The 144179-nt window shown below is 43.1% G+C and overlaps 2 protein-coding genes across 11 annotated transcripts in view; one reads left to right on the top strand and one right to left on the bottom strand.

Annotated features, from left to right (window-relative positions):
• NEK1 (NIMA related kinase 1) overlaps positions 1–38144 on the bottom strand; it is an 88073-nt gene extending 49929 nt beyond the window's left edge. The window contains exons 1-20 of one of the 4 annotated variants that reach the window (XM_075611621.1): positions 37712–38144; positions 36417–36513; positions 30407–30504; positions 29519–29602; positions 27914–27981; positions 27725–27811; positions 24197–24251; positions 23420–23620; positions 21731–21794; positions 20613–20773; positions 17066–17119; positions 16713–16778; positions 16501–16548; positions 10975–11049; positions 9789–9970; positions 9580–9702; positions 8246–8348; positions 5211–5294; positions 4465–4548; positions 3004–3081 (exon numbers count right to left, since the gene is read on the bottom strand). In XM_075611621.1, the coding sequence (XP_075467736.1) occupies positions 3004–3081; positions 4465–4548; positions 5211–5294; positions 8246–8348; positions 9580–9702; positions 9789–9970; positions 10975–11049; positions 16501–16548; positions 16713–16778; positions 17066–17119; positions 20613–20773; positions 21731–21794; positions 23420–23620; positions 24197–24251; positions 27725–27811; positions 27914–27981; positions 29519–29602; positions 30407–30504; positions 36417–36513; positions 37712–37828 (1929 nt within the window). In that variant the 5' untranslated portion in view covers positions 37829–38144. Of the gene's footprint in view, positions 1–3003; positions 3082–4464; positions 4549–5210; positions 5295–8245; positions 8349–9579; positions 9703–9788; positions 9971–10974; positions 11050–16500; positions 16549–16712; positions 16779–17065; positions 17120–20612; positions 20774–21730; positions 21795–23419; positions 23621–24196; positions 24252–27724; positions 27812–27913; positions 27982–29518; positions 29603–30406; positions 30505–36416; positions 36514–37544; positions 37681–37711 lie in introns of those variants that run through there. The other 3 variants (XM_075611648.1, XM_075611628.1, XM_075611639.1) reach the window with 3 other exon arrangements.
• A 9084-nt stretch (positions 38145–47228) lies between these two features.
• On the top strand, positions 47229–139385 carry CLCN3 (chloride voltage-gated channel 3). 7 transcript variants are annotated; one of them, XM_075611579.1, is made up of 14 exons: positions 47229–47358; positions 59674–59850; positions 108397–108554; positions 110931–111030; positions 111635–111822; positions 113265–113387; positions 115537–115743; positions 116744–116824; positions 117344–117889; positions 119631–119817; positions 127211–127609; positions 129267–129483; positions 132522–132597; positions 135529–139385. In XM_075611579.1, the coding sequence occupies exons 2-14, from the start codon at positions 59691–59693 to the stop codon at positions 135685–135687; spliced, it is 2601 nt and encodes an 866-aa protein (XP_075467694.1). In that variant the 5' UTR covers positions 47229–47358; positions 59674–59690; the 3' UTR covers positions 135688–139385. The 7 variants fall into 7 exon arrangements, with proteins under 7 accessions (XP_075467694.1, XP_075467669.1, XP_075467712.1 ...); XM_075611554.1 differs by lacking the exon at positions 47229–47358 and adding an exon at positions 47381–47521; XM_075611571.1 differs by lacking the exon at positions 47229–47358 and adding an exon at positions 49704–49830.
• The last annotated feature ends 4794 nt before the right edge of the window (positions 139386–144179 follow it).

Here is a 144179-nt window from a genome sequence, read left to right as displayed (position 1 = left end):
AAGCTACTGATGAAGAACCTCAAGTGTCAGAGGACATTCGTGCAGCAAGCCGGGGTCATGAGGATGCGGTCGGAAAAGTACTCGCTGTCGCATTATGCGAAAAGAAAAATCAAGCGCAAATAATATCACAACAGATCAAAGGTAACACAGATGATATACTATCCTTAATGAGTGCAGCTCCTGACGTAGAATTCAAACCAAATTCAATCAGCAAACGAAGGAGAAACAGGTGCGCAAATCACATCAGGACATGTAAAAGAGAGTAAAAACACCAAATAATGCAATATTGTCTACTTCAGCAAATTAGCTTCAATGCTGGAAGTTCTATAAAATTTGCACTCACGTGTTTAACGTGAAATGAAAGTGTTGTGGTTATTCAAAGTTACCAACTTATGTCTCCAGACAGGTACTCCAGATCCACATAGAGAGGGGGGGGGGGGGGAAATTCCATATACAAAAGAGGGGAAAGGCAAAATAGTATAGTACTGTTTTTAATGTTTAAAACACAAAGTATTCCACTTACATAAGTGCCTTTGTTTGAGAGCATTCAGACCACACTGGGTCATAGGGTCAGACAAAATATTCACAGCAACAGCATCTGCTCCACGGCCGTCACAGCAAGTACTGGGCTGATTAAAGTTGTCCTCCACTCTAGATGTCATCAACAAGGGCTCCTTTAGTGGTCACTGATATCACCCAACGCGCGTTTCCACTGTAAAGTCTTCCTCAGGGGCTAATCTAACATCCCTCTCTGTATCCCTCCCTTAAATAGTGTCCCCGCACTAATTTTCAAAATTTGCAGGGCATCATGACGTCATCACGTCACGTGACGTGTCGTCATGTAAACATTTGCATATTCATACCTGTCAATGCTCTATAAAGCTCCATAGCATATTTGCCAACAATTCTCCTATAATAGGTCTATTAGTCCACCATCTTATGGTTGGACTCGAAAACGTCCCGCGTGACGTCATCACGTCACGTAATACACGCGATGCATGACGCGTCATCGCGCGATCTTCAATGCATCAAACTTAGCCCCTGAGGAAGACTTTACAGTGGAAACACGTGTTGGGTGATATCAGTGACCACTAAAGGAGCCCTTGTTGATGACATCTAGAGTGGAGGACAACTTTAATCAGCCCAGTACTTGCTGTGACTGCCGTGGAGCAGATTCTGTTGCTGTGAATATTTTGTCTGACCCTATGACCCAGTGTGGTCTGAATACTCTCAAACAAAGGCACTTATGTAAGTGGAATACTTTATGTTTTTAACATTAAAAACAGTACTATACTATTTTGCCTTTCCCCTCTTTTGTATATGGAATTTCCCCCTCTCTATGTGGATCTGGAGTACCTGTCTGGAGATATAAGTTGGTAACTTTGAATAACCACAACGCTTTCATTTCACATTAAACACGAGAGTGCAAATTTTATAGAACTTCCAGCATTGAAGCTAATTTGCTGAAGTAGACAATATTGCATTATTTTGTGTTTTTACTCTCTTTTACATCTTCTGTCGCATTATGCAGATGGGTAATTTGTATGTGGGGTAGTGAAGGCGCTTGTCGAGGACACGCGGGATAGCTGGAGACGTTGCTTGACAAGGCATTATGGGAAAGGCAGCTAACTGGTTTGCACTAAACACCGTAGTCACACAACTTCTGGACTGGTCTTCTTCGGGGAGATTCAAGTCCTATGATAGGAACTTGCTTTGTACTAGACCAGGAGTGGGCAACTCCGGTCCTCAAGGGCCATCAACAGGCCAGGACTCCGGTCCTCAAGGGCCATCAACAGGCCAGGTATTCCAAATATTCCTGCTTCTGCACTGGTGGCTCAGTCCCTGTGCTGAAGCAGAGATATCCTTAAAACCTGACCTGTTGGTGCCCCTTGAGGACTGGAGTCGCCCACCCCTGAACTAGACCAGGTTTCTTGTATAGTACATACAGCTTTCCTGAAAGTCAAATAGATAGAAATCATATAAGCCAGGGGTGCTAAACTCCAGCCCTCAACAGGTTAGGTTTTCGGGATATCCCTGCTTCAGCACAGGTGGCTCAGCCAGAGGCTCAGACCTGTGCTGAAACTGGGATATCCTGAAAACCTGAGCACTGGAGTTGAGCCCCCTTAACATAAGCCTTGCTGGGGCGCGAGATCTGTGAGGTTTTACTGCCGCTCCGTTTCACTTTCTCAGCGCTGCAGCCCAGTGTCCTCCTCCCTGCACAGATCACACAAACAAGGACACTTCCTGCTCTTCCATTTTGTTTTGCAATGGCTCTGTTACATCCAATCTCACCCCCGTTTACCACCACCTGTGACATGCGTGACGTTTGCATGAACACGTGTCGGGTCTCTCGTGGCAGGGTATCTCAGAGGAAATCGGAAATGGCCTGTTTTATAAGCTCATTGACTTCATGGGGCCCCTGTGTCAGAGCGCACGGATTGGAGGAGATCTCTGAGCTTACAGAATCTCGCCGTCGGACTGTTCAGACAGCGCAAGAAGAACAGGAATATTTTATTACAAGAGATATACTTTGTACAGTATATAGACACAAAGGGCTCTTACAGAGCGGGTCGTGCGGTAAAACAAGTAAGGCCAATTTCCCCTCTGTTGTAATATTATTATAAGATGATATATGTGGGCAATAATATGTACACATATTAATGCGGCTTCTTTCTATGCTAATCAAGTCTGAAGGAAAAGATCTGCAAGGCAAAATGCCGTATCTATCCACTAAACCCAGCAAGTGACAAGACGTGTATCGTATATTTACAACGCTTCAATAGATTCATCGTTTCAGATCCATTGCCAAAAATAATTAAAGAGGCAAACACATCATTTTAAATACATTTCTGTGTTTTCTAAAGAAAGAACTACAATCTAAGGTCAAACTGCTCTCGGCTGCAAAAATGTCTAAATCTCCCTTTCACACCGCAGCATGGAAAAGCCAAGTATGTGTTTGGGAGTTGAGGTTGGATGTCGCCTCCAAACCGGAGTTTCTATTACCTTTAAAGCTTCGATTTTCTTCCTTCTGAGCTCAGCTTCTTCGCCGATATCCCTGCTGCTCGGATCTCCGTGATCCCCCTATCAAGAAGTCGGACATTAGCAAAATTCTACACCAGACAGGAGCATCAGAGACGCAGTTGGCAGTATATCAAAAAGGTCAAATACATGTTGGTTAGATTTCTTAGGCTGCGTCCGTAGCCCACGTGCCGTAAAACAAAAGGCCGTACCTCAACGAGGACGGCCATGGAGGGCGCGACCGAATTGTTTGATTTTGTCGCGCGACGGCCAGGGTCGCGTGCGCAGTTCAGCCAATGAGGGCGAACCTCTAACGTGGAAGTCACGGGCACAACACGCCTCCCCGTCGCGTTTCCTCCTCCAGATCCCCAGGCCACAGATCGCCTCTGCAGCAGGCGTGCGTGACACCATGCGCTCCTACTATATCCGAGGCCGCGCTTATAGTGCTGGCAACGGCGACCGATGACGTCACCACCAGCGAAAGTAATAATTTGATGCAACGTCGCTGGCGACAAGGCCAGTGACGTCACGAAAGGGGGCGGCCGCGGTCTCTGATTTTTTTAGAGACAGTCATATGTGGCGACTGTATCTAAAAAAAATCCAATAGACCCGGCTTCCAAATTTTGGTCGCTCCGTCGCCCTTACTATAAGCACATGCGACGGAGTCAATGTATTTGTTTCGGAGCTACGTCGTGTCGCCGGCACTATAAGCGCAGCCTAAGAAGCCTTTCACTACTCAGAAGTGTATAAAGCAAGTGTCAATTTCTTTGGAAGCAATTGTTTTGCCATTTCATTATTATTTGTACATTATAGAATTTCTAGGGCTTCACAATTACAGGAGAGTCTCGGTTATCCAACCTAAAACGGGACCGAGACCGTGTTGGATAATCAGAAAACATGAGGGGGGGGGGGGGGGGGGAGGGAGTGAAACAAATCAAATATCAATGCAGTGCAAGTATGCCATATATGTAATATATTTAATGACGTTTGTATAATACATACACATGTATTAGGTTTATTAATGCAGTGCATAATTATTCAACAGTTATTGCTTAAAGAAAGGCGTTACGCAGTGAGCGGTGGGAGCGGTGCATGCGCAGATGTTGGATAAAACAGAAGGTTGGATAACCAGGGTTCTGCTGTACATTAAAAACTAGTGTTGTATATTTAAGTACGTTTCCCTGCATCTATCCCACAAAGCGTTAAGAGGGATTGCACTTTAAAAGGACATACAAAAATCGTACATGTCGTCAAAGAGGCTCGGAACAAATGAATTGCAGGTCCTATGACTGGGTATTGGGGGCTATAGCAAGCACTTTGGGGGCAGATATGTTCTCTATCTTATTTCTAGATCTAGAGATGTAATATTTATGTGCCCACCCTTAAATGACAAAGCCAACAGTCTTATTAAATACTGTATAGATTTGTAATAATCAACAAACATGCCTTTTCCCCACGAAGCTTGGCTTTCATTTGCTGTCGCTCATTAAAGTTTTGAAGCCTGATTTGACGGAGTCTGGCTAAATATTCCTAAAAAAAAAAAGACGGAAAAAAAAGACAGGGCGGTCATTATGATTTCTTTTCATTATATATATGCACAATGTTTCAACCCTTCCAATCAGAACAAACCCCACCCCCCCAAAAAAAATACAGGCATCGGGGACACATATTATAAGGTTTTGCAACGTTGCAACAGGATTTTGGCGCTTGCCTCAAAGCCAGGATTTAAAGTCATTCAACAGGAAAGCAAATTTATCGCATTTATAAAAAATTAACAAAAAAAAACATAGTAGCATGAAAGCAAGGAGTTAGTGCTGAACAAGACATTGCCTTCTATATAGAGGAAGCACTGCAATGCATTGTTCTGAGCACAGATCCACTGCAGGTGTAGAGAAAAGAATATACATAAGGAGGGTAGACAACATGGAACAAGAGGAGTAGATATGCAGGAGACTATTACAGAGCACCCTTGAACTGCTTATAGTGGTGTTGGCATATTGATGACTAGAGGGGCCTGCCCCATAATGCACTGCAAAGCCTCTAGCAGCAACGGGCTTAAGCTGTCTTGGAACCCTCAAAAGCTTCCCTAGATCCGTTATGCAAAACACATAAGAAACATGCATGAGCAGGATATGATAATGTCAGGTTATGCCGATGGGTGGTGATGGGGCTCAGGCATGCTGGAAGCCTACCTGTTCTTCTTTGTTTCGGGACTTGCCTCCTCCTGCAGTATTTGGCCTGCCTCCATAGATAGCTGCCAGGTTTTGCAGTGCATCCTGTTCACCATTTAATGTATTAAGTGTAAGAATGGCTGGGGCTACAACAGAGGACCTATGCCAGTGGCATTCAACCAATGTCCCTTTCCTCCGACTACGCGAAACCCCAATTCTGTTTACTCAAGCTACCTAAATACTATAGCTGTAGTACTGCATGGAATGACAAAGGTTTCATAAAACCTTCCATCCATGTCAATTTTATTTAATATTCCATGATTTATAGCTGTGCGATAATTTTATTCAAAAAAATAAATACAAATAAAATGTATTTGGTGGCTCAAACGTATCAGGCTATTTTTGGGGGGAGGGGGAAATCCTAAGAAATGGGACCCATATCCCATACTCATTCATTGACCCACGTGTTTTAAAAATGGTGGCACTCTAAATTAGGAACCGTAATTTGAGGAGGATCATTTTTAAGATGGTACACATGGCCTGGGGCACTCGTTTTATCTCACATTGTATAGAGTTCTATTAGCATCCCTAATCCTGGAAAATGCCGGCCTGTTTCTCATTATGATAACATGGACCTTTCTTCATAGCTGTAATTGTACGTCAACTTTTTGGACGTCTTGAGATCTCATGTATTACTTCAACTATGTCAAAAACTGTGACGGGCCTACATTTATTTACATTTTAAATGCTTGGAAATGTTTACTTTGCACAAGAATGAAAATTCAGTTGTACAGAGGTGAAAAACACTCATCTGTTTCACACGTTCACCGTCAGATTTAACAAATCGTCGTTGTATGGGGTAAAACTCATTAAGAGCGCGTTTGGCAAAAACGCACTTCCTGACTCGGAATTTCTTGATACTCCTATTGAAAAACTCATTAGAGACATCTAATCGTCCGAACTTCTCGTATCAAAATACTTTGCTTTTCAAATACATACTTTTTCCTGTAAAAAAAAAAACCCCATTTAGACTTAAATGATAAAAATCGCCCCATTTGATAAAAGGTATGGTTCTGACAATCGGTGAAGAACAAGGACTCACGCGGAGGATGAAGACAAGTCACAGCACACCAAATCCCTTACAGGATTGAAAAAGAAACACTAATGACAGATACATCAACAGAAAGCATGTTGTGTAGGGCAACATTTTAATTAAAATGGAAAACACAGCCCCGCGGCGTCACAATTTGGCATCAAAATAACAAAAAATTGCCAAGATATGAGTCCACAGAGCTGAACGGAAACAGTGGTCACAGCAAAGCCAGCACAGAGAAGGGTTAATGGCGATGACTTGTTAGCAGCATTGTCTCAATGCATATAGCAGTAGGAATTCATCCCACCAGGGGATCAGGAAACTCCAATACACCGGAGAGTAAAGGCCCTTACTCGTGGCACAATTTCCAACCATGATAGAGATCGTCTGGCAAAGGAGACCGAACTGCAGAAATCCTGTAGGATTAGGATTTTAGCCTCTCAGGCCAAAACAACACAGAAAAGAAGCGCAAGCTATTGGCTAGGAGTGAAACCAATTAAATACCCCTGTCTAAAAATATACGTTACCTACTGTAGCGCATGTTTTAGTCAATAACTGGGCAGCCCTGCTTGTACTGTACATGTCCAAAGAGCAAGTCACTCACGTCAGCTCTTTTCTTTCGTCTGTTTGGAAACGGGAAGCCCTGCCTTACAACATGGATCTTAAGGGATAGAGGGGAATGACAGGGGCGTGTGAAATGTGCAAGGGAGACAAAGGGCAAAATGGTGCCCGCAACATGAACACTGGGAGAAGTGGCCACCATTAGTGAGGGGCTGCACGGTCTTATTTCTGTCCTGAAAACCGCACCCTTTCTCTCGCTCAACATACCAATTGGTTTCCAAACATTTTTCGTTCTTTGCCCCCCCCCCCCTGCCATGGCTGTCCTCGAGAGTGGCCAACTCCAGTCCTCAAGGACCAACAGGTCAGGTTTTAAGGATATCACCGCTTCAGCACAGGTGGCTCAATCAGTGGCTCAGTCAACGACTTCACCACGTGTGCGGAAGCAGAGATTTCCTTAAAACCTGACCTGTTAGCGGCCCTTGAGGACTGGCGTTGGCCACTCCTGAACTACGTGCCAGCCTGGTCTCAGAGAGCAAGGAACAGGAAGGCCTAAAAAGAACAAACAGGTCCTCCTTTATACAAATGGCAGCGCTGGCAGGAGGGAGAGGTGACATTTCTCCAACATGTTCCCTGTCTGTATCCTCTGAGAAATAGAACAATTACACCTCGTGGGACATTCCAGTGAGGAGAAGTGGGGACAGAAGTAAGTATCAGACTGCGCTGATGTGGATACGGTTAATGTGTCTTTAGTTCTTATGCAGAACCAATCATAAATGCAGCGCTTTAGTGTAAAATGGCATGCAAATAAACAGAGGAAAGGGAATATACTGCTATATACACCACGAGCGGCTACAAGGGAGTTAACTCTTTCACTGCCCAATCGGCAGAAACCAAAGGCTTATGTTTCAAAGGACAGATCAAAATCAGCTTGCTAAAGCCTCTGTGGTCTACTACACAGTTATAAACACAGGAGGATAACAGGCAGGCTCGTGTTCAACAATGACACAAACAGCTGTAATCTCAGCTCTAACCAGACATAACGAGGGCAGCTATTTAATGCACAGGGAATAGGCACACCCGACTTGTTTTAAGATCCGTCAGGTGCATGCTTGAGCCAAAGCGTTCACAAAGATTTCAGTGTAAGGATAAAATCAGTTGCCCCCATTGAAAGGGCTTGAGAGGGATGTCAGAAACCAAACTGGTCAACTTCCGGGGACTGAAATCTGTAAGATTTGGGGTGTTCTGGCCCCAAAAACACCCGTTTAATGGAAAAGTGCTGATCAGCGAGACCCTGTTGAAGTCTTTGCTGATGCTAGAAATCAGTGCGAGCCGACAGCTCTGCTTATGGTTACACTCACGTTAAAAATCGCACAGTGCACATTGCGCAGACTGAAATCCATACCATGTGTCCCTGAGCACGAGCTTTGTTCTGCATGGCTTCCTGCTTCCTCTGCCAGAACTCTGCCACCTGCCTCCCTCTCTCTGCGGCAGCATGTCCTCGATGCCTACATAGAGGAAAGAAAATTATACAGGACCCTATCTGCCTTATGGGCGCAGTCCGTCCTTACAGTCAGGAACTCATTTGCTATGGGAAAGGACATAACTGTGTCTGTACAAATTCCCATGTGCTGCGCACCGCGCGCTATACTGTCATTGTGAAGCGCGGAGTCCCATCGGGAGAAAAGCGCTGTACGAAATAAAAGATATTATTTATTATTAGATCCGTTGATCTGCAAATCCTAGCACGGGCCTTTGGAATAGGCCGCAAAGATCGTTCCACCAGGAAACAGCACAAGTTCTGTGACATTTGCACATTGGCCTTTGTACACACAAGATTCCCAGAGGTATCCCACTCTTGGGTACTGAATGCCCCCTTGTGGCCTTCGGGATGAGAATGAACTAAGGGCCTTGCGATTGGGCGGGTTCTGCTATGCCTCGAGGTCACGCTTTGGAGAGGCCCAACTAGAAACAGAGATAGATAGGATATAACAGGAGAGTAGGGAGTAGCCATATCTGGGAAGGACACTCTCCCCAACTCTAAAGCAAGAAAGGGGGATTCCTTAAAATCAATTAAATGAGGATTGTACAAACGCTCTGAAGTCTCTTTTGGCGCAGAAAAGTTTGAAGTTCTCAAATACTGTATACCACTTTGGTAGCAGGATGGATAAGAGTGAATGAATTGCCAACTACACAGTACCTTATATGGAGGCAGATAATCAGTACAGGTCTGCTGGTTCTGTACTTATGTAATAATAATTGTACAAGTTGTAAAAGCGCCAGGCTGAAGCTACAAGGTCATTCTTGTCTAAAGCCAATTGTAAGTCCAGGGCCTGAATCTAAACGTATACCGTTTAAAACACGTATGCTGTGTAAGATGCTGCACACGTATGTGGAAACCTGTGATTGCCAACAGTACACATTTGTTTTAATTGTACCCTGAAAATACTTAAACCCACATGAAGATAGAGAAAGTGGGATCCTATTGACGGAGTCACTGGATATTGTTTTATGAACCCCAAATGGTTTTGTCACTGGAGTCGCGAGAGGCGATAACCTTCTTTCTCCTACCACGGCAGCCTCACAAACAGGAATGAGTTACTATGCCGGAGGTTTTGTGAGGACAGTTAATCCACAGCAGAGATTAAAGGCGTTAACCGAGCACATGAGATGCTCCATTGCACTCAGTTTGCACCACCTTTAAAAATAAATAAAACAGTGCGACATGCGAGAACCAACCTGTTCCCAATGGCTTGTTTGGACACCGCCTCCAGCCTCTTCAATTCCCTCTTCACTGCATCACCGTCTGGTAAGTGAGGATGAGCTGATGGGACGCTGGGAGCTTCCGACTGCACAGCCGCTCTGTAGATAAAGATGATCAGTGACATTCCTGGTGGATCCCCAGACTGTACCTTGTGCGCACAGCTCAGGAGTAAGCCGGACAATACCTGTGCGCAGGGCTGCGGTTTTGGATCTCTGCTCTCAGCTTGGATTCTCGGTCCTCTGCTGCTCTGATGTTCTCTTTCTGCTGCTGCATCTGCTCAAATATGGAATAGTAATGTTCATAGACTCCCCCCCGGCCTGCCGCCTGTGCCGGGGCCACCCCTCCGCCTCCTCCAAAATAAGGCGCCTGAAAGCACAAATATTACAACATAGACGCACGCGACTTCCATGAAGACTAGAAGTCTGTATAATATGAGCATGGTCCTTCATTCAGAACAAGTTACACCATTAAATGTACAGAATCTCAGCCATGTTATGGGATTAAAGTATATTTGTATGGGAATGAAGTATATTTGTATGTTATTGTGCCTTATCCCTGCTTTAATACAGAAGCCAATCTCATGGGTCCATAAAAACACAAACCTGCTGTTTTTGAGTGGGATGTACCACATTTATTACATGTCAATCGTCCTTTCACCATTGAAATGGAGTTAAAACACCGCGGGACTTGATGAAAGGACAATGTTGGAGCTCAAAATGTTGCCTTTTTGTCGACTTGGGATTTCAGGATCAAAACGGCAAATGCATCATTTGAGGTCACCCTTAGCTGACTAATCTGTGCTGCCTGCTTTAGCATAAATTTTATAACTCTGTGCCCAGGACATACTTGAAAACGAGAGGTATCTCTCAATGTACAATGTATTACTTCCGGGTAAAACATTTTTATAAATAAATAAATAGTGAGGATTCATACTAAAAACAGTAGATAGATGTAGTTATTTATTTTAAATCAATGGCCTTGTGATACATTGGTATTGAGACGTTTGTGCAGCTCTCTACATCGGCTTTGATTGGCTTGGCCAGTGGTTATGGCTTCTTAACCCGTCATTGATTGAGGCACGGCCTGTGCACAACAATACAAAAGCAAACCCACATACGGCCTCACTTTGTACAGCTCTGTAAATGTCCCATTTATTAACAGTTTCAGCTGAAAATGTCCAACCCAAACACTGCTACTAACCCAGGGACTTCAGTATGTTCTTAATGGGATTGCAACGCATTGCAAGGAAATGTGCTGCGGCTCTCGAAGTGTTAACCAGACACACAGGAAATAAATACAGACCTCTTCAGATTGGTATTTCAACTGTTGGCCCCAAAAGGGAGGCAAGACATACATAATTCATCAGATACCTTCACTTCTCCGCTTCCTCCTGCGCCAATCACATTTCTCCAGCCTTGCTCTCTTGCCCGGTTTATTCGCTCCAACTACGAAAACAACACCCGGTCAACGTTAAAACCTGCCGAGTTCTAGGCTCATTCATACACTTCCTGCACCGTCACGTGCAAAACAAGGCGGCGGCCATGAAGTCTGGGAGAAAGCCTGCGCAGCAACATGTCCGTTTTAACAGGCTAGTTACGCGGCTCCTTTTAGAAACAAAATTAAAATGTGGAGTTCCTCATCGACTATATTTGAGAAGTGGGCCGCCACCATTTCTAGGCTGCCCACCTCCCTTCCTGCATCTCCACCACTAATAGCCCAAGAGATGTCCACCGGGACGTTGTGGCTTTACCACATCCCGTCACAGGAATGCCCAGCCGGCCACGCGGTAATATCCCCGATTACTTCCCCACCACTGCTCTCTGGTCAGAGGAATTGGAAATCAGGGAGATGCATTCTTCCCAATATTAGTGGGGTGTTAAGAGTTAATGTACCGTCAATGATCTGCCTTCTATCTGCACGAAGGCAAAGTATTGTATTACGTGTTGGCAGAACATAATGTGGAGTACGCACAGTACGACACCCCCCCATCACAGGATCCTTCGGTGGTTAAACGTGTAGCGGTACACAAGGATGGCCTTGTCACTGCTTTAGTGCACTTACACACCAACACCTGATGAAGGACCCCGAGAGGTTCGACACCTTGCAACATCACTACAACAAAAGGCATCATACCACCTACTCCCTCTCCCTTCTTTGTTACGAAATGGAAGAAAGGACCATCACAGCTACCCCCCCCCCCATCAATACCTACACTAAAAGTCTCAAATAAAATAAAAACGGGAAAAAAAAAATGTATAATCTTATGTCACATTTTTAAAAACAGCCATTTTATTTAGCAATTTTTTTTTTTACTTGCTTAAAGCGATTTCTTCTTGCCCTTTCCAACGTTTTTAAAATGAGATGCTCCGTTCCAGAGACAAAAGTGGATTAGTGTCCGAGAGGTTAAAATGTTACTGTGGTAACCTCAGGAGCTAGAGATTAAAAAGACGTGTGTGTGTGTGTGTGTGCGTGCGAGAAAGATCCCATTGCGTGGATGGAAACGTTGGATGTGTGACTTTTTGCCGAGTACAGTTTCTTTTGGACCCCATTGCGGAGTGATGTCTTTATTTTCATCATCATCACTGGTGGTAAAGTATCCACTATTCATCCTTATGGACATAGCACCTGAAGCTGAGGCCCAGCTTACTTCCTGCGAGCTGACGTCAGAGAGGGCTGTCGCGTGCCTGCAGGCAGCTCAGGGAGAGACAGGGCCCGGCAACAACCGGCAGCCGGGCCAGAGGTCGGGCACAACTTGCAGCGCCGGCTGGGCCCCCCGCAGCCTCTGGGCCCGGACACCTGTCCCGGCTGTCCCCCCCTGTCGGCAACCCTGCCTGCTAGTAACCCTTTAGGAGGGGGGGGGGGGGGGGTTACACATATAAGTTTGCTTAATTAAATAGTCTGCTCAAAAGCTTCTGTTATTAGACGCCAATATGGACCCAACAACCAAACCTCCTTTAGAAATGTACAATAATAATAATAATAATAATAGTGCTCTGTGGTTAAGTTCGCATCGCCCGATACTCAGGCCCAGGAAATAAAACAGCGCATTTTCCCCCTAGTTATCATCGCAAGGAAAAAAAACACAGACAGGCAACAGCGTGGTCTTGCAAGGGTTACCCCGACGCGTCTCATCACAGTACGTTTCTCAGGGGGAATCCCATAGAAAGGGACTATATTCTAGCCAGTGTTTGTCCCGGCCCTTTCTCCCGCCCTCTGTAACATTCTGCAGACAATATGCTTAGTTTCACGGAGCAGTCTTTTCTGGGACCAAAGGGAGCTAATGTTTTTAAGTAAATAAGATGATTTATTTAACTAGACCAGCAAAAGTAAGTAGGCGATAAGCAAGAATTCAGTAGACCTAAAAGAAAAAACGGATCTATTTGCCACAGCATACAAATAAGTACAATTATTAATGTAATATCGACTACATCTTTTTAACCTTCGTAAGGCAGCCAATTAGATGTATTATTATTATTATTATTGTGCCACTGCAACTTCAAGTTTATTATATTCAATAGGTGCTACAAAGTACTGTAAATAGAAACATAAAAAAATACTATTCTAAAATATGTAGTACCGTAAAAACTTAAAGAATAGTATATCATCTTAAGAGAAATACAAATAAAATAAAAAAAAGGATAGAGAACAGTAAAATAACAAAACAAAAGCAGTACTGCAACAAAAACGAAATAATCACGTGTAAAAATAGGGTTTCAAATTAAATGTGCTAAATAATGATAGAATCTGGTAATGAAAATGTAGGGGTGTACCGTCCTCATTCTCTGGCGGTGTTCTGCACATGCAGACAGTGGGAAGAGCACCATGCTAAATTACTCTACTGCCCTCTGGTGGCTGCAAAATGCAAGGTCAGCTAGAGTGAAATGCACAGAAGTTTCCCCGTCACCAAGTCACAGAAGTGCAGACTGAAAGCAAAAACTCCCACCCCTGGGAACGTATCAGCGCTGCTTGTATCCCTCTGTAATGTGGATGCACCATGAACCCAGCACTTAACAGGGTTCTGAGATCAAGCGTGGGTCTCATTTTTGGCTGCTTGGAGGGAGGTACTAAGTATTTGTAGGGTACACTCAGGATATTTGTTTTGGTAGCCGAGCCTAGTCTTATACACCCCAAACATTGCAGGTCCGCCACGGACCCCTGTAATGTATCACTGGTGCCCTGCCTCTGTGACAGCACAATCAGCCACATAAGGGAAAGTCAGTGAGGAACTGGCACTAGCGATTTCATGTCCAACTATACAGGTTTACTGAGCTCCATACTGAAAGGCCGATGTGTGAAGAGCCATGCAGAGGGCATGGGAAAGGCGAGGGGCTGAGAAGGGGGACAAAGACAACAGAGAAAGTTGTGGCGAGCAAGAGGATGTACAATGAGGTAGTACGTGCAGCAAGAGACGCAGGTGCAAACATATGGGATCTACAGCGCACTAAGTGACAATGCTAGTGACAATAAACTGTGCAAATAAAAGTGGTATAACCAAACATATCACTGGTCTCCTGCAGCAGTTATCTCCGTGTCTTCACAGCGTGGAATCACTTGTTCTTGTATGAACAGCTCAACCCCCTTATAACGCTGTGCTTGGGGTCCAAAGAATCACATCGCGGATCGCGTTAGAAATAATGTACAATTGTATGCATTGTACAATAAAGCATTAAAGTAAAAAATAAACACAGAAGCGCACCAAGGGTCAAGAATTGTATAATAACAAATAAACAACATGTAAAAACTTACATATAAGGATATACAAGTCCAGTAGCGGTCAGTGCACATGTAGTTGGTTCAAGTGTGCTCGTGGGCGCAGGGGGTAAGTGCTGAGGCTCACAGATCAGTCCCGCGCACTGGGGCTGGCTTGCTCAGCAAAACTCTGCTGTTACTTCCGGGTTGCGGCTTCTCGCAGGACCCGTGTATAGTAGTCCACCGCAATCTTCCTGCTCGCTCGAGTGGGATGTGTGTTGGAATACCGGCGATTGCGGTGGACTACTACACACGGGTCCTGCGAGAAGCCGCAACCCGGAAGTAACAGCAGAGTTTTGCTGAGCAAGCCAGCCCCAGCGCGCGGGACTGATCTGTGAGCCTCCGCACTTACCCCCTGCGCCCACGAGCACACTTGAACCAACTACATGTGCACTGACCGCTACTGGACTTATATATCCTTATATGTAAGTTTTTACATGTTATTTATTTGTTATTATACAATTCTTGACCCTTGGTGCGCTTCTGTGTTTATTTTTCATTAACCCCTGCCGCTTGGAGCCTTCCTACGACGGGTATTGGTGGAGGAGCGGTGCCTTCACATCACAGCAGCAGCAAGAGGGGAGAGCTGATCTACTTCAAGATCCTTTTAGGAAGCAAGAGCGCGGTTTGATTTTTTTCATCCAAAGCATTAAAGTAATCAAGTATTTGAGACACCAATAATCGTGTTGTAAAGTATTCAGAAATACGAAAATTGGGAGCCCCGCTTACAAGCGGATTCGCGTTGTAACGGGGTTGCGCTGTATTATATGACCTCATGCATAAAGAAACACATGTGGAAAAAGCATATAGTATATGAACTTTTTACGGTCGGTCACACACAGCATACAGCTTTATTTGCACAGTTTATTGTCACCAACAGGTATCTGGCGGCACCTGGTGTACTCACCATAATTCACTGTATTTGAAGTTGTGAATTAGTAGCATCTTCAATTCTATTCACCTATCACTAGCACTTCCATGGCACTTTGGGTTATGGGTTTGCGCTTTATTTATTTCTATTTCAGCATGAGACGCAGGCCAGAAAATGGGTGAGGAGCGAGTGGCCAACTCCTGTCCTCCAGGGCCACCTACAGGTCAGGTTTTAAGGATATCCCTGCTTCAGCACGGGTGGCTCAATCAGTGACTCAGTAGCAAACAGTTAATATAATAAATTAACTATAGTAACATGAGCATCACAAATCTGCTCCTATAAGTCATTCTATAGGCATGTACTATAGGTAGTCAAGTGGCAGTCAAGGACTGAGCCACCTGTGCTGAAGCAGGGATATCCTTAAAATCTGAGCTGTTGGTGGCTCTTTGAGGACTGGAGTTAGCCACTCCTGCACTACAGCAATGATATGAAATACAGCTCTTTCATTGCGGTAGTTAAGGTGGTTTATAATGCAGGCCTTATGCTATTGCCTGTCATATGTTACACACACACACGCACACCCACACGCGCTCTAAGAACAGACTGAGGAGATAGAACCTCAAAATTAAATCTGTTCTCCAGTGATTCATAAAGGTAAATAAACAAATACAAACCCAGAAACAGAACGTCAAAAGGCACTGAGCTCAATACATGAATATACAAAAAGTGCATAAGTGTATTCAAACAGGTGTAGTGTAAAGTGCAGAAAAGGTAGGTGCAAAAAAAAAAAAATAATAAAAAAAGGGGGGAGCATCGAACTGGCCAGTCTACGGGTAAAAATCCTAAAACAGTTACGCCTTCGGTATAGCACCCAATAACCCATTCTTTTTTTTAAAGCTCATTTTCACAACTGTAGTGCAACCAACATTAATGTCATGCACAACGAGGAGACACCGGCAGGAATGCATCTTCCACCTGATCTGTAACTCGCATGCCTTCTGCATGTAGTTTCTACAAATACTAATAGTGGGCCTTGGCCACTGCAATTTTACCATCGGTTAACAGAAATTACATTCAATACACGTACACATCTTCAACAACCCCAGCAAGCGGTCATGCCGTGACGTGGCTGCCGGCGTATAACGCTTTGGCCAAAGGGTTTAACTGAATGACCCTTACTCATGAGAACACCAAACATTGACGCATGTAACGGTGTATTCTTTCACATTGGATGTAGCATTGGGTATCTTTGACTTTGATTACACACACATCTTACCCTCTCTTTCTCCAATCGTCTCATCTGTTCAGCCCTCAGAAAATTTATCTGGAATGGGGCAAAGAAATATTAGTAACTTTTTCAAATATTTTTAAAGGGAAGTTAAAAATAAATAAATAAAAAATACTAAAGAGGTTTTGCAACAAGCTGCTTGTTACAGCAAATGCTTATAGAAACCACAGGAAAACCTGCATGTTTAAACAAAAAGGTACCTGCTCCCTCTGCCTTTTTTCCTTCTCAAGCTGTCTTAGGTCCAATCTTTTCTTCTTAGGCCCGTCCTGCAATAGATGCAAATCCTATTAATACCCACGAGCCCCGTTGGTCCTTCTTCCTACTAGAGGAGGTTAGTGCGGTGACGTCAAGGCAAGCGAGGGAAACGAGGTTAGCGGGAATAAGAGGGGAGAACCGAGGAGGAAAGGTTTGAAGGTCTCGGTTTGGTTAGTTTGTTAAACCCTTCAGCGCCGGAAGAGCCAGCAGCAAAATCCCCATCCTGGGCATTGCTGGTCTCTTCCGCACCGTAGAGGGTGCTAAGGCTTTCAAGTAAGCAGGAGGGGCGACTTTATACCTCAAACATTTTCCTCCTTTCTTCTCCGGGATTCACTTTCTTCATTGGAGGGGCCTGGACAAAAAGTGAAACTACGAATTAGATGAGGCAGTTTCAGCCTCCCTAGAAGGACGTGGTGTGGGGGAAATGGTCCACGTGTCACAACCTGCGTAAGAAGCATCAGCTTCAATTAATAATCGGCGGCACCAAGGACCCACCAAAACAGCCTACACAATTATACATAGCCAAGTGCGCACAGAGCCGCCAGCAGCTCTCGCTTTAGAAAAGAAGTATCCCGGTAGACACAGACGTGACTAAAACATAAAGAGGTCCTAATGAAACCAGAAATCCTTTTCGTTTATACCTCGAGGGGGAAAAGAAAAAAAGGGAGGACCTCATTAGGAGCGACGGTTGTGTTTTCTGGGCCCGTTATTGTGAAATGAAAGTAATAGCGGGGACTCCAACCCACCCCTCCCCAGAGATGCCCACAACACATTGTGCAGGCGGAGACCTTATCACAACTCCAACACTCCCTGCAAGGTCTGTGTCTCGCTGGGCTCGGCAACGAACGTCAGATCTAGCAATCTGGAATAAGAGAACCTCCTGAATCAGCCGGGGTTCTTTGTTATTGTTTTTAACTTCTCAAAGCTTTCCAGCTCCTAAATTACCAACAAAATAAACTTTTTAAAAAAAATCTACTCCTAAATAAAGCAATGCCGTCTCTGTGACAAAGAACAGCCCTACTACAGACGCTGGGACTTTGTAGGATTATAATAGAACATTTTTGGAAATTAAGGACCAAACAACCCACAGAAGTTGTGCCCCATACACCAGATAAGTAAACAGTGGAAACTCAGCCCTTCATGCTGCATTGCATTTTGTTTTGTTAATTACAGGTTTGAAACAGGGGGTCTCCGGAGCTGGACAGTGTTAATTTCAGCTCCGGGGGAACCCCTGCTTCCAGAGATAAATCGGTATCCCTCCAGATAGGCAACCGTGTGCACCAATGAAATGGCAGCGTTTAAAATGTCCCGCATCACACAGGCCAATAGGAAGCCGTGATGTCATACTGTGCCGCTTCCTATTGGCCAGTGTGACCAGGACATTTACGCTGCACAGGGATACCGTCGCCCCTCACAGGAGGGAAGCATCTCTGGAAGCAGGGGGTCCCCGGAGAAATTAACATTAGTTCAGCTCCGGAGGCCCCCGGCTTCAAACCTGCAATAAAAAATACATTAAAAAAATGTACCCCACCCTTTAATATGTGCATCAATACTGTACAATTCACACAATGATTAATAATGAGCTAAATTGCCGATCAATCTGTTCTCCTGTGATCAATCGTGACGATTCGGCCTGGGGGTTCACTAAATGGCTGTCAGTGCAGCAGAAGAGGACCAAAGATGCAAAATTCTGTGGGGATGATCATGTGACCAGGCAGTCACTAGATACAATTGGTGCACTGCTAGAGAGAGGGCAAGACTCAAAAATGGATGTGCCAGAGCCTGTTTCTGAAGATGACGGGGATGTGACTGTAAATGTTTGCTATAGAAACAAAAATGCTTGTTATTGTATAATACATAAAAAAAATTATTCAGCGTGGTTTCAAAAACATGCAACAAGTATTTTCTCATAGTACAGCACTGATAGAAATAGACATGTAGGATATTGCTTGGTCTGCAGCTTTAAACGGGAGGTGGTTTTGAGGGACTAGGGTACATTTTTCCAGCAGTGGGGCGCTTGGTAAGAAAAGAGGGGCCGGATTCCTTATTTTTAACCATCAGCAGGTTCCTGGAGGCGGATCCTAGGAGATAGCGCTGTGTACAGTAAGGGTGAGAAGCCTGCTCAGATAATTTAGTCATTTATCCAGAAAGTAAGTGAACGTGAGACAGGATAAATGTACCTCGTGCCTGCTCTCTAGGGATAACCAATTAAGGGGCCTATGCAGTGAGCAGCGAATTTAAAAATTGGCGAGGGTAATAAAAAGTAGCTTTTTTGGAGAGTTTTATTCTCCATATGCAGAAATGTGCGAAATCTGCAATTTATAGCATGAATGCGTGTGGCGAGTTTAAAATGGAGAGATGCGCGCTGCTGAAATGTGTAAAAAAAAAATCGCGCATTTTTTTTTTCTTTCCTATGGCCGGCGAGCTCCAGCTTCTTGCCAACTTTTGTTGGCGGAGCTAATTGTAGAAAATCTCGCCATTTTATTGGCGCGAACAGCCGCTAGATGGCGTTCGCGCCTTTCTGAATTCGGATATTTTTAACACTGGCGAGATTCAGAAATAGAAAAAAAAAAATGGCGCGTTTTTCGTACCTCGCCATTTTCTGCGCGAATTTCTCAAAAAAATGGCGAGATTTACTTAAGCGCTGCTCTCTGCATAGGCCCCTATGTCCTGTAAACATATCTGAATAACAGGTATTTTATTTACATAGCGAGACCGAACAGCATGTTGAGTTGCATAAAATAGAACATTTGCAGAGATACATTTCGGGAACTGGATCATACGCTATATCCTCATACTCACTAACTGGCATTGGTTGTGCTTTTTGACCATCGCACTTAGGAAAGATGTATTTCTATAAAATGGGCCTAGTACGGTATAGGTTTTGGGGTATAGGTTATCAATATGGAAACCAAACGCTACATGGGAGACTAGCCACATAGCCATATAGTTCAAGCTGGTAATTGAGGCGAGATTAGTGAGATTTGGCTCTAATCAGTAGCTCTGTTGAAAGTTTAGCCTTTGCCCTAAATACCCTAGTAACTGTTTTGTCAGAGTTCGTATTGCATCATCCAGCTTTTGACCTATGAGAAAATCAGATTGTAGAACATTTTGAATGTCGAACTGGCAAGAGCTGCATACATACTGTATTCAATAGTATCACCAGCACACACATACTGTGGGCAGAAACCTGTAACAGCCCCAGAACACGGCCTCAGGGACCCTACAGGCAAAATCTAGGTGTCAGAGATACACATATTGGGATCTCCCTGACATGGACGAGTGAAGCCAGTGTAAAGCACGTGGTCCAATTTAGGAGCACTGAAGCTTGTTTAACATCAAGGTCACCAGCATTTAGCGCCTTTGCAAAATCTAGCAATATTACATCAGTCAACTGTCTACATCTCATTCCCCCACTGGATCTCATTGCATATTTTTAAGGGGGTTGTGACGGGATACTGGTTTGGGCAAAAAAAACAACCTGAATCTAAGAAAATTTGACAGATTTGGTTTTGCCACAATGACCAGATTTGTCAATGACTTTGGCTAGTACAGACAATAAACGGATTTTGAATACACAATAAATAAAACATAAAAAAACACAACCCATTCTCCAGACAAGAAATGACAGCCACTTTTTACACTACCAAAAAAACCAAGCATTTCAGAGCAGTGCTGAGAGGAGAGCGCTTCAACCTTCACGTCAACAAAAAGTGCTTAAAGAAAAATGTAAATAAATATAAAAAGGCCATTGCAGCTGGTACATGTACCGCTAAGTGTAGCACATGCAGCTATAACCTCGCCCGTCCCCCCCGCCCCCCCGGCACGGCTACTGCTGCTCTCACCTGTCTGTGCCGGACCTGCGGCTTCTTGTCGCACTGCTTCTTAGCAGCATCCCCAGATTTCCTGATTGTTAAAGGCACTCCGTACTTGGCAGCAGGTCTGGTGATTTTCTGGGCAGGGGAGTTGGCAGAAGGCATCGCTGGTGCTGGTGCTGCTCTTTTTGCTAATTCCCCAGGATGACAAAAAAAAAGAAAGAAAACAAACACCGTGTTAAAATCGGCGATCCCAGCGGGCAATTTTGTTTTGCAAATATTTTTTTTAATTTTTAACATGGGATTGGAGCAGGGGGTCTCCGGAGATGAACCCCATTCATTTCACCTTCGGGGACCCCCTGCTTCCGGAGATACTTACCTTAGTAGTAGGTGCCGGTAGCCGATCGGCTCGCAGGGTTCACGTAATGGCGGCGTTTCCAAGCTCCCGAGGCTTGCGGGTCACTAGGAAGCGGTAACGTGGTCAGGGTCGGCCTCCGCTTGGCCCGCGTGACCTTTAAACTTTGCCGAGATACCGGCACCCCCTTTGGAGACCGGTATCTCGGGAACCAGGGGGTCCCCGGAGATGAAATGAATGGGGGTTCTGCTGTGGAGACCCCCTGCTTCAATACTATGTGAACACAAATAATACACAAGCGCATTAACTGCTCTTCTAAAAACACTACACATACATTTCAGGCTCAACCTGATATTACCATGAGCAGATACAACGGCCTTGTTATCAGTGAGTAAACCATGTGGTAAGTAACCGGGGCGCGGAGGTTGCAGAGGCCCCGCGCTCTTCCCCAAGGCATTTAAATTAATGCCGGGGGATGCGTGAGGCCTCCGTAACGTCTCCTACTTACTCTTCGGCGACGCGTCACCATGACAATGCGGCGTCAAATGGTAATGTGTTGCCATGGCAATGCGACGTCACATCAAGTCATAACGCCGCCAAAGCCCGAGAGCAGGTATAGAGGGGGGGGGGGGGAGGGAGAGGGGAAGCGCCATTTATATTAAGCCGTTTAAGCTGTCCATGACCCTGCTGCACCAATCACAAGGCTTTATAACCGTATGGTTTCTGTACCAAACTATTTACGTCCCCACATTAACACGGTCACCTGCAATTACACCACCAACCATTTACTTACCTGGTACAGCAACGGGTTTAGGCTGATTGACAAATGCTCCCGGGCCAAATTCTTCTGCAATAAGCTTGAAAATTAAAACATGACTTTGTTTAAAACATTAGACATCAGGAATAGTAAAAACATCAAGCGTTACCATATTACACAAAAATAAAATAGCAATTGAAAACATTGAACATACTCCAACTATTAATAGTTTAGCTATGCAATAAAATACATTAAAATACAAATAAGATGTTACAAAGTACTACGCCTCGATCACTGAAGACTAGGAATGACTGCAGCAGTTTTTCCTCCCCGATGTGAACTTGTAGGAAAGCAGAATGTATGACACATAGCAGGGGGCTTGTTATCGTACTCACAGGCATTTCCAAGCCAATTCTATAGCAATTGGCTATAGCCGCCAGTCACAGATAGTCCAAACAGTATAACAAGCTATTCTAACGGGTGTGTGTGGCGTGTGGTGTGTGTGTGTAGAAGCTGCCATATGCATTGATGGCTCAACTGGTTTATATATAGTGGAGATAGACCCAGGGGCTGCTCTATAACTGAAAATCTGGGATACGGTTTATATTACTTGAACCGATGGGGCGGGGGGAGCCGGCGACAATATGTCGTCTTCTGACAGCCAAGGACTCCTTGGTTCCCTGGACTTTTTTGAAGATATTTGTGACGGTTTCTGCAACCCCCTCCCAACAAAACACAGAATTATGGCTGCGGGGGTTAACAATGGAAAGGCACGGCGTCATCTTTTGAGGTTTGCGACCTTCTACTGGCGCCCAAGTGAGAGTGATCCTGGTGGTGCTTGTGTCTCCAAAGTTTAAACATCTTGGGGACGGGGGTTACCCAGATCAGCGAAGGTAATATACAGGGGAGGGGAGAAGTTTCACAGTCTGAAACAATCCTAAATTGTGCACAATTATTCCTAACCAGTTTGTGCGCATCTATAAATCTGTGCAAACTAGGATTAGTCCAAATAAAGCACAATAAAACCGGTAGCTTGAATCGCAGCATCTTTGTATGAGGGCTGTAGCTAGGAGTCTCAGACCTGAACACACCCACCGATTCCTATCACAGCCATTTGAACCCTTTGGGTACCCAAGGATGCAACTACTGCATCCAGGCGCCCCGTGACTTAGTAGCCACGTCATAATCCAATTGCTCGATTTTGTAGGGGAGATCACGATCTAACTGGAAGAGGAACAAAAAAAAAAAAAGAGGAGTTCTCCTCTGTTCTGTCACCCGTGACGGTGTAATCACGAATGCCACGCTCAAAGGGTTAAGTACCAGTCTGTAGGGTCCCACAGTCATAGAAGGACCAGGGCTCTTCAACTACTTCTCCAATGGGACCAGACCAGAAAACATTTAGCAGTAGAAAGGCCACAAGGTTATTGTAATGTCATTTTAGATGCATGTACTGTGCAGACTTGAAAATGATTATATAACATGTTGCAACGATGTATAACATCTGTACATGTATATTTATTTACATAACCTTAATTTACAGGTGCGGTTCAGAGCAAAAATGTGCACTACCTGCCTAAGCAACGAGTATGAAATTAGCAGAGAGTCCAAGAGCCACGTCAAGGCCCTCTATGCGGCCAGCAAGTAGCCCGCGGGCCACCAGCTGAAGCTAAACCAGACTCATTTGTTTAGGATTCATGAAACTTTCTCCCCCTAGTAATCCCTTACCTGGGGCGGGAGAAACTTCTCAACGCGTTTAAATACAAAAGGCTTCTCCAATATGGAGCTGACCGACGGGCGATCCCTGGGATTCCTCTTAAAAAGCACAGAAAGCAGATTGCGGAGGTCGTAGGTGTAATGCAGAGAGACGGGAGGGTAGGAGCCTCGGATTATCTTCAGCACCAGGTTCTTCATGTTGCCAGCTTCAAACTGGGTGCAAACAAATGAACCATCACACACACAAACAACAAATGTCATTCAAACAAGGAGCTCGGACACGGCCTTATATTATGTAAACAACAATTGTGTGAATTGGAGGATAATTACAAACAATTGTGATATTGTGTGCGAAACCCCATATCCGCATTAAGCCCTCTTGTTTTGGTGTCAAAGAGTCTTATCATTCTGAGTTCAAATGTTTTCCGTTCTTGGGTGCGTTTAAACATTCCATTGAGGATTTTGATTTTTAAATCATTTATGGAACGATCTGGTTGTGAGAAGTGATGTCCCACTGGTGAGCAGTATCTTACATTGCTTAATGTTTAAGGTGTATGCCACACAAAATCAGTGGCACCATACATTAGCGCCCTGATCACTCTATCAGGACAAGTCAAAGGGCTCGATTTCTTTTTGGACTCAACTAACCACTAGAATAATAAGCAGTCAATTTGTCCTGAAATAAGGGGTTCCAGGTTAGGGGGGGAAATTAAGTGGTTCTGCTCGAGAAGACCAACTGTACCGAAAAGTGGGGTTGCTGCTCTGATGGGTCTTCAAATCGCTACTTACCGCATGTTTGAGGGTGCACATTTCATACAGGACACAGCCCAGAGCCCAAATGTCACTACAAGAGAGAATGGCAAAACAACTCAAATCAGACACACCATGATCATACAACAGATGCATGCCCTGTCCATGAGGACAAACTCAGCAAGAGGAAGGTGACGTGGCACCTCGGGCAGAGGAAGGGTTAACATGCATTAAGGCCGCGTTCATGCTGCGTGCACGAGAGAGCGCGCTGCGCGATGATTCACGATTCCCATTGGGGTAATGTGATGGAGTATGGTGCGCGTGCGTGCACGAGAGCGTTGGCCGGAGAGCCGCTTGCCGAGACAAATAATTTAATATTCGCGGCGGGACGGCCGGGTCACGTGAGCGGTTTGCCCAATGAGGGCGAAGCAGCTCCGTGAAGTCACGGCCACGCCCCCGCGCGCACAACAGCTCAGTCCAGGAATCGCATCTGCTGCAAGCAAACGCCACGGCGCTCCGTCTCGCGCACGCAGCATGGACGCGGCCTAATACAAACAACGGGCAGAGAGCACACAAGTTTCAATTCACAGTATTTACAACCATTTCTAAGACCATTTCCCAAAATGACGCGTCCGGTGCCCAAATGCCAGCTTTGCAATGCTATATTTCATTGCATTCATCAACGAGGAGCACTTTGCCAGGGCTAGAAGAATAGAACAAAAGACAAAAAGGCGCCTAGGGCTACATCTAACTACATATAGATTATATAGTTAAATACTTATCTGTTTATCTTCTCATAAGCAAGGGCTCATTTAGTTCAATTATTTGGCCAAAGTATTTTAAGTTTACAATCACATCATGGTCTGGCCCTTCTGTAGGTCCTAACACTGCTGCACCTGCAAAAACGCTCATAACCTCTGTAAGGATTGTTATATAGTAGGCGCTGGTGTACGTGCGCCCGGCGCTGCGCGTGCCCATGGCGTGCGCATTTAGTTGTTAGGGTGCAAGCGGTGACGCGCGCGGTTTGGGGGCGTGACTGACGTCACACCTTTAGGCCACGCTGTGATTGGTTCGCGGTGTGGCAGCAGCGCGAAAATACAATTTTATTGTAATTTCCCTGGTCTGCTGCGCCATCCCTAGTATAGAAACGTCGGGCTAACACAGCCAATTCTAATTGACACGCGCACTATATTACAGGCCTAATGGAGGGAGACCCGTCTTTAAGGCTGCGGTCCCAGTCAGCACTGTGGCACGCGTGCCCGGGTGGGGTGGGAACGGCGCATGCACAGCGCTTCACTGCGATCTGAGGTCTGCGGGGAGAGGGAAGAGATCGAGCCGGGGGGGGGGGGGGCCATGGTGGGGGTTTTGCAGGGGCGTGGCCATGACCTCACACGGCTGGTTCACCCTCATTGGCTGAACCGCCGGCGGGAGCGTGGCCACGCCTCCGTCGCAAACTGTAAACTCAATTTCACTGTGTCTGGAAAATCTGGCAATACGGCGCAGCTGCACCTTCCGTGCGAAGGAGCGTACTGGGCCCAGCCCCATTGAGGAGCGGTGCGTAAACGCACAGCGCACGCCGAGGCACAGGAGCCTTAGGACTGCAGGTGCAGCAGTGTTAGGACCTACAGAAGTGCCAGACCATGATGTGATTGTAAACTTAAAATACTTTGGCCAAATAATTGAACTAAATGACGCCATACTTATGAGAAGATAAACAGATAAGTATTTAACTATATATTATGAAAAGTTAGATGTAGCACTAGGCGCCTTTTTGTTTTCTGTTCTATACATGAGGTCACAATCCCAGTAGCACTCCTTTTTGGCACTACGCACCAACCAAAAACACCTATATACTAAACACAAACAAAGAATAACTAAATAACTGTTTAAATTTAATAGTAAAAGTTATGTTAAAATAATTATTACTTAAGACAAACAATTGCCTCCAAGACAAAAGAACATTGGCTGCGGAAGTCCCACCCAGTAGGAGTCAAATTGAAATCCTACTCACGACAGGGCAGATGTAAAACTGTCAGCAATTTCTCCTCTCTCCGTGTCAGACCTCTGGGGAGACCCCACGCAGTCCTTACGGAGTCCAGACTCTACTGTGACGCTCACCGCTGCTCCGATCACAGGCCCGCTGGTCACGCGGCAGTCAGGTGATGTCACTAGTAAGTGCACCGGCGACGAAAGTGGAGTTTGACAAATGCCAGCATTAGTACTGCTAAAGTTTATTCAAATCCCCATATTGAGCAAAAGTTTGGCCAGGGGAGTTCTTCCGGCTAAGTGCCGGGAGTATCGCTAGCTGTTAAGACTTTCGGCGTCGGTCACAGCAGCGTCTGAACTCCGTGGGGTCTCCCCAGAGGTCTGACACGGAGAGACTTGCGCAGCCAATGTTCTTTTGTCTTGGAGGCAATTGTTTGTCTTAAGTAATAATTATTTTAACATAACTTTTACTATTAAATGTAAACAGTTATTTAGTTATTCTTTGCTTGTGTTTAGTATGTGGGTGTTTTTGGTTGGTGCGTAGTGCTGTGTTTGTCAGTGTTACACTATGATTGCTCTTTGTGTTTGTTTGTATGTGCTGTGAGACTTCCTTCAAGATAACCCGGATACGGATTGGATATCAAGGACTGGACATTTCTTTGGTCAGAGTTCCCCACTGGTGATTTTTTTACCATTGGGTTTTATACGAACATAGGCGCCGGTTATATGTATTTTTTTTGTTTAGTATTTCTTCATCTGTATAAGTCATTTTTCCAGGCAGCCTAGTCGTTTATATACAAGGTTTTTTGTAATCACATTAGTATTATTATACACCAATATCATATATTTGTTAGCGTTAGCGCTGTAAACACACACTTTTTCTTTTCTATCACACTCTTTGATGGCACAATACACGAGATGTGGTGTGTAATGAGAGCGGAGTTTCTTGTGCTTCCGATGACCCAGGTGTATGATGGGTCTCTTACAGACATGCTTAAATGTAGTTAGTTTTGCTGTGAGCAGGATACAGAGTGGAAAGTTACTGCTATTATGAGAAACTCTGGAGATGTGTGGGAGTCCCCTGGGAGCGCCCTCCCCCCCCCCCTTGTCTCCTTGGCTGAATGACTGGACGTGTTCTGTGATACATTTGTACAGCACAGAAATGTGCCACACTCAACTGTGGCAAAGCTGATGGTATACACAGGACTGCGCGCAGTACAAATGTGATTAGAGAATAACAACTATTGACCAGGCAGTTCATCTTAACCGATATGGGAGTCCCCTGGTTGTTGATGACATCACGAGCGGTATCCTGAGTGCCATAGAATGCTGAAATATCTTCCCGAAGCCAAGTACCCAATACATTATATTTACTCATCACAACTGGTGTTGGTGTTATTCATGTGTGCAGTTGTGGCAACCCGCACCACTCTTGAATAAGTAATTTTCTTGTCAGAACATGGTGGATTTAGGTTCTGAGCTTACGGGGGCTGTGTGCGCTAGAAGAATAGTTTAAAATAGTTTTTACAGGTTACTTCCTTGCAAAACAGTTCCCAGAGCAAACCCCAGGAGTGCACGTACCTTTTGTTGTTATACGGTCGGTTCTCGCATATCTCGGGCGACAGGTAGTAAGGTGTTCCTATGCATGTGCGAGCCAGCTCTACTGTGCTACAAGGGAAGACATGACATACTGTACCACGTCAGCAGTAGGAAGCAAAGGCAATGCCGCTCGGCAGCCAGAGTCCAACACGTGGCATTATACGGACTTACCTGTTTAAAACCCGGGCTATTCCAAAGTCCCCCAGCTGGATTGTGCCATCTTTTGTTAAAAAGATATTCTACATTTGAGGGGAGGGAAAAATTATTTTGTCAAAAGTAGTAATACCATCATGTATATTTTTTTTATTACATATTATATACACACACACACTAATATATTGGTATTTGCTGTACACTGTACGGTGGAGGGTTGTATCACTTATCCCAGCTTCACATTGCAAAGCCAGTATAACCAGCATCACACTTATGAGACCCAGAAACAGCTGTGAGCAGGGTTACAGGCTATGCGTTTCTGTAACCCAGGCTGTGCTGAAAAGCTATGCAATACGGCAGGCATAAGCTTATAGGGGACCATGTTAAAATGGACAAGAAGTGCCACAACGTGAGTGCTCATTTACATGTCACTACCCCAAGTCCCTGGCTGCAGATGAAGCATTGTATGCCAAGAGATAATGTGGAAAGGCGGGTTTGTGCTCACAAAATTGTATTTTTATTTGAGAGAGACAGACATACATACATAGAAAGTAATAGGATGCGCAATAAACAATTAATGTACAGCTGTGTCTGGTATATGCTGCCAAGATGTTTTGGATTTGCAAATGAATCCACAAATACAGGTATGGAAAAGGTAACATTAGGCGCAAAACCTAAACAATATATAAATATAAAGTCCCAGTATATTGGTAAAATAAATGTTGGAATAGGTGATCTTAATAGACTTATTCATCGATATATAGTAATCGATTCCAATAGAAAGCCATCCCTACAAGCAGACTTCCAGCTATATGATTGCCATTATCTCTCCTGAACGTCAGTGACATCAGTAACAGCTGATGGGAGGGAGAGGGAGAGGGAGAGAGAGAGAGAGAGAGATCAGATCTAAGGGCATGAACAGCTGACCCACGCTGCTTCAGGGCAGAGGCAGAGACGCGGACATTTGTGGGTTCCAGTGCAGCTCTAAAAGCGGATCTACACTGCAATAACAGCAAAGTAAAGATACCACCACCCGTGGCTTTCATCACAGCGTACAGCTGATCTGCACTGCATGGACATCAGGACCGAATCGCTGGCTCCTGTGGGGGTTTTTTTTTTGCCATTGCACTCAACAGCTGATCCATCTCAGCATCAAGACAGAGACGTTGGTATCTGCGGCTTCTACTGCAGTTCTTGGATTGTTATCCGACATGACTGTAACTTCTGCTACACTGTGAGTAGCACCTCACCATTGTTGTGTGATACCAATATACCAAACAGTACTTTACTATATTGTTCTCTTCATTTATTTCAGAAGTCTATAAAGATCACCTATTCCAACATGTATTTTACCAATATACTGGGACTTTATATTTATATCTTGTCTAGGTTTTTGCGCCTAATGTAACCGTTACCACACACACACACACACACACACACACACACACACACACACACACACACACACACACACACACACACACACACACACACACACACACACACACACACACACACACACACACACACACACACGGTCAAGAGGCACTGCATATTTCAACAAAACTCATCGCCAACTGGCTGTGTATTTACCTCCCAGGCTCGGAACTGTAAATGTGTTACCTGCGATTTGATGTCCCGATGTAGAATTTTTCTATCATGAACATGCTTCAGCGCTAAACAAAGCTGCACAAACCAATCCACGATCTAAGAGGGAAAAAGAACCACTTCAGCTGATACTTCTGTAAGGTTTGGCACTATACGAGTCCTCTCTCTATATACACACTTGGATATTTAGATTGGTAGCGTGTGAACACAAAATCATCTAACTGTATTTGTATACAGATTTGGACACCGACTACTTATCGTCTCGCTGAATTAAGCTCTTAGGCTGCGATTACAGTGGCGGCGTGAGCGCGCATGATGTCACGCGCGAAACATGCACCAGGCAAACGGGAAGCATCAGGGAGGCGTGGTCATGACATCACGTGAGCGGCTCTCCCTCATTGGCTGAACTGCTCACGTGACGCGGCCGTTGCGCTGCAAAAACAATTCCCTTGGTCTCCCCTGTTATCTGTCGCTCCGTGGCGCTTCAGCTACATTAATTTGTTCCGTTGGTGCGCGCTGCCATTATAATCGCGGCCTAATGGTGAAATAAACACTGCTGTATCAGCAGACTAACGGAGAAACGATGCAGGCTGGTATAATTAAAACAAGGACAGCTTATTCTTCTGTTAAAAAAAAGAAACAAAAAAAAAACTAAATAAAACAAATAAAAAGAACTCACAATTCTTAAAATACAGACATAAAATGTTTTTTTTTTTAAAAAAGCGATAGACATTTATACACAGAAATATGCTTTAATGGTGCAGAACGGCATGTTTCAATCAAACTGGACACCAGTTTTGTTGGTTTACAAATAATTTGTTGTGAAAATGAGAGTTAAGCTAAGGAAGAGTCTAATTTCCCTACAAACATGTATCCCAGCTCAGGTGGGTAACCCTGGTTTACCTGATCTTCGGAGAATAAAATCCCTTTCTGTGTGTTTATTCTTTTAAAGAGGTCCCCCCCTTCGCAATAGTCCATCACAATGTACAGGCAGCCACTTTCTGCAACACAGACACAAATATGCTTTGCATCGCTTTTCTGCACAACAACTACCTGTTATTCCCAGAACCTGGAGGGAATTAAAAAGGTGCACAGTCACAAAAATGTTGTTTTAAATGTTCTGCACAGAATTGCCCGGACGTTCCCTTTCTGTCATTGTCAGCACATACATCACGGTCATACGTGCCACGGTCATACGTGCCATTTTTTTTGTTAACCAACAATGTTGAAGTGAACGGAGCGGATCCCCAGTACAGAGAAAAGATCTTCCCAGCATTTCCAATAGAGGTCATTGGGCCTTATTCTATTTAGTCCGAAGCGGCCGTCCAAATTAAGGCAATGGAGATTTTTAGGTGAAAATGGCTAAACAGCAGCTTCGGACTACATAGAATTATAATATAATATATACATACATACATACAATTACCACTTTGTGTTTTTAGGAGCAGTGGATGAAGTGCAATGGTATTGAGTTCAGAGCCCCATGTCTTACATTTACAGCCTCACAGTACCACTACTTTTTAAAGCAGTCTGCGCTCTTCACTGCATTCCCTCCCCCCCGCCCCCTGTGCATTTCCTTTATTTTGTTTGCCTTTTCCAACAGGGTTTTTATTTTTACAATCTAATGCTCTGCTGAGGAAATATGAGTGTTTGAAATATTAAACACTAAAAACAATTTTTTTTAAATGTTTTAAATAAAAAACGAGCAGGACATGCTCATGGGGCGAGATACTAACATTAAATGGCTTAAATGCAAAGGCTTCTGGGGGATTGAGGATTTTATTTGCAGCCTTAAGCTGGGGCCATGGTGCCTTCGCCCGTGCAGAGGCGTGCGCGGCCGAGACGTCACCCGCGTGAAACGGGTGCGTTTTGTGGCCAGTGGAGAAGCACCGCGGGGGCGTCACTGAGCTTATTGCATGATGCCCAGTGTGTCCAACACTGCAGTAACCCGGCTTATTGCATGATGCCCAGTATGCCCCACACTGCAGCAACCCGGCTTATTGCATGATGCCCAGTATGTCCCACACTGCAGTAACCCGGCTTATTGCATGATGCCCAGTATGTTCCACACTGCAGCAACCCGGCTTATTGCATGATGCCCAGTATGTCCCACACTGCAGTAACCCGGCTTATTGCATGACGCCCAGTATGCCCCACACTGCAGTAACCCGGCTTATTGCATGATGCCCAGTGTGTTCCACACAGCAGTAACCCGGCTTATTGCATGACGCCCAGTATGCCCCACACTGCAGTAACCCGGCTTATTGCATGATGCCCAGTGTGTCCCACACTGCAGTAACCCGGCTTATTGCATGATGCCCAGTATGTCCCACACTGCAGTAACCCGGCTTATTGCATGATGCCCAGTATGTCCCACACTGCAGTAACCCGGCTTATTGCATGATGCCCAGTATTTCCCACACTGCAGTAACCCGGCTTATTGCATGATGCCCAGTATTTCCCACACTGCAGTAACCCGGCTTATTGCATGATGCCCAGTATGTCCCACACTGCAGTAACCCGGCTTATTGCATGATGCCCAGTATGTCCCACACTGCAGTAACCCGGCTTATTGCATGATGCCCAGTATGTCCCACACTGCAGTAACCCGGCTTATTGCATGATGCCCAGTATTTCCTACACTGCAGTAACCCGGCATATTGCATGATGCCCAGTATGTCCCACACTGCAGTAACTCGGCTTATTGCATGATGCCCGGTATGTCCCACACTGCAGTAACCCGTGTTTATGATGCCCAGTATGTCCCACACTGCAGTAACCCGGCTTATTGCATGACGCCCAGTATGTCCCACACTGCAGTAACCCGGCTTATTGCATGATGCCCAGTGTGTCCCACACTGCAGTAACCCGGCTTATTGCATGATGCCCAGTATGTCCCACACTGCAGTAACCCGGCTTATTGCATGATGCCCAGTATGTCCCACGGTAGCGTTTGGAGTATGTGTTTAGATCAAAAGTTGAACGGCTGTGTAACAAACAAGCACGATGGACAGGAGGGAAGATGCTATACTAGCGAATGCCTTCACTTAAATTGTATTCACAATAGACTTTGCAGGTGGTGTTTACTATTCTTATCATGGGTATTGCCGTTTATTCTGCTACAGTGCCGAGAATGTACTCGCCGCTGTACAAAATGACATTTCAGAGCAAGATCAATACAAGCTGAAAGAGAGACAATGGGAGTGGGAGTCACTGCCGCAGAGAGCTGACAATCTAAGCGGTGGGTCAGGAACAAATACAATAGTATTTATTTGAAGTGAATGATAGATCTGTGAAAATGGGAGTAATCAAGGAATGGCCACTTAGGTTTACAGGACTATTCCAATAGCTTGATCACCGAAATTGATTTGGATAAGAAAAATAAATAAAAATACTCAAATGGAAACCAGCAATGGGATTCATATAAACACACACATTAAAACGAACAATATTAATCATTGGGGCACAGCAGGTGTTGGTTACAACCTGGCAATTGAGCCTTTTATCCCTTAGTGAGGTAAGATGAGAACAGAAACCCTCTCAGCCATGCAGTAAAGAACACCCCTGTACACACGGCTAGAACACGCCTGCACACACAGCTAGAACACGCCTGCACACACGGCTAGAACACGCCTGCACACACGGCTAGAACACGCCTGCACACACGGCTAGAACACGCCTGCACACACGGCTAGAACACGCCTGCACACACGGCTAGAACACCGGCTACATGAAGCTTTATTGAAGAGAAGCTTTCATATTAAATGAACAAGCGCTTCATGAGCCATTTTTCTTTTATATTTATTTTTTTACTGAATCAAATGAGTCTTTCGAAGCTCAAGCGAGATACTCCCAGCACCCGGGATCCCACCCCTCATTGCCATTAATAAAGCATTGAACGGTTGAACAATAGGGCTGCCCCTGGTCACGTATTGATGATTCTGCTGCCCTAATTAGAGTTTTTCTACACAAACCAGGAAAACATCTATTTTGCTGGCAACTAGGGGTTCCAATGACAAAGGAGCATTGTGTTTGAGGGAGGGTTGGAAAATATGAGCTTTTTAACCAGTAAAGGAGATGAGTGATGGTATCTATAAAAGATCTAAAATCATGGAAAAGTTCACAATTTCATATCAATACATTGTCAGTGTCCTCTGGTGGATCACACTGCTTTATTGTGCTCCTATCATTTGTCTGATAGACAGTGAAGATAAAAAATCGGCTGACATGAAGGCCTACCTTCACATAGATTTGAAAGAGGTTTATAAAAGGGATGATTGTTTCCTTACAACAAAAATGTCTCAGATATCCTATATACATTTGGTTTATACCGGCTGTAAATGTTACCAAAAAAAAAAAAAGTATACATATTGTAACTATCCGATAACTTTGCTCTAATCAGCTGATCATTCAGTGTTTTGACCGAAGGGAACAGCTGAGAATACAGTGAAGGAAATCGTGATAAAGTCCTGTTGCATAAACGAGATACAGTGGCGAGAAATAGTTTGTGAACCCCAATGGTAATTATGGAAATTCCATAGTTTTTCCATGATAACCTTCTTGAATCAAAACCAGTCATTTCTTAAATATCCAAGAGGGTTTATATTAACCAATTCCATGTCCTTTAAAACAACATGATGTATGAATTAGACAAACAATGAGCTTATTAAGAGTCAGGGTATGTACAAAAGCAAGTGAAACCCTGGTTTTATCAGCTAAATTAAAAGGGGATAATTAGAATCAGATGTTTAATTATGTAGATCTTCAGGGGCGAGTTTGGGATGCCTCACCCTATACAAAGATCAGAAAATGTGCGAGTTTGGTCTTCACCATATAGGTGTGTGGAAACACATCATGCCACAATAAAAATAAATTTCTGAGGACCTCAGTAAAGCAGTTCTTGGTGCTCATCAGTCCAGAAAGGGTTACAAAACCATTTGTAAGGATTTGGGGCTCCACTAATCCACTGTCAGACAGATAGTCTTCAAATGGAGAAAGTTCCAGACCACAGTCACTCTACCCAGGAGCGGTCATTCTACCATAATCTCTCCAAGAACAAACCAGCAAATCATCCAGGTAGCAACATCGAATCCCAGAGTAACATCCAAGGATCTGCAGGCCACTCTCTAGTATGAGTGTTCATGACTCAACTATCAGAAAAAGACTTAACTAGAATGGTGTTCATGGAAGCACAGTAGGAGACCACTGCTCACTTAAAAAACAAAACAAAAAAAAACCCATTGCTGCCAGTCTGAAGTTTGCCAAAGAGCACATAGATGATCCACAAGACTTCTGGAACAATATTCTCTGGACAGACAAGTCAAAGGTAGAAATTTTGGCCTCAATTAGAAGCGTTATATTTGGCGAAAACCAAATACTGCGCTCAAATAGAAGAACCTCCTCCCAACCGTCATGCATGGTGGTGGGAGTTTGATGGTTTTGGGCTGCTTTGCTACATCAGGACCTGGATGGCTTGCCATCATTGTCACAACCATGAATTATGCATTATATCAGAAGATTCTAGAGGAGAATGTCAGGCCATCCGTCCGTGATAGCAAGAGCTGACTAAGGGACATTATTTGAATAAATACCTAGCAGAGTAACTAATGGGAGAGGAGAGCACAGAATGGTTACACCAGGAGGACAACAGAGGGATTACACCAGAAAGATGTGAGAGATTGGTTAACATCAAGAGATGGAGAGAAGTTTTATCATGATATTAAGATCAAATACAAGGATTCCAGAGAAACAGAAAACTATGCAACCATCTTGACAATACCATAACTTATTTGGAATGTCAGCCATTTTGTACTATTTTTGTGAGTATTACTCTCCAAAATAAACATTTCTTTTTATGTGCCGAGACCAGAATGCTGAGTACTGTGGTGCTGGATTAATCGATCTAAAGAGAAATAAAGACATTTTACAGAAGTCCCAATTATAAGGAAATTACAGTAAAGATATATATATATAATGGAAGTGATTTGAGTGGTAGCCTAACCTGGTCTCCAGGTAAGTGTTTAATTGTTTGGTTGCTGCTACAGGACATTGAAAATTAATAGAATGTTAGTGTCATTAACATTTTCATGTTTTTATTCCTAAAAATTACTTATTTGTTAACAAAATACCAACTCACAACCCCACTAAAACTATCATGTTTCAGCTTGACCCCATTTATTGTTAAAAAAGGTATAAGCACTAGAAATCAAAAGATAAGATAGAAACATGATGTAGACCCATGGCGCGCTTGGTAGGACAGTCATGGCATAAAACCAAAACAGGTGCTAACTGCTGTTAATGTTCCAAAATTGACAAACGGGGTTCCGTTAATAATAAGTAGTTTATTTCAATACATAGTATAGTATGATCATACTCATTCAAAAGGCTACAAGACTCTCTCTGCCAGGGATTGTCCAGGCAGCAACCTTTATACATTTTTGGTTCCTTTGTCTAAAACCGTTACTAGGCAGATTACACTAACCACTCCTTAATTCTTAAACCAATCATTTTACAGCTCATTAAACCTGGTTAAAACTGGCCTCAAACAGCTATGACAACTATGGACAACAGGTACCAAGTCTCACTAGGAATGTGGGCGTTAGACAGTCGTAAATCAACTTAGGAGCGAAATCTCTCATTTACACCAGATACATTCTTTCACACAAAATGGATACTGAAAACAACAGATTACACAAAATGGAATATGCAGATCACTTTCATTCCTTCTCCAGAGACCCCCACCAGTCCATTTAAAAAATATATCAACAGTATCTTCATTTCAGCAATATTACTTTGTCACTGCCCCTGTACGTCATCTTTTACAGAATGGTGTTCAGTAATAACGCTTTGTAAGGATAATGTGTTATCTATGTAGTGCCCTTGATTGATATATTTCTAACGTGTCATATCTGACCTTCAAACGACTCTCTGTACTGAACAATATTTGGATGCTTCATGTTGGCCAACACGGCAACTTCTCTCCTGGATTCTTCCCTCTCTTTGTTGGACATCTTAAAAAAAAAAAAAAAGACAAGACAGCTTGTAAATTCTCACAGAACATTTAGGGGTGTGCTTCGTGTATTTTTTAGCTCAATATTTATAAAGTGATCAAGAAAGCAATTTGTTTATAAGCAGCTATATCATAAAAGGGAAAAGGTTTGCGATAGAAAACATAAGAGGCCTCAGCGGTGGTTTATATATTAAGTACCTCAATGGGGTCTCCGGTAAATGATGGAAAACATCTCAAAACAACCGACGCATATTATCCATTCAAATATTCACGGTTGTTGAATATTGTTTAATACCCATTGAATATTTACAACTACGTCATATTAACGTATTCAAGGCATTGTGATATTTGTATTACTTATATTTGCAATCCACAGGAGTTACACAAGACGTACTGCATAATTATCAGTATACAAGATCATCCCATGAGGGAGAAGAACGGCACTTCAGAGTACTTGTTGAAAAAGTAAAAAGGGTTTTATTAGCACATGATCGACATTGCGGTCATTAACTTAGACCTTTGTCAAGATGATCATCTCATAGGGAGATCTTGTATACTGCTGCATGCACCTGGTCTGCAATGAACATGCACCTGAGGTGCATCTCATCAGTCGTGACTGCAGCTTTTTTTCCCTTCCACCTACTGTATAATTATCACACAGTAGATTTTATATAAGTCCTGTGGATTGCAAAAATAAGTATACTATAATAAAATGATTCAGTTATTGGTATTTTCTTCCTAGCATTCAGGTGGCAGCGATCATTGAGCTGTGATGTGATTTACAGTATTTATCTAGATATGGGAAAGGCTTTAGTGCACACATTGTCACTATAAATCCATCAGACTTTTGCCAATTCAGGGACAGCACCAAGCAAGAGAACCACCAGTGCAATTAGTAATCAATCCCAATGTGCTTCAGCTTCTCTGATACTTCCAGATCCCATCTGTCTCCTGATCCCTGGAAAGATACCAAGAACATCTCCATCATTTCATTCTGCATGTCATTTTGTGCATTCCCTGCATTGCACTTACACGCATTAAACCGGTGTCACTCCACATCCCCAGCAGTCTGCCTTTACATACTAAGCGGTCTGCTACCAGAAGGGCCAGCCATATCGCATTGTAATTTATTTTACACTTGTCATCTCATGATTTCCTTTAAAACAACAAATAAAGTCAACAAACAGCATGTGCCCGACCTTAGAGATGCCGATCTCCTTAATAACATACTGCTTGCCATCTTCCTTGGACTTCACCAGGATGGCCTTGCCGAAGGATCCTTCCCCGATCTTGCTCACTTTAACGTACTTGTTCATGGTCAGCAGCAGCAGCAGCCGCCGCCAGCATGACTGTCACTCAGGGGCAGGTAACGCGGCAGCCTATGGATTGTCCGATGAGAACGCGGGCGGGCAGTTCCAGAACGTGGAACAGCCGGGGCCGGGGCTCTAACAGTAGCAGTGCGGCCGGGGCCCGCTGTGTGGTGTTAGCGGTTGCTGGGCAGCGGGCTCGCCAGCGTTCGGCGCGCACATAGTGTAGTCACAGCAGATGCAAGACTCCCCGCCCCTCTTCCTACGGGCTACACAGGCAGCCCCCGCCCCCCATCATCAGGACGGCGTGAAGTATGTGGCGGCCATTTTTGAGTCTGGTAGAAAGATGAGGGGGGGTTCACATGGCACGTAAAGGGGACGCAAAATGAAGCTTTCACGTCTTATTATTTTAATGCCTATTGTTTGTTTTTTTTCATAGACTGAAATACGTTGGGTTATTGTGATTATTCATTCAGCTGCTGTCAGGGATGAGGGAGACCGCAAGCGGTTTCTGTGCAGCTATTCGTTGGGGTGTGAGAATGTGTATCGGGGAGAAGTGTCAGTGGGGGGTGCAGTGACTTTCTAAGGGTCTCAATGTATTAACATTGGAGGAAAAGCTGGTTGGAGCATGTTTTTTTTTTAAAGCTTTATGCAATGCCTGCTTAAATACAGGAAGGGATGTGCTCCTTAAATAATTTTTTCTGTAAGTAGAAAGTGGAACTATGTGTAAATCAAAAGTAGTGCTTTGTGTTTCTAAACAAAAAACAAAAGTAGTGGTACTTCATCACACTTCCACCAGTGGTATTTATTAGGAGTTGTGCGTAGCTTTCAAGAACCTGAGTGCCCAAAGTGAGTTTCGAGGACACTTTGAGTGAAATCCCATTGAAGTTTGGCCAGGGCCTTATTCTTTATACACCAATGTGGCCAATGATTTTGTGTCTTATTTATAAAAAAAAAGTGGTCCTTTAAAAATGTAAATATTTTCTAAATTAAACATTTTTTTTTCTACAAGAAATCCATTTTATACCGTCATTGTGCAAAGCCTACATTTTACAACATCGCACGTTCCAGGTTTCCCTTTGTCACCCGATCATTGTTGCAACTGCCTGGAAGTCGCGTCTCATTCCAGTCCCTCGTTGCTTTGAAAACAAATACACAATTCCAGCTCTCCTCCCAAATTGGTTTGCAATTAGTGACATTTCTCCATTTTGTACGTACGTCTAATAACAAAGGAGCCATTTATTTGTATATTTTGATCAAAACATGATTCAAGCCTGCCAACCCCATCATTCTAAACTCCAATAATAGCAGGTACTGTACCTATACTAAATGAATACAATTTCTTGTTGTCCTATGGACTAAACTTGGTGAAATATGTGAAAGTGCCCAAAGGGTTAAATTAATTAAGCATATTGCTCTTTGTGACTTAGAATTAAAAACTGGCATACGCCACTAACAAAGTTCCCTTAACATTATGAAGGAAAACTGTGGGTGCACAAATTGCTTATTGAAAAATAATGAGGCAAAAAAGGAGATGGAGAGCTAAGAGGAGTCCTCCAAAAGTAAATCACTTCTAAAATATAACATTTATTGGAAACCTAAGTAAAACATAAATCACTGAGTTAAAAATGAGTACAAATAATGTAACCTCCATACTGGAGAGAATCAGTGGGATAGTCTTTAGATATAAGCTTAATAGCCCTTGAAATAAACGTGTGTCTTCAATGACATGAACACTGACTAATAGAAGTGCTAGGGTAGTGCAGGGATGAGAGGGGGCTGAATGTACCATAGCAGTTAGTGACAATACTTTATACATTGAGGATAGAGGTGCTGACATTATGCACTAAACTGAAGGGATCCTGAGATGGAGGAGTGCTAAGATCACTAAATGGAAAGACTGCTGGCAGCAGGAAATCCCCACTATGAAAGCAGCTGGAGCTGTAGGGTCCGCAACGTAAAGGGATCATATGACAGCAGTATCTATTGTGCGCAGACCACTGAAACAAAGTGACTGCTGGTAGCCGGGTAATGAGACTACGGCTACAACGACTCGCCAGAGCGGTGGCAGCTGGAGCCGTGGAATCAGCAGTGAAACCCGCTGTGAGGGGTAATGCGAACTCGTGAGCCCTGGTCCGGTGGATCTATCCAAATCGTAGACACGTAATGTCATTCAGTGGAGTCCCCTGTGACCACTATTGGTAGCGGGAAAAGGTATATCGCTGCTCGCTGTTTGATATAAATTACCATAGCGGCCGAGCAATGCAATCGCTGGAGCTGCAGAGCAAACAAGGTTGATCCCTATGGCCGAGCTTACTGCCTACCTCGCGGCGCCCGCGCTGCCTCTGTCTGTTGGGCGATGTGTGCTCATCCCCAGCAGACTAACGCAACTTGGAGGCGGGACTTCCATATCCTCCATGAAAAAGAAACATTGTGTGTGTGTAATTTCATTGGCTGGCGAAATACACGTGATGCTGCTGCAGCTTGAAATTACAACTTCAGTTGTCTCCCTCAAGTGCAGCAACGTCACCGCTGTACCTCGCTGCCAGGAGTCGCAAGCAAGCGGCAAATTCAAATGTGCTTGCTTGGCAAGCAGCTAAGCGCCACGCGTGTTCAGGCGCTCGCTCACGCTAGCCACACACATTGCCGCAATGTATTTCATCGCGGCCAGCGTGAGCGCGCCCGCTCAGCGCCACCCTGGCCGAGGCCTAAGCGCAGGCTTCCCAAGGGTGATTTAAATACCCGGGAGGACACATTATATGGCGTGTAAGAAATATACAGTGCTGGCGTCCTCATGTGGTATTATATGATACTGCAGAAGGGTGCACTTGGGTGAAAAGATGCAGGCTTAGTCCATAGACACTTCGCCCGTGCGGTGGCGCGCTGAGGCTCAGGGAAAGCGGTGCTTTCCCTGGCCTTAGAGCGCGCGCCGTCCGTGGGTGTGTCTGGGGGCGTGCCAGTGACGTCACGGAGCTGGTTCGGCGAACCAGCTCACGTGACCGGCCCTGCGCTCCAGCGAGCTCTGAAACGTAACATTTGTTAAGACACACGCTTCCGCAGGCGTGCGGAGCGTGCGCGAGCCCCTGCTAAAGCCGCTCTCATTGCGGCTGCAGGGGCTCAGTGCAGAGCAGCAGCGCGCCTCAGCACGGGTCAGCGCCTAAGCGCTGACCATGCCCGAGGCCTTAGGCTGAGTCCCCACTGGGGCTGAGCGCGCTCATGCTTGGAGAGCGCTCCAAGCATGAACACCGGGTGTCCTGCATGTACACGCGCGGGCATTTCGGGTAGTTGAGCGTGCGGGAAAGTATAGGTTTTTTTCTTTACTTAAGTGTCAAGCGCAGGTGAGCGTGTGCCCACGCACGAGCGCGCACAGCGTGAGTGGGGACTTACATATAGCTATATATGCAAGTAAACACCGCAAGCACTGCACCTTCAGCACTAGCGGGGATGCAGCCTTAGAAGGTTAAATTTGCATATTGAACCACTGATGTTTCTAATATAGGAAAATAATAAATCAGATAGGTTTAAATGTAGGTATAACTGGATATATATTAATCCAATTAAAAAAGAATTTATCGTCACGGATGTACTGCACCGACACACTTTATTCAAGCAAATACCCAGTATGTACCTGGCAGATACCTGGAATGCGCCGCTCCTCACCTCTGACAAGCCCCGTTGCGTTTGCCTTTCCAGCCTGGGTTCATGCCTGGCTGACGGGCGGCTGATCTGTTAAATGATAATGATTAGGATTTAATAGGCTGCAATGCTTCGCGTGTCTACCAGATGGCATAAATTCATGAATTGTAATGCAGTATATATATATATACTGTGCAGTATTGCAGCCAGCGGGAATAAAATGCTTCAATCCCTGCTTGGAAAATACCTCAATGCACTCGGGCAGAAAACAGTCACAAACCTCAATACACCCGGGTATACCCGAATTCGTGGGACTAGCCGAGCTCGAATAAAGTGTGTCGCCAGTGTAGATTGCCCTTAGTTCCTCATTGACTAAGATGAAGTGAGATATAATGCTCATATCGAAATACTTGATTTACATAGATTGTAATGAAAAATCATCATGGTGGGCATGGTAGAAATCAGGCACATAATATGTATGTAGGGGGATGTCATTCAATGAAGGGAGTGTACGTGAACCCTTCATTGAGACCATTGGGGCTTCTAGTTTTTAATTTGTAAATCCATTCCGCATCAATTTGTAAAAGCTTCTTGTAAAATATTTCCTCCCCTCATTGTGCCTTGCAGATGGTAGATGCCAGCAAATGATAGACAATTGACATTTCCATGGTGGTGTTGAAAGATATGTCTTGCCACTGGAGTGTCTAGTTCGTGTCTCACAGAGTTTACATGTTCAAGTATACGCCTCCGTAACTCCCTAGTGGTGTTTTCTCACATATCATTTCCTGCACTCACAGGTGATAAGTGTAAGGGTTCCGGTCCTGGCTTTGGCTGGAACACTCACCCTTACAAGGCTATAGAGATTCCAGGCAAAGTCCTCCCCGTACTGGGCAATTGGAATCACCTGGTTCTGGACTTACACTGCAGTCTGCTTGATGCTGCCTTCTATGCAGCTCTGTCCCTATTTGCTGCCCGTGCTATTTAGGTTCAGCCCTTCCAACAGGAAGTGGCTGAGCATAACTCTGGAATCGCTGTATTCCTGGTAACCTGTGCTTGCTACAAGCACCTCTCCTTGGCCTACATTGGACCTTCCTGTCCTGTGCTGAAGTGCTGGATCCCCAACGCTATAGCTTCGTGTTCCTGTAAGCCTCCTCCATCCGGAGGTCATCCCTGTGCTGAAGCTTCATGTTTCTGTGGCCTCCTCCATCCAGAGACCTTTCCTTGTGCTGAAGCACCTACGCTGAAGCTTCCTTGTTCCTGAGGATCTCCCATGCTGAAGCATCTCCGCTGGATCCCGTGCTGTAGCTGCTCTGTTTCGGAGGCCTTCCCTTGCGCTGAAGCGCCTACGCTGAAGCTCTACACTGAAGTGTTCCTGAGGAGCTCCAATGCTGCAACATCTGCACTGGATCCCCTGCACTGTAGCTGCTCTGTTCCGGAGACCTTCCTTTGCGCTGAAGCTCTTCGCTTAAGTCTTCCTGATGCCGACCCCAGCCTGTGACCTCGACCATCCTTCTGTGCTGCCTACCTTGACCCCAGCCTGTGACCTCGACCATCGCTCCTGTGCCGCCTGTCTTGACCCCAGCCTGGATAACGTTTACCCTGCCTTCTCCAACCCGACCCGGCTACCCACGACGACGGAATCCGCAATCCGGACCCGACTTCGTGGTCTCAGGTCGGTGCTTTCATATCCCCACCTCAGCCCTGCGGTCCGGTCCAGGTCTGTGGCGTCATGCCCGTTACAATAAGATATACCACATTTGTGGTTCTACAGTTGATAAAGGTATCAACTGTATATTGACTACTGCTGTTGTGATTCGGGAAGGATTTAATGGGGGTGACATGATGGCAAGACTTACAGCCATGGCATTTGTACATGCCTTTGGTTGCTATGGGGAGCCAACTGGGTGCTTTTGCCCTCTGATAGTGGCTGTGTACCAAGTGGTCCCTTAGATTTTTTTTTTAACGCCTACTGGTAATTGTAGGATTAGGGCCTAGTACCTCATTGAGATTTTTGTCAGCAAGGAGAAGGTGCCAATGTTTGCCGAATATGCGTTTAATATGCCACCATCGCTTGTTGTATGTGACGAGGCATCTTATTGGCTGGTTGGTCTTTTCTTTTGTTGTCCGGGTCTGTAATAGTGCCTCCATGTCACACTGAATTGCCCTGCTGTATGCTTTTTCAGCACATTACGCCTGTATCCACTTTGTAGAAACCTATCTCTTAAATCTTTGGATTGCTCCAGAAAATCTTTTACAGTGGAGCAATTACGCCTCAACCTGAAATATTGCCCTGTTGGAATGCCATTTACCAAGCTTCTTGGGTGCTGGCTCTGTGCCAGCAGAAGACTGTTGGTGACAGTCTTTTACATAAAGACCTTAGTCTGGATATCTCCTGATTGATCCTTCTCAATATATAGGTCATGACATGTGATGGATTTGTGGCTGATCTCAAGAGTGATCTTTAGATTCAAGATGTTGTTGTTCAAAGTTTCTACAAATTCATTAAAGAGTGGCAGGGTGCCCTTCCGCAAGACCAGGATGTAATCTGCGTATCTGACCCACAACTCAATGTGGTCAGTATACATAGATGAATCTGAATTGAAGACATGGACATCTTTTCACCAGCCTAGATACAGATTAGCATATCTTGGTGCATATAAGGTGCATATAAGGTGCCCATCGCTGTACCCGGGGTCTGGTGGTAATGGCAGCTGTCAAATATGAAGTAATTATGGGTGAGTACGAACTGGGTGAGTAAGAACCTCAGAAGATCCAAGATGAAATCGTTATGTGTTCTACACCTGTGGTCCCTTGCCAAAAGGAAATGAGCACATACCTTGAGGCCCTCTTCATGTCTAATGCTAAAAGCGACTCGACATCGAGACTGGCAAGAAAAGTATCAGGGGTGATGGTGATACCGTCGAGTCTACTGAGTGTGTCCTTCTTGTATTGGACATAGGACGGTAGACTGGTGACGAAGGTGCGGAGAACCTTATCCAGGTATATGTGTCACGCTGTGCAGCCCGCAGACCAGACCAGTCCCCTGTACTGAGGTGGGATGTAGAGTATACGCACCGACAGCAGAGGGGGCATGTCTGGGATGTGTTGTAGTAGCGTAGCCAGGCCTGGATGTAGATAAAGAATGGTCAAGTACTTGCCGAGTCCGAGGATATAGAAAGTTCTGTAGTCAAAATCCGTAGCAGACTCCGAGGGTCTTAGAGGTTAGAGTAGTCTGTAGGAAAGCCAAGCTCAGGAGCCAGAGGGGGAATTCAGACGAGTCTGGTCAATAGCTGTAGGAAATAACCACAAGAGAGCACGACACAGGTTCCAGGCAACACAGGTAGCAAGGAGTAATGCAGAGCAAGGAAGTGAAAGCAAAGCAGGATATTTAAAGCAGCAGTGACCAATCCGGACAAGGGGCATGGCGGGGGGGTGTCGGAGGAGCTGCACGTGAGTGGCTGAGAGACCAGGAAGTAGTAGAGCACAGCTGAGAGTGCCGGAGACATGGTGAAGACTCCCACACCGAGCGGGGGCGGAGACAGGCATAATGGGCGCACTATAAATCCTTGAAGGAAGCACGCGCTCTGTAACACCAGCATCCAAGATGGCGGCCGCGGCGGAGTTCAAGGTATGTGCTGGTCGGCGGCATGGGTAGCGACGGGGGGCAGGGGCAGCAGCCGCTGCAGTACTGGTAGTGGGTAAGGAGGGGTCACGCCACAAGGGACGTGGCCCCCGATTCCTTACAATATGCTGGCATGTTCAGTTAAACTATTGTTCCCAGACACAATTGGTCTCCCATGGGAATGTTGCCGATTTTGGTGAATCTTTACACGTACTAAGGTGTATACCTTTTGGCTAATTAGAGAATTGGTAACGAGCTCACAACCTAAAAGGAGGGTCCAAACAACTCCAAAGAACTATTTAGTAAAACAGAACCAGATGAGTTAAGACCTACCCCTTGTTTCTTTGCATTTTCTTTCATTGTGTTTACCAATAGTTTGCAGGGAAAGGAGAATTGTGGCCACTTCAAGTCTTATATTTAAGGTGCAGTCCTTCTTAGGTACAGATTGAATCAATGTTAGTAACATGTTTAAAGTATTATATCAATGTGGTTCATGTTTTTTGTTTTCAAACATCACACACCTACATATTATCTTAATTCGTTTTTTGGGGGGGTTTTAAGCGGCACTCCTCAATAGTCCTTTGTAAGAGGCGTCCGGAGCTTAATTGCACTATTATAAAATCTGATGAGCCCTGGTTCAAGAGAATTCATCTTACAATGAATTCTTACTTTGTACCCTTTTGGGAATTCAAAATGCCCACCTGATCAGCCTCACTCCCACAAGCAAGTAGAAAACCAGTGTTATAAGGCAGGGTTGTGCAAATTTTTGGTGCTGCGCCCCCTGCCTGCTCTACTCCAGTGCTCGCTCCCCCCCTTACCTTTAGCCGGCGTCAAATGACGCCATGGGGTCATGTTGCGGCGTCCGAAGCCGGCTGAATGAAGGCGAGTTACAGAGCCCTTGCTTGGTCCCTGGCATTTACTTTAAATGCCTTGGGGAAGAGCGCGGGGCCTCTGTAACCCCCACCCCAATAATCTCACACCCCTCAGTTTGCGCACCCCTTTTATAAGGTATGACATTGAACCTTTCTTTTGAACATGGCCGCGGCAGCTGAGGGGGGTCTGCCTTGCCAAATACACAAGTTGGGCCCGTCTGAACCAGGAAGTTTCCAAAGGTTCAAATTTCTGGCGCCCCTCGTGTAATATAGATCCTGGCCACTGATGATGTTGCGGCTTACGTTTAGCCTGCAGGACTCCCGGGAGACTTGCAGGGTAAGACATTTACCCAGAACCGGGAGTCCCCAGAGTGGAAAATAGCTCCACTCAGTGCGGTGTACTTCCTGGTCCCAAATATGTAAAGAACTTCCATAGAACCATATAAGGAAGGCCTGGGTGTTCTGTACCACAACATTGACATATCAATGGAGAAACACTGACTGCATTGAGTGACACTTATTTCCAGTCTTTATTCATATTACACGACTGCTAAATTAGGGAGACTGCCTTTCAAAATAATTGAAAGTGAATAGATAGGGAACACATATGTACTTTATCGGAAGATGGACAAATGCTGATAAAAAAATAAAAACAGTTTGACTTGGCAGGTTTGTCAATAGGATAACTTTCGTGAAAACCAGCTGCTCCAATAGATTGCATGGGATCTCCCTATTGAAAATCATGAGCAATGCTCCCTTTTGCAACAAAATGGTGTAGAATAGGTGAACACATCAGGGCGTCAGAGCAGCCACCACCAGATTTGAAAGCTTCCGTTTAAAAATTGTGGGAGTGGGTGAGGGAAATCTCTACATCCCACAAAGGAAAAGGGGGGCTTTTATGAGGGAGAAAGTAGAAAAACATTAATTATTGGGGCTACATTTCAGGAGCCTCCATGGCAATAAGGCAGTCTTTGGACGTATGTAAAACAAAGGAACAAGGGGAATGTCCAAGGGGCTAGAAAAGGTAAATAAAGGAGCCATGCCTGTGAGAGATGCTGAGACCTCCCTGAGCTGCTCCCATATCTGGGTCTCTCTGTATATGAGTGATGCAGCCCCTCAGCAGTCACACATCATGTCAGACCTGCTCCACATGATGCCACCACACCCTGCCCGGCCCTCCCCAAGCCACCACCTCCCCCTTAGCAACACCCCTTTTCCTTAGCAACAGCCTCAGCAGCTGCCCGGAAGCGGCCCCTCCCCTGCACGAGAGCGGCCCTCACCCTCCTCCTCCTCCCCATCGGGATGCCCAGACAGCGCCTCCCGCCCCCGGCGGCCCGGACTGCCCGCTGATTTGCCCCGATACACCCGGCGTGTCTGCCAATCTCACCCCCCTCCCCCTCCAACCCACGGTTAGTCTGCGGATCTGCTCGAGGTGTCTGTCCGCCCCCCGGGGCTGTGTGATGAACCCCCCACACCCCTCCTGTCTGTCCTCTGTTGCCCCCTAATGAGAGGGAGGGGGGATGCAGCAGCCCCTCCCCGGGGAGAAGGCGGTGCCCGGGCCTATCAGGACAGGTAGGAGGCATGAGGGCTGAGGATGGGGCTGAGAGCCTGCATAACCGGGCTGTATTTTGCGGGGAGAGTTGTGCACAGTGAGACCACCCTATAGTGGGGTGGTCTTGGCAGTTTCATGGCTGTTCACACATTTGTACTGATGGTGCTAGGGTAAATATGCACCCTTCCCATTGCAAAACTGATGAGCACAGAGCAGCTGAAAGCAGAGATCAGGGTGAGAGCCTCTGCTTCAGCCTAGACTTACACACAGCTGCAGGGAGACTTTACACACAGCTGCAGGGAGACTTTACACACAGCTGCAGGGAGATTTTACAACTGGACCAGGTTTGCACCCCGGCTAGTTTTGCCCCCAGTTAGTTGCATACCCTCCAGCCATGTCACATCCAGTGCTGTTTTCTACATCCCAGTGGGTTGTGTGTGCAATAGTGTATATCCATGTGCTTGCCAATGGGTTGTGTGTGCAATAGTGTGTATCCATGTGCTTGCCAATGGTTGTGTGTGCAATAGTGTATATCCATGTGCTTGCCAATGGGTTGTGTGTGCAATAGTGTATATCCATGTGCTTGCCAATGGGTTGTGTGTGCAATAGTGTATATCCATGTGCTTGCCAATGGGTTGTGTGTGCAATAGTGTATATCCATGTGCTTGCCAATGGGTTGTGTGTGCAATAGTGTATATCCATGTGCTTGCAAATGGGTTGTGTGTGCAATAGTGTATATCCATGTGCTTGCCAATGGGTTGTGTGTGCAATAGTGTATATCCATGTGCTTGCCAATGGGTTGTGTGTGCAATAGTGTATATCCATGTGCTTGCCAATGGGTTGTGTGTGCAATAGTGTATATCCATGTGCTTGTCAATGGGTTGGTGTGTGCAATAGTGTATATCCATGTGCTTGCCAATGGGTTGGTGTGTGCAATAGTGTATGTAAACGCTGAACCGTTCCTATGTTAATTAACAATTTTTGAGCTTGATGAGATAATTGAAATGCCCAAGCGAAAGTTGATCTGTTGCTTGTTGTTTATAGTGCACCTTAATGTATATCTTTATATAGCGCCATCCATGTACATAGTGCTTAACAACAGTAATGCATGTGACACAATATTCTAACGCATAATGGGAATAAGCACTAAAGACAAAAGTAACAATAGAAAAAGGAGTCCCTGCAATCTAAGTGGGGAGAACTTACAGAGACAGTAGGAGGGTGTTATGGTAAGTGGGTCTGCAAGGGGCCGAGGTCAGTGCATCCGAGATGTATACTATCAGCCAGCTTAGCTACCCATATGCTTAGTTAAAGAGGTGTCTTTTAAGACAGGCCCAACAGGTGGAGAGAGAAGGTGCCAGTCTGATATCGTGGGGAAGGGCATTCCGGAGGTGTGGGGCAGTGACAGAGAGAGGTTTTAGACGGGAGAGGGCTTTAGATACAAAAGGGGTAAACAGAAGACATCCTTGTGCAGAAAGTAATAGTTGGGACGGCGTATAGAGAGAAACTAGGGCTGAGATGTAAGGAGGGGCAGAAGAGTGTATAGCCTTAAAAGAGGAGGGGAATTGTGTGTATGATACAGAGTTTAATAGGAAATTATTGAGAGACGACATTGCAGCTTCTAATTGGGCGATCCAGCAGCCTTCTTTATTTTTCCCAGCATGTACTGGCAAAAGTAACAAATTAAATGTGTCTGCAAGTATGTGGTCAAAACAGGGAATCTATAATTATTGGTTGTAATAAGGTATCAGTCAAAAGCATATGGCTGTGGTGGCTGAATAGCAAATGATCAATGTTTAATGTACTGTATTTTTTATTTTTTTTCATTTGATTAATTTAGACAAAATACTAAACAAACGTTCATCAAATACAAACAACTTGAATAACATACAAATGAAATATATATAATATATATTCATGTTCAGCGACTGCGTGTTACTATTGTTCATTCAAAATTTACCCTTTTTTATCCTGCAAAATAGGTCCTAACATAATATGAATTTTATTAGAAATAAGATAGGAGGCTGCAGCAGAAAGTGATATTTTAAGTTCAGACAATGTGGAGATGTTGTTGGATTTCCATTTACACAGTAAGTGCTATTATCCTGAGTATCCGAGGTACAGAAGGCGGAGAGGTGCAAGCTGTAGCATGTGTAGTCAGTGAAATGCCTGTCAGACCGGATCTTGGAGCAGAGTTTTATTGACGAATCTCTTCAGTATATGCAGACAGTTGTGGCGTGCACAAGGACGAATACTTTCCAATGTTGGGGAAAACAGAGTTTTACCAAACTATTGGTCCTGAATTGAAGTGTGGCTGAGGACTCCTAAAGTGAGTAGGATATCTGTAGCAGCTCTTGGAGCTAACGCGGTAGAGAAGGACGGTTGTTGCTGAAGTAATATACCTCCTAGGATAGCATAGCCGAGTTATCCATTTGGGAATGTTTGGTTAAACAGACCCTTGGATGAGAGAAAGATCACGCATACTGATGTAGGAGAAGCAAAAATGGCAGTTCGCTTATTTCTTTAGTTCGAACCACCAAGAGTTAATCATATGACTGTCTTGAATTCACCTTGATTGTAAGTACCACAGCAGCTTGTAAAGGAACTGACCTTTCTAGATCTGAAAAGCGCAGATTGTAAAGCGGTAGAATAGGTAAGCACCGTGTATCAGGCCAACATTTTGTCTGTGCTGCATCTCGGGTGTAAAAAGAAAACAATGCATCAACACCAGTTAAATCTCATTCTTGCTACAAGGAGACAGTTCTCATTTTTTCAAACTTTTTTTTGTCTTTTCCTCTGGGACTACATGACGTGACTGACTGCTACTGATTTGTACTGCGTGAATGTGCCTGAGAATATCAGTTATGTGAATGAACTCTTTCAATGTGTAATTTCACCAGTTCTTTGTATGTGATAGCTGCCAATTCTCTATGTATGGGAAATATTGTGTTGTCCGTGCCCCGTGATATTAATGTTGGGGAAATGATCTATTTTCATCGAGGTAGTAAACTTCTTCTCATTATTTAGCCCTTATAGTGCCAGGGGGTATAACACACGAGACGTTTATCTGTAAAGCTACAGTCAGTCATATGATCTGGAGCACGTGATCTGCACGGATCATAAGAACAGAGCAGGGCTTTGATTCTCAACTTATCATTGACATGGAAGACATTTCTCCACTGTTACAATGTGCTTTACAGCTGTAAATGAAGATATGGGCAAAGAGAGAAACTAGCCTAGGAAACTCATTTCAAACAACTGGTATGTACTATAGCAAATAATCCTCTTTGATCTCTCTACTTTCTGCATCTCAAATGCTCAGACTTCAAAGCAGCAATCCTGTCTGCTTACTATTGTCATTTTTACGCTTGGCTGAATCAGTGTGTCCCCTGGAGCTGCCCCGATCTCCCCTGATGTCTGGGGACACCGCCCCAGTTTGTACAGTAAGTGACAGTATTGGCAGCAGCGGGCTATATAAAGCAGCAGATTGACAAGGCTATGTTTGTCGTTTTATATGAAGACATGACACCCAAACAGTAAATCATTATTTTACTGGGAGCTCCTGCGGAGGTTGGGGAAGCATGGTTGTACCTCAGTTCAGGTAAATGTTACCCCACAAATATATTTTGTGGAGGTGTTGCAGTTTGTCCTGCTCAACATTTGTTGTGCATCTTATTTTTTTCCCCTTGGGTAAGATCTTGTACTTGTCCTTCAAGTGCTCCTTTAAAAAACAAAAACAAATTAAATGTGTTTTTCTTTTTTTTTATCTGATGCTGTGTTTAGATTTAAGTGTTTGAAATATTAAGTGCCTGGGAGGTTATAATGAATCTGTTCCCAGAGTCCATTGCAGTCTAACCGCAGAAGCTAGAAATGTATATATTTTTTTTTTTTTTTTTTAATAACACTAAGGCTGGGGCCATAGAGGGGTGGGGAGAGCGGAGGCGCGCTAACGCTGAGGCTCGCCTGCTTCAGTCAGCGCAATTGCACGGACTGGCAGGCGAGCCAGCGTGCGCGAAGGGAGCCGGGGGGAGGTGGTTGGAGGCGGGGCAGTGACGTCGCTGGGCCAATCGTCCGCGACGCACTGACGTCAATGTCACGGCGTCAACGTCACGGCGCCGTGACTTTGACGCTGCTTCAGGCTGATTGGATGTTTTCAGCCGACAGCGCGCTGAAAAACAGCTTGGCTGTCGGCTGAAAATTCCAAAGCCTCAGCACGCCTGCGGACGCTCGCGTGAGCCCGCTCTCAAGGTATCCTCATTGAGGATGCAGGGGCTCAGCGCGGAGCGTCCACACGGCTCAGCGCTGCTTGTCCTTCTATGGACGCAGCCTTAGGCCTGGACATGCTCGCGGCCTTGGCGCAGACCGTGATCACATTGCCTGAAGGCATTACTCGGATCCATAGACCTGGCGTGCGCGCGACTGCAGGCGAGACGGGCAGGTCACGTGAGCGGTTCACCCAATGAGGGCAAACCAGCTCCGTGATGCCCCCAACGGCGCTCCTACCATGGCCCGAAAACGCACCCGCTTCACATGGGTGACGTTACAGCCTACATTTCCTAATGTTACTTTTATGTCTGAAGCGCGTGTATTGCTGCTGTGAAGCGCTGTGTACATGGATGGCGTTATATAAATAAAGATATATACATTTTGTTTTTAAAAATTACTATAACCAGGCAGTACCTGCTTGGGGAGGCACAATTCTAACGAGTTAAATTGTAGGTTCCAGGGGATTGCTGCATTAAAGCAATATTTTTCCTAGCTGTTGTGTGTAGTTTTTGTTAAAGTTTCAAAAGAAAGTTTGTTAGTTTTTTTTTTTTTTTTTCACTGAAAATGTTCAACGTTTTAATGCTTGGAATTTTTGTAAAGGTCCGTGGTCAGATCACATAACCCTATATTCAGATCGTACGGCTCGGAATTCAGGCCCCACAACCTTTTTCTATTCTGCCATTTATGCCCAATTCTGAGGAAATTGTGGGAAAGGATCTCCTTCTGGCATAGGTGTTTTTGAAGAACACCAGTAAATGATGACCCAGTAAATAAGCGATCGTGTGACAGGAATGTAGATGCCTTCATGTATTAGGCTGAGTCCCCGCTGGCGCTGAGCGCGCTCATGCTTGGAGAGCGCTCCAAGCATGAGCACCGGGTGTCCTGCATGTACGCGCGCAGAGAGGGGGGGGGGCTTTGCAGGTAGTTGAGCGCGCTGGAAAGTATAATTTTTTTGTTTACCTAAGCGCCGAGCGTGTGTGCTCGCGCACGAGCGTGCGGGGACTTACATATATCTATATATGTAAGTAACCGCCGCAAGCGCTGCGACTAGCGGGGACGCAGCCTTAGGGGGGGAAGCAGGGCAACTGTGTGTAATTGATGTGTTCTAGTCTATTATGCTTAGGTTGGTAACGTTTTAAACCCTGTGCTGCTGGAAGTAAACAATCCTTCACAATTAAAATAGCCATTTTGCCTGGCAGTGCTCTTAAATTGGCACTACAAGCGTTACACATTCATTCTTTTTTATTACACTGTTGGTTACTTTTTACACACATACAGTGCTGGAAATCACTGAAGCATTTAATGGGGCATTGTCTCCCAAGGTTTTTAGGCTAAATATCTGAAATAAAAACGAGTTTTATCCATGCACAGACACAATAATAAATAATTATAATAAAAAAATAATAACTTGTTAGTCATACTAGTCCAGTAGATTTACTTTTTTTATTTGTGATACTTTTTTTAATCAACCAACATGAACGTTCTGCATAATTAGTGTGCACAGAACTAATTTATAGGAGAAACCTGCAAGGTTTATAATGTTTCGTATATTGTACACTAACTTTCATATATAGCACCATTACCATTACAAGTGCTTAAAAAAATATTATTTTTCATTATTACACAGTGATTATGCACTGTTTAATATTATATATGTGGCCATACCTTTCTATGAAACGGCAAACAAGTATAGCTCGTGTGCTGTGTGATAAAATCATTGTACCTTTCCTGATGGCTTTATAAGGCCTGGGACATAGTAAAGACTTTGGTGCTGTTGCTTGCTGCCGCTCGCTCTACCAGGAGCTTTTTGCTGTCCTGGCAGAGGAGACAGCAAGCGCGCTTGGGAGGCGGGTATCACTGTGTGTGTTACTTGGTAGCTGTCTGTGTGTGTTTTTGTGTCACTTTGAAGTGGTCTGTGTGTTTGTGTCTCACTGGGGAACGTGTGTGTGTGTGTGTGTGTGATATATAATATTTTAAAAATTAAAAAAAAAGACGTGAGAATAAATTATTTATTAACATTGTGCAACTTTGATAAATATATTCACACACATACATCACACACACACACATACACATACATCACACACACACACACACCAACACACACACCAGACACACACACCAGACACACACACACACCAGACACACACACACACCAGACACACACAGACAGACACACACAGACAGACACACACAGACAGACACACACAGACAGACACACACACACAGACACACACACACAGACACACACAGACAGACACACACAGACAGACACACACAGACAGACACACACAGACAGACACACACAGACAGACACACACAGACAGACACACACAGACAGACACACACAGACAGACACACACAGACAGACACACACAGACAGACACACACAGACAGACACACACAGACAGACACACACAGACAGACACACACAGACAGACACACACAGACACACACACACAGACACACACACACACAGACACACAGACACAGACACACAGACACACACACACACAGACACACACACACACAGACACACACACACACACACACAGACACACACACACACACACACAGACACACACACAGACACACACACAGACACACACACACACACACAGACACACACACAGACACACACACAGACACACACACACACAGACACACAGACACACAGACACACAGACACACAGACACACAGACACACAGACACACACACACACAGACACACACACACACAGACACACACACACACACACACACACACACACATATACATACACCTCTGTGCTGCCTCTGTCTGGTCTGGTGGCTCTGTAGTTAAAATGCCAGGCTGGCTGCAGCCCCATTGGATGGGAGCGGTCACGTGACTGCTCCTCCGCTTCCCCGAGCGGCAAATTTCAAAACTGCCTGTCTCGGGAAAGTTTCTCAGCCTCCGCACGCATCAGCACGCATGCGGAGGGAGAAACTATAGCCGCGCTGATTACAGATGCAGGGGCTTTGTGCATCTGTTCAGCGCGACTCAGCCCGCCTCAGCGACGCTGATTTCACTATGTCCTAGGCCTAAGAGAATGTCTACGATTGGAGATGTGTGAGCAGGTGTCCACGCCACAGAGTAGCATCATCGTTTTGATTAGAGGTGTGTGTGTGTGTGTGTGTTTGTGTGTGCGAGATCTGGATATACTGTGGGTTTCTATTTCTGTAAATAGTCACTGCATTGCAAAGCTGGACACAATCCCAAGGGGTTTCACTTGGGGACACGCTGATGTTTTCTATCGCTCACAAACCTGGGATGTTTGTGATTTAAAAATGAACAATTAGTTTGTGAAAGGTTTGGGAGCTCTTTCAGGTTTGTCGGGCAATGATTATATTTAGAACAGGGATGGAATTTGCCCGGACGCTTATTAAAGTGTTGTCCCTGGTGGCTGTGTTGAGTCGCAGTCATGACGGATCCGTCAGTCACCGTGCGACATTAATGCCGGATCGGACGTACTGTGGCAGTGACTGATGGGTCAGTCAGCACTGTGCTGCTCTGTGTGAAGTGCAGGAAGGAGAAGGGAGATCAGAGGAATGTGCGACGAGTTCCAGGACTCTACCTGTCCTGGCCCTCATTGAGTTCAGCGTCAGAGGGAAGTGTGTGTGTGTGTGTGTGCATCAGTCTGTGTGAGATTTACATGCACACACACACACGCCTCTCGACAGGGACAATTTCCAGGAGCCAAAATTGTACACGGATGGGGGAAGGGAGACTGGAACAGTCGTTTCCACCCCACCTCCCTACTGCTCATGAGGACGTTGGCTACTAAACCTTCTAACTGGCCGAGTGTTTAATATTTGGTCACTCCTGAATTTAGAATCTAGTCGATTTAAAGAAAGGTCACGGTTTTCAACTTTACATTTAGTATGCTGACATTTTAAACCTCTGCTGTTTAGTCTGCACGCACTCACTTGGCTCACAACAGCTTCATGCAACATTACCTATCTCCTGATAATGAACCTGCTATGTATAATAATAATAATAATAATAATAATATGTTCTTGTATAACGCTGCTAGTTGTACGTAGCGCTTTACAGAGACATTTTGCAGGCACAGGTCCCTGCCCTGTAGAGCTTACAATCTGTGTTTTTGGTGCCTGAGGCACAGGGATATAAAGTGACTTGCCCAAGGTCACAAGGAGCAGACACTGGGAATTGAACCAGGTTCCCCTGCTTCAAACTCCGTGCCAGTCAGTGTCGTTACTTACTGAGCCACTCCTTCTCAACCTTATTCTTTCTTGTGGCCTCAGGGAAATGTTACTCTCTATCCACTACAAACTCCTCCCTCCTGGCCCACACCCAATATCACCATACACCCTCGATTACTCAAAAGCTTTGCACTTTCTACTGAATGTTGGTGGAGAACTCTGAAAACCAGCACACCAACCACCTCTCACTCTAATGGCAAACATCACAAATGTACAACATGCAAACAACTTATCAGATTTCTACTCTTACTATTACACTTTTTAGCAGGTGATATTGAACTTAACCGAGGCCATCCATTTTCAACTCTGTTCCATACCCCTGAGAATACCCCCTTAATTCCAAAAAGGTCTATCTGTCGCCCACCTTCTGTGGGTTACAATTGACCTTATAGCACTCTACCATTTCAGGGATGCCTTGTGGAAAAGCTACAAAGTAACTGGCACTACCAAGGATCTTAATAACTACAGATGCCTGCGGAATATGTGCACACAGCAAACAAGAGATGCAAAAGCACAATATCACTCTGACAATCTTCACCAGAATACATCAAACCCAGCTAACTTCTGGATGGTTATCAACAATATATTCCAGCCTTCTAGCCATCAACAACCAAATAATTTCACTTAAGGAGGATATTACTCTGACAAATCCCACTGACATTGCAAATGCATTCAATGATTACTTTGTGGGTTGTGCTACTAACTTATTAGCGAAACCCAAACCACAAACCTGAACCTCATTCTGTGAGTACCCCTATAGCCCCACCCTCTCCCAACACTGCTCACAATTTTCAATTTGTCCCAGTATCCGAAGAGGAGATTACACGAGCGCTCCCCAAATTAAAACTAAGCAGCCAATGTGGACCTGACTTACTGCAATCTAAGTTCCTAAGACTTGGTGCCCCAGCCATCGCCAAACCAATTGCTTCCATAGTCAACTCTATCCTGTCTGCAGGCCATATCCCTAAGACCTGGAAAACTGCCAGAGTTGTCCCAATCTTCAAAAGTGGGGACAAAAACACTGTCTCAATCTATAGGCCAATCTCCTCTCTCCATACTATCCAAAGTCATGGACAAAAATGTGTTCACTCCCAATTAAGCGATTACTATACAAAGACAAATTTCCTTAGCCAATTCCAATCTGGCTTTCGCACCAAACACTCCACCGTAACTACCCTTCTAAAAGTTTGCAATGAAATTCGGTGTGGTATGGAACTGGGACAACTCACTGGTGCAATGTTCCTAGATTTTGCAAAGGCTTTTGATACTGTTGATCATGTTATCTTGCTTAGCAAACTCCAGTGCTCTGGAATAGGGAAGAATGCTTTAAACTGGTTTCATTCCTACCTACCAGTTGGATCCCACCATGTGTCCATCTCCGGCTCTAACTCCAACCCCTTGGATATCACTTGTGGTGTCACCAGTGTTCATCAGTGATCTTCCTACAGCTTGTAAGGAAGCTTCAATACACATGTATGCAGATTACACAATCTTATATGCACACAGCACTAGCCTCTACGACCTTGAACACATACTTCAATCTGACTTTGAGACTTGAAAATTGGATTTCCCAAAACAAATTGTATTTAAACACTAACGACTGTAACAATGGTATTTGGGACCAAGGTTACATTTTTAAAGCTTCCAATGACTGAGCTCCAGATCAGAACCAACGCTAACACCACCCTAACTCCTGTTTCTAGCTTTAAATATTTGGCATATGGATTGACTCCCATTTAACATTTTGGGATGCACATTGATACCCTGACATCTAAAACCTATGCCAAACTAGGTGTACTTTACAGGAACAAATCATCCCTAAGTCTGCTGTCAGAAAGCGTATCGCACAGCAGATGTTAATGCCAGTTATCAACTATGAGGACAAAGTTTACGGCTCGGCACCACAAACCCACCTTAGCAAACTTGATGTCCTCTACAATTCAATATGCCGTTTTGTTCTCCAATGCAACTACATGCATACCCCGGTTTAAGGTCACTCGCTTTAAGTACACGCGAGTAAGGACATATTTTCAATAGCACCATACACCCGTGTCCGTACGCTCGCTTCGCGAGTACAGACACTTATTCTGCCATACATACCGCCGTAGTAGTGACGTGCTGATTCCCCTCGCACAATAGGCAAACGCCAGCTTGAGCATGTCCTGAACAGCAATACCGGCTCCCTACCAGTACCGAAGCATCGATAAGTAGAAAAAAAGTAGCGCTTCACTGTAAGTACATTTTTCTCATTACGTACATGCTCTGGACCCATTGCGTACGTTAATGCCTGTACAACACACATCACTGCGAAATGCTCAAAGAACTAGATTTGTCATCACTTGAGTCTAGGCGCAAAGTTCATCTCTCCTGTCTTGCCTTCAAATACTTTCTGGGCAAGCTAAACGTCTACCTGAACAAGCTCCTCACCCCTACCACATGCAGCACTTATCATCTGAGATCTGACTCCAAAAGACTGTTCATGGTCCCAAGGTTCAGCAAAGTATCCGGCCGCTCCTCCTTCTCTTACCGTGCACCTCAAAACTGGAACAATCTACCGGAGACTCTCACAGCCGCCACCAGTCTAAATTCTTTCAAAACTAAAGCTGTCTCACATTTTAATCTGGTCTGTAACTGTTACATACGCCTATAACATATATTATATCTTACTGTGCATGCAATGTCTTGTATATAATGTGTTCACTTATGTAACTGTATTTGTAACCATGTATTTGTCATCTTAACTCTGTGCCCAGGACATTCTTGAAAACGAGAGGTAACTCTCAATGTAGTTCTGGGTGTATGGGGCAGTAAACCACACTATACCACATTGTAGTTTAATAGAGAGTTTCTTTTAGCAAAGGGTAAGTTGTTATTTTTTTGTTTTGTTTATTTTTCTCTTTTCTCTCTTCTCTCCTCCCCTGCTGCCACTATAGGTTCTTATCTCCTTCCGTCCCTGTCCCCCGACCCATTTCTCGTTTGCTCACCCTTGGGGACCCCAGTGAGGTTGGGGGATTAACCGCTGGGCGTGGGGATGCTCCATGCTACTTTCATTTGTCTTGGCCCCTACATGTCTGTTGGCGACCCTGTGTGCGCTTGCACCCCTCATAGAAGCAGGGCTGTTGATCACATCTCTGCTGTTTTGGTGTTAAAATGGACACAGTATAATTTATTGTGCACAGTGTTTGTGCTTCTGATCTTCCTAATCGTTTTTATTTTACACATTCTCCTTACTTTTACAGAGCCTAAAATCATATACCTGTACAGGTAGTCCTCGCTATCCAACGTTTCACTTTACAACGAATGGCATATCCAACGCTTTACAATTCAACCCTATGGGCCATTTTTCGACGCCGCAATGCGTTATCGAACGCTCACCGCCACTGATTAACATGGCACTCACTTGACAACGATTTCACTATCGGTTTCCGTTGGATAACCGAGGATTGCCTGTACTTACTTCACACAGTGACAATATACTTATTGGAAGTCTGTTCTTTGTGCCACAGTGTGTCACTTTGCCTACGATCGTGTTTACCTCTTGGAAACCGGTTTACTGCAATGAGCGTGACATAAAAGCTTATGCGTCCCATACGACTACGCTGTATGAGCTGCCCTGTGCAAGTTGCTTATAATGTAATAGCAATATTACATTTCCTTGCAGGAAATTTAAGCAGCTAAATGGAGTCTGAGCAGCTGTTTCACCGAAGCTACTACCGCAACAGTTATAACAGTATTACCAGTGCGAGCAGTGACGAGGAACTCCTGGATGGAGCTGGTGGAATGATGGACTTCCATACCTTGGAAGATGACAACTTGCTGGATGGCGATGCATCAGCTGGTGAGTCAATTGTGTTGAGCTATTTCCATAGTTTACAGTTTTTGTTTTAAAACTGTTTCCTTCATTTAACGCAGCAGTCCAAGCTGCCGTTTTTTCATTTTAAAAATGTCCCCTTAATATGTGCATCAATACAATCCACACATTGATAAGTAATTAGCTAAGTTGCCGATCAATTGGTGACGATTCGGCTCGGAGGTTCACTAAGTGACTGCAGAGAAGTATATGCATATTAATATGACAAAGTTTTATGGGGAAGGTCATGTGACCAGGCAGTCACTAGATACAATTGGTGCACTGCTAGAGAGAGGGCAAGGCTCAAAAAGGGGTGTGCCAGAGCCTGTTTCAGAAGAGGAAGGGGGTGTGACTTTGTAAATTTATTTATAAAATATTTTACCAGGAAGTAATACATTGAGAGTTACCTCTCGTTTTCAAGTATGTCCTGGGACATGGTTTCTATAGAAACAAAAAAGGCTTGCTACATTAATAAATTTAAAAATGTAATTCAGAATTTTTTTTTTTAATGCTACAAGTATTTTCTTATAGTACAGAACTGATTTATTATTTATTTTTTTAAATGTAGGATATTGCTTGATCTGCAGCTTTTAACAAATTTAATGAAAAAAAAAACTCTTTAGGTCTTCAGCATGCTGATGTGAGCACTACACAGACTGCAATCTAAACACAAAACATTTACAGGCTAATTTTATGATGAGGTTCCTTTTAAAAGTCCCATAAGTGCAGAATTTTTGCCCCTATGAAAAGCCAGTTTCTCGTCTACAAACGGGCTAAAGAGAGCCCTGGTTTCAGACGTCTCTTCTCTGCTTCGCCACATTGGGCATGTTTCTGCTCTTTCCAGTTACCATTTTGAGACTCTACTTAAAAGTGGCTGTACTAGGGACTAGAGATTGCAAAACCTATGCCCAAGTTTGCACATATAATACAGTTTTAGCTGTCAAAAAACTCTTGAGTTCACCAAAAAAACCGCCAGTGTATTTCCCGGACAAGCAATACAAATCGCTAAATCTAGCAACTTTCACAAAGTGAAATATAATAACTTTGCATAGCTCTGCTGAGGGGAAAAATAAGGAAACGTTCAACATCCTTATTTTCTGCACTATTGTGGACCTTATTTTTGCATTTGATATGGTTTATTTGGTTGCCATTTTTTTCCATGTCCGAATGTTTTAGTTTTAACAAGGTACAGTAGGTTCCAAGGAGGAACCTGAAAGGTCCTATATATAGCACTCACTGTGGAACATAAATTGATGGACTAATAGTCCTGAGATTCTCAATATCTCCACATAAAAGTCAAATAGACCAAGGCTAGCCAGAAATTGACACATATAATATACAGTTAGGTCCGGAAATAATTGGACACTGACACAATTTTCATAATTTTGGCTCTGTACGCCACCACAATGGATTTGAAATTAAACAACTGAGATGCAATAGAAGTGCAGACTTTCAGCTTTAATTCAAGGGATTGAATAAAAATATCGTATGAAACGTTTAGGAATTGCAACCATTTTCATACACAGTCCCCTTATTTCAGGGGCTCAAAAGTAATTGGACAAATTAACACAATCATACATAAAATGTTAATTTTTAATACTTTGTCGAGAATCCTTTGCAGGCAATGACTGCTTGAAGTCTGGAATGCATGGACATCACCAAACGCTGGGTTTCCTCCTTTGTGATGCTTTGCCAGGCCCTTACTGCAGCTGTCTTCAGTTGTTGTTTGTGGGTCTTTCTGCCTTAAGTTTTGTCTTCAGCAAGTGAAATGCATGCTCTATCAGGTTGAGATCATGTGATTGACTCGGCCATTGCAGAATATTCCACTTCTTTGGCATGAAAGAAAAGTCCTCCTTGGCGCTGGAATCTAGATACTTCTGACGTAGTTCTCCCGTGAACATATGGAATGAAACAATGAAAAAATGTGTGTATCAATGCACAATCATAAAATGCATACAATCACCTCTGTGCACTTCTAGGTGTTGTGTTTACACCTTATTGACACGGATGTTTAATCTGTGAGATCTAATAGGGATATTAACCCCAATAGGTTCACCTACACCTCTGTGCAAAGTTGGCTTGTATAGTGGTGAATATGTAACTTTTTAACTTAATTTCTAATAGCTCAGCTCTTCTTCTGTAGGAATAGGGTAACCTCACAAGCCATGTGAAAAAAAACAGGGCAAATTACGTTTGAAAAACTTTACTAAAATATATATAAAAACCAATGGAATATCACTCACGAATTCCCTTGATATAAACAGCAGTGTGAACTTTAGGCCGTCACCAGCCCCTTTGAACTTTGTTATCCGGATGGTAAGCTCCCTCTGCTTGCTCCCGCGTTCCCTCCATCTCACCGGATGCAGCCGTGGAGGTGTCGGTATAGCGGCGGTGGAGTAATCACACTGCGTCCTCGTGCTTGTGTCCTGGCCCAGACGCAATGATCACGAGGTGACGTGCGCTTCCAAGTAACCGCCTCCTGTAACACTCCTCTGCTCCGTGCGTGTCAGCTGTTCTATTCTCAGTGCAGGAACTCCCAAAGGCTCCCCACCAGCTAGTGGCCGGTCTGACTGGTTCAATGCTCCAATGTTCAATCTCGCACATGCGCACTCCACCCTACGGGTTTCAAAAACTCCTGTTCTCTTCGTCAGGGGCATATTAGTTGTTGTTTGTTTTGTGGATCTTTCTGCCTTAAGTTTTGTCTTCAGCAAGTGAAATGCATGCTCGATCGGGTTGAGATCATGTGATTGACTCGGCCATTGCAGAATATTCCACTTCTTTGCCTTAAACTCCTGGGTTGCTTTTGCAGTGTGTTTTGGGTCTTTGTCCATCTGTAAAGTGAAGCGCCGTCCAATTAACTTTGCTAAATTTGGCTGAATCTGAGCAGACAATATATCCCTATACACTTCAGAATTCATCCTGCTGCTTCTGTCTTCTGTCACATCATCAATAAACACAAGTGACCCAGTGCCATTGTAAGCAATGCATGCCCATGCCATCACACTGCCTCCACCGTGTTTTACAGATGATGTGGTATGCTTCGGATCATGAGCCGTTCCAAGCCTTCTCCATACTTTTTTCTTACCATCATTCTGGTACAGGTTGATCTTCGTTTCATCTGTCCAAAGAATGCTGTTCCAGAACTGTGCTGGATTTTTTAGATATTTTTTGGCAAAATCTAATCTGACCTTTCTATTCTTCAGGCTTATGAATGGTTTGCACCTTGTGGTGAACCCTCTGTATTTGCTCTCGTGAAGTCTTCTCTTTATGGTAGACTTGGATAATGATATGCCTACCTCCTGGAGAGTGTTCTTCACTTGGCTGGATGTTGTGAAGGGGTTTTTCTTTACCATGGAAAGGACCCTACGATCATCCACCACTGTTGTCTTCCGTGGACTTCCAGGCCTTTTTATGTTGCAGAGCTCACCAGTGCGGTCTTTTTTTCTCTGAATGTACCAAACTGTTGATTTGGCCACTCCTAATGTTCCTGATATCTCTCTGATGGATTTTCTTTTTTTTGTACAGCCTAAGGATGCCCTGTTTCACTTGCATTTTGAGCTCCTTTGACCGCATGTTGTGTGTTCACAGCAACAGCTTCCAAATGCCACACCTGGAATCAACTCCAGACATTTTACCTGCTTAATTGATGAAATAATGAAGGAATAGCCCACACCTGTCCATGAACCAGCTTTTGAGTCAATTGTTCAATTACTTTTGGTCCCTTGAAAAAGAGGGGGCTACATATTAAAGAGATGTAATTCCTAAACCCTTCCTCCAATTTGGATGTGAATACCCTCAAATTAAAGCTGATAGACTGCACTTTAAAGCTGCAGTTCAGTCTTTTTTTTTTTTTTTTTTTACATTTATTTTTTTACTTCAATAGTTTCATGTGTGCAATCTCTAATTAGCTAAAGAACTGTATAGCTGCAGCTGAATTCGTTTTCCATGTATTGATAGGTCGAAATTTGGTGACATATTAAAAGCTGGCATTTGTTTATAATCTGCTTGACTGGCAGTGGAAGCTCATGAATATTCATGAGCATTCCTGCACTGACAAGTGCTAGAGGGAGGGCAGGGCTGACAAAGAGGTGTGCCAGAGCTTGTGACAGGACATGAAGGGGCAGTGCCTTAGCAAATGGCTGTTAAAATAGAATAGAAGAAAATTGGTCTTTCAAAGTTGTTTTTTTAAAAACAGAAAATGCTAAAAGTATTTTTTCTTACTACAGAACTGATTTATTAAAAACAAACAAACATGCAGGATATTGACTGAACTGCAGCTTTAAGCCCATATTCATTATTTAACTGTAACTTTAATTTATTTTGGTACACAGTCGAAATAACAAAACTTGTATCCAATTATTTCCGGACCTAACTGTACATGTTCACATAGGGCTAAAAGGTCAAAATAATAACATTTTAATAATAAACAATAAATGAAAAGTAAAGAGTGAACATATAATACAAGATGTAATTAAAAGTCCTCTTGAGGTAACCGCCTCAGTATGTGTAGATAAAGCATAAAACATGTATCTCTATATCATAGATAAAGACCGCCTATAATAGTGTACTCCAAAAAGGAGATGGGACAATCCGGATAAGAATCATACACCAACACTTCTAACAAGTGCAGCAGCACAAGATGGATCTCCTGGCTAAATCATATTTAAATATACATATAACAATATAATGAGTAGATGGTAAAGATCCTCAATATATGTATAAACACGGTTACTTCATATTATATATGCATATAACAATGTAATAGGAGTAAATCTTACATCCCTCAGTATATGTATAAATAAACTTCAACATGCCAAAATACATGAAATGTCACAAAGGACATGTGTAACCAACCACATGAGTTGGTAGAGTAGCTGCATAAATGTTCACGCTAAATTTATCTCAGATGTCCTGCATGGGCCAATACATAAATGTAGCCAAACACATACCCATGGTATAAATGCAACCCTATTACGCTGTGTAAGTAATATAATGCCTAACCCTAAATGTAAGCGGCAAAATGGCATCAAATAGGTAATATCAAATGAGTGTGTGCATATACGGGCTACACACTAGTTCTTCATTGCCTTACTACTCTGTATTATAATGTGCAAGAACCATGATACAAGCCGTATGTCTGGATCTGCTATTGCTGCACCAAGATGGCGACGCCTTGCTGCAGGACGTCACCGTTGTGACGTCATCAATCCCCCACGCACGTTTTGCGTGACATGGCACGCTTCATCGGGGAGGAGTCGAATGACCGGCAAGCCCACATTTAAATACCTACGCTAGGAGGAACAAATGCAATTAATACACATAGCGCTCCGTGATTGGATGAGGCGTCTACTAATCAGATTCAAGATCGCCGAAATAGTAATAAGGTAGAAATCAAATGACTTTTTATATACAAATGATAATAGCACCTAGACGCGTTAAAAAAAACAGATAAAGGGCTAGAGTCAAATCATATAGCAGATAGATAGAATCAAACACACAGATACCCAGCAAGCTCATTTAAGCCCCAAAAGTTACCACAATATATATCTGTCATAATCAGCTGCATGGTTCTAAATCTGATTGAAATAAGAATTTCAATCAGATTTAGAACCATGCAGCTGATTATGACAGATCAATTATGATCATCCTAGTATTGTACAGATTATTAAGAATTTTAATCAGTGTTAGGACCTGTGAAGTATGGTCATGCCTTGGAGGGGCTCACAGGCTTACAATGCTTTGGCCAAAGTGTTAAACTAAATTACCCTTTTATTCAAGAGATATATATATATATGTATTTCACTGTGTATTTTTGCCATTGGATGTAGTACTGGGCTCTTTTTGTTTGTTTGTAGCAGATAGAATAATCCACCTATAGCTCCTAAAATATACACACAAATAGACTCATAACCAAAGAAATAATATAAGAAAAATCCACATGTGAATAGCAACAAAGCTATAGATGGATGATTATATCTGCTATATGATTTGACTCTAGCCCTTTATCTGTGTTTTTTTAACGCGTCTAGGTGCTATTATCATTTGTATATACAGTCATTTGATTTCTACCTTATTTACTATTTTGGCGATCTTGAATCTGATTAGTAGACGCCTCATCCAATCACCGAGCGCTATGTGTATTAATTGCATTTGTTCCTCCTAGTGCAGGTATTTAAATGCGGGCTTGCCGGTCATTCGACGACTCCTCCCCCTGATGAAGCGTGCCATGTCACATGAAACGCGTCAGGGATTGATGACGTCTCGACGGTGACGTCCTGAAGCAAGGCGTCGCCATCTTGGTGCAGCAATAGCAGATCCAGACATATGGCTTGTACCACGGTTCTTGCACATTAGTTCTTCATTGCCTTACCGCTCTGTATTATAGAGTGTGTAGCCCGTATATGCACACACTCATTTGATATTACCTATTTGATGGTGAACAAACAAATATAAAGTCCCCAGCGCTAAAGTCCAAGATACCGTGATCTTTAAGGCAGTCTCTAGTCTTTAAGGTGGTAGTTGGGCTCTGATATAGATGCTCCAGATGGGATGATGTCCTTGATGTAGATGGATACACCGTCTGAAATAACAGTTAAACAGACACACCTGATTGCGCAGTGTGTTACAGCAATCAGAGCCCTATCTGAGATGTGAAAGAATCCTACTCACATAATAAACGCCAATATATTCAGTGGAGAGGATCTGTGCTTGCTCCCCTTCTAATCCGCTCCTCACACGAACCCCACGTGGAGACAGCTTACTGGGGACAGCTTACAGGGTACACCCCCTATCCTCAATGGCGTCGGGGATGCGTCCGTTACGACACCTCTATTAGGAGGGAGAAAAACCACATTGGACCCAGAGTGGGTCCTTTCAGTCTACTGGTTATAGATCCAATGTGGTTTTTCTCCCTCCTAATAGAGGTGTCGTAACGGACGCATCCCCGACGCCATTGAGGATAGGGGGTGTACCCTGTAAGCTGTCCCCAGTAAGCTGTCTCCACGTGGGGTTCGTGTGAGGAGCGGATTAGAAGGGGAGCAAGCACAGATCCTCTCCACTGAATATATTGGCGTTTATTATGTGAGTAGGATTCTTTCACATCTCAGATAGGGCTCTGATTGCTGTAACACACTGCGCAATCAGGTGTGTCTGTTTATCTGTTATTTCAGACGGTGTATCCATCTACATCAAGGACATCATCCCATCTGGAGCATCTATATCAGAGCCCAACTACCACCTTAAAGACTAGAGACTGCCTTAAAGATCACGGTATCTTGGACTTTAGCGCTGGGGACTTTATATTTGTTTGTTCACTGTGTATATCAGGTTTGGAAATACCTGTCATTATTGTCACCTAGCTGCTTTTTTTCTCACAGCATTGTGTAAGTCACTTTGATATTAATTCGATGTTGCACCAGCACTTATCATTGTTTTAGCACAATATTGTTAGCACTTAGTTTAGTGTAGGTTAGCGCTTTTGGAGGGGTTATTTTCTTTGTTTTGTTCATTACCTATTTGATGCTATTTTGCCTCTTACATTTAGGGTTAGGCATTATATTACTTACACAGCGTAATAGGGTTGCATTTATACCATGGGTATGTGTTTGGCTACATTTATGTATTGGTCCATGCAGGACATCTGAGATAAATTTAGCGTGAACATTTATGCAGCTACTCTACCAACTCATGTGGTTACACATGTCCTTTGTGACATTTCATGTATTGTGACATGCTGAAGTGTATTTATACATATATTGAGGGATGTACGATTTACTTTTATTACATTGTTATATGCATATATAATATGAAGTAACCGTGTTTATACATATATTGAGGATTTTTACTATCTACTCATATTTGTAACGTGTGTGTCCTCCCCCCCCCCCCCCAACCTCACTTAGGGACCAGTGTGTGGAAGTGGGTGCATTACCTCACTGTTGTGGTGCTTCACCTGTTGGTTCGCAGGAGGTCTGAGTGGTCTGCTTGATGTTATGAGACATGACAGGACTGGCTCGCACAGGACTCTGAGTTCTTCATACGGTTGTCAGCACCTCCAGCAGTGATGGATCCCACAAAGTGTAGGCGTCAGCCCCCATCACTACACACATACCTCCCTCCAGCCCAGGAACTGACACCTTAGGCAGAGGTATCTTTACAGGATCTTTATTCATGGCATCATACAGCATGTTCAGCAGCATACAGTAGTCTTCTCCACGTGTCCCAGAACTTCTAGACGGTGCTTTCTCTCTCCACTGCTCTGCTCCAGGTGGTCTTAGGCTAGCCAGCCCAAGTGAGCAAGCTTACCCCGCCATGGGGAAGACTCGCAGCTCCCACCATCACCTTACCCTCCTTCACCTTAGCCAGGGATCAGAGAGGGCCACACTCACCCTCCTTTCTACAGGAGGAGCAGGGGGTGACACAACCTCACCCTCTCAAGGCTGAGGGGAAGTCCCCTTACATTCTCTCTCTCCAAGGTGGAGATGAAGACTGCCCCTAACTTTAGGGTACTCCCCCTAGAAACTTCTGGAAGGGGCGGGCTCATGGACTGTACCCACCTACAAGGGGCTGCACACAGGCCCTGAGACACCACCTACCTTCCTTCACTTTCTGGGGAAGCAGAAAGGGAGGGTCAAGGGCCCACAGATTAACCTGCTAATGCCTAGATCTTAACAGGACTTACATAGCAGATACACTATGTGGGGAGAAACAGGTACAGCTGGACATACCCTATTACATATTATATGTATATTACAATATGATTTAGCCAGGAGATCCATCTTGTGCTGCTGCACTTGTTAGAAGTGTTGGTGTATGATACTTATCCGGATTGTCCTATCTCCTTTTTGGAGTACACTATTATAGGCGGTCTTTATCTATGATATAAAGATACATGTTTTATGCTTTATCTACACACACTGAGGCGGTTACCTCAAGAAGACTTTTAATTGCACCCTGTATTATATGTTCACTCTTTACTGTTCATTTATTGTTTATTATTACATTTTATTATTTTCACCTTTTACTCCTATGTGGACATGTATATTATGTGTGTCAATTTCTGGCTAGCCTTGGTCTATTTGACCCTTATGTGGAGATATTGAGAATCTCAGGACTATTAGTCCATCAATGTATGTTCCACAGTAAGTGCTATACAGTATATAGGACCTTTTCAGGTTTCTCCTTGGAACCTACCTTGTTAAAATGATACGTAGTATCCTATTGCAAACTGTAATACAATTAGATATATCAGCCATCTTGTATTAGGCTGAGTGGTAAGGTCACTTCTATTGTCTAATGTTTGTTTGTTTGACTTATTTTCTCTTGCCTTCCTCTGTGGGGTTTTTCCCCCTGTACTTGTTGTACTGATGACTTTGCTTGCTATTGCTAAGGGCTAAGCACAGTGCACGGTTTAGCTTGCCTCATTTTCCAAAGCTAGACAGCAATACGTGCTTATTCCTTCCGTCTCTGTATGGATCTACTACATTTCCTTTTATTAATAAACAACATAGACTTCAAAGTTCTGTATCTTGACGATAACAATGTACAGGAAGCCATGTATTTGCATAGGAACATTTTTAAATGAGTGTCAATGTAATCACATTGAGATTTTGGTACAGCAGCAGTACCTTAAATCAGGGGTGCGCAATCTTTTCAGTCTGGACCCCCTGCCTGCTATAACCCCCCCCCCGCTCACACACCCCACCTTAACTTGTCTTCGGCGTCAAATGACACTACGGGGTCACGTTGCCATGGCACGTGACCCGCAATGGAATTTGCCGCCACGTTACCATGGCGACGCGTCGCCTAAGGTAAGGGAAGTTGCAGAGTCCCCACGTGCTCCCCGTCATGCCTTGGGGAAGAGCGCAGGGCTTCTGCAACCGTCGCGCGCCCCCCTGGAAAATCTTGCGCCCCCCAGTTTGCGCTCCCCTGCCTTAAACACTGATTCAGAAAACATAAGCAGACAAATTACTCTTGCATACTGACTTCTAAAGAGAAACAAATAAAAACATAATATGGATTTATACATGAAGTAGCAAAACTATTATGTCCTAACCAGCGGGAATGGAAGCACTTTATACTTGCTTGTGTGCGCCTGCTTTAAAAGTCACAGCTGATGGCATATAAGGTCTTCTAATATGTGTTATAAACGAAAATATTATTTCAGAAAAGATTGTACTTTATTTCTTCAAAATAAAACATTAGAGAATACTTCTCATTGAAAGGGTGCTACACGCAGGGGGCCATTCTCCAGCAGAGTTGGTTGGGACAAATATAGTGAATTAAGTAGATTTTTTTCCAAAAACAAACTATTCAAAAAGCACTGCTACACAAAAATATAACAAAACGTCACAATGTTGGCTTATCCCAGGCACCTTACAATCTCCAAACTAACAAAGTTAGTGAATGAAAAAATGCTTTTAGAAGTTGCTGAACTTGAGAGGTAGGTAACCTCCGTGGTGTAACAGTGTGCTCTGGGAAACAATGGACAGACTTAAACCGAGGCCCAAACGGGCACGGAACAAGGTGTGTGTGGGCCCCCGTGCAAGAACATTCATGGCCCCTTCCCCAAGTATATGCACGGCCTCCCTCACCCCCCTCGGCTTAGGACGACTTGCTGTAGCCATCGCCAACTCGCCGCCACCAGCCGGGTGTCTTACAGTAACCTGTTAACCCCTTACTGAAAAAAACTAACTCCTCATGCCATTAACCCCTTACCCTATAAAGCTTAAATTGAACTCCTTACCCATAATCGGAGCCCTTAACATAAAATCCCTAACTTATCCTTATGCTACCTCCTCACCCAGGGGTCCCCAACCCGGTGCCCACGAGCACCATGGCGTCCGCTAAGCCTTTTGTGGGTGCCCGCCAGGGCCGCTAACGTTCCTCCCCCCCTGCAGCGGGCCCGGGCTCTTCCGCCCTGTAGCGGCCTGGCTCTTCCCCTCCGCCCTGTAGCGGGCCAGGCTCTTCCCCTCCGCCCTGTAGCGGGCCCGGGCTCTTCCCTCTCCCTCCCACCCCCCCACCGCCCTGTAGCGGGCCCGGCTCTTCCCCTCCGCCCTGTAGCGGGCCTGGGCTCGGCCCCTCCCCCCCCTCACCGCCCTGTAGCGGGCTCGGTCCCCCTTCTCCCCCCCCCCCCTGCAGTGGGCCCGGCCTCTTTCCCTCCCCCCCCCCTCCGCCCTGCAGCGGGCCTGGGCTCGGTCCCTCCCCCCCCTCACCGCCCTGTAGCGGGCTCGGTCCCCCTTCTCCCCCCCCCCTGCAGTGGGCCCGGCCTCTTTCCCTCCCCCCCCCCCCCCCTCCGCCCTGCAGCGGGCCCGGCCTCTTTCCCCCCCTCCCCCCCCCCTCCGCCTTGCAGCGGGCCCGGCCTCTTTCCCCCCCCTCTCCCACCCCTTTGCCCTGCAGTGGGCCCGGCCTCTTTCCCCCCCCTCTCCCACCCCTTTGCCCTGCAGTGGGCCCGGCCTCTTTCCCCCCCCTCTCCCACCCCTTTGCCCTGCAGTGGGCCCGGCCTCTCTCTTTTCTCTCTCTCCAACCCCCATTCTACAGCCGGCCCGGCCTCTCTCGTCCCCCCACCCCCTCACCCCCCTGTAGTTCGCCGGGCGTCTCCAGGTAAGGTGTGTTATGTATTGGGGTGTACAGATCACAGATCAGGTGTCTCCAAAATGTCGATCGTGAGCTACCAGGAGCTTGCCACTTGCCAGTGAGTAGCTCGCCGCAGTGCCACGACAGGTGCAGCGTGCCTCTCTCGTGCTGGAGGCTTCCCCCCAAGGCAATGGATTGTGTGTGCACACACACGCACGTGTATTAATTGGTTGGTTCCGCCACACTCTCCTGAACTCTGTGTGCCATTGGGAACACCTGCCCTAAAACCGGTGAAGTTAACCCCTTAATAACTTACCTTAGCAGTGAAATGGCCGGCGGCGAGCTGCCCTCAGTGGCTGATTAAGGACGAGTTGGCTGCGGAGAGACAGCCGGCGGTGGGTTGGCTGCGGCGAATTGTCCCATTCTGCGCCACCCTCCAGGGCCCTACATGGCAGGTGACCGATTGTGGCATTTGTGCCCGGGCCCCTGACGTCAGGGCACACACTGACGCTGTTTCACAGGTAGGGCCTGGTGGGGAAGGGGACACACAGAGTGGACCCTACAGAAGGGCAGGAACTAAAATAAGTGCTGGAACAGTGTTCTGAAGCGTGGGAGGATGGGTCCTGGTGCACCTGAACCTGCAGTAGTTCTGCCACTGGGCCCATACTGTATCTACCGCCAACTATGGGCTTTTATTTTCTCTTTTTGTGTGTGTGGAATATTTGCAGGATGTTGTAGCTTTCATTGGATCATTATGGTAAACGTCATTGTACACACAACCAGCATGTTTGAATACGTTTTGTTAAAACCTTGCATTCCATAAATGATTCAGAACATGTCCGACTCACATATAAGTACAGAAAAAAAAATATTCATGTTCTTGTCCAATGTTAGTGTATGTGCTGCCTTTTCTGGTATATTACCAACATGCGTGATCCTTTCTGTACACGCTGCTTTGCACTGTGCAATATGCATATCATCTCCTTCCCACAGAATGGCCAGAGTGGGGCACTGGGAAAGCTTTGCTCTTTATGCAGCAGCGCCACCTAGTCAGCCACACAAAAACTACACTTTGTAGGCGGCGCACCACTTAAAGCTGCAAGATGTGCAAAATCTTATGATTTTTTTTTTAATCAGTTCTGTATGTAGCATTAGATAAATGACTGGTGTATTAATTTATTTTTAGATCGGCTCTTACTGCCACCTGTTAAGTAATAATCCCCTCAGAACAGGGCATTACTGGCCAATAATGCCCTGGCTGGAAGAGTTGAAGGCCTGAGGCGAAGCCGAGGGACTTTAACCCAGCCAGGGCATTATTGGCCAGTAATGCCCTGTTCTGAGGCGATTATTACTATTATATACTGAATGTAGGCTTTTTGCATAAATAATAGACACTTTTGTATAGTTATATAAAAAAATTTTTTATTAAAATAAAATGGTAAATACATGAAACCACCTCTATATACGTTTACACTGCAGCTATCTATATCCACACACTGCCGCCCCCTGTGTGTGTACACACACACACACACACACAACACAGCAGCTCTACATACACACACTGCTGCTACACACACATACAACAGCACACCACACACACACTGCTGCTGACACGGACACACACACACTGCTGCTGACACGGACACACGCACACTGACATGAATGGGCTATAAGGTGTCTTGTAGCAACAGACTGGTTCGTAGATATGCCCTAATTAGAATGAAGGCACTGGACGATTAGTGCACATATTACCCTAGTCCTAATAAAAAAAAAAAAAATTGCCCCCTTTTACTTTTCCCTCTTTATCTGGATCATGTACCTCATTGTTAAATCATCCAGGAGTGATTTTTTGTTTCAGATTATTATTCATGCCAAAACATACAGTTTGCATTTCCTCTTAAATGTTGTGTGTGTGTGTGTGTGTTTTATTGGGATGCCTACACCACGCTGCAGTCTCTTTTATCCCAATTTAAGTCCTGAAACACTGTATTTTCTATGCAGGGGTTTTATTTACAGGGATTAAATCATATACCAGGCCCACCGTCCCTTTAAATAAAAACAAAATTATAAAATAAAATCCTATTCCCGTTAGAGAAATGAACTCACTTTTCTTCAGTCCTCTCTAAAGACTGCTGGCCAACTATACTGGTTCCCAGCTAAAACATGCCCTGGCATATACACCAATGTAACACTGTCTCTGCATACAAAAATATGGGTTTTGCTTATCTTTAGTCCTTATGGAGCAGGCATCACTGCTACAGCACAGGCCTTACGTCGTCCTTCTTATTAGGGGAACACAGCCCCACTTGAGCCTCTGTAGGTTCCTCTGTTACCAGCTTCCACAGCTGGGGAGTACTTCTATCTCCCCCCTTGTTTGGGGAAAACAGTCTCACAGTATGGCAGCTTTTGGTCTGTCTTTTAAACCACTTCCTTGTTTATACAGGTTGATTAACTCCATTAGTTAGCAGCTGTTGCTTTTCTCTAGGGAAGATTAACTCTGTGTGCTGAAAAAGTCCTATAGCTGCCCTATTCAGCCCCTAGAGCACCGTGATGGTATCACAGAGTGTGTGTGTGTATATTTATGTGTGTTTGTGTGTGTGTATATTTATGTGTGTGTGTATATTTATGTGTGTGTGTGTGTGTATATTTATGTGTGTGTGTATATTTATGTGTGTGTGTGTGTGTATATTTGTGTGTGTGTGTATATTTGTGTGTGTGTGTGTGTGTGTGTGTGTGTATATATATTTATATTATATTTTATATTATATATATTTCTCCCAAATAAGCTCACCACAAATCAACTTGAATTATCCCAGCTCTGAAGATACTGTAGCCGTGTGACTTCTGTTCTATATACTGTACTAGCTGAGAGACCCGGCGTTGCCCGTGAGTTAAATTTCCCGCTATGAGTGGGGGAGGGGGGGGGGGAAAGTGGACGGGAGAGTGAGGGTGGGGGGGCAGTGGACAGGAGGGGGGACGACAGTGGACAGGAGGGGGGTGGGACAGGAGGGGGGTGGGACAGTGGACAGGAGGGGAGGGGGGACAGTGGACAGGAGGGGAGGGGGGGACAGTGGACAGAGGGGGGGGACAGTGGACAGAGGGGGGGGACAGTGGACAGAGGGGGGGGACAGTGGACAGGAGGGGGGGACGGGACAGTGGACAGGAGGGGGGGACGGGACAGTGGACAGGAGGGGGGGACGGGACAGTGGACAGGAGGGGGGGACGGGACAGTGGACAGGAGGGGGGGACGGGACAGTGGACAGGAGGGGGGGACGGGACAGTGGACAGGAGGGGGGGGGGGGGACAGTGGACAGGAGGGGGGGACGGGACAGTGGACAGGAGGGGGGGACAGGAGGGGGGGCGGGACAGTGGACAGGAGGGGGGATGACAGTGGACGGGGGGGACGACAGTGGACAGGAGGGGGGGGGGAACGACAGTGGACAGGAGGGGGACGACAGTGGACAGGAGGGGGGACGGCAGTGGACAAGAGGGGGGGACGGCAGTGGACAGGAGGGGGGGACGGCAGTGGACAGGAGGGGGGGACGGCAGTGGACAGGAGGGGGAGGACGGACAGTGGACAGGAGGGGGGTGGACGGACAGTGGACAGGAGGGGGGGGACGGACAGTGGACAGGAGGGGACGGACGGACAGTGGACAGGAGGGGGGGTGGACAGGAGGGGCGGGCGGACAGTGGACAGCAGGGGGGGGACGGACAGTAGACAGGAGGGACGGACGGACTGTGGACAGGAGGGGGGGATGGACAGTGGATAGGAGGGGACAGTGGATAGGAGGGGACAGTGGATAGGAGGGGACAGTGGACAGGAGGGGGACAGTGGACAGGAAGGGGACGGACAGTGGACAGGAGGGGGACGGACAGTGGACAGGAGGGGGACGGACAGTGGACAGGAGGGGGACGGACAGTGGACAGGAGGGGGACGGACAGTGGACAGGAGGGGGACGGACAGTGGACAGGAGGGGGACGGACAGTGGACAGGAGGGGGACGGACAGTGGACAGGAGGGGGACGGACAGTGGACAGGAGGGGGGACGGACAGTGGACAGGAGGGGGGACGGACAGTGGACAGGAGGGGGGACGGACAGTGGACAGGAGGGGGGGACGGACAGTGGACAGGAGGGGGGGAGGACAGTGGACAGGAGGGGTGGACAGTGGGGAGGTGAGTTGGAGGGAGGGGAGGGGAGGTGAGTGGAGCGCCGGGGAGGGAGGTGGGTTGGAGGGAGGTGAGGTGAGTGGAGGGGAGGTGAGTGGAGCGCCGGGGAGGGAGGTGAGTGTGATGGGGGGGAGGAGAGGACAGAGTGTGTGGGAGGTGAGTGTGATGGGGGAGAGGACAGGTATGTGTGTGGCTGGCTGGCTGGCTGGCCGGCCGGCCGGCCGAGGGGGAAGATAGTGGCAGTTGGGTGACGTCAGACCCACCAATCTGATAGGCCAGAAGCTGAGGACCAATCAGATTCACCGCAGATAGCACTAACCTTTCGATTTTATATATTAAGATGAGCTCTCACCAGTGTTTGGGGAAAGCAGTAGATAATTTGGTTTTATCTGGCCATATTTTCATGTTTTACATTATGAAATAACAGTAGAAAAAGCTTTGTGTGGTTTTTGTTTACTTTTTATTTTATTGCGTCAGCAGAATATGTTACAAGGTTGATGTAGGGCAGCTCCTGAGTATCAATCAAATGATTTATTATTAAAGCTTTGAATGCAAAGTTGGCAATTTTAGTAACCACCAAATTCAGTGTCTCTGAATCAGGCAGCTGTGATGCGGTCTTCCCTGGTTTGAATCGTAAATCTTCGCAAGCAAACGGGACACCAACTTCACAGCATATTATGTAGGAACCTGTGTCTTGCTGGTATTTACGACATTCATTACGAATGGATTTATTAGTGGTTCGCATATACTGTGCACAAAGACAGGATGCAATTTCAAGCGGCCATTAAGGTGTCCGCTTGGGAGTATTGCCTTGTGAACTATAAAGGCAACAAATGAACCTGGTAAATATGCATGTTTTGTTTTCTTCATATGCTTTCCGTTATAAGATTACATTTATATTTGAAAATGACCTTGATTTTTGAACATTTTTATTTCAATCCTTCAACTAAGGTCTGCTAGTTTATGGAGTTTCCCCCCCCCCCCCCCCTACCTTTTCACCTATGCCACGGTGTTGTTTTGTGGATTTCAGCCAAAGTAGTAACCAATTAAAAAAACGTATGGTGCTCAAAATAAAACAGCAATACTAGGTGTTGATAAAGTCTTGTAGAATGGAATTAACCCAATAAAGGCATATGTTTGATGATTCCAAAAGATGCGTACTGGCAAACTATAATCACACAAGGCAAAGCAGTAAGGATATAATTATAGTAAAGCACCTTCCGGTGACCAGTAAACAAGCATCTGTTTAAATGGAAAACACTGATAATAAAGCCCAGAACAAATGTGATTAAATTGGAAAAGACTCACATGGGAATGAATATCCACGATGAATAGCAAGTCCAGATGTATCCAGGATCCCACGGGTTAACTGTGCCTCCGCCTGTAGATGGCTGTATAGAGCAGAAGAGAAAAAAACGGAGCACTAGATCCAAACCTGGCAATGCCTGAAATAAGTTCAAGGATGCGTTCCCATAAATAAAAGCTTATTTTAATGAATCAGAAACAAAAAAACCACACCAACGCGTTTCAGACTATCGCTAGTCCTTTATCAAGGTGAATGAAAGTAGTAAACAATGCATTTTATATGAAGTACCACACCCTCCAGTAACCTTGGTTACTTTTCAATTACTTACTAAATTATGTGGCACCTTTTATGCATTCTGCAAAAGATAAGGATTCCAAAAGTGGGCGGGATTGCTGCGTTAACTATTGCTAAAACAACTGCGGTGTGTGTGTATAGCCCTAAAAACCTGATCGTTCATAGGAGGAGGATCAGAAGGATTCTTACACTGCAGGGACATCACGTGACAGAGAAGCTAATGGAACAAACCCTTACAAGAGTCTGTTTATTGTACAAATGGCAGAAATCGCCCATATCTAACCCCTTTATCAAGTCCCTACATTTCTTTCCCTTGTGAGACATAAATGGTACATTTTTCACTGGATTTTTTTTATATTGGTTTTCTTCAACCTGTGTCAATATAACTGCAAATATCTCGGCCAATTAAAATTGAACAAAGATTAAACTAGGCGCTTACGCTTTCTTTTCAAACTTACCTGCTTTGTTACTGTTACAATTGATTAATTTTGCTCCCTATATGGACAGCACCTTCTAAGGTGCCTCACTTAGAGGCACTCCTCACCACTAGTTTTATTTTTTTTAAATAGGTTTCAAGCAGGGGGGTCTAACCCCATTAATTTCAGCTCCAGGGACCCCCTGCTTCCCAATGTGCTTACCTGAGAAAGGGGTGCCCGGTAGCAGCCCAGACGGGGCTGTCCATATGGCGGCTTAAATACCCCGCATCTTGTAGGCCAATAGGAAGCCGTGACGTCATCCCTTGTGGCTTCCTATTGGCCCACATGATGTGGGAGCTTCAAACTGTGCAGCGATACCGGCAGCACCTACAGAGGTAATTATCTCAGGAAGCAGGGGGTCCCCAGAGCTGAAATCAATGCCGTTCAGGTCCAGAGACCCCCTGCTTCAACCCTATTAAAATAAAAACAATGTGTGACCAGAAGTACTTCTTTAGAAATTCAATCCTGGCCAAACATAAGTATTTTTTGTTATGTTCTATTACATGGGGTGGGATAACCCCAGGGCCTCACGGGTGCTTCCCAGACATCCGAGGACCTCCCTGTTCAGGTAGCCCCGGGTCCACCAGGAAATACAGTGCTTGCAGGGGTCGGGGCTTGCTTTGGAGTGCCAATAGTAAAGTCACCAGGTTATTTTTGGGAGGACGCTGTGGCTTTCTGTTGGTTACCCTGGTGGCCATGTTTGTATTACGCTGCCATATTTGTATATTTAAAAAAAAAAATTAAACTGGCCCACAAATATTAACCTATAAACATCTCCAGTACCAGGGTGAGGGTATAATGATTAGAAACAAGTTGCCAGATTTTGTTTGCCGAGTAAAGAAAATCATGTTTTCTCTCTTTGGCAGCGACCGGGATAGCAACCCCTTCTCCCCCAGCCCCGAAAGGGACGTTATTAAGCAATTCTTAGAACATTCAAAATAGTGTCTATAATAAAGATACCCTGCAATGTTTCCACATTATAAAACACCACAGGGATTACCCTTTGGAGGCCCTGCCGAATAGGAAATCTCCCACCCTCAAGGTGTTTGAAACAAACTAGATGATGGAACGGCAGATAATAGAAAACATGACCTGCGCTCTGCATGTGTTGAGACCCGAAATGTTGAGTACCCATAATGGTGTTATCACGATAAATATTTTATTTCTTTTACATACAGAGAAAAAAAACCACTTGTGTGATGCTCAAAAAACACATGGCAAATCTTGCTGGGCTAGCATAGATATAAATGAAATCTTGAATGGTGTACCCTTCCAGTAACCAAATCCCACTTTGCGCTGCGGTGAAGACCCAACACGCTCCGGTGTCCAGACTATTATATACATCAGTAATAAAAATGAAAGACTTGCACGTAGTTGCACTTCTCTTGAAGTCAGATTCCACCTGTCCTGGGGTACCGGCGTGCATCCGCTTGTAGTTGATAGCAGGAAAAAAGAAGAAAAAAGCAGAGCACTACTTCTCCATTGAAAAAAATGTATAATGCAGAGAAAACGTATTCCCAAAGTAATAAAAATGTATTGAATAAGTGACACAGACACAGACATGTAGGCCTCTAAACAGCACCTACGCGTTTCAGGCAAAATGGATAAAGGGCTTTTTTGCCTGAAACGCGTAGGTGCTGTTTAGAGGCCTACATGTCTGTGTCTGTGTCACTTATTCAATAAATTTTTATTACTTTGGGAATTCGTTTTCTCTGCATTATACATTTTTTTCAATGGAGAAGTAATGCTCTGCTTTTTTCCTTTCACATACAGAGTCCTGGTTATATTTAGTATTTCCTATTCTAAAACTAGCGGAAGGTTGCACATGGAATATGTAATCTGTACAAATATTGGCCGTGAAGCACAGGGTAATTATTGCATAGCAATGCCAATGTGTAAACTCTATGCACGTTCTTTGTGTAAATAGGTGTGCTCGCATACTGAGAGTCCACATCCTGGTACACAAGGCAACATTTTCCACCTTAAGGTACACCAAACATAGTTTCCAATAAGGATGTCTGTTGTGTATTTTTTACGGTATTAGACTTGTTTACAGTATCTTGATTTTTCCCCAAGCTGTGAAAGATGTTTACAAGTTACAAATTCCCAGGATAATGGTTCTATATGCACATTCAGATCTTGTCTTTTTGGGGTGTACTTTATCAAAAGCAAAGCCTCGTGGCATGTATAATCCACTCTATTTCTGTATGCGCGAGTTTATTTCTATCTGTTTGCATTGCACCTATTGTACGCATTTTAGGCTTTAAACCAGGTGACCAGTTCAGATCGACTTTAATTCTTACAAGGTGGATTGAGCCATATCTGGGAAGTAATATAAAACCAGTTTAGTGCATTTACGATGGAGATTGTCATTCGTAAATGAAATTGCACATTTGGACTTTTCAGTTTAAAAGTTTAATTGCAATCAATGTTGTTACCTTTTGCGTAAGCAGAACCAGGCTTCCTTTAACGGCCTAATTAACTTGATGGGGCTGCAATTGTCAACATTATTATTTGATTTGCTTTTGGCTTTTTCATTTGATTTCTATCCATCGTTTTATTCCAAGAGTATAGGGCATTAGAAACATCAGTACAGTGTCGTCTGATCATTGGTTCATGTGGTCAATGTTGATAAAATGACAGGAATGTTGATTATGGAAAATATACCATTTTAACCTACAGGTAAAGCTCTGCCCACACATAACAGTAAGAAATGAATCATTAGATGGTTTATCTTCCACCTTTTTAATAACCTTCTTAAACATCTATTTGTAAGTAAAACTATTGTTGAGCTACAGAAGAAATAAAAGTTGAGATAGTGGACGGCAAGACAATGTACAGCGAGGAAACCAAAAAGGGGCTGTTAAAATAGAGAATCCTAAACTCTATTTTAATACCCAGTAGCATGAGAATACTTTGCCGCCTTTTATTGAACTCCTCTGAGGCCTAATTACAGGTGGGTATTCTGTCCAAGGTTCCCAATTTGGGGACAGGCAGAACAACATCAATTGGGATCAGCTGTGTGTCCGGACCAATCTCCTCGCTATGTAACACCCTTTAACATCCACTCCCTCAAACATTAATGGGATCAGCTGTGCGGTTGGACCGTAGTCCAGCCTGAGGTGTTCTCCGCCCCACAATGAGCAGCCACATTACCCTCATTTGCATCTGTGCAAGCTTGTCCTTATTTGTATGTAACTCTGCTTATGTAATTATTAAATCTAACCCCCGCTGTACCGTGCTGCGGAATATGCGGGCGCTTGACATGCTAAAAATAGCCACACTTTTATATATCTATATCTATCATTACATTGGGCGGACTATCTCCTCGATGAGACTTCTCCTATGCCCACTCCCCAAATACCCATTGGAGCAAATCACCTTTCATATATTGACACAGGGAGACAGATGATACAATTTGCATCTGCTTTTGGAGCAGTGCTCCAGTTTGCAATACTGGGTGCTTGCCCAGAATGGTGCTGCTATCAGGATCTCCCAGCACAAGAGAAATTTACTGGTGAAGTCCAGATTTAAAAAAAAAAAAAAAAAAGTGTTAGTGAAAACATGTACTGTACTGTATTTATAATAAAAATAATACTCACAGTAACACTGAAAGCGGCTGTTTTAATTTCCCAAAAACCAGGGCATCACCAGGGAATTTCTCCTGATGCAAGGGGCTCCGTGTCTTGAAAGCGCAGCTTTCTGCTCCGAGTACGATTTCGAAAATGTCATTACAATTGGGTTTCTACTGATTTTTTGTTTCTTTTTCCAGGAAGTATATTGCCTCTGCAGCTATAAATACATTAAGGGTTCAAGACTAGTATGAATCATAGCACACTTCTATCTTCTGAGTGGACTGAAAACGTTAGGTCATCTTTGTTGTTGTTTTTACCAGGATGGGATCTATGGGATCTCCACAGCTGAGATTGGTTACTTGATATAATTATTTGGTACCTGCTCCAGATTTATTAAAGAAACAAAATCCCATTAAAAAGAGTGGCACTTCTTCCTTTGATAAACCTTCTTGTTTTATTTGTTATATTTGAATCGGTATAACACAGTTCTTACCAGTGGACTTTGATAAATGACCCTATTATTGCCTTCTGTTGGACTAATGTAACAGTTAAGCAAGGCTTTAAGGTTCTCATGTCGTCATAATCCCATAATAGGATTGGAAGCACACAGCACAAAACATACAATTCTTTGCTATTTACAGTGCTGTAGTGTTGCTATACCACATTCATATGTAGCGCTGTTTCCCCCACCCTCTGGAAGATGTGGCGACTACTGAGTGTACAGTATGTGGTGCTTTACCTGCAGTTCACAGGAGGCCTGAACCTCCGCTGCTGGGAGCGTGGGGTGTACCTGATCCGTCCGGTGACAGCGCCTCCACCTGTGAGGGATCCTGACAGCGCTGGATAACCCCTTCACAGGACCCAATACAATAAGTACACAGCATATATAATAGGTTTACAGACATGCAATTGATAACACTATAATACATATAACTCGGGCTTCACACGGCCTTACCCACACGCCGTATCACACCGTCCAACCTCCTAGTCCGCACCCCGTTGAGTGTCCCCAACGTACTGAGGTGCCCTGGACACCTAACCAACCTGGAGTCCACAGTAGCCAACCCACCCTGGAGTGTGTGACAGCGCTGCCCACAGTGTGTACAGTATAGTTGGTGCACTTGTAGTACCTGCCCAAGTACTGCTGAACGGTAACAGGGATCCGCTGATCCAGCGACGTTGTCCGCGATGGCGTCCGCCTCTGTGAGGTGGACTCCCGCTGAAGTGTCCCACCATGAAGAGATGGTGGCCCTTGAGCCCCTCCAAGGCAGACCACGTCTCAAGGGTCCTAACACTAAAATAGATTCTTAATAACCTATACATTACCAGGAAGAATGATTTATAATAAACTAAAAGACCATTTTATTCAAAAGATATCAATATATATATATATATATATATATATATATATATATATATATATATATATATTTAGGCACTGTACCGTGTATTGGTGTCTTTGGATGTAGCACTGAGCTCTGTGTTTCATGTTATGTCTCTGGTTTTAAATATATATTGCCATGCTCAGTAGCACTCCTCTTTGACACTTATACGCATATATATATGTTGTGGTTATTTTGGGGGTTCAATATGAGCTTATAGGGGTCCTGTATGTTTTGCAATTCTTGTTCAGCTGATTTGGAGGGTGGCTCCTCCTTCCCTATTTTTAAGCTCACCCCTCCCAGTTTTAAATGATTAAAGCTCACTCCTTTGCACCTTCCACACCCATGGGAACTTGCATCCAGTATGATTGTGACAAATCTAATACAGAGTGCTTTTCCTGGTATTATACAGGTTAATAAGAGCTTCAATCAGACTTTGAACTATGCAACTAATTTTGACAGATTTATTATAAATCATTCTTCCTGGTAATGTACAGGTTATTAAGAATCTATTTTAGTGTTAAGACCCTTGAGACGTGTCTGCCTTGGAGGGGCTCAAGGGCTTACAACACTTTGGCCAAAGGGTTAAACTAAAAGACCATTTTATTCAAAAGATATATATATATATATATATATATATATATATATATATATATATATTTATTTAGGCACTGTACCGTGTATTGGTGTCTTTGGATGTAGCACTGAGCTCTGTCTGTGTTTCATGTTCTGTCTCTGGTTTTAAATATATATTGCCATGCTCAGTAGCACTCCTCTTTGACACATACCCATATATATGTGGTGGTTATTTTGGGGGTTCAATATGAGCTTATAGGGGTCCTGTATGAAACGCAGATGTACACTGGGGTGGTTGAGATTGAATCTGTTGCAGCTGTGAACAAAAAAATATTTGTGTCCTCTTGGCTCATTAACATTCCAGTGGGTGGGGTTGACATTCCACAAAGTACGAGCAAATGTTAACCCTTAGCACGCTGGTCCTGGGCAGAGGGGAGCAGCTCCTTAGGAGCCCCATCATGCTGTCTGCTTTTGGGGCAACGCAGGTGTATGGAGTGCCTCACTTGCCAACATAAGTTAGAGCTGTAATAAAAGGAAGGCATTCAGTTATATTAGACCACGAGTGGCAAACTCTAGTCCTCAAGGACCACCAATAGGCCAGGTTTTAAGAATAACCCTGCTTCAGCATGGGTGGCTCAGTCAGAATGAATGCTGAAGCAGGGATATCCTTAAATCCTGGCCTGTTGGTGGGACTTGAGGCCTGGAGTTGGTCACTCATGCATTAGAACATCTTTGCCATTGTCTTCTAATGTAAGACTGATATCAATAGGTTTGTGACTTTAAGAGATCTGCAAGCCTAAATACAAAAATCTGCCAAATCTCACATAATGCATAGTACCAACAGGGTTAGAAGTTATTTTGAGGCTCGTTGCTAACTGCAGCAACAATGCAGTGATGAGGTCGGAGTTACAAAGCACCATTCAAGTGTTTTTACACCAATATCGTTTTAAAACACAAAATTGCTGGAAACATTTCACAAAATATGGAGCTAGGATAAAAAAATCAAAAACAGTTGATGGTTCCATTTAAAAATGTTTTATTATTATTTTTTTGTTAACTATAATGGAGGCCAGGGCTTTAAAACTAGAATGACTAATTGCTGCCCGTACATGCCAATGTCAGGCCATTTATGACCACTAAACTGACTTGCCACCTCCCTGCAAAGTCTGGATGGTCAAGTAGTTGGGGGACCAAAGATCATGCTCAGTTCAACAATATCTGTCAGTCACTGCTGTTGTCTGCAGATGTTCACCCCAGAAAGCCTTACACGCAAGACCCTGTGTGCCTCTTCATGCCAATACCATGGCTCATTCTGCCACCTGGCTTCCGCGTATTTGCAGTACTTTTCCAATCCTTGTGAAGACAAAACAGCTGCGTTTATGGAGGCAAACGGATAACAGTTTTTTTGTTTGTTTTTTTTTTTTGTTTTTTTAACCCCCAAGCGATTTTATTCCTGGACTGGCCTCCGGCAGCAAAAGAGTAACAGATTTTGGTGGTTTGTACTCTGATTAAAACGTCAAACAGATGGCTGCTGGAATAACTAGCAGGAAGCCATGATGTCCTTTCCCACTGATGTCAAAGCTTTTTGTGGGCAGTCACAGCGAGGCTGGCCCAGGCAGCCATATAATTACTCAAGAATACTTGTCTGGGAGATTCAAACAAGGTTGTCTCTGGAACCAGGGTGACCACGTAGCTCAGAGTATAGTAGGGCCCCGCTTTTCGGCGTTCCCCTCATACGGCGGTACCGAGAAGGGGGGTGCCGAGGCTGCGCAAGCACAGAACAGAGGTCGCGCATGCGCAGACGTGGGAGGAGACGCCGAAAATCAACTGTTTCCGCTTTCCTCCGATTTTTGCTTTGCACGGGGCTATAGAACGGAACCCGCAGGATTAGCGTGGCCTGTCTGTATCGTACTTCTGGGTAGAGTTGCCAGGTGTCCGGTTTTGAACCGGACTGGTCGGTAATTTTGATGCCTGTCCAGTAGAAAATCGGAGGTAATACCGGACACGTATGTATCCGGTATTACCAATGTTGTGGCGGCGAATGCGGTAGCGAGCGCTGCGGATGCGGCTGGAAGTTCTGGCCTGGTGCTGGTGCTGAGGCTGGACGGTGACCGGAATCAGTCATCCTGCACTCGTGTGTGTCATGTGATGTCGAGTGAAGGAGAGGACAGCAGGGGCGGAGCCCACACCCTGGCGGAGACAGATTCAGAGATATCTGCTTCCTGCCTGGGAGGCTGGAAATAAGGTAAGGACAACATTTGGGGGGGGCGGGGAGGGGAGAGATGATGACATGGGGTTGGGGATAAGATGATGATGGGGGCCAGCCTGGGGAGATGAGATGATAACGAGAGCCAGCCTGGGGAGAGGAGATTGAGATGATGATGGGGGGCCAGGATGAGATGATGATGATGGGGAGGGGGGAGATAAGATGATTATGATGATGAAAGGGGGGGGAATAAGAGGATGATGATGATTGGAGTGGGAAACGAGATGATGGGGGGCCAGGATGAGCTGAGATGATGATGGGGGGCCAGGAGGAGCAGAGATGATAATGGGGGGCTAGGATGATCTGAGATGATGGGGGGAAGGTGGGGGTATATTTTATATGTACTGGGGATGTGGGAGTATTTTTAAAATGTATTGGGGATGTGGGGGTATATTTTACATGTACTGGGGAGGTGGGGGTATTTTTTATATGTATTCGGGGGGCATAGGGGTATTTTTTATATGTATTCGGGGGGTGTGGGGGTGCAGTATTGTGTCCTGTATTTTTGGACAAGCCACCTGGCAACCCTACTTCTGGGGTTTCTTGGGTGAAATAATGACAATCACTCATATTAAAGAGAAACATTTAAAGTTGAGAGTTGGGAGAGCAAAAGATGCTGATGAGAAAGGCAACTGTAAACTGTACTGCCATTACTAGTAGGCTATTTAATAGTAAGAAAAAACAGACACACCCTGAAAATATGTATTTCATGTTGAATGTGACCCTTGTCTTGTAACCAACAGTAATGTATAACGTGTAGATTTTTTTCTTTTGATGATCAGAAGGTGTGCAGATTGTATAGTGTGCAACCGATGCTTCAAAGGTTAACAGTATCCATATAATAGATGTAGTTCTCTGCTAGGGCCACTCCCAATGAGTGATAATATCTGTGGTCAGCATCCCTTGCCAGGGACCGAGGGACTAGCACCTAGTGACACAAGCACACCATGATCAGTACAGATAATGTCCCACATATAAAGCTGCATAAAGTATACAGAAACGGGAACAACTCGCTGTGCAGGTTCCTTGATCCCCTCCAGTGTGGTGCCCAATCGCGGATTCCAAACGGCGTGCTGATCCCGCCCAGCAGGGTGAGCAAGCAGGATAGGTAAACAGGGCAGAGCAACGCCAAAAAAAGCGGAGGAGGCTCACGTATGAAAATGTTTATTTAAATAACTGGATCATGACTGACCCTGCAGTAGGCAACAGCGCAACGCACCTGGTGATCCAGTTATTTAAATAAATGATCTCATTTTCATACGTGAGCCTCCTCCGCTTTTTTTGGGCAGTGCTCAGCCCTGTTTACCTATCGTGCACATTGGATAGAGAGGGTCAGCAGCTGTAATTATCGGCAGAAACCAAGCATGTTTAGTGAGAGATAAAGCTTACTTACATTGTCAGCTTGTTGGGGCAGGGACTCCTTTTCCTAATGTTACTTTTACGTCTGAAGCGCTTCTTCCCATTGTGTTTTATCTTGGGTGCTTTACTGCTGTGAAGTGCATGTACATGGATGGCTACATACATATATACATACATATATATATATATATATACATATATACATACATACTATATTGGAGAATATTTATTTTTAGAGTATTTCAGTCTACTGGATTGATGAAATGTTGAGAGCTGCATGTAAGGCCTCATTTTTGTGTAAGGGGTCTGTCTTTTTTTTTTTTTTTTAACTCTACTAATTTACTGGTGCAACTAAATTTAGCGGACAACGTATGTGCCCTTTTCATGTTTCAGGTCCCAAGCCCCCACAGAGAATTCTATATAAAAAAAATATTTAGCACACTGCTTTTTCTTTCCCTTTCCCCTAATCACACAATCCTGTCAATTCATCCAACAGTCTTTATTTCCAGGGAAATATTGACAGAAAATACATTTGCGGGAGGGTGCCTTTATTGTGACCACTTTTGTGAATTTTCTGAGAAGCCTCATTACTCGGCCCAAATCACTGCAACTGTTTCTTAAAGTGCTACAGATGTAATTGCACCCATTACCGCAATGTGCAGTGTTACCCCAGGCATGTTATTTAACAGTATCGCTGTTGAAAACCGTGGCTAAAGAAAGAACACGCCTGTTGTTTAACGCATTACTTTGTCCGTTGACTCATTAACGGGGGGGGGGGGGGGGATGACGTCTGCTGCGTATGTACATTATGCTTCCCTCTCTTCGTTCTGATCCAGTGCCGCCTTCCTAATGAAAAAAAGGTACGCCACAGCACTGGTCAGCAGAGCCATCCACTATTACAAACTCGTGTGTTGCTGTTAAAGTCCTGTGGAGTGCCTTTTTTTTCCTCCGTGACCGCTTGCAGTGATTACACCCGCAGGGTATAACCGTGCACCTGAGGCCGTTCAATTTGCGATGGGAGTGCTCCTACTTTTGAGTTTTCCTTCCTAATGACAACCTGTATTGTCAGGCACCCAAAAAATAGATTGTAAGCTCTTCTGGGCAGGAACTGTGTCTGGAAAATGCATATGTGCGGCGTACCGCGCACTATACTGTAATTGTGAAGCGCTTTAGAGTCCCGTTGGGAGGAAAGTGCTATACAAAATGTATTATTGTGTGTTCTTTAGAATTTTGTTTAAAAGCTATTAACTTCTTCAGCGCTGGGGGTACCAGCAACATTACAGAAAAATGAAGGTTAAACTATGGCGCGGATTAAACCTGCTGGGGGCAAATTCTAAATGTGCAGGTAGTCTTTCCGTATTGCAGAACCAATATCTGAGAGAGCCTGGCTGCCTGTGTACATTAGTGGGAAGGCGCCCTGCAGTACATGCAGATTAGGTTAGCTGTGCTGTTTCTCACAGTCACAGAGACACTGTAGCCAAGAGCAACCAGGCTGCAATAATTTCCCTTTGATGACATCACCAAGTGTGGAAGAAGCCAGTCACTGCAAGAAGCCAGCACAGTGTGCTAGCACTGATCAAACATGGCAGCTTCCCAGCCTGCTGCCAATGCATGAGCACACTGCCCCGGTGCTTTGCCTAATTTAACAGCGGGTCCTTGATTTTGTGACCCCCCCATGGATATCTCCTCAGACCCCTACCTGCCATATGATGGGGGTGGAGACAGCATTCCTCTCCGGGAACTACATAAAAGAGGTATGTTGTGTGTGTGTGTTCAGGCTGGGACATCTTCAGGTGCATTTCTTTCATATGTTAAGTGTTGGGTTTCTTGTTGAATTCGGCGGTGCTTATTTGCACTCCCTGCTCTGTGCAGCTCTGGGATCACTGGAGATAACGGTCTTGCTGCTGCTGTCTTTTTCTGTGGGAAGATTCGCCCGTCTCAGATCACGTCAGCTAGGAGAGTCCATTTTCGTATATGAAACAGCAAGGCAGTGTCCCTCTCCCTCCCTTCCCCCATTCCTCCTATTCCTTCCCTGAAGGAAATCCCTTTAAAATGGTACCAGGGATAGTGACAATGTGGATTAGGAATTCTGAGGGACTCCTTAACCTCCACGTCTGTGTTTGTGAGAACAGCCATTGTTCCAGATCTGCTTGGAAGGCCATTCAGCACTTCCTCGTTTGTTAGATTTGAATTGAAATGTTTTGCAACAGTGCGATTACAGGATACCTAATTTTCACATAGTGATGTGCTAAAATAATGCAGACACAGTGAATAACTCGCACAGCCTCTAACCTCCTGCCCCCCCTACCCGCCCATTTTTTTGGTGTGCTATTTTAGGGGACCCTGCGTAATCATACTGTGTGTGTGTGTGTGTGTGTGTGTGTGTGTGTGTTCAAATATGAATATTTTAACTTATGATAGGCACATTGTGAAATTGCTTCATGGTTATTTAGTGCTTGTTAATGTGAATGTAGTCTATCTTTTTTTTATAATTCTCCTGTGTATACTGAAACTTTGAAATCATGGCCTCATTCTTTCCCCCGAAATGACCAATTTGCTTGGGTCTCATGTGTTTATTCTTGGTGTAGGGGTTCAGGTCATAAAATAATCACACGTACGTGCGTGTGTGTGTGTGTGTGTGTGTGTGTGTGTGTGTGTGTGTGTGTGCGCGCGCGCACTACTAGCCTCTGTTTCTGTGTGATTTTGGACATATCACGGTGGTGCGTCAGTCTTCTCACCGCTTCTATTACTGTTCTAATGATCTATCGGGGCCCCCCTGTGCCTTCCACGCAGACCAGAATACCAGCAATGTGATTCCAGGTTTCCACCCCAAAGGTGGCTGCATTGCTTTCTTTCAACTAGAACGGTGACGTGCTTTGCAATGTAAAAATAGCACAAGATATATTCTGGTATTTGTGTTGTGAAGAGAGTGACCTTCAGGCCAACATGTGAAAAGCTATTCAACTTCAATCATGAGAGCTTTCACTGCATTATAAGTGCAGTGTAATGTCACTGAGTGTGCTAAGCCGTTTAAATAGAAGGTTGGTCTTCTCAAATGTTTTCGTTCTCTTTAGGTTTCGAACATAGTTTAATTTAAGATCGCTGACGAGAAACTTGAAATACAGGGTTGGGGGCTTAGGTAATCTGGCAAGCTTCATGGGAACTCTGCTGCTTCTCTGGGACCTGTCACTTTAAAACAAGTGAACTGTTTAAACAGTATAATTCTACATTCTTACCTAAGCTGGCAATCGTTTGGTGCTCCTGTTATACATCTGTAAAAATCCTGATTGTGTGCCTAACAGAATGGCCGCCTTTCAATCAGTTTCAATCAATCATTCACTCAGTGTAACTCAGCAACTACAATGTATCCTGAGATTACTAAGGTAACATTATCTATTGTTGCAGTTTGCAGCTCAAACTGCTGGGGGTATTGGCAAAAAATTATCACAAAACAAGAAAGTGTTCCAAGATGTTGCACAGTTTGGGAGGTGGGTTAAAACCTGCTATAGAAATCAATGGATCCTTTAAAAATCATACAAATTTGACTAAAAAAAAACAAAATAAAAAAAACCCCAGTCACTTATCTAATACTACAGAACCGATTTACTATATAAAAAAAGAGTTCCGATTTCACATATTCATGGTAGCCTTTTGTGTAAGAGAAATGTATTTTGGTCAGTCTTATAACATCTTGAGTTACAAGCTTGCTCTGACGTGCATATTTCTGCTGTTCCTGCACCAGTACCTCATAGGATGGCAGCAGTCAATAGGCAGATGCACAAATTGGCGACAGACATTAATGGACAGGTGCTGTGGTAGGCGTGAGTGGGTAGCAGTGTTACATTCTGCTTGAAGTCCATGGGCTATCTCGCAGCTATGAAAAGTCACCTGGGGCCCATCTTTTGAACATTTGCTTAAGTGGTTCATGTACATGACCTCTCCCACTGACGTTCTCCATCTGGCTGCAATAACTGTACAGTTGCCTCATCCCAGAATCCCTTGGGCAGTGCACTGGGACAATCTTTACTCTCTCGATCGTTACAGCAATTATGGGCTCTCGAGAAGGAGTTCTTAGATGAGTGGGACTGGTTACTCCTGCTAGAGGGAACCAAGAAAATAATATTTCTATTACTTACTGATTAAAACACCAGTGAAGTTACATTTTTTTTTAATTTTTTTTAGACTCCACACATCCAGTAGAAAAGAAAAAGGGAAATTATTTTTTTAACTTAATCTTATTTATCATTGTCATGATAATATCATGAGATATTATGTAGTTAATCCCTTTGGTGCTTGAGGGGTTAATGCGCTACACTTGTTGTAACAAAATACAAAATGTTGGGTTTGAAACAGGACAGGACTGTTTCTTTGGTCTGCTCTCAAAGGGACTTACTTGGTGCGGGGGTCCATCCTGGAAAGCCCACTCAAGGTGTCAACTGTTTTAATCAAGTTCTATAGACATGGTCTGCGTAGAGCAGCTTCAAAGCACCCTCTAGAAGAGGTGGGCTTATGCCGGTGCCATGCGGAAAGCATGCATTTTAGTCTGGGCAAAAGATTTTAAAAATCAGATGTCGCCAGAGGCACGCTTTGGACAAAGCATGTGGGACCTCCTGTTCTGAGCCAGGGGCCTCTCTGCGGAAAATCCATAGCATTTGGTAAAGTATAGGATTTACTGTCTGTTTTACCCTGTTATTTTAAGAAGCTGCTCTGCCTTGTATCGTAACTGTATGGTTTTTTTTTTTTCTAATACATTTTCTGTAATCTAAACACTTTATTTTATATATATATATATATATATATATATATATATATATATATATATATATATATACATATATATATACATTTTAATTTATACACATATACACACACACACAATAAGTAATACTTTGGGATCTGAATGAACTGGTGCACGCTCTGGAGAGAATCATTTACGCATTCGGACACGTTGCTACAACTGATTGTTGTGTGTTAAAGTGCATAGTTTTGTCTATAATACACAGGGACCTGGGACCCTGGCAAATATTAATCTGATATATTTTATTAGGCAGTGGATAGATATGATTTGCAATTGAGTATGGGGTTAATATTAACTCGCTGGTTCCTGGATGAGGAGAAAGGTGACCCCCCCCCCCCCCCATTGCTTATTTTCGCTTGTGTCCATGAAGGAACTGCACATCTTGTTTTCACCTTTGACCTTACATGGGTTTGTTGAAGGCTATTTATCATTGCATTAGTCTGATTGTCTTGATGGTGAAAGTATTTCAGTGAGTGTGTAAAGCTGTAACTGAGACATGTCCAAAGATTATAGTGTTGCAGCACATGATTATGATTACAACAAAGTAAAGCATTGTATGTAGGAAACCACAGAAGAGAATGGATTGCCAGCATGGACAAATAAGAGCAGTAAAGAGCTCGAGCGAACTACTCAAGACCGGAAAACAGACTGTATACAGCAGGGGAGGACAACTCCAGCCCTCCAGGCCCACCAACAGGTCAGGTTTTCAAGATATCCCTGCTTCAGCACAGGTGGCTCAGTCCCTGAAACAGGGATATCCTGAAAACCTGACCAGTTGGTGCCCCTTGAGGACTGGAGTAGACCACCCCTGCTGTATACAGTATGTTGGCCAAGAAGTAATATACAGTGTAGTAGAAAAAAATCCATTCACATGACCCTGTGCTGTCTGCTGACATAAATACATCACATGGAAGTTAGGAAATAATGTTCTGCACCTTACGTGCTAAGCTAGTTGCGATGCTTCCTGGAAATAGCAAGCGCAAGTGATTATCGGCCTTTTTGTCTTGTGGCTTGTAATCTTTTCTTTGGCTTTCGCAATATTTGAAATCCATCAAAGTTGCTTATTCTGCAGACTTTCTATTTGCGCACTGCACGGATGTAACGAGTTCAGTTATAACAGAACTAAATGAAAATTCATACGGTAACATGACGGCGTGCAGAATAACATGGTGTCTGTTATCTGGTGAAAAGGACAGGCATGAAACGCACCTCAGCGTGCAGTCAGGGGATCTTGGGGAATGAGTTAACATGGGACCACTCACAAATGGACTATGGTTGCAAAAGTAAATTAAAAAGGTCTAAGCACTTATTACACTGATGTGGGTTACTGAAGTGCCATAATATTTCCTGTGCTCTTATTTATGCCACCGATTTGGCATAAATGAAAGTCTTTTATGGCATATTAAGTAACTCCTTATGGTTTTAGTTTACTAATGTAATGTTTTCGTCTTTCCTGCCACTTACTGTAACTGCTTTGCTGTGATGCATTTATTACTATCAAAATTACATTTTAAGATTATATATAATATATCTTGTTCTGGAATTCACTATTACAGCAACAGATTATGAAAAATAGAGGCAATTTGAAACTGCAACAGAGAAATAGACCATACTAACGCCTTCAGCCAAGCCATTTGTTATTTTGCATGAGCGCTCTATAGAACCTCTATTAGATCAGCTTTCAAGGACGCTCTCCCAAGCTTGGTGCTTGGGGAGACCAAATTTATTTTCGTGCATGCTGAAGTGTCACATGACCCTTCAGAAACCAATCAGTGCCAGACAATGCCACGCACCCGGCCACGCGTCCCTCACCCCGGTCCCTCCCTGTTCACAAAATTTTAAAGGACAGCCTGCGCTCATGCTTTAGAGACCGCTCTCAAGCATGAGCGCGGTCAGCGGCAGCCTGGCCGCAGCCTTAGGCTACGTCCATAGAGGGGGGAGCCGTGCTGAGCAGCGCTAACGCTGAGGCTCACCTGCTCGGTTAGGAGTGATTCCATAGACTGGCAGGCGAGCCAGCATGCGCGATCGGGTGGTGGGGGGAGGCGGGGCAGTGACGTTGCTGGGTCAATAGCCCGCGAAGCGTCAACGTCATGACGCTGCTTCGTGCTGATTGGGTGTTTTCAGCCGACAGCGCGCTGAGAAACAGGCTCTGCTGTCGGCTGAAAATCCCAGCGTCTCAGCACGCCTGCAGACGCTTGCGGGAGCCCCCTCTAAAGATATCCTCATTGAGGATGACGGGGCTCCTCGCTGAGCGTCGGCGCGGCTCAGCACGGCTCCCCCCTCTATGGACGTAGCCTTAGGTATTGTCAGAAAAAAGTAGAGAAAAGCTGGTGAATTGTTAAAACTCCACAGAACAGTCACATTGTCACAGGTCTCTTCTTGCTGTGTATTCTATATTATTACATCTGTAAAAGGTTTCATCTCATATGCAGAATCACTTCTCCAATGTGGTTACTAGAACTTTGAACTACAACCCCCACACACGGGTAATGATTAGCACGTTGGCTGAGCTGCTTGCCGTTTCATTTACTTGAGTGCAAAGATCCTGCTACGTTGCCTGAAGATTATATTTGTCATTCTATCTTCCCAGCTGGCGTCAATGACCTGCACAAGTCTACGTAATGCAAAGTCACAAGAACCCATATAGAGTATCTATGAAACTGCAGGTGGTTTTGTGGCGTGTGCTTCTTTTAAAGCTTTCTAAATGGGAGAAAGTCCCCTTTTGCTGCCTGGGCTAGAATAGCATGTCAGGAAAGATTCAGATCAAGTGGACGGTCTAGTCTGGGAGTCACTTCAGTAGAGGGACAATAAAAAGTGAAGGTTAAAACAAGTAGAGGATTCTGAGACCGGAAATAGCAACTGTAAAGTCAACATAATATAGTCGCAGTCTATACACCAACATTGTTTATACATCAAATTTTAAATTAGTTTTGTAAAAAAAAATTAAGATTTTTTTTTTTTTTAAATAAACTTTTTATGCTGTGCTTAGCCCAAAGTGGAGTCAGATTGCACCTTTACAATTACACAAAGTGCCTATAGATTTAGCATACTAAGGCGTTTAGAGAATATGGGTTCCATTAAATGATCTCATTTTATTAGGTAGGTACATCTTTGAGGGTGGACATGTTTAATAGTAATCAAAATACAATCGTGTGTTCCAGCACTCACTGACTAATAGAATACTATAAAACGTTGGAGTATGCCCAAATGAAGAATTTAATAATAGAAGCACAAGATATAGAAGTTGGAAAAATGCAAGTGAAAATCACACAAGTACATAAATGACCCTCTCAATGCAAACAATGTAGGGGAACAACACATGGGAAGGGTGAAAGACATGGAAAGTCACAATGGGAAAGTGTGGGGGTGGTAAGGGGGTTGGGTGGGGAGCAACGTTTCGGGGGTTAAGACGCCTTCCTCAGGCCCTTTCCCTCAGGTCCACTAGGACCAAAGGTACTTCCCTAACCGTGCGTCCCCAACAGTGTGAGCCAAAACAAAAAATGAAGAAAGGTAATAATGATATAAATGCACTCATGCCCAATGCAAGTAAACAAAGTCCCGATGCAACAGAGAGAATGTGTATCCAACCTTCAGAGTCCTCAATATGTGACTCGCCTGCTCTCACTCTCCCTCATTGCTCCAACCATGGGTTGCTGAATGAGATCTAGCACAACCACAATAGAAATAGCCAGGAACGGCTGACGTCATCCATCCAAGAGTGTGTGGAGAAGTGGCCGCCCCCATTGGTACTCTGTGATCACGTGAGATGTTTAATAGTAATGCACGCTTGTGTGGTTGTAAAGTAATTACTGAGGGAGTTGAAGGATCAGTCCCGTATAGTGGGCAAGAATAGCTTATCCATGTAATTGTCTTCCTTCGAAAGATTTAGTTGCCCTAACAGAAAAATGTTTACTTCCTTTTTTCCCCCCTATAGAATATGAATCCATGTTTTATGGTCGGTCCTATGATTCTTATTTAATATTTGGTGGTTGATTTATTTTAACGAGTTTTTCATAAAAATTTTTTTAGAACTACTTGTCTGACTTTACTTCATCAATTAACATGTTAAACATGCACAACTACAAACCGTTTTGTACATATGAAGCTTAATAATACTGTAATGCACATAGCTTAACCCCTGTTTAATATTTTAATTTACCCAGGTCAATCTCTATTTGTAGCGGTCTTTTAAAAAACTAATTAACAGAATGCAAACAACTGAAGACGGCATAAAAGGCTTCTTAAAATCGCCAAAAAACGTGTTTTTTCCAAGTATCTCAGATTTACATTTTTAGAGCAGCCCCCTAACGTACAGTATTACCAATATGTTACTGGCTTGCATGAAGCAGGCTTGGTTGTGGAGCCTTTAACAAGTGTAGTAGCTTTAAGTTTAATGAGGGCTGATGCATAAAGCGATCAGATTACTGGTAGGCTTATCTGGAGCAGGTTTATGTGAGCCAGCGCCAACACTATAGAGAATGCAACTCGATTACTGCATAGTGACTGCGGTGTGTTATGGGGCTCTATCCGTGAATAAGGATAGTACACCTTAAAGCTGCAGTTCAAGCAATATCCTGCATGTGTGTTTTTTTTAATAAATCAGTTCTGTAGTAAGAAAAAATACTTTTAGCATTTTCTGTTTTAAAAAAAAACAACAACTTTGAAAGACTAATTTTCTTGTATTCTATTTTAACAACCATTTGCTAAGGCACTGCCCCTTCATGTCCTGTCACAAGCTCTGGCACACCCCTTTGTGAGCCCTGCCCTCCCCCTTGCACATGTCAGTGCAGGAGTGCTCATGAATATTCATGAGCTTCCACTTAGTGACAGAAACAGAGGAAATACATTCCCAATATTTAAAGATGTCGCCAAACTTCGCCGATCAATACACAGAGAACGGATTGACCGGCAGCTATGCAGTTCTTTAGGTAAGTAGAGATTGCCCACATGAAACTATTGAAGTAAAAATAAAAACGGGAGCTTGAACTGCAGCTGTAACTTGTAATGGAGCCTTTGAATGTCCACATCCATAAGGGAAAAGAATTGCTTTAGATTCAAGATGTGCATCAAGTGAAGATATTTTAATTAAAGTGTACATGGGCATCTGCATGACTTGAAGTACACACGTGTCAGTTTCTCAATGTGCTATAAAGTCTTCCAGACCTTAATAACTAGTTTCTTAACAAGATTTCTTTCATCGTGTTGCTAGATTTGTACTTTAGCAATTCAGCTTTTATTGGATAACTGTCTCATCTCCAGAGAAAAAGCACTCCTCTTTGGTCCAATGTAAACTGGTGATGGATTGCAAAATGCTAGAAATATAGATACACTTTTTACCAAATATATACGTTTACGAAGTCATTGTAAAACATTTCTGTCCTGAGTCAGTGTAAATAGGCAACTCCTGTGAGAAGCTGCAAAGCACATTACATGTCTTATTCCTACCAGGATATGTGCCTCTCTCTACCTGAGGCACTTCTCCATTTACTGGTCTGTCCACTTGCACAATAGCTCTTCCCTGTTCCACATTATAATTAAACTAATTAGTTATGAAGTCTATATGGAGCTTTTCCCCATTGGGAAACAACTTTTAACCAATGATGTGTGATATGTTGGTTTCTTGGCTTATTTTACTTATGGGAAACCTATTTTATCTTTTTTTAATACTAGGACTTCTAAGCACAACTTGAGCATGTTTGTTCTCATTTGATATCCAATTATAAATATTCATTCACATAGCAGTAAAACTATTGCTTCTACACGCTGAACCTGCCATCGTTAGTTTAGTTAGTAATGAGGCCTAAAAAAGTTGCTTTCTCCACAATGCAAGAGGAGGCAAAAACTTTTGAATCTCGATATAAAGCCTAAAAAAGGCTTGTTGAAGGGTTGCATCAACAAAGATGTAGCATTAAACGTGAGCTAGAACTACTGTAATAAAGTTCTACTGAAAGGGTTATGTGCACCATCACTAATATGAGTGGCTTTTGCTTGTAAACAGAAGGCCCTATCCATGTAAATGCATTTGCGAGTTTGACTAGTTTGCTTTGCACTTCTAGACGGTGCTGCACAGCCTTTTGTATATCTCTGTATCTGCTACTGTGCTTGCTACAGATTGGTAAAAAAACGAGTTGTTTATTCAAAGTCTTTTAGAAAGCAGTGGGTGATTTTTCATTCACCAGTGTTAACTATTCCAACTGGTGCCAACAGTAATGACATCTTAATGTGTAGGTTTGGCCACCCTCATCGGAAGGCAGTGCTACACTTTACAATGTTACTGGAGTTTCAGGTTGGCTCATTAAACTTGTGATAAGCACTAAAGAGACGAGGAAGGGGGAGGAATTTGCTGCATGAGTGTGGGTGAAAGTGTTACATATTTGGAGGTAAAACGTCTTCATCATGGAAAGGTACATGCTGCAGTAGTATGATACAACGTATAGTGCAATCTCTGATGCTCCTGGTCATAAGTGAAACTATAACTTAAACGTATTCTCAGAATGCAAGTCCTGTTTGTGACCCTGGTCTAAGGACTGCACTGACCATCGTTTTCACAACCGTACAGATTCTATAGGCGTGTAATCATGAATTGGAGGCTGTTCTAGACAGACGCTAGGAGTCAACTACTGTAATGATTCGGAATTTTAGTTTTACAGGTGTATAGTTATTCTCAAATTTGCGTTGTTTATTGTAGCATGTTTAAAAGTGCACTTCTGCTCAATACCATAGGCTTTTTCCACATGATTGTTTGAAGTTATACAGGCATACCCCGGTTTAAGGACACTCACTTTAAGTACACTCGCGAGTAAGGACATATCGCCCAATAGGCAAACGGCAGCTCACGCATGCGCCTGTCAGCACGTCCTGAACAGCAATACCGGCTCCCTACCTGTACCGAAGCTGTGCGCAAGCGGGGAGAGTATAGAGCCTGTTACAAATGCGTTATTTCCATCAGTTATGCACGTATATGACGATTGCAGTACAGTACATGCATCGATAAGTGGGAAAAGGGCAGTGCTTCACTTCAAGTACATTTTCGCTTTACATACAGGCTCCGGTCCCATTGCGTACGTTAATGCGGGGTATGCCTGTACAGAATGTTTTATAGATGGAAAAGCCAATATGCATATAGCTTTACTAATGTAAGCACCTATATTACTTGGATAGATTTAAAATTATGTTCATCATTTCAACTTTGGAATCACTGAAGATCTTTTTCTTAACGTACAAATGCATTATGTATTGTATGCCCCATAATAATAACAACTTTTATGCTTTGTTTCAAATCACAAAAGATTTGAGAAAGCCTTAGATATGTTATGGCTGACTCACCCTAGTTTAGTAGGACTCTAGCATTGTTTCCCAACAGGCACTGCGTTTAATTTCCAGGTGTATCATGTAATGGTTTTTGTAAGGTGAACGTCCTAGTTAATTATTGGACTAGATTTCATAAGAGTGAATGAACTCTTTCACACGGTAAGAAAATAAACCTTCAAACAGTATGTGCAGTCTGGGCGTCATTCTTGGCAAGTTACCAAGGTGAATTTTTTTTTTAATTATTATTTTATTTGATTTAAGAAGAATTTGACAGATTTCTTGCCAGGGGCGGAACTACCATTGATGCTGCAGGTTCAAACCCCCGGGCCCTGCAACTTTAAGGGGCCTACTCCTGGCTGCAACAATAAGGTAGCAGGAATACTCAGCACTGCCCCCTGGGGATGGGGCAAAAATATTCATGCGCTCGGGCCCCCTTTCATTAGCTCTTCGTCTGCTGTGCGCTTCAGCGCTGCACTGTGTTTCTTTCGATCATTCTTTTGTATACTGGTTTCTGGGGAGAAATGCATGTTGGTAATATAGTATGTTGTGAAATAATTATAGAAAGGTATAATGGGCTGAAAATAATCTAGGTCAGGCGTGCCCCACTGCCGTCCTCAGCGCCCCCCAACAAGTCAGGTTTTAAGGCTATCCCAGCCTCAGCGCAGGTGCCTCAACTTGTGCTGAAGCAGGGATATCCTTTAAAACCTGTTCTGTTGGGGGGGGGGGGGGGGTGGGGGTCTTGAGCACCCCTGATCTAGGGCCGTCAGATGTTTTGGAGGAAAGAGATTTTGTGTTTGCAAAGAGCTTGCATTAACTGGTGATCCACGCAGGAAAATGGAAGATGTAGGTAAATGTGGTACTATGGTTAAATGCCGAATGTGTATTAGCGACAAGCCTTGGGATTGCCTGAGAAACTGCATTGCCAAATAAAGAGCAAAATATTAATATTCGCCTGCAGGACTTTATGAAAAGGGGAAAAAATAGGTGTAAGATATCTGATTAAGCGTATAGAAAAATGTCACCTACTACAAATAAAGTTTCTTTATGATAAGGGCAGGGAGCAAATGCTGCAACTAATATGTCTAAAGAAGGAATCTCTACTACTTAACTAAAGAAACAAACATATTGCATTTGCTTTAAATGTGCAGATGCATAGCCCTGGAAAACCGGGATAACTATAGATGGCTGTGTGGGACAGTCCCAGATAATTCCATCTCCAGTGTTTCTTCCAGCTCTCGTGCATGGGGGCATTGATAGGAAAGCATGTGGGTGCATAACTGACCTTTATGGGCATGTTCATGACTTACTGATCATGGCTATGTCAGAAAGCATTGCTTCTGCTTAGGGCTGCGGCTTTGGGCATAGAATAACTGGCAGAAGGGTGAGAAAGCAAGGAGGGGGCTTCCAAAAACAGCTGGCAGCCCGCTCTGCAACATTCTCAATGTGACACCCAGACCTGTAGGATTTTTTTAAAGACAAATTATATTATGCTTGTGGAACAGCACCGTATCCCTAATATTTTTGTGTTCCAATCTTAATTACCCGTTCCACAGGACTGCCGAACGTGCTGGCTCCCACAAGTACAATGATGACTATATCTCTGACTGTATTACTTGGAGGGGATTTACTGCTTAAAATAAAATGTTCATTATCTTTTGTAGAAAGGCGTAGTATGATGTAATACATAGTTTTGGAACGGTTTGTATCATTTTGTCATTTAGTTCGTACAGATTCTGTGGAATTTATTATTGCTTTACATATTTAGGCCTATGTGCCCAAATTTACAAATGAATGTACACATGACATATTGATTATGAAACAACTCTTTAAAATGATGTGAAATGTGTTCATTTGAATCAATATTTATATCCTAATCCAACAGGGGGGGTGGGGGGAGATTTGTGTGAGTGGGGGGCACGGGCAGTTGCAGAGGTCCCGCGCTCTTCCACGAGGCATTTAAATTTAATGCAGGGCACCGCGTAAGGCCTCAGCAACCTCTACTTACCGAGGTTCAGCCGGCTCCAGGACGTGTGACCATGGCAACGCGGCGTTAAATTGGGGTTCTAACTGAAACCTGACTGCAGTTATGCATTTTATATATATATATATATAAAATGCATAACTGCAGTCAGGTTTCAGTTAGAACCCCAATTTAACGCCGCGTTGCCATGGTCACACGTCCTGGAGCCGGCTGAACCTCGGTAAGTAGAGGTTGCTGAGGCCTTACGCGGTGCCCTGCATTAAATTTTTGCCCTGGATTAGCATTCACTTATTGCACGTCCCTGAGGAAGGTCACGTTGAGTGAACCGAAACGTTGGAGGTGGTGCCATGTTACTTTGAATACAACTTCATTGGAACTACTGGACTGTGTGCTGTCTCGTTTTTTCCGGACTCCAATCTGGTAAAATCTACTTTTTATATTTTTATATATATATATATATATATATATATATATATATATATATATATATATATATATATATATATATATATATATATATATATATATATATATAAAAAGTAGATTTTACCAGATTGGAGTCCGGAAAAAACGAGACAGCACACAGTCCAGTAGTTCCAATGAAGTTGTATTCAAAGTAACATGGCACCACCTCCAACGTTTCGGTTCACTCAACGTGACCTTCCTCAGGGACGTGCAATAAGTGAATGCTAATCCACCACCTTATATACCCAAACTAATCAAAATAAAATTAAACTCACCCGTGTAGGGGCAACATTGCCCGCGAAACCGCGCCGCTGTGACACGCATACACACGCTGGAACGCATCGCCATTTTGGATTCATGATTGTAAAACATCCTGTTAAACTATGGTGGCCTCAATGGTCCGCTCGTGGGTGCAATTGCGCATGCGCGAACTCCTAATGCCGTGACCCGCAGTGTACTGCTGGAACGCATCGCCATATTGAATCTAGAGATGTTACCTCCTTAGCCTAGCTACGGTGGCCCAAATGGAGCATATGTCCACCATAGTGGCGGTTCGCGCATGCGCGAAGCTCCCCTGGCAATTTAGTGAGCACAATACTTTGCAATGCAGGATTTGAGCTGTCTTTGAGCTAGCCCCACTCTACGCATAACGGCACCCTCATACAAAAATAGCCTCAGGGACATATAAGAGGTTATGCCATAAAAAATGCCCATACAATATAAAGAAGGGCCCATAGCCAATGGGACCATTTGAGAAAGCTCATATACATAGGCTCAATAATGCATGTTCTATTATGTGTTGTTATTGCCTTAAAGAATACTCAAAAGGACCAATTCCAGCATGAGAACGCGTGGCACACACAGCAAACATACATAAACCAATTGACCACCAAACATGTGAAATACTGTGTGCATCACTGTAAGATATATTGTTATTGATGTCCCACTATAATAAATACTATAACTACACTGACTAATAAAGTCTAAAATCGAAAACAAGATATCATGTCTAGTCAAACCAAGTTCCTCTAGATTAGAGCAACCAATGGACTTATAGCATATATGACTAATGAGACAACTTGTGATGGACACGAATGTGTCCACCCGGAGACAGTATATATACTGTACTCCGTGGTTTACAATCATGAATCCAAAATGGCGATGCGTTCCAGCGTGTGTATGCGTGTCACAGCGGCGCGGTTTCGCGGGCAATGTTGCCCCTACACGGGTGAGTTTAATTTTATTTTGATTAGTTTGGGTATATAAGGTGGTGGATTAGCATTCACTTATTGCACGTCCCTGAGGAAGGTCACGTTGAGTGAACCGAAACGTTGGAGGTGGTGCCATGTTACTTTGAATACAACTTCATTGGAACTACTGGACTGTGTGCTGTCTCGTTTTTTCCGGACTCCAATCTGGTAAAATCTACTTTTTACATGTGCATATGGGGCTAGCATCAGCATCTTACTAATGTTTACAGTGTGCCAACTAAGATGATTTTTTCATGTGTAACTATATGAGTTGGGCACCTGCCAGCAAAAGGATACGAAGTACCCTGCGAGGGGTTAAAGTTGTGGTCCACGGCGTTTTGGCCATATTCCGTGGATGTTTTACGTGTAACAGCCTTATCATAAATGAATGTTGGTTTTAACCACGTAAGGAAATAACATGGAGGAGTTTGCAGACACGTTTGGGGTTTTTTCAGCCATCTCTGAATCAGCTAGCTTTAGCGAGGCTGAGATTTCCAGCATCCGTTATACGGAATCCTTTGAATCTGTTTTGGGACCAGAAAGAGCGAGTGACGTGTACAATGACCTGATTAAATTGAAAAAGAGGGAAGTTGATTACTATCTGCACGGTGTGACGCTGTCGCATTATCACAAAGAAAAATTGCTACCCCGTGGGTTTAGAATAAAAAACCAGCCCACTATAGGGAGAACAGATCCAGAGTTCTGTAGAAGATGGATTGCAATATTAAATAAATGTGCATTTGACTTGATTATCCTTGTAATCGATCAATCAAGTAAGGAAATCATCAAGATTAAAAAAGAGATAGACACCATTTACTCCAAACATGGAACAACTTTAGAGACTGACACTTCAACGAATTGGACGGACAAAATACAGTCCTCCATTGACACATACAGAAACAATTTGATTAAATATAAGAGAGAGAAACTCAAAATTGTTGAATCTGATTACAAGGATCGTAAGGTATACAGATGGTTGATGGGGCTAAGTGATCCACCCACAGGTGCACAAGGACAGCAGAGGGGCCAGTCCCGCCGAAGACGGGGGGGGTACAGAAGACCTGGGTACAACACCAGTGATACGGACTTCTCAGACGCCGCGGACACTGTCAGTGACAACATGTCTGCAGAACCTTCTTTTTTAGGACAAGGCCCAGATGGGAGAGCCAAGCCGCCTACGGGAGTCGGAGATGCCGGAGGAAAATCAGGCGAGGAGGCCGAAAGACGACGATATCCGGAGCGCTACCCAAACAGGGGGAGAGGTCCAAAACAGCAACCCAGGAAACGGAAATTTTTAATCTTTCCAAATGCACCCTCTCGTCGGCGGAGTTAAATGTTTTACACAAAGGTCTTGGCTTCGTGCCAACATATAAGCAAGACCCATTCAAATGGGAAGTGGACCTCTTCAAATTAAATAGACACCTTAAACTTAAGGACTTCTTTTCAAAATCAGAAGCCAATCAAGCACCTGAATATACAAGATCCCATTTCAGGCCACGCAGTACGTTTGATCCACAGGTGTCTAATCCCAGTATTGCAACATTTATGAACCTTCTAGGTAAAGCAACAAGAGGCAAGATTAAGAAGCAGAAAACCAGCTTCTTCAATTTGACGAATGACGAAAGACTGGCGGTCAAGTCCTTAAGAAATAACAAGAGTATCATCATCCGGGCCGCCGACAAAGGCGGTGGAATCGTCATTTTGGACTATCTTTACTACAGAGAAGAGGTGTTGCGCCAACTGGGAGACACTGAAACGTACAAACAGTTGGGCAAAGATCCCACTGTGGCGTACAAAGGGGAAATCGATGCCATAATACAAATGGGCATATCCAATGGATGAATCTCGGAAGATACCGGCGGTTTCCTTACCCAGCAGCACCCTAGAATACCTGTCATGTACACGATACCCAAGATTCACAAATCTACCACACACCCACCGGGTCGACCAATCATCTCGGCTCGGTCATCACTATGCCATCCGATTTCGCAATACGTAGATTTTTATCTACAACCGTTGGTGGCGGGCATGGCTACGTTTGTCAAGGACACTACCAACTTCATGGAGCATATTAACAATCTAGCATTTGATCCATCTGGGTGCATATTGGCTACCCTCGATGTAGCAAGTCTTTATACGAACATTCCGCACAAAGAGGGGTTGGAGGCTATCAGGAGAAAGTTGGTAACAAGCAAGTTGCAGACTGGACCTCCGTCTGAATTCTTACTGCTCCTGATAGAAGTCATCCTAAACAAAAATTTCTTTAGGTTTGAAAATACATATTATCTCCAACTCAGTGGGACAGCCATGGGCTCGAATATGGCCCCATCATATGCGAATCTCTACATGGACATGTATGAGCAAACCCACATCTTATGCGATGCGTCCAATGCACACTACATCAGAAAGTTCTTACGCTACATTGACGATATTTTTATTGTTTGGAGTGGTTCTACTGTGGAATTACAGGACTTTGTGAACCGTCTTAACGACATTCCATCCAAGATACGTTTTACACTGTGTTACAGTGAACTTGAAATTCCATTTCTGGATACGATGGTATACAAAGCAGGTGACAAATTGGCCACTAGGCTATATCAAAAAATAACTGATAAGAACACACTGCTCTATGCCACAAGCCACCACCCGGCCCCGTTGAAAAAGGGGCTTCCATTTTCACAGCTACTACGAGTGAAGCGAATCACTAGTGATCGTAATGAATTGGAACCTGCTCTTATTAACATGGCCAACAGGTTCCTAGAGCGAGGTTATAGTCCGGTTGACGTCAAAGATGCACTGGATCGTGTGATCCGGTTGGACAACGTGGATTGTACTAACATCGAACCAGGAGAGCAAACAACAAGCTCAAGATTCAATGTCATAAGCACATTCAGCACTGCGTCCCCATGCATACAACGTGGCATTAGAGATAATTGGCATGTTTTAGCTAATGATGATAAAATAGGTAATTTCTTTCGTGAACCCCCCTTGTTTTGTTTTCGCCGTGGTCCGTCTATTGGGGACATGATCACGCAGGCAGATCCAGCTGACAAGTATGGCAAGGACAAAACTTGGTTAACCCAAAAACCTGGAGCCTACAGGTGCAAGGGTTGCACGAACTGCCAATATATGCAGGTGGGGTCTTTCTATTGCCATCCACACAATGGGACCAAAATCAAAATTCACCAACATCTGAATTGTGAATCAAAATTTGTTATATATTTGATTAAATGTCCCTGTGGTTTACTGTATATTGGGAAGACAGTGCGAATGCTCAAAGAACGTATAGCCATCCATCGTTCAACAATTCGTAAAGCACTATCCACGGACGCCAAGGATTTGGAGTTCAAATGTCTCCCTGTTGCTAAACACTTCAGGGACTTTAAACATTCACTGGCAACGTTTAGGTGTATGCCAATCTCACAGATCCGAGCGCCTACACGAGGGGGTGATAGAAACAGACTTTTGTTGCAAAGCGAAGCAAGACACATCTTTGAATTAAAAACAGTGGCCCCTTTTGGCTTAAACGAAGATTTTTCGCTAGGATGTTTCTTATGACAGAAATCTGGACTATGATATTTTGTGGTACTTTTCAATTGTTTACTGCAGTGTGGTTGTGTAATTGTGTTTGTCTTTGTTTGTCGTTGTTTCTTTTGTAATATTTCTGCATTATGTCTACATGTGTTATTTCCGTATGTGCCCTTGTATTGTTATTTTCACTTTATCACTTTATGGTTTGAGTACATGCATCGAGAGTGTTCATGATGTCCCGCTTCGAGACCATAGGTATTACATGTTGTTTTGGAGACTGCAAAACATTTGACATATCTTTTAAATACGCCTTGTTGGCCACGGGCTGTCTTTAGGACAGAGTTTGACCACGGAGTACAGTATATATACTGTCTCCGGGTGGACACATTCGTGTCCATCACAAGTTGTCTCATTAGTCATATATGCTATAAGTCCATTGGTTGCTCTAATCTAGAGGAACTTGGTTTGACTAGACATGATATCTTGTTTTCGATTTTAGACTTTATTAGTCAGTGTAGTTATAGTATTTATTATAGTGGGACATCATTAACAATATATCTTACAGTGATGCACACAGTATTTCACATGTTTGGTGGTCAATTGGTTTATGTATGTTTGCTGTGTGTGCCACGCGTTCTCATGCTGGAATTGGTCCTTTTGAGTATTCTTTAAGGCAATAACAACACATAATAGAACATGCATTATTGAGCCTATGTATATGAGCTTTCTCAAATGGTCCCATTGGCTATGGGCCCTTCTTTATATTGTATGGGCATTTTTTATGGCATAACCTCTTACATGTCCCTGAGGCTATTTTTGTATGAGGGTGCCGTTATGCGTAGAGTGGGGCTAGCTCAAAGACAGCTCAAATCCTGCATTGCAAAGTATTGTGCTCACTAAATTGCCAGGGGAGCTTCGCGCATGCGCGAACCGCCACTATGGTGGACATATGCTCCATTTGGGCCACCGTAGCTAGGCTAAGGAGGTAACATCTCTAGATTCAATATGGCGATGCGTTCCAGCAGTACACTGCGGGTCACGGCATTAGGAGTTCGCGCATGCGCAATTGCACCCACGAGCGGACCATTGAGGCCACCATAGTTTAACAGGATGTTTTACAATCATGAATCCAAAATGGCGATGCGTTCCAGCGTGTGTATGCGTGTCACAGCGGCGCGGTTTCGCGGGCAATGTTGCCCCTACACGGGTGAGTTTAATTTTATTTTGATTAGTTTGGGTATATAAGGTGGTGGATTAGCATTCACTTATTGCACGTCCCTGAGGAAGGTCACGTTGAGTGAACCGAAACGTTGGAGGTGGTGCCATGTTACTTTGAATACAACTTCATTGAAACTACTGGACTGTGTGCTGTCTCGTTTTTTCCGGACTCCAATCTGGTAAAATCTACTTTTTACATGTGCATATGGGGCTAGCATCAGCATCTTACTAATGTTTACAGTGTGCCAACTGAGATGATTTTTTCATATATATATATATATATATATATATATATATATATATATATATATATATATATATATATATTCTCAACAGGTCATCATAATGTTTTGATCTCCACACCCTCAAATAAAAATCACAGTATTACAGTATGCCACCCAAACTGCCTTAACTCTATTATTCCCCATCTGCGTGTTTCCTTCTATACTCCTGTGTATATGAATACACCTTCTCAACCTGACCTGTGCTCCGTTTTTGATGCAAGTATATACTTACATTTATATGTAATTTTTTTGGTTTATACCAACTGGTTCCTGAGTTTATACTCGGTTTCTCTATATAATTGGGGTGGAGTAGCTCTGATCACTTCTTCCTGTAAGTGCAACCTGATTTACTATACCACATGTAAATAAGGACGAAGGTGCACAGCTTGGATACATCGTTCAATAGTATTGGCATCTCGTTAAATTGGGCACAGAAGCACTGCTTTTAAATATTCTATTTAAAATCTAAAAAACATATTTTATTAGACATCCTTAGAAAGAATTAACCTTTAATGAAAAACATTCACTGTTTTGCTTGTGCGGGGTCAACATTCCATGTCTGAAAAGTGTTTTTTAGTCCAAGTCCTGTTTTTACAGTACAATGCCTAAAGCGTATCAGAATGAGGTATTCCAGTTTATGAATACCACAAAGGAAGGATTTAAAGCATTTTATCTTGTAAGCGAGTGTATATCTGAATTTGTCACACCTTGTCCCCTTCAGGAACACATTACACAATGACAAACGGAGGAGCCATCAACAGCACAACCCACCTGCTAGATCTCTTAGACGAGCCCATACCGGGGGTCGGCACGTACGATGATTTCCATACCATTGATTGGGTGCGAGAGAAATGCAAAGACAGAGAGCGCCACAGGCGGGTAAGTCATCAAATTACAATACTCCGCCATTTTTCAAAATGATATCTGTGATTTGGAGCACAGTCATAGTGGTGTGAAACAGACACGATGTGTAACTTGCAGAAATTAGAAGGTGCCCTGGTTCATTTTGCACGTGTCCGTGCATTTCATGATGGTTGTTTGCTTTGGTATTCATTTATTTTTTTGTGGTTCCAGTTTTTGCAGCTTTTCATAATGTTGAGTGATCTCATAAACCGCTCCGATTATTACTTTTCATATGTAATGTCTATTGTGCACTTCTGCTGCGTACAATGAAAAACTAAAATGCTCCTTACGGCTGCCTAACCATTGCTCGCTAAAGTTACACTTGTAAAGCAGCCCTAAATGAGACATTTCTCAGTTCTGCTGTGTTGTTGTGGTGTCATGTGAGGCCCAAGTCTTATGCCCTCTATACAGGGCAATAACCAGACGGAGAATTCATTCAGTAATGGTTTTTACTTGGTCAGAGAACTGCCTTAGCTACTAATAAATGTGTTCTATTTCAAGCCATCGTTTTGTGGAGGGGTTTGGTGCGTGTGTGTGTCAAAAATAAGAGGTATTTCTATTTGAACCCTGCAGCTTTTACTGTAACACTGAAATCTCTGTAGCTTTTTCTTCAAGGTAAAGCAGCAAAACATGTGAAATCTTGAATGTTTAAAAAAAATTGGTTCTGTAGTATTAGATAATACTGTCTTTGTAAAATTCTTATTATTCAACTCTTAATGCATTTTGAAAGCGGCAATACTACATTTCTTTCCCCCCCCCCCTTTTTTCATTTTTTTTTCTTACTTATATATGTAAAGCATGTGACGATGTATAATTGTATGTTCTTACCTAAGATGGCAATTGTTTGGTTCTCCTGTTATAAATCTGTCAAAATCCTGATGTTGTGCCTAACATAATAGCTGTTTCAGTCCGTGTAACTCAGCAGCTACAATGTATCCTTGCACTACTAAGGTAACATTATCTATTGTTACAGTTTGCAGCTCAAACTGCTGGGAATTTTGGCAACAAACCATCACAAACAGGAAAGTGTTGCAAAGATGTTGCACTGCTATAGAAATCAAAGGATGTTTTAAAACTCATTAAAAATCGCATTGAGTTGAATTAAAAAAATGCAATAAGTATCATCTAATACTACAGAACTGATTTATTTTACAAAAAAAAACTCATAAGATTTTTGGCTGCTTTAATGAGTATTAGGCCTCGGGCATGGTCAGGGCTTATGCGCTGACCCGTGCTGAAGCGCGCTGCTGCTCGGCACTGAGCCCCTGCAGCCGCAATGAGAGCGGCTTTAGCAGGGGCTCGCGCACGCGTCAGCACGCTTGCGGAAGCGTGTGTCTCACCGAGTCTTGAAATTTCCCCGCTTGCCGGAGCGCAGGGCCGGTCACGTGAGCGGTGAGGGCGAACCAGCTCCGTGACGTCACTGGCCTGCCCCCTGACGGCGCGCTGTGTAAGGCCAGGGAAAGCACCGCTTTCCCTGAGCCTCAGCGCGCCTACGCACTGTTAAAGGAACTATGTCCCAGGCCTTAAAGCATCCTTTTGATTTCTTTAGAAGCTTTTAGCTACCTCCCCAGCAGGGCAATATTTTGCAACACTTTCCTGTTTGTGATAATTTGTTGCAAATGTTCCCAGCAGTTTGAGCTGCAAACTGGACATGAGAAGAGGAGGCGGCAGCTGGGGAGATCCGGGGACTTGGCAGTGGCAGCAACCAGAGACCCGGCAGCTGGCCGCAGAATTTGGGCACGGGCCGGGCCCCCCAGCCACAGGGCCCCGGAGACTTGTCCCAGCTCTCCCCCCCCTGTTGGCGGCCCTGTACATTGCCACATGCTTTACATATATAAAGAAGAATACACGGGGGAATGTAGTATTGCTGCTTTAAGCCTTTTGGAACATATCTTACGTGTTGAACTTGATGGACAGATGTGTTTTTTGTTTTTTCCCCCCCCCCCAACCTCAACAGTATGAAGCAAAAGTTCAAACTTGGGGAGGGGTGGCACCTTCTGTCCTTCAATGTCTTGAAAATCAAATATACCATGATGAGTGAACTATACACGTCCCTTTTGGACCCGGCTTTTGTTCTTTAAATATTTCTTAAACATTGCGTATGGAAAGCACAGTACTAGTTCAGTACTTCAGGTCTTTTCTCTATAACACCTTCATTTTGATTGGTATGAGTTATTTGATCAGAAACAGAAAGCAAGATGTATTGCCCCCCTTCCCCCCCCCCAAAAAAAGGTTGTAACCAATGTTTTATAGCTCTATGCGTTGCTCCATATTGATTACTTTAGGGAGACGGGAGCACTGGGTTATGTGGTGTTTTATGTGTAAAAAGAAGCCGTGATTTTCCCTTTCTAGATTAACAGCAAGAAGAAAGAATCTATGTGGGAATTATCAAAAAGTCTGTACGATGCCTGGTCAGGGTGGCTGGTCGTTACACTAACTGGTTTAGCATCAGGTAAGACGAGCACTTGGAATTGACGTTTCTATGTGCCCAAGGGGGATTTTAGTTTTGGAAGATTTCCTATGTCTCAGGTGCCAAAAATAGACTGTAAACACATTGGAATAGGACGGCGTGATACAGTTTTGTGTGCAGAACGCTGCCCATGGGGATTGTTTTATATAAAACAGCGGTCATTAGCAGAATGTACCTCATTAAACAAAACTTCAAATCAGAACATTAGATGGCCTCCCAAAACATTAAGGTGCCCTAAAGGAAAGGAGCTGTAGTTTGCACACGAGCTCATTCTTTGTTTGTTTTTTAGACACCCTCTGCACATAACTCAGTATTACTTTAACCACTAGAGGCCTGTTTTTGAAGGGGCTGCTTTGTATGTCTGTTTAGACACGAGTGATTTATATTTTTGCCTGTGTAATCCTTGTACTTGCATCATTATTACATATTTGTATGTTTTCCTTTTTTTAAAGAATGAGGTTTAACTGGTGAGGTTACAACCTTCTTATTCTCAAAACGCTTGTATTGTTATTGAAATGGTTCTTGCCATTGCTGTGTTAACATAAAACCGCAGTTGTTACAAACTCTCCATGTGTCTTGCCCACAGGTGCCCTTGCAGGCTTAATAGACATTGCTGCTGACTGGTTGACTGATTTGAAGGAAGGGATTTGCATGACTGCATTTTGGTTTAACCATGAACAGTGCTGCTGGGGATCCAATGAGGCAACGTTTGAAGAGCGAGACAAGTGTCCTGAATGGCAGACGTGGGCAGATCTAATAATCGGGCAAGCAGAAGTAAGTCTCTTCCTGCAGGGGAGCATGAAATCCAAGAGACCTGTCAGGCATTCAATAAATCAAACTCCTGGCTTGTTAGAACACTAAACTCACGACATAAAAGACCAGGCTATAGTGTTTTTTTAAGAGATGCTTCAAGATTGCTGCAAAAATAGTATATGTACAATAATAATAATAGCATACTGTATAATAAAGAATTATACACCTGAAATGTATAAGAAAATGAAGGCATTTTCTTTTGAAACAGATGAATCAGGCTGCTCACCTATAATATAGTCCTAAAGAAGTTTCATGGCAGGTGCATGGAGGTAATTTGTATATAGCGCACAGATTTAACCCAAGAAGGGTCAGAAAGAGACCCCACAAAAATGCACTCAATACCAATATAATCAGTGTTTTGGCACAAATACCCCATAAGTAGATACCTTCAAGAGGTCAAAAACATAACCAGTAAGGGCTAGGGGAAATAAAATCCAAAATAATTATATACATCAAATTAATCTTACTAGTGTAGTTAAAAAGTCAATTAAAAATTCCGAGTAGTGATAGAGAACTGGAATAATATAGATAAATTATCCTTTTGTATAGTCGTATTGTTCTCTAATCCTGCAGTCCAGTTAGATTAGCATATAAATAATTTTGACCATATGTATACTGTTTTATAACTCCGCAGTTGCTAAATCCTTCAAATGGCACTACTTTTGTACACAAATATACAGTTTAGTATCAGTTTATCAGCTTATCAGTTTAGTATCAGCCGATTAGCATATAGTATTTGTTGGAAAATATATATTCATATATAGATTCTTATAACTGCATTGGCTCCTGATATGAACCCAGAGGTAAGTATCCTAGCAGTACATGTGTTTAAAAATATTCCAACAATATCTGTGAACTAGTAAATGCAGATATCTAGTATCCCATTGTGGATTAGCAACAGAGATTGATACATTCTTAACAGTGTTGCAAAGGTCTCTCCCCAAAGGAGCACTCTGTATGGTATGTAGCTAAATATTACTGCTGCTATTGGGATTAGCAACTACTTTCAGGTGTTCGCATAAGGAGGTATTTAAAGTTCATAAAATACCCCTTAGACTCCTGTAGATAATTATATACTGCAGAATAACCACTTCTTCAGGGGGGTGGTGTCTATTCTTACCTTTTTATTCTTTACCATTTTCTTTTGTTAGGAGTCAGCCATCTTAGCATTGTTAAGTCACTTGTCATTCACTGGCTGCAGTATATTAAGCTTTTTCACCACTCCAGGGCAAACTTTTTGTGGTGGTTGGGCAAGGGTGGCAGCTGTAGGACAAGTTCTAAAGTGAATGACATATCCTAATCTAAGAGAGTGATTGTGCTATGCTCATTTTACCTGTAGAAAAATCACTATGTTGCATCTTGCTAAAGTGTTGTTTCTCCCCCTTCCCGTTTTTATTTTCCAGGGTCCGGGTTCATATATAATGAACTACATTATGTACATTTTCTGGGCTTTGAGTTTTGCCTTTATGGCTGTATCGCTAGTAAAGGTGTTTGCTCCTTACGCTTGTGGGTCAGGAATTCCAGAGGTGAGTTTTACTGAGTTAAAGCAACACACATTTTATTTCAAGTTTGTTTTTGTGATCGTGAAAAAGTTGTACGTTACATGGATATTCTTAGCGATGTGCTGATTATGATCATCCAAAAAGGTCCATAATGTTGAAACTTTACTTGGCTTATTTGCTTATAGCATGGGTATCTGCATTTGGATCCGCTAGCCCTGTATTATACACAATATTATTTATTCACTTGATAAACAATAGATGTGGGATAGCATGCTGCAATTAGACCTCGATTTACATTTTAGTACTTGCCTTTTCACAGGAACGTAAAAATGTCACCATCTTAATTATAGCATGTTGTACCTCTATTGAACAATTTAATTTGTGAATTATAATAGGATTCTTGGCATCTTCAAGCACAGAACAGAGTATACCTTTTACACGTGCCTATTACTTGAACATTAAAAATAATGTCATGCGTACAGTACAGAAAATAGCTCTGGTGATTGATCTAATTTACTTGGTTAGATTTTTTTTGTGCGTTATGTATACCACTTTCTTAACCACTTCTCAGATAACCTGTACTAACTATGTTTTAATTTACGAAGGCACACTAAACCTGCCTGAATTATTGACTTTTCTTGACAAGAGACGCTGTGTCCGTATAGCAAGCTTATGACGTTAAGTGCTAATTACCATTTATTGCATAACAAAAGTTTTATCAAATGACAAACTTTCTGAAGCTTTAAGAATAAACAATACTTTTTGCAGATTCTGCTCTCTATGGTACATATTGGGGGTTACAATGCGCATAACTAGTTTGAGACCAGCAGGAAGATAGGTGAAGATGTGTTGCACTGCCTCAATTTCCAACTGCCAATGAGACCGGAAAAAATACAAAGTGAGCACTCAGCTGAATAACAGGTCAGGTTTATTGCAGGGTGGTGCAGCAAGGGGACAGCAAAGCCACACGAACGCACCTACGCGTTTCGTGCACGAGGCACTTTATCAAGGTGACAAACAAGTATAAAACTGCGTGATCTATACTCACCTGTACTGTGCCTCGCGCTGCCGGGCGAGGCACAGTACAGGTGAGTATAAATCACGCAGTTTTATACTTGTTTGTCACCTTGATAAAGTGCCTCGTGCACGAAACGCGTAGGTGCGTTCGTGTGGCTTTGCTGTCCCCTTGCTGCACCACCCTGCAATAAACCTGACCTGTTATTCAGCTGAGTGCTCACTTTGTATTTTTTCCGGTCTCATTGGGAGTTGGAAATTGAGGCAGTGCAACACATCTTCACCTATCTTCCTGCTGGCTATCTACCTGGATGAACTGCACGCCCTGGATATCTGGAAGTCCTGCAAGCACTAAGGTAATAGGGCCAGAGCGCCCCTACATATATGCATATGTTTACCAGTGCCTCTGTTCATTTTATATTGGTTACTAGGGGGGGCTGTTATGGTGTTTCAACTGTGGTGGTCATGTGGACCCCACTAGACTCCTAGCCCGCACCTGATAATTGCCATATCATTCATGGACTTTCCATTGCTATCCAGTATTATTTACATATATTATTGAGGAACTTTGACCAATTTGGATGCATCACTTTTTTCTTGTTTTTAGTTTGAGACCAGCACTGAAGTTGTGGGAGTATAAATTACTTTACAATCTCTGCCGGATGGATTTCCATTGTATTATTTATATAATTATGTTTGATTCACGCCCAGTTAGTTTATTTCTCAGTGGTTGGATGTCAGAATAGATTGCAGGTTCATCCAGCACTTAAAGGTGCAACCCTTGTTAATTTGCAAAACAAACACTACTTTTTAAAAACGACTTAAGAATGTTATCATAATTAAATCAAACATTTGGTTGTTTTCTTTGGAAAATAATAAGGGGTTGCTTCTCAATTAAGTGTTTAACAGTGAGGGGGATAACAGTTGAGGAGAGAGCCAATATGTGTATATATAATGTTGGATTTATAAACATTGTAACCTGAAACTTTGGTAGTGTTTTCATTTTTCTTGTCTAGTTTGTTTTTATTAATAAGGGATTAGTGCCCTTAGTGTCTTCAAAGATTAAGCTGCAGTAGAGAACTAGACATAAAGGTTATCACAGTTTTGTTTGTTAATCGAGCACGGTCATCAAATCTATCATTGTTGTTCATGTTTCTAGATTAAAACTATTTTAAGTGGATTCATCATCAGAGGATATCTGGGCAAATGGACGTTAATGATCAAAACGGTCACACTGGTTCTTGCCGTGGCGTCCGGCCTGAGCTTGGGGAAGGAAGGACCCTTGGTACACGTTGCTTGTTGCTGTGGAAATATATTTTCCTACCTTTTTCCGAAGTACAGCACAAATGAAGCGAAGAAAAGGGAGGTACGTCTTCTGCCATAAGCATGCACATTCACAGAGCGGATATTAAACATTTCTGCATGAGAATTTCTAGAGGTTTAACTTCAACTAAATTCATATACCCTTTGACAAATGTTTAAAATGGCACTCTAGCAAATATTTTCTTTTTGATTTGTATCTTTTGGGAGGTCAAAATAAACTGGAGAGAGTACCTTAAAGCAGGGGTGTGCACACTGTCTGCGCCCCCTGCTTGCTCAGTCCCAGTGCTTGCGCCCCCCGCCCCCCTTTACCTAGGAACTGGCATCAAATGACAATATGGGGTCATGTCACATCACGTCCTGTGACGCCGCGTTGCCTAAAGCCAAGTGAAGTAAGTTACAGAGGCCTCGCGCGCTCCCTGGTATTTAATTTAAATGCTTTTGGGAAGAGCGCGGGGCCTCTATAACCGCCGCCCCCCCCCCTTCCCTCCAAAAAAATCTCACGCCCCCATGCCTTAAAGAAGCGGTGCGCAAACTGGGGGGCGTGGGATTTTCTAAGGGGGGCGCGTGGTTGCAGAGCCTCCGCACTTTTCCCCCAGGCATGTAAATTAAATGCCGGGGGAGGCGCGAGGCCTCCGCAACTTCACTTACCTGCTCTTAGCTGGCTCTTCCCTGACAACGCAGGGTCAAATGGCAGCGCGTTACAGGACGTCGTGACGTCATATGACGCGTGGAGCTCGAGAGCAGGTAAGGAGGGGGGTCGTAGGCAGGCAAGGGAGAGCAGAGACAGGGGATGAAACAAGCAATTATATTAGCATATAATCCAACATTTAAAACCTATGACATTCAATAAAGATACGATGCAAAACATATTTAATGAAAATATTACAAATCCCAAAATGAGTAAAGGGCTGACACACAGGCATAATAAGACTCAATGTTTTGGGCAAAACTGAAAACGTGATCAGGACTCTACAATGTAGTCATACGTGTAATTTCAGTTTATATATGTATATTGACATATTGCGGTTACGTTGTTGTCCCAGGTCCTGTCGGCTGCCTCAGCAGCGGGGGTGTCTGTAGCTTTCGGAGCTCCCATAGGTGGTGTTCTTTTTAGCTTGGAGGAGGTAAGAGCTTTTGAAATCCTACAAAGTGTTTGTTTTTACCCTTATTTTTTTTATGGAAGTTACAGTTTTCTGAATATGCCATCTTTCTAACAACCCTTCGGACATTTCACCATCTTTTTTTCTAAAAAGCTTCTGCTGTAGCATATCCGCTACATTTTGCAAAGAGCAACCACACTTACGGCTGATAGTAGGCTTGATATAATAAATCTTTCTTTTTTTAACACACACTTATCTGTGCGTGTTTAAAAAAAAGAAAAAAGATAAACATGTATGTATAGAGAGATGTATGTATTACACCAGAGAACTTCAGGGATTGCCCTAGGAACCACAGAAACCAACCAAATATCAATAATGTGTTCATGTCTTGATAGATGTACTGTATTTTAGGAAAGTCATTTTTTTTAATGAACAAGACCTAATATGACCGTAGCGCCAAGTGTAAAATATGGTTTAAAAATAAATAAATAAAGCATTTTTGAGGGGAACACTGCTTTACCTGTCTGCCGTTACTCTCTCTAGGTGAGTTACTACTTCCCTTTGAAGACATTGTGGAGGTCCTTCTTTGCAGCCTTGGTAGCAGCATTTATTCTAAGATCAATCAACCCCTTTGGGAACAGCCGCCTCGTCCTCTTCTACGTGGAGTACCACACTCCTTGGTACCTGTTCGAACTCATCCCGTTCATCCTGCTGGGTGTGTTTGGAGGGCTGTGGGGAGCTTTTTTCATCCGTGCAAACATAGCCTGGTGCCGGCGCCGTAAGACAACCAAATTTGGGAAGTACCCGGTGCTGGAGGTGATCATTGTGGCAGCCATTACAGCGATCATTGCTTTCCCCAACCCGTACACTCGCTTCAACACCAGCCAGCTGATCAAGGAGCTGTTCACGGATTGCGGGCCCCTGGAATCCTCCTCTCTCTGTGACTACAGAAACGACATGAACGCCAGCAAGATAGTGGATGATATCCCTGACCGCCCTGCAGGATACGGCGTGTACTCAGCCATGTGGCAGCTATGCTTGGCCCTTGTGTTTAAGATCATCATGACTGTGTTCACCTTCGGCATCAAGGTAACTCTTGCGTAAGCCTTGCCTCTATATGGCTCAGTCATACTCCAGCCTGTCCAAGATAGGCCGTGTCTCCAATTTCTTCTACAGCCTTGTTTCATAAGACTGGCTAAAGGTGATCATAACGACCTATGAGTCATAAAGAAGTCCTGGAGTTTTCCATTTTTTCATCTCTGCATATATTGCGCTGCCGATGTGAATAACATTTGTAGATATTTGCTTTAATAGACAGTACAAGTAATTTTTCATGCACAGATAAATGCCCCATAGAAATCACAATTTTCTTAAAACTAGAGTACTTCTCTTCTACATACTGTATACAGCTGCCAAATGCAGGATTGCATGTCAGAGCAAGTAGGGAATAATAGGTTGCCGGTGATCTTGGATATAACCTTATACTTGTGTAGAGCTCTAATGGCTTTAAAAAATTTTTTTTTGCGTTCTTTAAAAGATAAGCGCACTCTGCAAGGTTTGCATCGTGTCTGTTGCACTCCAGTGAGCATTAAACGTTTTGACAAAATGATGAATCAACTCCCATATTTATTAAATTTTAATGAAAATGACTGAAGCAAAAACAGATGTTGCATACTTAGGCTTTTTATTTATTTTCATTTTTTAAATTAATCTAAAATACATGTAAAGAAAACTTCTCCCAATTATGACACACTTTTATTAATCATTGATGTGTGTTGTAAATTGAAGATGACATTTGCTTCTATGCATCAGATCTTGCCTTGTTTGACAAGGTTCAATATGTAATAATGTTAATTTTATATTTTAACTGGCATGAACGTGTATTTTTTTTATTTCTGGTGTGTACAGAAGGGGTAAGTGCTATGCTTATATTATTGATATATCATGAATAACCAATCAACTCTCCAGTTCAGGGACATTGTAAATGGAGTCACTGAGTTGTAACTACTTTATTCTTCAATGGACATTTCCAATTAGCGGAGTCGTGTAATTGGTCTCATTAGCAGAGCTAAGTGGCTAAGGCTGATAAATACCATTGTCACAGCTCCTCTGTAAAGTGCCCAGTATGATTTTGTGTCCATGACATCCCCTTCCACCTACTTTCTTGTTCTAACATGCGGTATAGGACATAGGAGCACAGCAAGAGAGTTTCCACCAGGAAAAAATAAGTTGAGGGCAACTTCAGGTAAAAATAAGGAGGCTTTAATTAATCAGCTCACAATGAGAGTGAAAGAACGCACGCACCAACGCGGTTCATCCAGTGGCTTGATAAAGTCACACAGGATGAAACGCGTTGGTGCGTGCGTTCTTTCACTCTCATTGTGAGCTGATTAATTAAAGCCTCCTTATTTTTACATGGAGTTGCCCTCAACTTATTTTTTCCTGCTGGAATCTCTCTTGCTGTGCTCCTACGTCCTATACCGCTTGTTGCTGCTTCTACATATATTATATATTTACCTTTAGCCTTACTACTGGTGATGAGCATATCTATTGGGGGTTAATATTCAAAGGCCATTGGGTATGGTGGTCAAGTGGACACTACTAGGCCCTTTGTCCCCCTTAGGACATTAAGTTATCATGGACAGTTCGAGTTTGTTTATTACTGTTTATACTGTAAATGTATGCTATATTATGTTCAAAGCATACACTTTTATGTGAGCACCCTTCTCTCCAAACCTCTACTTTCTTGTTCTAGTCTGTTGTAGGTCGCAGTTTGAGAGTGAGACTCACCAACACATTTACTCTTCTTACTCTTCTTGTTTAACTGCAGGTTCCCTCAGGTCTGTTCATCCCAAGCATGGCTATTGGGGCCATAGCAGGAAGGATTGTGGGCATTGCAGTAGAACAGCTGGCTTATTATCATCATGACTGGTTTATCTTCAAGGAGTGGTGTGAAGTTGGAGCAGATTGCATCACCCCGGGGCTCTATGCCATGGTTGGTGCTGCTGCATGTTTAGGTAGGTGCCTGGGACCAGGAGGTCCATTTACTTATTTAAAAGTCCCGATATCAGAAAGTGCTTCCCTTTTATACACACTCCCTCCTCATTTAGTGATGTCTTGGCTCTACAGGACTTGTATCATGTATTTGTCATTACATGGGTATCTTTCCAGTAGTTGGGGAAATAGATGAGGGTTGCAGAAAAAAACTGCAATGCCAAAAACAATAGAAAATATATCTACAATTATTCATTAAAACACAATCTTTACGAATTAAACATAGACATAGATAGAGAAGACTGGGAGGACATATGGGACGCAGCTTCAGGAACTTCCATTTGTACCACAACAAAAGAAAATATCTACAAAATCATGTTCCACTGGTATCTTACCCCAGTCAGATTGAAGCAAATCTACCCCCTGGCCTCAGATCTATGCTGGAGAGGCTGTGGGCAGAGAGGCGACATGGCCCACATTTGGTGGTCATGTCCAAAAATCCAGAACTTTTGGCTTACAATCCAAATTTTAATCCAAGAGGTAACCGGCCTCACAATACCTCCTGACCCACTGACCTACCTCCTGGGCAGGCCAATAGAGGAAATTGACCGCCCAGTGGGGAAATTAATCTCCTTTATCCTCACCGCGGCAAGGTGCACTGTGGCGTTCTCCTGGAAAAAGATCTCTCCCCCCTCCAAACAGGCGGTGAAGAGAAGAGTGGATGAAGTGATGCTAATGGAGAGGCTGACAGCTTTCCTCAAGCGTAAGACTGAGAGTCACTACAAAGTATGGGAACCCTGGGCGGGTCACTGATCCCCCAAAGGGGCCCATCTACAGGTCTCCTGGCCAAAGAGACCAAAGCATGAACAACGGACAGGCCACCACAGTTGGGGTGGGAACCCCTTTCCCCTCACCCCCGAACCCCCCTCCCCTTTTTCTTTTTTAGACCTCTCGCTCCCCAGGTCACTATGTGACCCAGATGTCACGCCTCTCTTGGCAGTACCCCTCCCTACCCTCAGAAATGAAAAAATGGAAAACCAGTGTGTTTTAGGAAGTTGCAATGTGATATATGAAGTCACATTGGAAGCGCAATATATGTAAAAAGAATAAAATAGTGATAGTGCAATATTGTTAAGATAAAGTTAGTGAACTCAAATAGTGATGACACTGCTCTCTAAATATATACTCACAAACGTGTGAGGTTTTGCAGGCACATAAAGGTATCTTTTAAGGCGTTCACTCAGTCACCAGGAGATGCAGAAATCAATGTTTCCCCGTGTATATGGACTCCCAGGAACCTTATTTAAAAGATACAACTGGACATAGTGCAGACCGTATGTATAATTTATCAAAAGTAAATAAAACAAGTTACACTCACATTGTTTCAAATACAGGTAAGCATTTTAGATCTCAATGGATCTCTCCAGCCGGGTGGATGGTATCTCCGCTTCCCCTCTCTCGTGGCGTGCGTTCCACCGGTGCGTTCCAAACACCGGAAGTGATGTCATCCGCCGCGTCCACTTCCTGGGGTTCCAGCCGTCTCAGGGATAGAGCGTCACTCTACGCGTTTCACCACATAGGTTTCATCAGGAGTGACATTCTATTGCTTAGTGGGGATATATATACCCTCAATTCTATTCTCATTGGTTGGTAGTTCACCTGATTCTATTCACGTTAATCATAGATATTTAAGGCTATAGTGAGAATGAAACGAGACTATCTCTGTAAAGCATATGTTCTGTAATCATCTATTGACAATATTAAAGTGCAAGTAACAGACAATTGATACAATTAATTATAAAACATACATTTTATACACTTGGTTTAAAATACATAGATTTATTTTGTCCTCAGACCACATTTAACAATAAAATTTTAAAATGGTTATAAAATCAGTTTTGAAACTTAGATAAAATGTTAAAATTACTACAGTGTAATATTTAAACAGCATTATTAAAAACAGGTAGTCAAAGGGAATGTTCCCTACTCTAGGGGGATATAGATGGAAAGTGCATAACATTAATCATTCTTGGTAAAGGCAATTTCTAAAATGAGAGTAAAAACAAAGAATTAGTTCATTTAAAATCACAAAAAAGGTTTCAAATCGAAATCTAGGTTCAAACCGGACGGGAACATAGTTTTTAGTTCATACATCCAGAATGACTCTCTTTTGATCAATGCTGTGTGTCTGTTTCCCCCTCTCCAATGGGGCACAACTTGCTCTATTGCTTTGAATTTTAACCCTTTAGGGTCCGTGTTATGTGCCATTAGAAAGTGGTTTGGAACACTATGGGTTGTCATTTTCCTTTTTATATTCCCTATGTGTTCCAAAATACGTATTTTCAAGGGTCTAATGGTTTTCCCTATGTATTGTAGACCACACTCGCATTCGATCAAATATACAACAAAGTTGGATCTACAGTTTAAATGTTGTTTTATATTATATACCTTCTTAGTAATGTTAGACTGGAAGGTATTTGTAGTTTTACAACTGTAATGGCAGGCTGTGCAAAATTTACAATCAAAAAACCCTTTAGGGGGTTCTAACCACGTGGGGTTTTTTATATTTGGGGAACCCCTCAAAGCGCTAGGTGCTATTAATTTCTTTATATTTGGTGCTTTTTTATACACCATTTGGACTCTATCAGGTAAAGAGGTACCTATGATGGGATCATTCTTTAGAATCGACCAGTGGTTATTCAGTATGTTATTTATTTTGTATGCATCCCTATTATATTGGGTAATGAAGGGTACTTTTAAATTGTCATCTCCACTAGATTTTACCTTAGGAGTTAACATAGACTCTCTTGATACTTGTCTTATTTTATCCAATGCTTTTTGTATGACATTGGGTTTGTAGTTCCGTTCTGAAAACTTTCTGGACAATATAGTAGATTGTTCTTCATACACCTCATTATCAGTGCAATTTCGTTTAATTCTGCAGTATTGGCCGTATGGAATATTGTTTATCCATCTGTTTAGATGGCAGCTTGACTGCAGGATGTAATTGTTTGCGTCTACATCTTTGAAGAAATTTTTTGTCTTAATAACATTATTTTCAATGTATATTGTTAGGTCCAGAAAGTTAACAGTGGTCTTACTAAAAGTGGAAGTAAATTTAAGGTTTAGATCATTATTGTTTAGATACATAAAAAATGTGTCCAAATCCTCCAGTGAACCCTTCCAAACAAAGACAATATCATCAATGAACCTCCGCCATGTGACCAAATTTGCACCCCGACCCATCCAAGACCATATGTACAGATCTTCCCTCATGGCCATGAGTAGGTTAGCATAGCTGGGTGCAAATTTGGTCCCCATGGCGGTTCCACATAATTGCAGGTAGAACTCATCATTGAACCAAAAGAAATTTTTGGTTAAAACAAATTGGATACATCTGATGAGGAATTCTATCTGTACCCCTGGGATTTTCCCTTCTTTCTCTAGGAACATTTTTACCGCCCTGCAGCCATCCTCATGTTTTATGGATGTATACAGGGCTGTAACATCGGTGGTCACCAATATGTAGTTATCTTGCCACTCTATGTTCCTAAGGGCCCCGATTGCATCACTGGTATCTTTTAAATAAGATTTTTGTTTTTTCACACTATCCTGTAAATAGCTATCAATAAATTCAGACAGGTTAGCCGTTAATGATCCAATCCCAGATATTATTGGTCTCCCTGGGGGGTGTGTGATATTTTTATGGATTTTTGGAAGGAAGTAAAAGACCGGGAAAGCTGGATCTTGCACATATAGGAACTGAAATTCATGTTCCTCCAGAATTCCCAGTCTTCTACCATCCTCCAATAGGGCTTGAAGTTCTTTTTTATAAAGTATTGTGGGATTAGACTTCAATTTCTGATATGTTATTGTATCGCCCAAAATTTTATTTGATTCTTGCATATAATATTCATGATCCATAATCACAACACCCCCCCCCCCTTATCTGCTGGTTTAATCACAATTGTTTTATCTGATGTTAATCCTTCTAGCGCTATTTTTTCTTCTTTAGTCAGGTTATGATGCTGCCTGTCCTTATTATTACATAAAGATTCCAAATCCTTTGTTACTAATTGAAAGAATACCTCAAGATAATTCCCCTTGGCAAATTTGGGAAAAAATTGTGATTGAGGCTTAAATTTCGAATGAACAAAGTTTGGGGTACTAGTATTGGGAATTATTGAATTAGTATTTTTATTTTTATCTTCCCAATTTCTAGACTCCACATCTTTATTCATAAAGAATCTTTTTAGGGTTAATGTTCTTAAAAATTTATGTGTATCTACATAAAGACCAAATTTATTTGGTCCAATGGTGGGAGCAAATGTAAGTCCCTTACTGATCACTTTATTTTCACAATCCGTTAAAAAAAAATTTGCTCAAATTAAAAATATTTTTAGTATTTATTGTATTTTTCTTGCCTTTCCGTAATCTCCCCCCTCGTCTCCCTCTGACATGCGTCTTTTGTTTCTTTGAACAAGACCTGGTTTCGGAATTGTTAGGGGGTGAAATGGGTTCCTGGTTTCCCAGGAACTCATGCACCCCCCTTGTGCCAAAAAAGAAGAAGAAGATGAGGGAGAGGGTGAATCAATTGATTGGCCCATTTTTGATTTTCCCTTCCCAGAGGATTCCATAATATCTTTAATCTCCAGATGTTTAGTTTTTTCTTTAGATTTCCCCCCAGTAGATGGATGTTTAATATAATTTTTCTTGACTAATACCTGTGGTAAGAAACCTGCATGGTTTTTGGGGTAATACTCTATAAATCTCCCTCTATATGAGGTGTCCATAGTGGAAGTAGTTATGGGATTTTTATCCCCAGATGGGTCAGGGCTAGTTGGTGATTTTTTGCCATTTTTTGAACCTTTGTTCCAGGTCCTTTCTATTCCTTTGGCATAGTCATCCTGATCCCTTCTGAATTTTTGTAATTTAATTTCAATTACTTCCTTTTTAAATTTATCAATATTTTTTTGTATTTTTTGGTCTCGCTCATTATAGTCTTTAATGTTTTCAAGGGATCCTAGTTCTAAACGTAGATCTTCTATTTCCTTATCTAGTTTTATTAAATGCTTTTCTTGTTGTGACTTAATAATTTTAATTAAATTGAAAGAACATTCGTCTTGTGCACTATTCCATTTTAGTAAAAAATCCTCGTCACTTAAGTCCATAGATGGATTTTTTTGGACCCTCAGTCCTCTTGGGATTATTTTGTATTCTACATATTTCTTGAGAAACAGTAGATCTATCCATTTTTTAGTATCCTTAATCATTGTACGTTCTAATTTAATACAAGTGGCATTTATCTGCTCTTGGTCTTCTTTGAACGAAAGGTTGGCATCCTTAAAGTATGTGTCTAAATTGAGATGTCTGTTACTCCTATTTTGAAATATATTGGAGCTAGCCATTAAATCTAGAAATAAAGTGCAATTTCAAAAAACTGAATCTATTAGGAGCAGCCTTGATAATATAGAGAAAGTGCATACAAAAGGAAACTTATCAAATTGTGGCGCTCTAAATATTCAGATATAAATCATATAAAGTGAAAAAATTAATAAACAGTTATACTTATGTAAACATATAGGGAGATGCAGCTGTGACCCGGTTGAGGTTTGCTCGGTCAATCCTCTTGATATGAAATGGCGATGAAGTCTCCGGGAAGCGCAATATATGTAAAAAGAATAAAATAGTGATAGTGCAATATTGTTAAGATAAAGTTAGTGAACTGAAATAGTGATGACACTGCTCTCTAAATATATACTCACAAACGTGTGAGGTTTTGCAGGCACATAAAGGTATCTTTTAAGGCGTTCACTCAGTCACCAGGAGATGCAGAAATCAATGTTTCCCCGTGTATATGGACTCCCAGGAACCTTATTTAAAAGATACAACTGGACATAGTGCAGACCGTATGTATAATTTATCAAAAGTAAATAAAACAAGTTACACTCACATTGTTTCAAATACAGGTAAGCATTTTAGATCTCAATGGATCTCTCCGGCCGGGTGGATGGTATCTCCGCTTCCCCTCTCTCGTGGCGTGCGTTCCACCGGTGCGTTCCAAACACCGGAAGTGATGTCATCCGCCGCGTCCACTTCCTGGGGTTCCAGCCGTCTCAGGGATAGAGCGTCACTCTACGCGTTTCACCACATAGGTTTCATCAGGAGTGACATTCTATTGCTTAGTGGGGATATATATACCCTCAATTCTATTCTCATTGGTTGGTAGTTCACCTGATTCTATTCACGTTAATCATAGATATTTAAGGCTATAGTGAGAATGAAACGAGACTATCTCTGTAAAGCATATGTTCTGTAATCATCTATTGACAATATTAAAGTGCAAGTAACAGACAATTGATACAATTAATTATAAAACATACATTTTTATACACTTGGTTTAAAATACATAGATTTATTTTGTCCTCAGACCACATTTAACAATAAAATTTTAAAATGGTTATAAAATCAATTTAGAGAGTCTATGTTAACTCCTAAGGTAAAATCTAGTGGAGATGACAACTTAAAAGTACCCTTCATTACCCAATATAATAGGGATGCATACAAAATAAATAACATACTGAATAACCACTGGTCGATTCTAAAGAATGATCCCATCATAGGTACCTCTTTACCTGATAGAGTCCAAATGGTGTATAAAAAAGCACCAAATATAAAGAAATTAATAGCACCTAGCGCTTTGAGGGGTTCCCCAAATATAAAAAACCCCACGTAAATAAACTATTATGATTTCAATTCAGTAGAGGTTGAGTGCTTACCTGAGGGACTTCTTTTATCGTCTATACATGTTCTACCCTATACCCCTCTAGTACGTATTAATTCAGTATCAGCAGAGCGGGGACCTTCCTCTTTATTTACTTGTACACATTGTTTGTAGCCCTAATAGCATTTTTCTATTTTGTGTATTGGGGTATTTTGCCCCCTAGATGATAACAGATTGAGATCAATTGTGACGTTTCATTCAAATTTGATCTTTAAGCGTTCCCCAGTTATGTTATTCAACCACCCCAGCGGTTGGATCCTGAAAATCTTACAAAAAAAGTCTCTAGTGAGAACATGTGTGACGAGAAATATCATTAGTGTTATCCGATTTCAGCTGGATAAACACGTTTGTCCGAGGTCACAGAGTGCTGGAGGCTGAAGCATAACTACAAGGGATAGCTGTGCCAAGTCATATCACATTGGTCTATGGCAGTGACGAGCTTAAAAAGCTGAAATAGCGGCCAAAATAAAACAGCACATACAGACGCACAGCTCCAACGTGAAAACATTGACGCACAGTGCCGGCACTGTTCAGAGGACCACCCTAACCCCAACTTTTCTCCCCCCTCCACCCCGCCCCCTTTGGGCCTAATTGAATAAGCCACTTAAGACCGAATCTTTTTTTTCTTTAAGGTGGTGTGACCCGGATGACCGTCTCGCTGGTGGTTATAGTATTTGAGCTGACTGGGGGACTGGAATACATTGTCCCCCTCATGGCTGCAGTGATGACCAGCAAGTGGGTGGGAGATGCCTTTGGGAGGGAAGGCATCTACGAGTCGCATATACGCCTCAATGGATATCCCTTTTTGGACGCCAAGGAGGAATTCACACACACAACTCTGGCTCGTGATGTGATGAGGCCAAGGAGGAATGACCCACCCCTGGCAGTGCTGACCCAAGATAACATGACTGTAGATGACATTGAAAGTTTGATCAATGACACCAGCTTCAATGGCTTTCCTGTCATTATGTCTAAAGAGTCTCAACGACTTGTTGGATTTGCGCTGAGACGAGATTTGACCCTTGCAATAGGTAAGTTACAAGTTCCGAGCATGCTACGCCAAACTTCCAAGTAGCTTCCAAACTTCACAGATTTCTTGTGTAAGATTCCAGCTGCCCAACTATGTAAACAAAGTAAAGCAATACTTTGGGTAAAAAATAAGAAATAAAGTTGTAGCAGAGATTGGGATTTTTTATTTTTTTACTATTTTTTTTTATTTGGTTTGTATTTGTACGCCCGTATGTGCTTTTTTCGAACAGGGACAAATATTGCAATATTACTAATAAAAACAAAAATCAAATGTACAATTTGCTTTTTAGGGCAACCAACTTGGATGTGGACAGGTTTAAGAACAGGAGCATTTGTGAGTTGTAAACATTAGCAAAGTGCTTAAGAAACCGATTTACTATGGGTATTTTTTCCCATTCATTACATTTTTCAAAGGAATACAAGCGTTAAGAATAATAAAGACATTAACAAATATTTTTATACTTGTTTACCGAAGATCGGTATAATCCCTACTCCGCAAAACGTTTCACATACAGAACATTTTTTTGCTTTTGTTAAATAGAATCATATACTGTAGTAGTATTTTCTGTAGCTTTGAGTGTAAAGTTTCAGTATCTGTATAAATTGAATAGGTATCGCTTCTTGTCAAGAACACTGGATGTAAGCATACAGATGTAGCCCTCTTAACTTTCTTCTGCGGTCAGATTCCTGGAAGAAACCCACCACTACAAAGCTTTGCCGCAAGGAAATCTGCCGATAGATTAAAATGTAATCGCTGTGGCTGTCACTTCCCCAGGACCCATGGGAGAAAGCTGTATTAGCTACTTATGTTTATGTTTGACTAATGATGGCACCATAATTACTTTGCAAACAAGACAGGGCAAAGATAAAAATGTAGCTGGGCCTTTGAGACCTGGTAAACTGCCTTATTACCAAATGACTTTAGATAAAGATGTTATAAACCCAGTGAAGCTCCTTTTCAAGAACAAATATAACATGTTTGCAAGTGTAGTTTGTATGTGAGTGATTACAGTCTTATACTAATCTCTTGTACAGATAAAGACGAAATACATATTAATGGATGACATGGATATTCTTTAACATTCACAATTTCTGTCTGTGGGTAGGTTTACTGGCTATACAGTTCTTTAACCCAGGCTGTGCTGAAAAGCCGTGTAATACGGTAGGCATAAGCTTATAGGGGACCATGTTTAAATGGACAAAAGGTGACACTGTGCTCATTTGCATGTCATTACCCAGAATCCCTTGCTGCAGTGGAAGCACCGTATACTAGGAGATAATAGTGAAAGGCAGGGTTGTAGACCTGTCTGAGACATGTGAATGTGCTCATAAGAGGTATTTTTTTAAATGTATTTGCTGTTTGCGTTCTTTTAAAGAAGATTGTTATATAAACATAAGATGTGATTTATGTCTTGCGTACACTACCTAATTAGAGGGGGAAAGAGTTAAGATTTTGTTTTTTTTTAAATCAAAGACATTCTGTGTACCATGCCAAGGGAAGGGTGTAACATTTTATCCAGTGTTGAACGAAAATCTCCTACCTACTGCTTTATCAACCAGCTGGTTAGTTTTACTTTGCTAGAAAGTTTTACATGATTCATTGCTTAGATTGAAACCAAAATATGCTTTTTTTTATTCCCCCCCCCCCCCCCCCCTTAGAAAATGCAAGAAAAAAGCAGGAGGGTATTGTTGGCAGCTCGCGGGTGTGCTTTGCTCAGCACACACCTTCCCTCCCTGCAGAAAGTCCTCGCCCACTTAAGCTTCGCAGCATCCTGGACATGAGTCCTTTCACAGTGACCGACCACACGCCAATGGAAATAGTGGTGGACATATTTCGCAAGCTGGGGCTCAGGCAGTGCCTTGTGACGCACAATGGGTGAGTCAGTAACCCGCTGATCCTTTCCTGTTTGACGTAACACTGCTATGGGCTGTGGTATGGTGACTGGGTTAATCCTTTCGCTGCTTCAACATTGAAAGGCTTATCAGCCACTCCTCATCCCAATCGTAATGGGAGCACTTTTTTCAGCGGTTTCTTTATTCGAACCCTAAAAAGGATACATCATTTTATTGTGTTATAGCACTGACCACATTTACAATCCTGCATATAGCAGGGCCCGAAGCATAGGAATATAAAATAACCCACAGCTCCATTTGTTCGGGGATTTCCCCCCCCCCCCCCCTCCCCAACCAGGCAAGATTTTTGGTATAATTAATTACATACAAAAAACGTATGTACATTTGACATATGGATGAAATATTGGTTGAATATGTCCACAAAATTGACCGACCGGTTGTGCTGAAGGCAGAATTAAGATCCATTGTTTCATAAAAGTATTCAGAACATAGAGAAAGACGATAGATGCATCTTAAAATGAAATCCTGGAATCCCGAGTCCGAATACTACAGATGTCTCTAATGAGATTTTGGAACAATAGTTAAAAGTACAGACTAAAGAAAAAAAATCTGTTTGATTTAATTTAACCTTTTACTGGAGTGATCCAGGCACACTACTAAGCATATCAGACTTCTCGGTAGTAGTCAATTCATTGGGCCAAAGCATCCAACATTTTCATTTATTTTCTTGCTAAGTTATATTGGCAACCAAAACTCAACTCGAGTCTGTTTCGGATACCGTATTTTCACATGTTTAAGCCACAAATAAGAGATTGTAAAATAATCAGACTTGTAATCAGACTTGTAATCAGACCTGGACAAGTCATAAAATGTAAACGTTTAAAAGAACCAGGAGCTAAAGATTGGCTGCAGGAATAAAGGATATTTACAGGGCAAATATGTACTTTCCACACATTTTACAATGCATAGTAGTATCACACTTCTGAAATATTCCCTGCAACTTTCCCCAGAATGTTAAAGCAGCAGTGCCACCTACTCGGTCATTTCAGACAAATTACCAAGGAAACAGTGTCCAGATTTGGGAAGGATAACCTGGACATGTATTACCATACGACCCATGAGGCTTTATTTATACTATACATAATAACCTGATGCACACAAGGGGATCAGAGCGAGAGAATCAAGAAGTGGATGTACATTGACAAATATGGTATAATTGATCTAAAAATAGGCCAAGTAAATGGCATTGCTGCCTTAAAACCAGGAAGCACAGTAATACTTTAGTTCTTGTAGGTGAATTATTAACTTGCTACTCATATCAATTAGCAGAAAGTCAGTCCCACATGACTTGTCCCCTTAACCTCTCACTGACTGACTGTCTGCTAACTATGAGCCTTCCCTAAACCTAGCTTTGTTACTGAGCTTTTTTGCTTTCCTTATGCACATTGAGAGTCTGTCACTAACAAAATGTGCCACATTTGCCTCCCTTTGCATGCATTATGCTAGGTATAATAAATAAACTCCTGCACAATCCATAAAACAAGCCACATTCAATGTATTTGTACATAAGACTGTTAATTGTGAGTTTGAATAGCTCCTCTACATGCATTAATAGTTGGAAATGAGAATCCTTTCATTGGTAACATGCTAGCAGTTGACTAATGTTGACTCGTTGCCATTAGAGGTATCATGTAAACAATAAGTTGTAAGTTGGCCCTATGGTAAAGAATGAGTTTATAAATATTTTGAGTTAGTGAAGTTCAGGATCAAGTTCACAACATGCAGACACACCAGTGTGACTTCTTGTGAGCTTTGTAAGGGTAACTAGTGTTTCAGTGTGACAACCACCTCATCACAATTTTCTTCAACTGGGTCAAATACCTAGAAGTCATGCCTCACCCCCTGAGGCAGGATTCCCTTGTGAATGTCTTCACTGCTAAGCTATACACTCCTGGCAGACCATGCTCATATTTATGCTTCTTTTGGGAGCAATCCACCCTAACTAACTATATATATATATATCTATATATCTATATATTTATATCTTTTTTAACATAAACACAGGATTGGAGCTGGGGAGACCTTCAGCGCTGAACTGCACTTTCAGTTCCTGGGGACCCCCTTGGTTCCCGAGATACTAACTGGTGAATTTTTCGGTATTACTTCCTCGTTTCTAAAGGGGATTTAAATGGCCATCCAATAGGAAGCCACAATTAAAGTTGCAGATTCCTATTGGCCTAAGCCATTTTGTTTCAACTGAGGGAGATTTAAACCCGTTTACTTCGCCAGAGAGTTCCTGTGGCTGAAAATAGTGATGTTTGGCGCAGGACGGATCCAACGGTTCTTATTCTGTTAAAAAAAAATCTATATATATCTTCTTTGTCTCCTTGAAGAAGGCTCCTGCAATACATTGACTTGCACCATGTTACAGGTTCATCCTGCAGCAACAGGTTTACACCATCTTTATAAAAACCCTAACTACAACAGTCTTGGAAGGGCAGAAGATGATGTTTATGTGAAGGGATACATGACAAACTTTAAAAAATAAACCGAACATGTGTATATTACTCTGTTCATCTGGGTAACGATAAAATAGGGAAAACTGTCCCATAAGATATTTCACATAGTATTTCATTCAAAGTACTATAAAGTTGTCAGTCATTTCTGTAGCTAACAAGAGATTTTGATTAGCGTTATTTTTTTCAATTATTATTTGCTTAATTCATGTTTGTTTTAACACCTTCATTCCAGAGTGTTTTATTTATTTTTTAAACATTGATGCAATGCAGCACTTGCTGTTCCATGCTAGCATCACCATTAGCAGTCCACGTATCTCCTGCCCGTGTGATTGTGCATTTCCTTTTTGCACTCCTCTCCAGGTAGGACATATCTAAAGTACTGTATAGACATAACGATCAGGAATGAAGGGGCTAAAACCCACTGTCTGTGTCTACCATTTCACTCATTCGCCCATAACACTGTCATTGGTTCATTCTTATTTTTGTGTTCTCCATTTTTTTTGTTCAAACGCAGTTATTAGCATAACATGATCTGTTTCAGGACTGTCTTGGGGATCATCACAAAGAAGAACATATTAGAACATCTCGATCATCTAAAGCAGCACGTGGAACCCTTGGTGATTAGACAAACCAGCTTTAACCTATAGACACCTTTTAGAGGGCAGGAAGCATGAAACTTGTGAACTGTTCAGAGTCGTCACCAAGCCAACTGAACAGCGACATCTCCTGCCATTAAAAAAAATGCATTCCAAACAGATCAAAAACTGTGCTCATATATAGCAAGGAGGCTACAGGCTCTTCAACCTCTTCAGTGGTGATGGGGTTAAAGAGTTTCTTACAAATGCAATAACGCTACATACAGTATATACTAAAAAGTTTGGCAGGAGGATAAATGGTCCTTACCATTTTATCTTTTCACCGGTTGTGATACGTTTTATTAAAGCAACATAAAAGTTGGTAAGAGTTGTTCTTCAGGCACAAGCTTTCCTGACCATGTGTGACCGCAAAATTCTTGGATGCTAGTATATAAACTCACTAGATTCTATTTCCTGTGCTAATCCACTAACCCACTGAAAAGCTATGGCAAATCTTGTACCTCTAGTTTATTCCCAATAACAGCTTTTGGGCATACTGTATATCTGCTCTTCCTCGAGTGGTCTTAATAGCTCATGTGCAATAACGTCTTTGAATCATTTTGATGTTGGCTCAATAAGAGGTATCACACAGCTTGCATAGTTATGTTTCCATTGAGCCAATATGACAAATATAGGTGCTAACATTCTTTGAAACATAAGAAAAATACACGGTTTATGCACAAATGTAGAAAAGTCTTGTTTAGGGTATTGGCCCATGACTGATCCATAACACCTTGTATTGTATTTTTGTACCAATACATTTTCTCTGTGCCATGCCTCCGTGCAAGTCCCAGGCTGCGCCTTTCAAAGGTGAGCCAAACATTTTCCCTTGTAGCACAGTGCCATGTTAGGTTGTGCCATGTATGTTCTGGACCATACATGTGCCTTTGGCTGGTTTGTGACATTTTTGGGAGGGAGCATGGGTAGTGTTACCATTTTTTTGCACATATATGTACAGTGCTGGGAATAGCTTTCAAAAAAAATGATATGGACAATGCATTTGAAATGTAACAGCGTGTGTAATATGTACTGCTGTGAGGCATTGTTATGGCGTATGCATCTGGTGGCTCTATAAGTAAACAGTTAAAGTAAGTTGGTGCCTGCGAAAGGCTAGTTAAGTAAAGTCTATATATCACAAAGCATTGTATTAAACTTAATGCATCAAAAGTCGCATTAACTCCTTCAAACCTGACCGTTTTTAACCTTTGTGCTCCCCTTGAGGCCATGAATGCTAAATTAAAAAAAAAAGGGGGGGGGGGGGCGAGGGTAGAAACATATCCTTAGGTATGTAAGAGACATACATTAGGTAGAACAAAATAAAGTTGAATTATCTTAAGTTTGATTGCTAAGTGATCAACAACCTTATTGTTGTGCTAAACTTTATTACTATATTTTATACGAGTGATGGCTCTCAGGGGTAAGGAAATGAATGTTAGCCCAGGCGCTCGGTCTCAATTATGTTCCATGAAAAACAGAAAGCCTTTTAAATTGTATTTCCACAATGTGTGTGCAGTAGCTTGTCCTATATTATGGCTGTTAAAACATTCATCCCACATCTATCTGCTTTGGCAAAAAAACCTTGCTTATTGCATTTTATGCTAATATTTCACAAGAATTTCATGCCTCCTCTCAAAAAAATCAAAGTACTAACCAGAGTAACAAGGGCACCTGCTCAATTTGTTCCACTTTGTGATATTATCCTGGTTATAATTTATGCTATGGGGATGGGTGGATTTTTAAGTATCCTGTTTATACAAATACAGGTATTTCTAATGTCCCAGTATTCCTATTTTTGCCTTGGAAGATCTGATTTATGCAACTACACAAAAATAAATTCAGCTTTTTTTTTTTATATATATAAAAGAAATACAGATGTCATTAAAGTACCACAAATGTCTCTTTTATATGTATTCGGGGACAGAAATTCCAAAATGTATTAGAATGTTTTTACATTTCGGAATATATATTTACCCATCCCTAATACCCACGTCTACAATCCATTTTTGGGGGGTGGGTGTTTTATGAGAACACAGGTTTGTCATTTTGGTGACAGTTTCTATGGCTAAAAATATTAGTGCTCTTGTTAAACTTCAGAAGAGCTGTCACAGATATCCAAATTTCATCTAAGAAAGAGGGACATTGAGAGAAAAAAAACAGTGACCTCCGATTGCTTAGTATCTTATGCTAAACAAACCATAATTCAAAAACAGGATAAATATCACACTTTATTCACATCTTGGTCTCTTCTTTCTGTAAATACCCATCCTTTTCTTTCCTTCATTTCTTGTTGGCGCACAATCAAAACGTCATCTTCAAGTTGAAATGTAATACAGTAAAGAAACAGACGAAGCTTGATTTTATGTTTTTCATCACTGGATTATTTGGAGACTGTAACATGTTTCATTGGACCAAAGTGAAAGTTTCATAGATTTGCACGTTCTTTCAACATCGCACACTCTTCTCTTTGTAGCAGGTCCATTATCATGTCTGAAAAAGAGACTTAATCACAAAAAAATCCATGTATAAATGTATATGTTGGTCCAATAAGATATCCCAGCCTGCAAAGAATTCAATTTTCTTTAAGATCAGTATGACATGTAAATATCATGGTTTTCCACAATCTATGACCATCAGTTTGGCGCTTTGGAGAACCTTTGTTTTGAAACACTGGAAGTTCCAAACAATGATTCTGTTAGTGACCTTTTCATTTGAGAAATTCTTTGCTGCTGAAAGGACTTTCGGCATTTCACCAGCAAACACATTAACAAAAAAAATGTCAGATAATTGGTGGTGGCCGGCTTCTCTGTCAACAAAAATGGTCCAGCTAGCAGTAAAGCAAAGTCTCTCAGGCTTCTGTTAGCCGTGAGTTTTTGGATTGATGCTGAGCCTGTTTTTTTTTTTTTTTCTTCTCAGGCGCCTCCTTGGCATTATCACAAAAAAAGATATCCTCCGTCATATGGCCCAAATGGCAAACCACGACCCAGGAGGAATATTGTTCAACTGAATGACATCTCCGAGGAAGAGCGGGAGGAAACCGAAGAGGAGACCTTCTTATTGAACACAATACCCTGACCTGGTGGTGTTTTGGTGGACTGGAGACAATAGGATGAGTTTTTTTGCAGCATTCTTGCTACCAGTGCATCACTTCAGAAAAAGATGCAGAGCCCTTTGTCAGCTACGTGATAATGTCATCTACTGCTCTGTACAAGACACAAGTTGCCATGATAGCGCAATATAACAGCCTTACCGCATAGAAGTGAACTAGCCAATGGCAAGTCTGTTACAGGAGTGTTTACGACTCATTTTTTTTTCTTTATCCCTATTGTATGCTGGGATTACACTGAATTTGAGCCATCTTTATTCAAGAGTTGCTACCCTTTTTATCATTGGAAGAAGTAATATGGTATGCTATCAATTGTCTGATTAATACACTTCACTTTTGTACATTCCAGAACAGATTTAATTTCTCTTATCTTTATCCCCCCCCCTTCCTACAAGCCCCCATTAGATGAATTAAGGAGAAATGTAGAGCAGTAATGTCTCATATTGAGATATACTGTGATTTCTTTAGCAACAACAAACACACGAATGTGTTTTATTGTGCCATACAACATTTAGCTTGGTACAAATATGCTGCAAAAACCGCTAATTCCTACAGGGGAAATAAGTCTGTAAAAACGTGTTCAGCTCAGAAACATACAAAAAAGTATCAGCTTCAAATAATTCAGTTGTATTCTGTTAAATGGTGTGGGGTGTTTTATGCAATTTTATTTTTGTATTGCTGGAACCCATTAATATACTGATGTTTTGCAGTGTTAAGACTTGCTAGATAGATTTTCAACAAATTGACCCTCTAAGGACAAAGAGCCACTTCAGTGGCACAAGTTGCACATGATCTGTAATGGAAATCCTGAGCTTTTTCATTTCTTTGCAATGCTGCATCTGGCCTTAATGGCAATAAGGCACTCCAGGAGTTTGGAAACTATCACCTTATGAACAGTTATGGGGAAATCATGAAACAGCAAAAAAAAATTCAACGAGCCTAGATAGCTTTCACTGTGTAATTTGTGTTATACGTGTGTGTGTGTGTATATATATGTATGTGAATACATACATACATACATACATAACACTGGGATGTGGGGTTCGTCTTTATTTATTTTTTTACACATTCTACTTGAAATTAAAATCCGTCATCTCATTTTCAGGGAAAAGGATAAACCCACTGCTAACACTAAAGTGGAGATGAGATTTTTAACTTGCACTAAATGTGAATCTCAAATCAATGTGTGTGTATGTGTATATATATATATATATATATATATATATATATATATATATATATATATATATATAATGTGTATATATATATATAATATATATATTTCATATATATATATATATATATTTCATATAGTCGGGGTAAGTTTCAAATCTATTTCGTAAAATTACTTGTAATTAATCTGTTTACTTTGTGAATCTGTTTAACGCTACAATTAGGAATTTTTTTAAGGTGGGCAAAATTGGCTAACGTGCTTTAAAAAAATATTTTTGTTGTCCTCGATTTATAAAGTAATTATATTCTAAAACAGATTGCACCAGAGGTCTTTATTAACCTTTTTGTTTAATAAGCACCATGGACACACATGCCCTGTATGACGATCTATGTTTTTAACTGATTTATCACTAATCACTTGATTTCAGTTTGATTGGGTCTTTAAACATGATTTTGATGTGTCGGGGGCACAGTTAAACAAACCTTCCAACTTGACCGCATGATACACGGATCATATGTAGAATTAAAGCAGAAACCTAAACCTCTGTAAAAGAGTTCAACATCTAATCACTTGTGTAACAAGGAGGACGCTTGTTTAACTGTTACTAAGTTATGAGGGTGGTCATTCTGACTATCAACCAAAAAAAACATCAATGGAGTTTTTGGGACTTAAATGGCCCGAACTGCCGCTTCAGACTATATTCAACAAGCCCAATTAAGGATTATTCTGATAAGACCGAGTGATTTTCTGGAAATCTTTTAACAACGGTTGGACCAGAGTATAAACCAGTTTTTTAAGATCAGCTAACTCCTGTTATCGCTTCAAATGTGTACAATGCACAAAGAAGCAGCTAGATGTTGCCGCTTGGACAGAGTAGTCGGTTCTGCCACTAGAAATTGCCTTACTTTATAGTGATAAAACATATGGTTGCTTCTTTCTAACCACTTGTGTTGTGTTGCTTTTTCATATGGCGGAGTAGGAAATTAGGTTCTGAAATATGTAGTGTGAAAACCAGAGTGGCTACTGATGACTTTCCCGCATTCTAAATTCTTTCAGTACATGTAGAAAGTCCTCTTAACATATTGTGGAAAACTTCATTTATATCAAATAAAGAAGCACCTTTAAATACTGCCTGCAATATACCAGTGATCAGTGCTTACATGGTAAATTAATTAATACTTAGAAATCACATCATCTATTCTTCTAGCCAAAATGCAAAGGAATGGTAAAATAGCCAAGTTGTTAAAAGCAGCCTTGCTGGTTAATACAATGTAAAAAAATTATATATATATATATATATGTGTGTGTATATATATATATGTGTGTGTGTATATATATATATATATGTGTGTATATATATATGTATATATATATATATATATATATATGTATATATATGTATATATATGTATATGTATGTATGTATGTGTCGACAAATCACCAAAAAAATCTACTCGCAACCTAGTACCACACGTGTGCTGCTTGAGCCAATAGGAGCTCGCCACAATGTTAAATCCAATCGCCCGGGGCGTGCAAATGTATAGGTTTGTCGAACACTGTTTTATATATATATATATATATATATATATATATATACAAACGATTCTGAGATTTGGTTTATATCATTATCAGTGATCTTTTCCGACTGATAAGTACTATAAATGTACCATTTATTGGTTTTCAAATCCTAATCCCATGCTTGCATGCAACCTGTCCGGCTTTCTAAAATGTTCCTATTAGAATGTGAAAAGCATAGCAGAATGTACAAAGCTCCTTTCTTGTGTGAGCAAATATGGAAGGAGGTATTGTGGGCAAGGTGTTGGTTCTAGATGACTTCCTGGCGTTTTACATGCGACCTACAACTTTGAAGAATTACTTTTGCCAGCTAAACATTTTCCAGCGCAAAGCTGTATAACATCAAATATAGACACCATTTATTTTGATGAAACCTGCAATACTGCTTTAAAAATGGCTGTGTGCAGAGCAATGTACTGTAGTTCTGAGCTACAGGTACAGCGTGAGGTCAAACATACACACTAGTTAACATTGTCAGAGCCGTGTTAATCAGAAGATAGGCAGATAACTTTAAATAGGTCCCTTTTACTGTGCAATGTTCATGCACCTTCCAAATGTCCGCTGCACTAATCTGTCTACAAATAAGAAAAGTATGACTGTAAAGTCAATGACTTTTAATGGAAGCTATAATGTATAAACAGCATATACTGTTTTCTGATTCAATACTGGGCAGAACCTTAATGATACAGTACCTAATAAGATACTCTGAAAGGGGTGTTGGCATCTCATTTTATACATAAGTCCCTTTATGGGTTCATGAATGCATAATTCTTTAATCAGTGGATGTTGACTAGAACTGTATTTAATATTGATCTAAATGTCTATTTATACTAGTATGGTAGAGCTGCATATCAGTACAGTACAACATTCTGATGACTAATGTTTGAATATACAGATATTAAAGTAATGTATGATGAAGTTGGTGTTTGACTTTTCTTTACAAAATCTAGTTTCAAAACACGGAAATCTGATGTCTATATATTTTATTTTATTTTTGTGAACGAAATGTGCAAATGATCCTGAAATACGTCAAGAGATTCTCAAAATTGTATGTTTTTTTTAATGCTGAGATTTAAATTATAATGCATGGTTTTTTTTTTAATTTTTTTTTTTTAATTCCCTTAATTCTATTATAAATTATTGAAAGATTAAGACATTGGGATCATGCTCAGGTGAACACCATTTTTAATGGGCTACATGGTTCACCTGTTTTTTTTTTTTTTTTTTTGGCCCACTCATAAACATGGTCACATTTTAAAGTGGTCACGTGGAGAAAAAAAAAAGTTCACAAACTAATGGGGAGAAAGCAGAAATGAGAACATAATCTGGGATTGTTTCGTTCGCGTATTTCCAGATATAATTTAGAAATGGTTACACATAAAATGACCAGACCAACTATACAGTCTACTCTAGCACTTGACTGTAGAGTGCAAAGGCATATGTCACTACTGATACAAATATATAAACCTATGTATACTTGTGCATCTAACAATTTGGGGGCATATTTGTAAACAAGAACGCACATCCAAATTCACAAAGTCCCCAAATGTCTTCATCATTGCTATTAACCCCCTGCATAAAAGCCTGTACATCTTTGACTCTAAAATAGCATTTACATGGGGTTTTAGTTGCATAATTTGTCCAAAGTATGACCTGGCTCACAATGAGCTAAGATGAATGTCTACTGTTTCTCTTTAGTTTTCATAAATGAAGAGACTGACTCAAGCTTAAATATATTTTATACTTTGTTATTAGATCGCATGAAGCTTAAACCATTAGAAGGTGGTTATGATCCTTCCAAAAAAATATAAATCCTTCTCCAGTAAGCTTATCCAGCATATATTCGCAATATTTTATCATTTTTGTTTCTGGATTCCTGTTGTGACCACATTTTATTTTGTAAAATTATTTGTGAACCAGCCTTTCAAGCATAAGTGAGAATAAATAATAGATGCCTATTGCTCACTTTTATGGGATCCAGAACGGATTATTGACCTGGCACCCTGGGTTGTTGTGAGGACGCTGAATGATTGTTGAACGGGGAAGGGGGAAAGTAGCTTGCCGAGCCTGCATAGGCGGCAAAAGCCATGACTGGGGGGCGCAGCCTCCCTTTACCTGATTGGCCGTAGGCAGGGAGGGGCTATGGGACTTGGGCTAGCAGCCAGGAGCGAGGGCTTTCACTTGCTCCAGCGGTTGGTTTGATCTCCCTCTTTTGACGACCTCTGTTAGCATATCGGGTAATTCCCAAGTCCGGCTTGGTCACCCCGGACTTCCCCTCCTACCCCTGGTTGCCGGGCCGGCCCCTGCAGGGGGGAGGCGGGCAGCGTCTGGGAGAGGGCGATCGCCATGTCGGCTTAAGGGGCACCTAAGGCCTCGTTCAGGGTGCTGGCTTCGGAGGGAGGGCGTGCTGCCGTGAGAAACAAAGTATTCAATTTGAATACTGGTTGTCAGGGTAGCAACTGCCCTGTCTCCAAAGCCAGGAGTTGAAGCTGACGACAGCTTCAGTAAACGACAATTTCGTTTTTTGGAGCTGCAGCAGCGTCACTGGGACCTCGGCAGCCAATGAAATCATTCTTGAGAATGATTTCATGACTGCAACCTCGATATTTAACCTGCCGTGTGTAACCCCGCCCCCTCCTCAACGCTGAAAAGTCTGCTGGGGGATAAACACAGATCGCCCAGCAAACTGCCGCACTGCCGCCCTCCCTCCAACTCCTGCAGCTGGCACCCTGAACGAGGCCTAAGGCTGTGTCCCCGCTAGCGCTGAGTGGGCATCGGTTACTTACATATATAGATATAGGCAAGTTCCCGCTCACGGTGTGCGCGCACGCTCGGCGCTTAGGTAAACAAAAAATTACACTTTCCAGCGCGCTCAACTACCCGCAATGCCTCCCCCCCTGCGCGTACATGCAGGACACCCGGTGCTCATGCTTGGAGCGCTCTCCAAGCATGAGCGTGCTCAGCGCCAGCGGGGACTCAGCCTTAAGTATAGTTATGGCAATTAGTTTGTGCTAGGCGCTGGGATTCCACAGTGGCGCCTCGTGGAGCCGGAGCGGGGCTAGGCGCGCCTGGTTTTCCACGTGGGCGCATCGGGGGGGCGAAGCGGCGTGGTGCGCTCCCCCTGTATCCCGCCCGGGCTGCTGGGCCGGCCTGTCATAGTGGGAGAGGCAGGGTGGGGAGGTAATCCTCAGGGGAAGTCCTGGGGGCTCAAAGGATAGGGCAGCAGCTCGCACTGTGTGTTCCATGCTGCCAATCCTGATGCATGGACAGAGAGTAGGCAAAGAAATGTAATTATTAATGTAGCAAAAGCAGGGTCTGAGGGTTTGTGATACCCACCCCTGGAGGTATTTTCAAAGGCGCTGCAGTGTGGAGCAGGGCGGCTGCTCATGGCTAGTTATCAACACCACCCTCCCGGTTTCCTCCAAGCTCTGTCTCTCATAATTCTGCATAGATTGTCTTGTTGCCGCAGCATGTGTTACAGGGGGTAGAATGTTAAGCAAGGATGTCGTTACTGCAAGGTGCAGTGATGTATTCGTGTAAATGTATGCTTCTGGTTGTGTTTTTAAAATGATTTGAATGCTTATACGATGCAGGGTTAAATAAAGAAGATGTTACTGCTGCGGGCAGTGATGTATTCTTTAAAGTGTATGCTTCTTGTTGTGTTCTTTAGAATGATTTGGATAAATATGCTCTAATAGTTTACAGTGGTAATTAGCTTGTTTGGCAGTAAACGCAGTTCCTAACCAAGGCATGGAGTGCACCGTTGCTCTTGTGATTTAGCAGCGGGGGAAGGTGTATCGAACAGAGGGTTACTTAAGCGATCCAGATCTGGTGCTAAAATTGCATGTGTTACATGTGCCCCCCATGCGGCCACCCCACCCCAAGCCAGAATGCAGTTTGGTGGGTACCAGGGTAAAGGGGAGGGGATCATCGGCCACATGGCATTAGCACCGGTCTACAACCTTCCCCGCGCCCCCCACGGAAGGGGCTATGTATTATAGACCACATGTTGTTTAGGGGGGCCGAAGGCCATGTGTTAGATGTGAGAGCGGTATAGATTATGCAATTGGTAAGGGGGGGATTTGTTATAAACCAAAATGACCCCAAGATTATACACTCAGACAAGTGGGGGGTTGTTGATAGTGGTGGGTTAAGGCAGCGGTGCGCAAACTGGGGGGCACGAGACTGAGTGCGGGGGGCGTGAGTTTTACAGAGGCCCCGCGCGCTTCCCGAAGGCACTTAAATTAAGTGCCGGGGGAGCTTCAGGGCCTCTGCAAACCTAACTTACCTTGGCTCCGGCGGCTTCTCTCACGTGTCGCTATGGCAACGTGACGTAATAACGCCGGGATGAGGGGGGGGGCGGAGGTGAGTTACATGGGTCCCATGCGGCTTCCCTTCCCCCCGGTTACTATACAGGTTATGGTTACAGTGGGGGGGAATAGGGAGGAGTCGTCGGCCGCATGGAGCAAGCACTGCCCACCTACCGTAACACCCCCCTTCCCCCCTCCCCTCAGCCTTTCCTTCTCCCGGTGTTTCTTCTTTGCCATCCCTCACACACAGAAGAAACAAAAAAACAAAAACCGTTGAAGGTAATATAAGGAGGCAACGCATGAACGGTTTATTTTGCCATGTGCAGAGAGGAAATCTGTGGTTGGGTTGTCAAGGAGGTCGGCAAACAAATGATAATATGATATTTTTTGTGTTACTGCGAACTTAATTGTTCTAGCAACAATCCACTGGGTCCTGGATTCACGGTCATCTCGTACAATGGCGCAGACAAGACACGCACACGACATTAGTTGATCACACATAGTTTGGTCATTGTCAAATCCCAATAAACACAATTGCACGCAAACCAAACGAGTCAGCACTCGTACAGCACTAGCAGTAATGTCTCTCCAAGCTAGAACCAGATGGCTACTTGCGGAGGCGCACAACCACGAGCATGGATGGTTCCAGCAGCAGCTGTACGCTCTTACATATGAAGCTAAGAGCAAGGACGGGCGCGGACAAGGCGGTTGCGCAGCGACGTGTGCCGATGCGTGGCCTTTATTAAGCGATGAGGGTGGTCCCAGTTACGGTACCACTAGCGGTACAAAGGGGTATGTAAACGCGCAGGTACTTAAGTCCACCATCCATCATTGACGAGACAGTGGGGGTTTGGCCTCAGTCTGCAAGGTCAGATGGACTGGAAGTTGCAGGTGCTCCAGAGCTGGAAAAAGGATCAGGGCAACGCGCGTGCACTTAAGACCAACGGCTGTCTGACAAACCGCTGGGGGTTCAACCTCATTCTATAGTTACAGAAGGGTTGGGGACGGCTGGGACATGGTCTCCCTTGCTACCCAACGTTGGCAGTACGTTATCTACAGTTCGAAATCGCTCTGGACACCTCAGTGGACCTTCGATCAGAAGGCAGGACGAGGAGTTCGCGGTTGAGGGACCCGACAGCTAGTTTGCATCGCCGCCGGGGACAAGGGCATCAAAGGGTAAGCGACAAAGAATGTAACGCGCAGGGGGGGAGGGGGAAGTGCTACCCGTGCTGGTCTTGCCAGTACCCAGCCAATTCGGGTTACGGACTTTGGGCAGTGGGCGATGCAGGGGCAAAAATTATCGAGGCAATAATGAAGGGCATAGGGCTGGCCTTGTTTCCAGTGACGACGCTATTATCTTCGGTTCAGTTAGGAAGCACAGAAAATTCAGGTGAGGCTCAAG

This window comes from Ascaphus truei, chromosome 1 (assembly GCF_040206685.1).
Source record: "Ascaphus truei isolate aAscTru1 chromosome 1, aAscTru1.hap1, whole genome shotgun sequence".
Lineage (NCBI taxonomy): Eukaryota > Metazoa > Chordata > Amphibia > Anura > Ascaphidae > Ascaphus > Ascaphus truei.
This window is presented reverse-complemented; position numbering and strand designations above follow the sequence as displayed.

Coding starts and splice junctions, on each gene's coding strand:
- CLCN3 (XM_075611579.1), top strand. CDS start 59,691: ATGGAGTCTGAGCAGCTGTTTCACCGAAGCTACTACCGCAACAGTTAT. Junction 108,555..110,930: donor ACAGAGAGCGCCACAGGCGG/GTAAGTCATCAA, acceptor TTCCCTTTCTAG/ATTAACAGCAAGAAGAAAGA. Junction 127,610..129,266: donor AGATTTGACCCTTGCAATAG/GTAAGTTACAAG, acceptor CCCCCCCCTTAG/AAAATGCAAGAAAAAAGCAG.